Here is a 144,179-nt window from a genome sequence, read left to right as displayed (position 1 = left end):
AAACCTTCATTCTCCAATCTGACAAACAGTAAATTATCACGTTTTAAATTCCCCAAATTTTATGCTTCATTGCTATTTACAGGCTACAACATATGTAAAGTTTGACCACTCTTTTAATTGTTTATGAGATGCAAATGCCCCATAGTTACAAAAAAGCAATAAACAATTTTTTTGTTACAAAAAATGTTGAATTCATGCAGTTAGCCTATATTGATGTAACTGATTTCCAAAACTTTTTTTCAAATGAATAGGATGCACAAACGTATATTATTTCTTAGTGGACTGAAACACCAACCAAAGCCCCAAAATAGTCATATCATCCTCAATAAACAAATGTCTCAACACCCAAACACAAATTCACAACTACCCAAAGTTTACCAACCACAAACCAACATAAATTCATTGGAAAAATGTTTGAAATAATAATAATAAATAGAGAAAAACTCACCTTATATAAGACTATAACTGGCATAAGTAACGTTTGAGATTGTTGGGGAGAGAAAGAGCCAAGAGATGGGGAGAGTGTGGCAGGAGGCAGTCTTAAGATTTCTCTTTCTATCTCACTCTCTCTCTGCCTGCCTTATCGGGTTTCTCTTTGCAATTTTGGCGATATGAAGGTAGGAAATTGGTTATTGGCTGAAGGTTGGCTCTACAGTGGTGGTGGTACTACATCCATAACCATCTAAAATAATATCATGGTCCCTCTGGTAGCTAAGACTTTCATGACTTCAAAGCTGTTAGGAAATACAATTTCCTGGCTCATTGGGATTCAGCTAGATATGCCAATGAGCTTAAGGAACAAATAAACAATAATTATTAGAATAATATTGTACCTGTTCTATAGAAAAGAAGTACATGAATAGAGCATCTTTGCAGTTTTTTTAATGTAAACTATCAAAAAATTTTGATTAAGACCTTTGAATGTCTTCTACAGTGTGAAACTCAAAGAATAAGAGGTGTCCTCCAACCAAACATGGTCTACTAAATGAATTACATGCAAAACCTATCAACTTAATAGCAACCACATTCATTGTTCTGTTAATGAAAATTCACACACCAGCAACCATAAAGCTACAACAACAAAATATATTGTCTGCAATTGTCTACCATTAAAACAAAAGTTTAAAGTACTTAACTCTGGTAATTATGCAGATAGGGTGAGAGGCAATAAAAATTTGATAGGAAAAAAAAAAAAAAAACAATAACCTTTTTGTAACTCTTCAGCCATTATTCTTATATGGCAGTTACAGGCTTCTCTCTCAGCACATGTTCACAAAAACTTTTACCTTAGGTCTTAAAACTTCCATTTGAAGTTCATAACTCTAAATTTTGTTTCCAATATATTAACTTATAAGTTATAACACTATTTTCTCAAACCCAAAAAAATAAAACAAAAATTGCCATATAATAACTTACAGATCACCTATAACAAAACTTAACTACATCGACTTGCTAAACGAAATTACAAATAACCATACAACAGTAATTTTCTTTTAGTCTTAATATAATAACTTTGGAATATTGTTTGCCATACGTTAGAACAGAAAAGGCATCAGACTCTCTCTCAGTCTCTTTCAATTTAACAGTTTTTTTTTTTTTTTTTTTTGCTTTAAACTATGTGCACAGTAAATGGATAAATTTGAAAGCCCTCAAATAGTGCAACATGAGGTATTTTGGAACTTTTAAACTGGACACGTGGTAGAATTTTAAGGGGTGTTTTTTCCTATGTGTTGCAACAACCTTGCTTAATGACTTTATGCTTCATCTCTAAGTCTTGTAGGTCTGTTTCTCAAAAAAAAAAAAACTTGTAGGTCCAAAGTTGTCAACAACCATACTTTTGAACATTGCGTTTAATCTCATACTTTCTTCACCTACAATAGAATGTTAATAATTCAATAGCTGAAATAACAAAAGGCTTAGAAAGTGTACTTGGCTATTGTTGTTCTAATTTTTCCTCTTTTTAACACTGGATTTGCACTTCACTTTTGATCATCAAGGAAAAAAAAAATAGCAATGTTGTATTGCTTATAATTTTCATGTGACATTGACAAACTTTGTGAAAAATTAGGAGGCTGAGAAAGCATTGGTTTCATAAGTAATCTAGCTTCTTTTATATAAAGACATACCTCCCACATAGTGCAAAGACCAAATAACATGCAGACAAAAGACACCACTAACATTATATTAATATATAAGATTCAGTTAACCAACTCCAAAATGCAACAACCACAAAACAGGTTCCAAAAAAATAATAAACAGCTATATATAACATCATAAATACAATTGATCTACTTACAGAAGAGGATTCTTTTGCATACAGAAATAACCATTGATTAAAATGCACCGGAGAAATGAACAAACAAAATATGAAATTACTAAAGGATCAAACCTCATCCAATCAACCAAAACTAAATCAAGAACAAAAAAAAAGAGTCAAGTAGGTATCTAACTGGAAAATGGTGTTCATGAAAAATACTGATTTTACACCAAATAAAAATTTTATTCTTTGTAATAGGTGCAGATTTTTAAACCTGTCAAAAATTGATTTTACATAAAATATTAATAAGTTGTAGAATTTTACATGTTTTCTCAAGGTTATTCAGCACCATCTTGTCTTGTCATCTTGCTCTAGTATGCTCCTAAGTTAGATTGAATACCGACAACTCAAGCCTCATCACATCCATCAATGATATTCTACACATTCCCATAGGCAGCTCTTATACCTACATAGTACTCAACAAAGACTAAAACACTTCATTAAAAATTCCAAAAGAAGAAGAAGCTACTTTTTATTTCTCCCAAAATCTTATAATTTTGTGGTTCTATTAGGCAAAGTTAGAAAACCTAAGAATGAAAATGTATAACACAAAATGAGGAAATTAGCAGAGATGAAAAAAAAAATTACAGCAACTAAACTAATTTATGAAAATTACAAATGACAAATTTCTCTAATGAGTCCAAATAGAAATTCTCCATCAAATGAATAATACCCTTCATTCTTCCTCACAACTACACTGAAATTAGAGTTCAGAAGCAAATGATGACCGGGCATGAATTTATTTTGTTTTCAAAAGCCTTAAAATTTTTGTCTTTGATAAGTGAGTCACATTAAGAATATTGATGAAGATATATACATTAATCAAATTAATAAAAGAAATTATTGTTTTTATTTTCCTCAAGAAACAAAGTAGAAACAGATAATGACTCATAAGTCATAACATAGATGATTCTGATATAATTGAAGATTAAGAGGCAAGATTTTTTGCGAAAAACAGGAAGGGCAAAGTCTACTCAAGTTTTGTAATGCCGTCAATAACCGGTGGCAATTGTTTTCATTACTAAATTCTTAATCAAATTGTAAAGTAATAGCATCTTCAGCTGCAAAACATTATTTTAGGGCTTTTACAATTGAATATTAAACATATAACCACAACACAAGCCAAAAGGACTTCACTTTCCACCAAACAGAAAGAATGCCTTTGTTACCAAAGAGTTGTAAGGCTGTTATATCCTAAATATTAATTACAAAGGCAGGTATCAATTGTACAGAGGATTCAAGGGATAACACTAACAACTTAAACAATTATTTTTTTTAATCCACATACTCATCTATGAATTTCTCGTATGGAGCTATACCATCTACTTAAAGTTTAATGTAAACAATGTGTGTGTTTTCTTTATGCAACATTCATATTCCTTTAGTTATCTAATCAAAAGTTTCAAAAGTGTGAACTTTTATAAAGCATGGAGTTTAATGCTAGAATTAAATGAATTCAAAATTCAGAGGCAGACGAAAAAAAAAATCTAACAAAAAAACTGCCCAAAAAAAACCAAATCTAACTAAAATACAATAATCAACAAAACATAAATCAATTCAAATTTCAAGGGCAAACGAAAAAAAAGTACAAATATAACAAAAATAGGGAAAAAAATATAACCAATACAATAATCGACAAAACAGAACTCAAGAAATTGAAAAAAAAAATAAATTGGAGATTAGGGTAACAGGTAGCCAAACCTTTAACCTTGATTGAGTAATTCCTTTTGTAGAAAACCCAACGACTTTATTTAGCATCGAAAATCAGTATTTTGCGATTGGAGAAAAAGACTGAATAGAAAGGAAAGATTAATTAGGAAGATGGAATATAATTATATAAACAACAATGAATGGTATAGAAATAATAATAAGGCACAAACTATGTAAGATCAGAAATTAAGAATGGAACCTTTCTTGTTACAGGGAAGGAGCAGAAAAGTGGGAGAAGATAGAATTTTAGGTGACAATTTCTTCCTTTTTTTTTTCTTTTTTTTTTGATAAGTAAGAATGATATATATACGAAATGCTACTTTGTGCATGAAGAGCATAGAGCAAACCTAGAAAATACAAGAAAAGGAAAACAAAGAAAAACAAAAAAGAAAACCAAACAATAGAAAAATTACAAAAGAGAAAGGGAGCAAAGAAAAGAAGGGAGGGAATCACTAGACGTGAGTCCCCACACCCAAGACCAATCAAAAAGAGTTCCACTAAAAGAAACAAGCATCTGATCACTGGAACTATCCAAATCCTCAAAAGTCCTCTGATTCCGCTCCTTCCAAATACACCAAAGGATGCACAATGGGACTCAGTTCCAAATCTAAGACGAATGCTTCCTCAGCCAATTCCACTAGCCAAAGAGCAAGTCTGGAATTGATCTAGGAATAACCCAAGACAAGCCAAAAGATATAAAGACAAAGCTCCATAACCGATGAGCCATCTCACAATGAAGAAGTAAGTGGTCAACCGTCTCTCCACAATGACAACACATAATGCACCAATCCACAAAAACCAATCTCCTTAATCTCAAGTTATCTCCCGTTAGGATCTTATTCCAAGCTACACACCAAACAAAAAAAGAAACTTGCCTAGGGGCCTTTGTTCTCCAAATAGCTTTCCAAGGAAAGATAGTTGAGGGAGAATTCCTTAATTTGTTATAAAACGACCAGATGTCAAAAACCCCATTAGGCTTCAATTTCCATCTCATCCAGCCTCCAACATCCATAGGAGGAGTATTGGCTCCCAATATACAAAGGAAATGCAGCCCTTCATCCATCTCCCAATCATTAAGAACTCTAATAAAACGGACATCCCAAGTTCTTCTCTCCTCCGCCCCCTGCCTTAGCAAAGAAGCTTCAACAAAAACCTCCTTATCAATGGCAATATCATACAGCCTTGGAAAAGCCAATTGAAAGGGTTGATCCCCATACCACCCATCTTGCCAAAACCTCACTCTATTCCCTAACCCAACAACAAACTAACAATTTTTGCTGAAATCCTCCCATCCCATGCGAATACCTCTCCACAAACCACACCCATGAACTCCCCTCCCCAGCTTTGAGGTCCATCCCCCCCAATCTTCCCCATATTTTGAAGCTACCACCCTCCTCCATAACCGATCCTCTTCCTTCCCAAACCGCCACAACTATTTTCCCAATAAGGCCTTATTAAAGGGAGTAAGTTTCCTTATCCCCAAGTCACCATTGGCCATAGGCGCACAAACTTTATCCCATCCTACCAAATGAATCTTGCTATCACCCCATAGAAAATCCCTTTGCAACTTTTCAATTTTATTAACCACATGAGTAGGAATTGTGAATAACGAAAGAAAGTAAGTCGGAAGACTGGATAGCGTACTCTTGAGTAACATCAAATGACCCCCTTTAGACAAGTACAACTTCTTCCACCCAGCTAATTTTTGCTCAATTTTTTCCAAGATTGGATTCCAAATAGAAGGGGAATTGTGTAAAGCCCCCAACGGCATGCCAAGATATGACATAGGCAAAGTTCCAATTCTACAGCCCAAAATTTCAGCCAGGACATGCACATCAACAACCTCCCCTATTGGAACCATTTCACTCTTATGCACATTGACCTCAAACCTGTTACCGCCTGAAAACTAAGTAACAACAACCGAATATGAAAAATTTGCTCCACATTTGCATCACAAAATAGGATAGTATCATTTGCAAACAAAAGATGTGAAACACATTCCCCACCATCCCTTCTTCCCTCAAGATTAAAACCATGGATCAAGCCAGCTCCCTCCACTCTTCTTAACATCCTATTAAACACCTCCATCATGATTAGAAACAGCAAAGGAAATAGCAGATCTCCTTGTCTTAAACCCCTTGAACTACCAAAGAAATTAGCTGGAGACCCATTAATCAAAACAGAGAACTGAATTGTGGATATGCAAGTACGGATCCACTTACACCACTTCACTCTAAAACCCATCATATTCAACAAATACAGCAAAGCCTCCCAATTCACATGATCGTAGGCTTTCTCCATATCGAGCTTACAAATGACTCTAGGAACCCTACTCTTCCTTTGGCTATCCACACACTCATTCGTAATAAGAACTGAGTCAAGGATTTGTCTCCCACCCACAAAGCTATTCTGATTCTTAGAGATCAACTGATCTAAAACCACTCTTAAATGGTTTGCTAAGACCTTGGCCAAGATTTTATACACACTCTCCACCAAGCTAATAGGACGGAAATCTCTAATATTAGAGGCATCATTCTTTTTAGGAATTAATGCAATGAAGGTAGCATTAAGGGATTTTTCGAACTTACCATGTTGGAAAAACTCCTCAAAGACCGCTAAGACGTCTTTCTCCATTACCCTCCAACAATGATGATAGAATGCCATAGTAAACCCATCCGGGCCTGGAGCTTTGTCCACGTCCAAGTCACTTACAACTTGAAGTATCTCCTCTCTCTCAAACTTCCTTTCAAGCCAGACCCTCTCCATATTCCCAATACGATCAAATTCCAAACCCTCCACGAAAGGCCTCCACCCCTCAATCTCCTTGTACAACTTTTTATAAAATTGTACAACTTGATTAGTTACCTCAGAAACCTCCTCAAATACCACCCCATCCACCTCCAAGGTCCTTAACTGATTAAACATTCTATGGGAGTTAGCCATTTTGTGGAAAAACTTGGTGTTATTATCCCCTTCCTTGATACATAACATCCTAGATTTTTATCTCCAAGAAATTTCTTTCAAGGAGAGAAGAAGCTCCACCTGGGACCTCAACTCTGCCCTATGACATTTCTCCCCATCGGAGAGACCAAAATCCCCTTCCTTAACATCTAAAGTTTTCAACTCCTCCAATAATTGCTTCTTTTGACATACTACATTACCAAACTCTCGGTGATTCCATTGCACAATGTCCTCTTTTAAAGCCTTTAGTTTTTTTGCAAGCACAAAACTAGATGTACTTACAAAGGAATGCCAATTCCACCAAGTTTGAACTCTATCCACAAATCCCTCCGTCTTCAACCACATATTTTCAAATCTGAACAGACTTTTCCCCATTGCCATTCCCCTTGCCTCCAATAGAATTGGACTGTGATCTGAGATAGGATGGAGTAAAATACTTTGAATGACATCAGGGAAGTGGTCCTCCCAATCTAAAGTGACCAAAGTTCTGTCAATCCTAGACATCGCTGGTTGATCAGAACCACTTGACCATGTATAGCTACCTCCTTCCAAAGGCAAATCAACCAAGTGAAGATCCTCTACAAATTCATAGAATTTTTCCATAACCAGGGTCAAACGGGTCTCGCCCCTACACTCACTAGGAAAATGAACAATATTAAAGTCCCCAAAACAACACCACGATATCCGCCAATACTGTTGAATACCCACTAGCTCATCCCACATGTGGCCCCTCTCATCATTCACATTTAGGCCATAAACACCTAAGCAAGCCCAAATAAACCCGTCCCCCACCCCTTGCCACTTTACTGACACCGAGAAAGTACCAACCATAACCTCCACCTTATCCAAATCCTTTTATCCCATATAAGCAAAATATCACCAGCCATCCGATCAGCCTCCAAAACAGCGCAATCCACATATGGACAGCTCCACAAACTACAAACCAATTGTCTATTCATGCTAGCAATTTTTGTCTCTTGTAAGCAAACAACATCACACTTCCACTCCCGCAGCAAATTTTTCACCACAAGACGTTTCCGAGGATCATTTAAATCTCTAACATTCCACGAAATCATTTTTATCTTCATAAACACTAAAATATCCCCAACTACAAACACTAGCACAAAACCACCCTCTATCTCCTGTCATAATTCACCGAAGAGATCAAGTTTTGCAGCTCTCTACATCCTTTGTTTTTGGACTTAGCCACCTTTTTGCTACCCGTTGCTTTCCTATGTAACACATTGGCTGCCTCCATCACTGATTTAAGCCTCTGTAAGAGAGCGATGCACAACTTCTCATGTCGAGTCTTTAACAACCCAACCAATTTACTGAAACAGGAATTCTGTGTTTCACCCACCCAGAAATATTTAACTTAGGCTCAATACTTAATACCTCATTAACCTTTTCCAACTCTGCCAAATTTGTCAACACACTCAGAGCAATGACTTGCAAAGGAAAACCAACTGACAAATTTGTTTCACAAAAACCCACAGAAAAATCAGCTGCTTCCTCCACAGGCACGGCCTCCCTAGGAAGGCAAAGGAGTTCCTTACTATAGGAGGAACTAACCTCCTAACTCAAAACCCCCAAACCTAGTGAACCAACTCTCACCAACTCTAGAAAGAGATAGGGAAAAGAAGGTCCAAACGATCGTGGCACTAATTCGAGAGTCACCGTCCTCATATTTTTAGAAAACAACCCACCCAACAACGAATTGGAGCCCAAAATACTGTTCCGGTCAAAGGTAAGCCTGAAGACCATCAACGAAGGAGACTCGGAACACCCCAACACTTCTACCGGCGAAGCACAACACTGCATCACCCCAACTAGCGAAACCACCTAAAGGTCGGTACTACACTCCTCCTGTAACATCATTGGAGGCTCCGAAAGCACCGAGAAGCTCGAACCACCCATCTCGGCCTGAACCTATACCGGTAGTGTCCTTACCGGACCTCCGACCACCTGTGTCGGCATTACGAAGCACAACGTACTCACCCATGGACTCTCCCCGTCCTTCTCATGAGTATTGGCTGAGAATATATGCTCACCACAAAAGCACGGAGCATTCCCTAGGCTCTAAAGTTGTTGGGCTTGTGAGATTTAGGCCTAAGGTTGACTTACTAACTGGCAGTTGGCCTACCAACTTGTCAAAACCCAAACCGAGCTTGCCCTTGCTCAAAATCTTCCCAGCCTGTGGTACCCATTTAAACATCTGAGCTCCTCCTTTCTTTCTATCCCAGGAAACCCGCCTCCTCCCTTTCCCATCAACCTCCATGATTAGACCACTCCCTATCCAGCATGGTCTACTCACATCACACTTCTTCCCATGTTCATTTGCTTTTGAATTTGATGGGAAACGTGATCTAATTTCTATCGAATTTTTCTCACCTAATACTGACTCCACATTAATGCCTTGCTCCCTCATCTTCTCAAGCTTGCCCACCGGAGACTTCCCACCCTTGGCACCTGTAAATCTCGGATTCACCACCCTTTTCACCACCATCTTCTCCTCTCCTAACTGTGTCATCTTCCCCTTATCTGTGGTGCCTAACTGCTTTAGCTGCTGTCTATCCTCTGCTCTTCCATGATAGCCTTTCATAGCATCAACAAAAGATCTAGAGTTTTGAGCCTCCAAGTAATGCCTCTGCACCTGAGAAAAAAATTTTGGATGACTAGTTCCACCTACATATTAGGAAGGAAACAGCATCTTCCTAAGTTCAAGGCCAAAAGCCCTCCAACCATTTTTCTCTTTGCCTTCAGGGATAATAATTGACCTCCTAGACCCGCCAACTTTGAGTTCAGTCAAAAGAAAGAACTAACCAAAAGAATTGGTGCTTCGTTGGAGAGTATACGCAGTGTCACCATCTCTAAATGTGAAAAACTGTTTGGAATTTACCCCACCAACAATGTGTTCAATATTATTTATCAGCCATTGTGTTGCATTCTTGCTCATGAAGACTGATCTCGTGAAGTATTTGCCCCTCTCAAGAATCCGTAGCAAGAAATAATGTCCCCCTTCCTCTACAACTAATTGAAAAAACTTGGACTCAATGAAAAAACTGCAAAATCCCCCCATGGAATACCAAACCAGAGAGAGAGAGAGAGAGAGAGAACTTGAAAGTATCAAAACATTTTATAGATACTAATGCTTATCATTTATCTCTCTCTATTGTCAATTTACTTGATACTTAAGTCTTCCATTGCTTTACATTCTACAACCAAACAAGGGTTGGAATATCAATGAGAAACAAATACAATGAATTTTGTAAATGATCACTCAAAACCAAACCAATCTAATTCAAGCCAAAACTAACGCAAAAATAATTTAAAATGTAAAAAATAAACAACCAGCCAAATTACCTATTAGAGGCATGCTAATGGAAGCCTAACTCAAAACCAAATCTAACTATAACTAAATCTAAACCTAAACCAATCCAACCAAGAAATTCAAACCTAAATCATATTAAATCCCCAGATTTGAAAATGAAAAGGAAAAAAAAAAAAAAAAAATTTACCAGTTACGGTATACGGCTTGTCTCTGTATGCCTTACGAACTCTATCTGGTGCATGCTGTTCTGACAGGACAAGGCTAAAATAAGATTGAAGAAGGAAAATAACTGTTAGAAACAAAAATACCCAATGATTTCAATCTTAAAATCTCAATGATTTAGTGATTTCTTTAATCTTTAAAAAACAAAAAACAAAACAAAACAAAAGCAAATATCTAGAATTGAGGAAACAAACGTTTTGATAGAAAACCCAAAAGCCCAAAACAAAAGCAAATATCTAAAATTGAGGAAACAAAAATTTTGATAGAAAACCAAAAACCCAAAACAAAAACGAATCAAATCTAAACCCAATCAACCAAAAAAAAAACTTTTTAGAGTTTTTAGATGCATATGAAACAACCTTTCACAATTTAATTGGCAATGTGGATTAAGAATTCTAGAACAAAACAAAAGATCGACCAGTAATTTTATCAAACAAATTGCGTATTAAAAATTATGTTTTTCATCTAATATATTCAGATTTTAAATAATCCAAGGTGAATTTGGACTTTTAACCAAAGTAAATCAAGGGCAAAATCCCTAATGTTACCACCAAAAAAAAATATAGAGGGACAATTTTTCTGGACTAAGCATAACAAACTAACAAACAGATTTAAACAGTTCTCCAGCAGTAAGGGTAAAATTACACTTAGTCCAGAAAAAACAGATTTAAACAATCCAATGGTTAATGATTAAATAAGTTTACGAATGTGTTAACTCCTGGAGGTCCTTGCATGTCTCGGTCAGGAGAGTTCATTGTACTTTCAGCCATCATTACATCAATGTGAGGGTAAAGTTCAATTGTTACATATACATTATATCCTTCAATCGTAAAATAAAAAGTAAAAATTAAAGGTTCCATGGGAAGAGATAGTTTCCAGAACATTATGGCTTTCATCATAATAATACTAAACAAGGATTAAAGGCTCTATAGTTACAAATAAAAGAGGAAAAAAAGGATGGAATGAAGGGAAAGAAAGATCTCCAGCTCAGTGCAGCAAGTATTAATCTAATATTTTGGTTGGTATGTGTTTATAAGGCATAAATGAGACAATATGGGCTGTTTTGAGTGAGTGGGATGAGATTAACTCTGAGGTTAAGGCTTTTTGTGAGTAGTGGTATGTTTGTGACTAGTTGAGAGACATTTAAGGGCTGTGATTGTGTGAAAGGGGAAAAGAGTATCTGAGATTAGATGAGTGTGGGCTAAAGATGATGAGTGGTGAGCTTGAGGAAAGCTAAACTACGAGCAAGGTAGTAAACAAACCAAGGGTTTCAGAGGAAGTGACTATCCTAGTCAGTTATGGGACGTTTATGGAGTAGGAAGGTGTAAGCAAGGTGGTGAATGTTGGTGTTATGGTAATTATAGGCTGAGAAAGGTTGTAAGTGAACTTAAGAGAGCTTGGGGAAGCTTAAAGAAAGCAAATAGGGATAGAATTTCTGCAAAGTGTAGTCAATGACAGAAATTTTTAGAGAGGCTTCCTCCCCCCTGTGGGCTGAGGTGTGTATCTTTTTATAATGGAGTTTTAGAGAAGCATTAATTAACAAGAATCCAAAAAACGTAGGTTTGATTCAGGGGAGCCTTGATAGCTGAATTAATAACCTAGATTTGGCCTAAAAATGGGAGATTTGCTTTTGGGGTTGCCTTGCTTCTTTGGGTAATGATGGAATTTTGGAGTGTTTGGGGTAATCTTGCATTAAATGCTAAGATTGCTGATATTATGTTCAACCAATGGGATTAAGGCGTGTATTAGGAACGAATCCTAATGCTACAACTAAGATTTGGTCCCCCAAGAAGTGAGATTCAACACCCCAAACTAGGTGTCAAACTCTAAGTCCACTTCAGGGGGTTTCGCTGGAGATCCTTTATGCCCTCCAAACCACATGTTCCCAATTTTTCCCCTTTAGGATTCATGGGCTTGGTACATGAATCATGTATTGAACGTTTTTAATATTTATAGCATCAATTTATTGAAGTTTGGAAAATTTGGTTTCAGCTCCCCTTTCGCTGGAGGTGCAGTCTTGAGGAAGATGATGGAGTTCCATCACTTTTTAGACTTCAGCTGATATGACAACCCTTGGGCACTGTTCATGTCAGGCAGAGGGTGGCAGAAAGTTGATGGGACAACCCCTAGTTCATCCTCAAAGACTTGGTTCTCTTGTAGGAGTCTCTAGTTGTTTTTTGGTTAGGGATGAACAAAGGTTGGTTGCCCACTTTCAAGCCTCTTGCTGGGGACCTTTTTGGGCTGGAACTCTTCTCCATTTCAGCACTTTTAGTTGGGCCACATGGCCCTTTCTTTACTTGGGCTTGTTCCCTACTTAATGAGATTCTTGGGCCTACAAAATGGGCATTAAAGACATGCTTTGCCATGGGTTTTTTACTCCTCATGGACTTTAGTTGTTAGTAGAAATAAAATGAATCCATGAGCTTTTATAAAATATTTATGATAGATTTTGGGTATTAATTTTCATGGGCTTTAAATAACAACTTGTATAGTTTCTCATAATTTTTGCCATGGATTACTTTGTAAATGATATTTTCTTTGGGGCTTTTTAAATAATGACCTCCAATATTTTTCTTGGGAATAATATTTACCATGGGTTTTAAATAAATATTGTAACAAACACTATAATGAATAATGTGATGTTCTCATGAGTTACTCTATAGATAATGATAATGGACATGTAGGATGAATAATTACCATGAGTTTTGGTAATAAATATTATGAATGTTTTGATGTAAGATAGATAGTGAACATGAGTTTATAATATGAAATAAATGTCATAGGTCTAATAATCATAACTTTCCATGGGTTTTTATAAGATGATTGCCATGGGTTTTGAGAATAGATAATTCATAAATTCTATGAGCTTGTAATATTATAGTAATAGATTTAAGAATCTAAAGTATTGTTCATTATTGGACTTTTAAGTGAAGTAACTATGATATAATATTTTGCCAAGTATTAATAATCATGGGCTTTTGATAAAATAGTGCCAAGTAGTTAGCTTGGGTTTTTAATAGTGCCAACGTAAGTTGGGATTTTGATATTGCCAATGAGAATTGAGCTTTGATATTGCCAATGAGAATTGGGTTTTAAATATTACCAGTGAGAACTGGGTTATGATGTTGCCAATGAAAATTGGGCTTGGGATAAATAAATTGTCATGGGTTTAAATCATGGGCTTTGATCATGGATTTGAATTCCATTGATAAAATTGTTTTTCCATGGACTTGAATCATAAGCTTTTCAAATATTGTTAAGCATAAGTACTCTTGGGCTTTAAATAGAATAGGATGTGTTTATTGGGTTCATAGGGCCAGTTTTGGGCTTAGCTAAATAATGATAATAAAATTGGATAATATATGAGTTTTAGGGATTTTTTGTGATATTTTATATTGTAAAGTTGTAATTTACAAATATGTATTCTGTTGGTTTTTATTCCGTGCCAAATTTGATTGTAATTATATTCAATATTTTGCACCCTGTATTTATTGTGGGATTTGATTGTAAGGGTTGTGTGATAGAGAGAAAGTGTGAAGACTCAAACAATTGAAGCTAGAAGATTTCTCACGGGTAGCTCACGACTAAGCATCCCGCGAAGTGAAGCATGTGTCTTGCACGTGACTGGAATGCGAAGAGTCAGTACAGATGGAGACAACTATGTTTCGCGAGTAGCTTGCGGGTAAGGCCTTCCCGCGAGACACCCATGAAACATTCTGTTCTGCCAGACTGTACTATGTGATACACACTTTCTGTGCCCACACTATATATACCCACATTACCCACAAATGTTAAGGAGTGCTTCTGAGAGAAAACCCTAGCCAAACACCTTGAGAGTTAGAGATTATCATACCCATATATCTCTACACATAAGTTTGTGGATTTCCTCAACTCCTACCTCTCCATTTCCATACCATTGAGAGGTTGATAGTTCAAACACTTACCACACTCTTTCAGAGTGTCAAGTGAGGTTTTGGTGCTGCTGGGAAGTATTGGAAGAAGCCAAGGATGGCAAATGCAACATGGAGTTTGTTGCGGGATCCAAAGAGTTAGACAAGACACAGTTCCAAAAAGCCTTGTTGGAGTAGGAGCTTGGAGGGCTTAGGTACAACGAGTAGATTAGGCTTAGAGGGTCTCTTGCTAACCCATGTATCCCAACTGATTTTCTAGTGGATTGATTACCGCTTGGAGGGCGGCAGAGAGGTTTTTCATCGAGTTCTTCGGTTTCCTCTTCGATAACATATTGGTATGTTATCTGTGTTTGCTTTCTTCTTCCCTACTCTTTTACATTTCATTTTACTGCTATGATTATATGAATATGTGTTAGAGTAGCTTGTTTGTTTATCCATTCGTATTTACACTATTCCGCACTTAAAATTAAGTTAGTGTAAAATCTATCGAGCCGTAACTTTGATTGGGGGGTCTAAACAGCTCTTGTGTTTTTAACACATTTTTGAGCTTTCATATATCATAACTCAATTTAGATGATGAGATATAAAACATTTGTGATTAACATAATAATAGAACAAAAAATATTTGGGAAAACCCAATAACTTATTAGCGGTATAAATAGGTGGTACTCAAATAAAATTAGGTGTAAAAAAAAATACCCTAACAGAAGGTAATTGGTGATGGAGATCAAGGCACCGCGTCGAAGGATCTCGTTCAAGTACCAATTGGGCCGGTTACGAGAGCATAAGCAAAGAAGTTCAAGGATGTACTTAACGGACTCATCCAAGAGTTATGGGCTCAAGCAAATTCGTGGAGGCCCATTGAGCATGATCCACGTGGGCAACAAAAAATCGTCACCTTGATTCAAGTTCTAGAAGGATCCAGTCAAGGCTAAGAATTGGCATGAAATATTTTGGGTCTATGTAAAAAACGTTATTCTAGGTTTAGGTGATTTATTTCCTTGTTTTTAGTTGCATTTAATGCTTTTTAGGTCAAACTTTATTCCTAATATGGTTAGGTATCAATTAGGAGTTATTTTAGAATATATGTTCTTGTCTGTCAAGTTTTAAGGAGCTCTTAAATAGTCATCTAAGTCTGTAAACGTTTTTCAGACATTATTGATAAAACTTGTGAGGTTTATTCTCTTTGATTCTTTGAAGAACTTATCGGAAATTCCCGTGGCGTTCATCTCGACTTATCAAACGGAGTTTCCACCACCGTTTGTGGCGTCATCCTTATACCGAGGTTCTTATTTGTCATAAACAACGGGTCGAGGTCTTCCATTTGAATCTGTCCATAGAATGATCTTGGGTTCCCTTTCGTTGTTGGGTCTCGTTATTCTTAACGGGGTTCACATCATTTGGTATCAGAGCAAGGTTTCTAGTTTAGGTTTGCCTATCCTTTAACATATTTATCTCTTCTTAGCCGAATTTCCTTTACCCTATCTGTTCAAATCTTGGTTTGTCTTATTGATGTCTAAACTATTGGTCTGGTCTCACATCTCTTAGTTATTTCGAAATCTTATTTCATTATTCTTAAAAGCTAGTTGCTGATCATAAAAAAAATAAAAAATAAAATAAAAAAGACTCGAAGAAGAAGACAAAAAGGAGTCCAAAAAAAAAAATTCACTATTCTGTGCTTCCAAAATTCCAAAACTGCCATATTCCTTCTAATTCTAATCTGAAAATTTCCATATTCCTTACGTTCAAATCTGAGATTCCTTGATTAGTTCTTGGTGAATTGTTGCTGGAAATTTTGAGTTGTTTGTTTAGTTTCAAAAGAACTGAAAGAGAATTATCGAGTGGAAAAAGGCAAGAGTGGTGAGAACATCAGAGGGTAAAAGCCATATTATTTTGAGTGAAACACGAGTGGAGAGTGATCCACATTCTTGAGTGTAAACACGTAAGGGAGTGATTCATGAGGTTCCTTTTTTTTTTCTTTCTTCTAACCTTTGTTTTGCAGCAATCATGTCTCACGATAGTGGTAAGAGCATTGTTGAAGATGATACAAAATTGGCTGATCTGAAAGCGTTTTTGGAGGCCATGATAAGTGAGATGAGGCGTGTGATGAAGATGGAGATGGCGCAGGTTCACGAACGGATAGATCAGATGGAGAATAGACGTGAGGAGCAACCACAAAACGGTCGTAATTTGCGTAGAAGGGAAAGAGTTCCATCGAGGGAGGAGGATGAAGAGCGTTATGGGTCTGGTTTTGATGAAGAAGAAGATCGGAATTCCATTGTTAGCAATAGGAGACCTGGAGGAAGATTTAGAGAAGCTAGGAATCGCGAAGATAACAATTTGGGTGGTATTAAGATGAAGATTCCGTCCTTTCAAGGTAGGTCTGATCCTGAGGCATATCTTGAGTGGGAGAAGAAGATGGAGTTCGTGTTTGATTGCCACAATTACTCCAAGACAAAGAAGGTAAAATTAGCCATGATTGAATTTTCTGAATATGCTATTACTTTGTGGGATCAGCTTGTGATAAACAGGAGGCGGAATAGAGAACGCCCAATAGACACATGGGAGGAGATGAAAGTAGTGATGAGAAAGCTATTCGTTCCAAGTTACTACTACCGAGAGTTGTACAAAAAGCTACAAGGTCTTAGACAAGGGAGTCGAAGCGTAGAGGACTACTACAAGGAGATAGAGATTGCTATGATCTGCGCTAATGTAAAGGAGAATCGGGAGGCTACAATGGCTAGATTTTTGCTTGGCTTAAACCGGGAGATCCATGATAAGGTAGAGATGCAGCATTATGTGGAATTGGAAGATATGGTGCATATGGCTATCAAAGTGGAACAACAACTCAAGAGAGGGAATGGGACACATGCAAGCCATAACTCTAGTTCTACCTCTTGGAAATCGAGTCATGCTAAGCCACTGGACAAGTCACAAACGCCCAAACTCGAGCCCAAGTCCACGACTACCAGCCACGTTCCTCAAGGTAAAACCGAAACCTCTACTTCTAGGAATCGTGATATTAAACGTTTTAGATGTCAAGGCAGGGACCACATAGCAAGTCAATGTTCAAACAAGCAAGTCATGGTGTTGCAAGCCAATGGTGAAATTGTGACCGATGATGAAGATTCTGAAATTGACGACATGCCGCCATTAGAGGATGTTTCCGAGGAGGAGTATTTAGCCCCTGGCGCATTGACATTGGTGGCGAGGAGAGCATTAAGTTTTCAAGCAAAAGGAGTTGATGAAATACAGCGGGAGAACATCTTTCACACTAGGTGCTACGTTAAAGACAAGGTATGTAGTGTGATTATTGATGGTGGTAGTTGTACTAATGTTGCAAGCACAATTATGGTGGAGAAATTGGGATTGCTCATGGTAAAGCACCCTAGACTGTACAAGTTGCAATGGCTAAATGATAGTGGTGAGATCAGGGCGAACAAGCAAGTGTTAGTTGCATTTCGAATTGGTAAATATGAAGATGAAGTGTTATGTGATGTAGTACCGATGCAAGCGGGACACTTATTGCTAGGGCGTCCATGGCAGTTCGATAGGCAAGTGAAGCATGATGGCTTTACGAACAAGTACTCTTTTGTATTTAATCAACGATCAATCACTCTTGTACCATTGACACCGCAGCAAGTATATGAGGATCAAGTAAGATTACAAAAGGAGAGTGATCAAAAGAAAGAGAGTGAGCAAAAGAAAAAGAGTGAAAATCAGAGAGAGGCCGAGAAAAATGAGGGAGAAAAAGAAAATCAAAGTTTGGCCCTTAGGAGAAAATCAGAGAGAAAACAAAAGAATTTCTATGCAAAAGTGAGTGAGATCAAGCGAGCAATGTTTTCAAATAAGCCGATGACTGTACTTTTGTACAAAGAGGCACTTTTAAACACTAACGAACTTGACCTTGCTTTGCCTAGTTCTATTGTTTCTCTTTTGCAAGAGTACAAGGATGTCTTCCCCGAGGAAACACCACATGGGTTACCTCCAAGCTGAGGGATTGAACATCAAATTGATTTTGTTCCCGGTGCAACCATTCCAAACCGACCAGCTTATAGGAGCAATCTCGAGGAGACAAAGGAGCTTCAACGGCAGGTAAGTGAATTGTTGGAGAAAGGGCACGTGAGGGAGAGCATGAGCTCATGTGCAGTTCCGGTCTTACTTGTACCTAAGAAGGATGAGACGTGGAGAATGTGCGTTGATTGTCGAGCCATCAACAACATAACGGTAAAGTATCGTCATCCTATCCCACGCTTAGATGATATGTTAGATGAGCTGCATGGTTCTTGCATATTTTCTAAGATTGATTTAAAAAGTGGTTATCATCAAATTAGGATAAAAGAAGGAGATGAATGGAAAACCGCCTTTAAAACAAAATATGGTTTGTATGAATGGTTAGTTATGCCTTTTGTTTTGACTAATGCTCCGAGCACCTTTATGAGACTTATGAACCATGTTTTGCGTGCATTTATAGGCAGATTTATTGTTGTCTATTTTGATGATATACTCATTTATAGCAAAAACATAGACGATCATGTAGTACATTTGAAATCCGTTTTAGATGTGCTAAGGAAAGAAAGGTTGTTTGCTAATTTAAAGAAGTGCACTTTTTTCACCGATAAGCTTGTATTTTTGGGATTTGTTGTTAGTGCACAAGGTATACAGGTTGATGAAGAGAAGGTACGTGCAATCCAAGATTGGCCGAGTCCCACAAGTGTAGGTAATGTTCATAGTTTTCATGGACTTGCTAGTTTCTACCGGCGGTTCGTGAAGGACTTCAGTAGCTTAGCTGCACCGCTTACCGAAGTGATCAAAAAGAACGTTGGATTTCGGTGGGGAGAAGAACAAGAGAAGGCATTTCAATTAATCAAAGAGAAGCTGACTAACGCACATTTGTTGTCTTTGCCCAACTTTTCTAAAACGTTTGAAATTGAATGTGATACTTCAGGTATTGGTATAGGAGTCGTTCTTATGCAAGAAGGACAACCAATTGCTTACTTCAGTGAGAAACTCAGCGGGGCAGCCTTAAACTACCCAACTTATGACAAGGAGTTGTATGCATTGGTTCGGGCTTTAGAGACGTGGCAGCACTACCTATGGCCTAAGGAGTTCGTGATTCACACCGATCATGAGTCCTTGAAACACTTGAAGGGCCAACACAAGCTAAACAAAAGACATGCGCGATAGGTGGAGTTCATAGAGACGTTTCCATACGTCATTTGGTACAAGCAAGGTAAGGAGAATGTAGTCGCCGATGCACTTTCTCGCAGGTATGCCTTACTCTCCACACTTGATACCAAATTGCTTGGTTTTGAACACATTAAAGAATTATATGCTGAAGACCACGAATTTTGTGAGGAATATCGAGCTTGTGAGAAAATCGTCTTTGGTAAGTTCTTTAAGCTTGATGGATTCCTATTTCGAGAAAATAAGCTATGCGTGCCTAATTGTTCTATAAGGGAGTTATTAGTGCAGGAATCACATGGTGGGGGATTAATGGGACATTTTGGAGTTGCAAAGACTTTAGCTATTTTGTAGGAACACTTCTATTGGCCTCACATGAAACGAGATGTTGAACGAATTTGTGGCGGATATGTCACATGTAGGCAAGCTAAATCTAAAGTGCAGCCCAACGGTTTGTATACTCTGTTAGGTTCTAAAGTTTAGGATTTTATATATTTAGAACTCTAATTTGTATTGTTGGCAAACCATGATAAAAAAAATGTGTTTAGAAGTGTTTAAAGCTAGCTCAAAGTTGTATGTCAATGTAAAGTTGGAATCGAGTTTAAAGCAGGAAGCACTATGGCTTTCGGCCTGGCTCGATCAATCGAAGTTTAGGCTCAACCGATCAAAGCTCGGGCAAATCGCTTTTCTGCAGATTCGTCCAACTCAGCCCTATTTGTTTTAAAACGTTTTTAGGGTTTCTTATTTGTCCTAAGTATAAAAGGCAAACCCTAGCCACATTTTAGTGTTGCTCATATTGCGGTTTGTGTAAATCTCTTGTGAGATCTAGAGGAGCTTTCCTTTACACAAACTTAGGATTTTCAAGGAGGAGATATTTTCTACACCTTGATGATCAATTCAGTTGCTGCCATTAAAGTTTAAAGAATACACAAGCGGGTGTGCTTGTAGCTGGTGGGAATCCAAGAAAGAAGGAGTCTGTGGATTCGGAGCTTGCACGTGGTCGTGTCAGTAAGTTCTACTGGTTGGTAGTATTAGGAAGTCAAGTGGGGATGCTTGTAAGTCCTTTTGTATGAACTTCGATTCTTTCAAGATAGTGGATTCAGGTTTACCTTGAGGATATCTAGGTCAAATCCTCCCCAGGTTTTTACCGGTTTGGTTTCCTAGGTGATCATATCATTGTCTTATTTATTTTCCGCTGCTTTGCATGATTTGATCTTTATTATTGTGATAACCTAGACTTGTTTAATTGGACTAAGTAACAACTTGGCTAATTACCTAGGTTTAATCAATTGTTTAAGGGGTCTAAAAACTCTCATACTCCTTTACCAATTCCTAGTGAGCCTTGGATTGATATTTCAATGGATTTTGTGTTAGGATTGCCTAGGACTAAACGTGGAAGAGATTCAATTTTTGTGGTCATGGATAGATTTTCTAAAATGGCACATTTTATTCCATGTCACAAAACATGACGCTTCACATGTTGCTGATTTGTTCTTTAGAGAGATTGTGAGATTACATGGCATGCCTAGGACAATTGTTTCGGATAGAGATGTTAAGTTCTTGAACTATTTTTGGAAGACTTTGTGGTGTAAGCTAGGTACTAAGCTATTGTTTTCCACTACTTGTCATCCACAAACTGATGGTCAAACTGAAATAGTAAATAGGACTTTGTCTACTCTATTGAGGGCAATCATTAGAAAGAACATCAAAACATGAGAAGAATGTTTAACACATGTTGAGTTTGCATATAATAGAGCTATTCATTCTGCTACCAAATTTTCACCATTTGAAATTGTGTATGGGTTTAATCCTTTAACTCCATTGGATTTATCTCATTTACCTTTGACGAAGCACGTTAATTTAGATGGTAAAAAGAAAGCTGACTTTGTGAAGCAGATTCATGAGAAAGCAAGACTCAACATTGAGCGAAGAACGGGGCAATATGCCACACAAGCCAACAAGGGACGTCGCAAACTGGTTTTTAAACCCGAAGATTGGGTTTGGCTACATATGAGAAAAGAAATATTCCCAGCGCAAAGATGTTCCAAATTGCTCCCAAAAGGAGATGGTCCCTTCCAAGTCCTCGAGCGTATCAATGACAATGCTTACAAGCTAGATTTACCTGGTAAGTACGATGTAAGTGCCACTTTTAATGTTACTGATTTGAGTCCTTTTGATGTAGGTGATGATTTGAGGGCAAATCCTTTTCAAGAGGAGGGGAATGATGGAGATCAAGGCACCACGTCGAAGGATCTCATTCAAGTACCAATTAGGCCGGTTACGAGAGCACAAGCAAAGAAGTTCAAGGATGTACTTAACGGACTCATCCAAGAGTTATGGGCTCAAGCAAATTCGTGGAGGCCCATTGAGCATGATCCACGTGGGCAACAAAAAATCGTCACCTTGATTCAAGTTCTAGAAGGATCCGGTCAAAGCTAAGAATTGGCATGAAATATTTTGGGTCTATGTAAAAAATGTTATTCTAGATTTAGGTGATTTATTTCCTTGTTTTTAGGTGCATTTAATACTTTTTAGGTCAAACTTTATTCCTAATATGGTTAGGTATCAATTAGGAGTTATTTTAGAATATATTTTCTTATCTGTCAAGTTTTAAGGAGCCCTTAAATAGTCATCTAAGTCTGTAAACATTTTTCAGACATTATTGATAAAACTTGTGATGTTTATTCTCTTTGGTTCTTTGAAGAACTACTCGAACTTATCGGGAATTCTCATGGCGTTCATCTCGACTTATCAAATAGAGTTTCCACCACCGTTTGTGGCGTCATCCTTATACAGAGGTTGTTGTTTGTCATAAACAATGGGTCAAGGTCTCCCATTTGAATCTGTCCATAGAACGATCTTGGGTTCCCTTTCGTTATTGGGTCTCATTATTCTTGACGGGATTTACATCAGTTGGGCTCCCATTTTTATGGTTGCTTGAACTCACCATTGTCATTGCTTTTGTTAGGACTTGTTTCCCTCTCACAAATCCTCACACCCAAACTTTTTTTTTTTTTCACTTAGAACTAAGTTGATACCATTTGTTAGGGTACTTTTTTTTTTTTTTACACCTAATTTTATTTGAGTACCACCTATTTATTTTCAAACACCACTAATAAGTTATTGGGTTTTCCCAAATGTTTTTTGCTCTATTATTATGTTAATCACAAATGTTTCATATCTCATTATCTAAATTATGTTATAATATAAAATATCACAAAAAGCCCAAAAACTCATATTTTATCCAATTTTATTATCATTATTTAGCTAAGTCCAAAACCGACCCTATGAATCCAAAAAACACATCATATTCTATTTAAAACCCAAGAATACTTATGCTTGGCAATAGTTGAAAAGCCCATGATTCAAATCTATGGCAAAACAATTTTATCAATGGAATTCAAATTTATAATCAAGACCTATGGTTTAAACCCATGGCAATTTATTTATCCAAAACTCAATTCACATTAACAATATCAAAGCCCAATTCTCATTGGTAATATCAAAGCCCAGTTCTCACTGGCAATATTTAAAACCCAATTTTCATTAGCAACATTAAAACCCAATTCTCATTGGCAATGTCAAAGCCCAGTTCTCACTGGCAATATTTAAAACCCAATTCTCACTGGCAATATTAAAACCCAATTCTCATTGGCAATATCAAAGTCCAATTCTCGCTGGCAATATTTAAAGCCCAATTTTCATTGGCAACATCAAAACCCAATTCTCATTGGCAACATCAAAACTCAATTCTCATTGGCAATATCAAAAGCCCAACATACGTTGGCACTATTAAAAGCCCAGGCTAATTACTTGGTACTATTCTATCAAAAGTCCAAGGTTATTAATACTTGGCAAAATACTATATCATAATTATTTCACTTAAAAGTCCAATAATTAACGATACTTTAGATTCCTAAACCTATTACTATAATATTACAAACTCAAGGAATTTATGAATTATTTATTCTCAAAACCCATGACAATCATCTTATAAAAGCTCATGGAAAGTTATGATTATTAGACCCATGACATTTAATTATTTCATATTATAAACTCATGTTCACTATCTATCTTACATCACAACATTCATAATATTTATTACCAAAACTCATGGTAATTATTCATCATACATATCCATTATGATTATCTATAGAGAAACTCATGAGAACATCACATTATTCCATTATAGTGGTTGTTACCATATTTATTTAAAACTCATAGTAAATATTATTTTCAAGAACACTATTGGAGGTCATTATTTAAAAAAACCTAAAAGAAAATATCATTTACAAAGTAATCCATAGTAAAAATTATGAGAAACTAAACAAGTTGTTATTTAAAACCAATGGGAAATATTACCCAAAATCTATCATAAATATTTTATAAAAGCTCATGAATTCATTTTATTTCTACTAACAACTAAAAGACCATGAGGAGTAAAAAACTCATGGCAAAGCATGTTTTTAATACCCATTTTGTAGGCCCAAGAATCTCATGAAGTAGGGAACAAGCCCAAGCAAAGAAAGGGTCATGTGGCCCAACTAAAAGTGCTGAAATGGAGAAGAGTTCCAGCCAAAAAAGGTCCCAAGCAAGTGGCTTGAAAGTGGGCAACTAGCCCTTGTTCATCCCTAACCAAAAAACAACTGACTCCTACAAGAGAACCAAGCCTTTAAGGATGAACTAGGGGCTGTCCCATCAGTTTTCTGCCACTCTCTACTTGACGTGAACAATGCCCAAGGGTTATCATATCAGTTGAAGTCTAAAAAATGATGGAACTCCATCATCTTCCTCAAGATTGTACCTCCAGCGGAATGAGAGTTGAAACCAAGTTATCCAAACCTCAACAAATTGATGCTATAAATGTTAAAAACATTCAAGACATGATTCATGTACCAAGCCCATAAATCCTAAAGGGGAAAAATTGGGAACATGTGGTTTGGAGGGCATAAAGGGATCTCTAGCAGAACCCCCTAAAGTGGACTAGAGCTTGACACCTGGCTTAGGGTGTTAAATCTTACTTCTTAGGGGTCTGAATCTTAGTTGCAGCATTAGGATTTGCTCTTGATACACGCCTCAATCACAATAATTAAGCTCAGCCCTAAAAATTTTGGCATTTAATGCAAAACACTCTAAAATCCCATCATTACCCAAAGAAGCAAGGCAACCCCTAAAGTAGATTTTCCTACTTCTGACCGAAAATTCCAGGAAGATTAACCTTGATTCACTACCTCTGATTCGTCATACGTTTCTTGGATTCTTGTTAATTAATGCTTCTTTAAAGCTTTATTATAAAAACACGTCATTGACTACATTCTGCAGAAATTCAATCCCTATTAAGCTTTCTTTAAGCTTCCCCAAGCTCTCTTGAGCTCACTCACAACCTTTCTCAGCCTATAGTCACCATAACACCAACATTCACGACCTTGCTTACACCTTCCTACTCCATAAACGTTCCATAACTGACCAGAGGACAGCTACCCTCTCCAAAACTCTTGGTTTGTTTACTACTTTGCTCATGGTTTAGCTTTCCTCAAGCTCACCACTCATCATCTTTAGCCCACACTCATCTAATTTCAGATACTCTTTTCCCCCTTTCACACAATTATAGCCCATAAATGTCTCTCAACTAGTCATAAACAGTCCACCACTCACAAAAAGCCTTAACCTCAGTGTTAATCTCATTCCACTCACTCAAAACATCCCACATTACCTCATTCATGCCTTATGCACACACACTCACCAAAATCTTAGTTTAATACTTGCTGCATTGAGCTAGGATCTCTCTCTCCTTTCATTCCATCCTATTTTTCCTCTTTTATTTGTAATTATGAAGCCTTTAATTCTTGTTTATTATTATTATGATGAAGGCCATAATGTTTTGGATACTATGGAAGTTTTCCCTTATTTTGACTTAATAATAATAAGGAAAACATATGATTTTTACCATGTAAACACACTTATTAACTAAAAATTACCCTACTGCTAGAGATAATACCATACCGCTGGAAAATTGATTTGAACTATAATGCTGTAAAAAGACTAATAATATAACAAACTAATAATAATAACATATTTATTGTGCTTTATTGTTATCTTCTTGTCAGGGTGCAGCCTCTATCTCTTACTTGGCAAACTTACACAACACCAAAAGCCTTTGGGCTTTATTTCAAGGGCTCATCGTCGAGTTTTGACTTGGCTACCCCATATTCTATTTGGGAACATCAAAATTTACCCCTCAACACCATTGTGTTGACTTTGGAATAAAAGGGGCAAAATGATTTTGATGAGTTTCTCTTGGAAATAATGCCAAGCCCATTTGGATGTTCTGGATTCCACTTTATTTATTTTTGAATCCAGATGTCCAACATGCAGTTTCACTTTAATACTCTCTATTTCTCTCTCTCTCTCATCCGCTTTGGTTGGTTTCTTTGGCTCTGGTAAGTAGGGGTGTCCACGGATCGGGCCGAGTCGGTTTTGGGCCCAAACCGTACTCGACCCGGTTGAATCGGTTTCTTGAATTTGGGATCTGTATTCGACCGAATATCGGGTCGGATCCGACATTGCGGGTAATCGGGTTGTCCGGGTCGGAGTCATCGGTTTCACGGGACTAGGCCTTAGATTGGGCCGGACTTTTTGCCATTGTTAAAATCACAGAAAATTCACTTTTTTGGGCCTTTTTACTTAATTAATTTTGAAATAGAACTTCCAGCATAACAAAACTAGACCTATTGGGCCATCAATCAGGACAAATCAAAAAGACCCAAATAAGGCTTATTCATTTTATCACCTGTGATCAACATAACACACCAAAAAGTCTTTCTTATTTTTTAGTCACTTGTGATCTGAAACAAGAAGCACCTATCAATCCCAATACATAATCTTTCCCACATTAAGAACAAAAAATAAACACAAAAAATAATATGTAATCTGTAAAACAACACAAAAGGCACCTAGGCAGTAAACTGCTCAACACCCATAAAACCTGCAAACCACAACAAATAATATTTCCAATTTTCCAGCAATAAAATAAATCACAACAGAATACTATACTGCAATATTCCAACAGATATATATACTTAGTAACATAAAGGCAGTCACTGCAAGTTTTTTGGGCAGTAACCCATAAGGCAGAAAGCTTGCTAGTTATACAATGTTCCAAGCTATATAATTAATTACAACAATCAAATACCATAAGTATTTCCAAAAAATAGCTTTTCCAAAGCATTGAATGACTACTCTATAGTTTATAAGTCTATAACTAATAGAAAAGAAAACCTATGAACTAAGATTTCTTTTCTATAAGTATTAACAGTTGAGTATTGTTACAAGTTAGAAAAGCAATATGTCCAAAAAAGCTTCCAAAATATTCCCAAAATGCTGCCTTCTTTACAAAATAATTTACCATCCTCCTACAATAGACAAAAAAATATTCAACAAACAATACATTAGTACCAACCAACTAGTAAGGAAACCAAGTTTATAATAGTAAGGGGCTATAAAGGCAGAATCATACCAAGTCAATGATTAATCATTAATGCTAATCAATGGTCATTTGCCTGAAGTGGAACCCTTGCTTGAGCTGGTATTTGCTGTTGCACTTGCTGTTGGTTGTTGATTTAAAACTAGAAAAGAATAGGAAATAAACACAATAAACACAAATAGATTAAATTTTGCTTGAATACATGAGACATTCAATAAAATTAATACACTAAGCTTCAGAATTTAAGCATATTACCTAAGTCAAGTAACTCCTCCTCCAATACCTCATCCCTTGACTGGCGATGAGAAATTGGAACTGTGGCTTGAAGCCAATTTTGTGAACATACAAGGTTTTAAACCATGAGAGGAGATAGTGCACTTCGAAATGGATCAACAATTCGACCTCCAGTGCTAAATGCTGACTCAGATGCAACAGTGGAAACTAGTACAGCTAGCACATCCTTAACAACTTTAGACAACACTTGGTACCTATTACAATTGTCCCTCCACCATTCCAATATCTCAAAATTTGCATCCTTTCTACCATCACAGTTTTCAGCCAAATACCTCTCAAGCTCATTACTACAACCTACAAATTGCTCAACTTGCAAAAAACGTTCATATCGCGAGTGAACCATCTCACTCCCACTTTGATCTTGCACATTTGGTGAATGAATAGAAGTGTAAAAATTATACAACTTAAACAAAAGATCTTTCACCTTATCAACCATCACTTCTGCAACTGCATTCCCATAAATTTCAGAAAATGAAAACTTCAAAAACCTCAATTTTTTTCATGAATCAAAGACCACAGCCACATACAAAAGAGGATTAATTTTCTCCCCTTCCCCCTAATACTTCTCAAACTTAGTTTGCATGTTTGTGGCTGTACTTTTCAAGAGAGTGTTTTGGGATTTAACTAAATTGGAAATACTCTCCTGAATAACAAAGATCTCATCATAGAAGGCATTTGAAGTAACATACAATGAACCAAAAAATTTCTTTGTTGCATTATAAAACAGCCTTAAGAAAGTCACAAATGCCCTATAATTTTGGAAATCAGTCATACACAGAGACCCCAAATCACCACTATCTTCCTTGGTCCTAAAGTACGACAACTTAAACAAAAGATCTTTCACCTTATCAACCATCACTTCTGCAACTGCATTCCCATAAATTTCAGAAAATGAAAACTTCAAAAACCTCAATTTTTTTCATGAATCAAAGACCACAGCCACATACAAAAGAGGATTAATTTTCTCCCCTTCCCCCTAATACTTCTCAAACTTAGTTTGCATGTTTGTGGCTGTACTTTTCAAGAGAGTGTTTTGGGATTTAACTAAATTGGAAATACTCTCCTGAATAACAAAGATCTCATCATAGAAGGCATTTGAAGTAACATACAATGAACCAAAAAATTTCTTTGTTGCATTATAAAACAGCCTTAAGAAAGTCACAAATGCCCTATAATTTTGGAAATCAGTCATACACAGAGACCCCAAATCACCACTATCTTCCTTGGTCCTAAAGTACGACAAATAACCATCATCTTCAAAATCCATTCGAAGGAACACTTTCTCAAATTTTTCAGCAGTTTCTAACATAATCTAGGTCGAGTTCCACCTAGTAGGTACATCTAGACTAAGAAGACTCTTGGACTCCATACCTAACCTCTCCATAAAACTCCTAAAAGTTTGACTTCTATTGGGTGAGGACTTCACATACCTCACAACTTCACGCACCTTAGCAACAGATGCATCTATCTCTTTCAAACCCTCCCCCACAATGAGATTTAGGATATGGGCACAACACCTCAGATGCATGTACTCATTTCCTAAAACTGCCCCATTCTAATCTTTAGTCACCCTTTGCAAAAATTTAATTGTTGTCAAATTTGAGCTAGCATTATCCACCGTCAAGGTGAATATCCCATCAATACCCCACTCACGCAATGACATCTCAATCTTTCTACCATAGTCTCCCCTTTGTGGTCTTCAACTTGACAAAAATTTAAAATTCTCTTATGCAATTTTCAAGCATCATCAATAAAGTGACATGTCAAACACATATAATTTAAATTTTGAATAGAAGTCCATGTGTCCGTAGTGAGACACACCCTACAACCCTTCAAGGATTTCCTTAGCTTCTCTCTCTCACTATTATAAATGTCAATCACATCCCTAGCCACAGTTTGACGAGATGGGATATCCTTTAATCTAAGCTTAGGTTGTAAGGTACTTACAAACTTCTTAAACCCATACCCCTCGACATACCTAAAAGGCAACTCATCAATTATAACCATTTCGGCCAATACCTTTCTAGAAGCCTCAACAGAAAAGGATGTTGACACAAGGTGGAATCCGTCTTCTCCATCCTTTTTGGGTACAAAAACTAATGTTTTCTGTCCTTTAACTACATCTTCTCTATTAGGGTTCTTGGGACATATTGGCACATGAGCTAACAAATTACTAGTACCACAACTCTTACTATCAGCATTATAAGATTTTTGACAATAATTACAGATAGCCTTAGTTTTACTAGTATCACCCTCACCTATCTTTACTTTTTCAAAGTGACCCCAAACAACAGACTTTTTCCTACCACTACAACCACCACTAACAGGAGCTGTCATACTCACTTGGCATGGTGGAACTGGGGGCAACTCAGAAGCAGCAGCTGCTTCAGCTTGGGTAGCAGCAGAATCTTCAACTTGGGTGGGAATAGCACCATCATCTTCTGTAGCAGCTGGTGTTTGGACAGAGGGTTCATTAGTGTTGGTTTCCATGACCTAAAAAAACAAAGATACATATTAGCAAACTAGAGTAACAAGTATAATTAATAGCTTTAATAATAATAAATAATAACCACACACACCAAAAAGGAAAACCAGTATCCTGGAACCACACATTTTAATAAACATAATCAAAAGAGATTATTAGAAAGAAAGATCACATATCTCTTCTTAGCAAGATCACAGATAACTCAATGAAGTAAATTAATTAGGGACATGCAAGATCACAGATCTCTTCTTAGCAGTGACAAATTGCATGATCATACTAATCACATCATAACAATCTTCTCATACAAAGCAAGGTAAATATTCTAAAACTTTAAAAACAAAGCAAGGTAAACTAAAACTTCCATAAGATGCTATAACCAAAATGTTAAATAAACCTTGTCTAATTTGGGCAGTACAGAACATACAAAGCTACAAACTAATTAAAGCAAAATCAAAAGCATCTGCAAGCCACATTAATGCAACTCTCATGAATTAAATTCAAAAGTTTCCCTTTCAACATTCTACTAATCACATTATAACAATCTTCTCATACAAAGCAAGGTAAATGTTCTAAAACTTTAAAAACAACTCTCATGAATTACATTCAATAGTTTCCCTTTCAACATTCTATTTATCATTTAAATTACTCTGCCCCTTTTGTAAAAAGAAATATCAAACAACCACCACAATCAACTAATCACATCATAACAATCTTCTCATACAAAGCAAGGTAAATGTTCTAAAACTTTAAAAACAACCCTCATGAATTACATTCAATAGTTTCCCTTTCAACATTCTATTTATCATTTAAATTACTCTGCCCCTTTTGTAAAAAGAAATATCAAACAACCACCACAATTACTACATTTTTTTTTTTTTACTAAATACAAAGGAAAGCAGAAACCATACCTTGAAGAAAACCGTGGGTGTATGGGTTTCAAACTTGAGGGCAGATAATGATACTTGGATTCAGCTTTCAATCCTGAATAAAATTAAAACAGGATCAAAATTGATTAAAGAAAAGAACAAAGAACAAAAGTAAAATAGTTAGGGTCTCTAAGTTTTAGATACAAAGGAAAGCAAAAACTACCTTGAAGAAAACCGAGGGTGTATGGGTTTCAAACTTGAGAGCAGATAATGATACTTGGAGACTGGAGTCAGCTTTCAATCCTGTATAAAACTAAAACAAGATCAAAATTGATTTAAGAAAAGAACAAAGAACAAAAGTAAAATAGTTAGGGTTTCTAAGTTATTTTTAGTTAGGGTTTCATAGTATGAATATGATTTTAACATTTGATTATTTGATTTTAACATAGGGTTTCATAGGATTATTTGATTTTAACATTTGATTTCCATCACAAATGAAACCAACGAGACTAACAAAACAGAAGGATGAGAAACAAAGAAAAATTACCTTACTGACTCCATGAAGAATACACGTGGTGAGGACTCCGGCGGTAGCTATGGAGAGAGGAGTGGACAGCGGCGGTGACGCTAGGCGTTAGAGGCGGAGAGGGGACTGGGTAACAGCATTGGAGGCGGCTAGGGTTTGTTCTTTAGAATTCGGATTTGGAGAAGCAGTAGTTTGGATTTGGGGAAACGGTTTAGACTTTATAGAGTGTGAGATTGTGAGAGTTTAAGAGAGTTTGAGAGAGCAGGTAAAGAACTGAGAGTGTGAGACTGAAGAAGTGAAGACTGAAGAGGTGAGGAAGAGTGAAAAGGGAAGGAGAAGGCGTGAATGGGAAGCCATGTCCATGACCTGACCTCTGGCTCTGAAGTGAAAACTGAAGAAGAGTGAAGACTGAAGAGTGGATTGAATCCGTTTGAGATATCAGATCTTTCCCCTTTATTTCTCACCGTTAGATTGGCTCTCCATCTTGGATTCTAACTGTTGATTTAAAATGGGTTATTGTGCCATTGTAACCGGTCATTTCATGCTCAGTTTTACTCTCATCAACACCCTTAATTTTAAATTTTAATTTGAGATGAACGGCTGATATTTATGTTGGGAAGGTGTGAGGAAAATCTGGGGCTGGCATTGCTGATTTGCTGGGCAAGGGCTGTCTGGCCGCATGTCAAATCTACTTTTTTTTTTTATATAAATAATTCGGTCGGTTCGGATTTTCCGGGTGAAATATTTTGAAACCCGGATCCAATCCGAACTATTCGAATTTTTTAAATGCCAATCCGTGACCGACCGTAGAGTGGATTCGGAGCCGCCCGTGGACCTTCGGTTTGGGCAGTTTCAGGCGGGCGGGTTGGTTAATGCAGGTCCTTGGACACCCCTACTGGTAAGTTTCTACTCATCCCTACCCCAAACTCAATAGTTATCAATTTTTATTTTTTGAAATGATAGTTATCAAAATTCAAATAAACACAAATTTCTCTCTTTAATTACATACAATTTTGCCATATTGAAAATAATTTTCAAGCCCATTTGGATATTCTGGATTCCACTTTATATATTTATTTACAAGTCTAGATGTCCAAAATGCGGATTCACTTTAACTCTTTGTCTCTCTCCTTTTACATGTACTCTCCAATTGCATGAATATCTCTTAACCTAAAAAGCTTACATTGTGGTTTAATCCTAAATTTTTCACTTTAGAGAGTTATAAATTTCACACGACTATAAAAGTGACGTGTTTTTTATTTTACTTTATAAGGAAAAGAATATGTAGTAACTTGTGCAAAAAATTTCCACATAATCAAGTTAAAAGAATTGGATTATGCAAAATTTTGTGCAAGAGAAATATTCGATTATCAATCAATTATTCTATCTAAATGTGATTTTTTTTTATAGATACAACAAAATTAACTTAAAGATAAACCCTACAAGACAAAGAAGGAATCAAAACACGTGTGGTGTTGACCGCTAAAGCTCAAATGCTTAAGCTAGAAAATTGGAGTTTTCTTATATAAGAAGATAGATTATTTTATTGGTTGTTGTCACTTCTTACTTACTACCTTCCTAGAATTTTGTCCCGTTTTAAGGTTGTTTACAACGATTCGTTACTTGAAATCTCGTGGTTGTTATAAATGGAAATTAATTGTTTGTAATTGTCAGCATTTGAGTTGAAACAATAGTCTTTTTATTTTTTATGATATCATCATGTCTTTAGACTCCAAATTAACGTCTTTGTATTGTATCGAATAAACACTGCTTGTCCCACTTTTAGAATTTCACTATATATTCTACCAACTATAATTTGTCTTGAGTTAGATTTTTTTTATTTTCATTTTTAACTTTAATTATTTTATAATTAAAAAAATGATATATGACAAACTTGGTGTAACATATACAAAATGAGACAGGATATTTATTTGTATTTGGATGTTATGATACAAAAGTGAATGGCCAGTGAACATTATGCTACAAAAATTAATATATTCGTACAAGCATGTCTGTTACAAAAGTTAATGGCCAGTGAACATTTAAATCTTTCTAGAAGTGTGAAGTGTTTTTTCAAAAATTTATTTTTATAATGTTTTACCTATAATTGTTTTTAACAAGTGACACTAGTAGGATTTTTTTCTTTTTCTTTTTCTTTTTCTTTAATTTTTAATAACAACAAATTTAAAGGATAGTCGTCTTTTTTTTTTTTTTTATACAAGATAGAATTTCTACTCTAGTCTAATCTAAGTGTATATGTGTAAAACTCTCTCCTAAAGACTTGAACTCTGGTTTTTGCCTCTCATACCCCACAAGCACTTATTCTTGTGAAATGACTATCGCACCAAGAGTGTGCAGTGGTAAGGATGGTCGTCTTTACTTTCACATTCTTATTTCATGGATTGAATAAGAGACCCTGAAATTTAAAATGGACTTAATTAATTTTATTGTGTGGTTGTGATGGATCATTTATGCTATATTTTTCCAATAATTAGTGATAGTTATTGAAGATTTATTGTCAATTGGAAAGTAAATGAATGAGGAAAAAGTACAAGCCAGCTTCATTTTATAACCAAATTAAAGCTCCAAGGGAATCTGACTGGAACTTACTGTTCAAAAATAACCATGGATCATATTATCAAAGTTAGGTCTATTTGGATACCGCTTATTGTCGAAAATTGAAAACTTATTATTAAAAATACTGTAATAAAATAATTTTTAAACTATGAATAGTACCTGTGGGACCTAATTTTAAAGTTATAAACGCGTTTTTCCGTACAAGTTAATCCGTAAACAGTGCACGGGACAAAGAAGAAAACGCAAATACATGGACAAAAAACGCTATACAAACGCACACTTTAGTCAATATTTTACCAAAACATAAATTGAATTGATTGTATATATTTGACTCAGGGTTCTTCAAAAAAGAAAGAAAAAAAAAATTGTTAAATATCTGAGACTCGTGAACTAACTTGAAATTTTGCCTTTTATTCTTTAGAATATTCAAGAAAGAAGATCTGCTTTAATAAATTATTATCTTGACTTATACCAACTCATGATCATCACCACAACAATTCAAACAAACAGACTATAAAAATTCAACCATTAAAACATGTAGAATAAAACAAAAATTGAGATCATTAACAAATTAAATTTTGCCCAATATTTCTCATTAAAAAAATAACCATGAATTGGACAAAGAACAAGTATTTACAACCACAAAAGTCCAAGATTTTCCTTCATGGCAGCCCACAAAAACTATAAGAAAAAAAACCTGAAATTCTACAAAGCTCATCACCATGAGCACTGCATTCTTTGCATGCGGTCCTTGTGAATTCCATTGTACAAAGCAATCCGATTCTCTGGCATTCCATTAACTGTTGGGATTTTGTTTCCGCAACTCATTTCATCTTTGCTCAACTTTATGCACTCTTTCCTGTATTCCTTACCATTCCCACTTGGTTCCTTCACATCCTCAGCAAACTGGACTTTCTTCTTCTTTCTCTCCTTTTTCTTTTCCTCTACAATAGCAACAAAAAAAAAGACACAAACATTTAGTACCATTATAAACGAGAAAAAAAGAGCAAAGAAGAACAAAAGAGAAGGGACCCATGTACCAGAAAGTAAGCAAGAACGTAGAATTTTCTTTTCAGGCTGTTGGGAATTTTGATTCTTGGAAAGTCGGGGTAGTGAGAAAGACTTATGCCTAGAATAAGCTAGAAAGAGTAGGGTGCTAGAGACAACCATGGCTGCGGCGAAGACTAAACCTTGAGATATGGAAGGCATGGTGGGACAAAACCTCAAAGAACACCAAAAGGAAGACGACTGAGAGAGTCAATGGAGTTTATGATTATTGCATGAAGATGCGTGTAAGCGAATATTTAAGCCTACAATATATGTAGAAAGAGAGAGAGAGAGAGAAGGTGTTTGTTCTTCATTAGGAGTGCGAGCAAAAATTTCTAAGATACAAGAAAAGTAATTGGTGTGTGTGGACGGTTAAAGAAAAGGCGTGAGCATCTGGATATCTCTTTTGCTTGATGGCATAGAACTAGAAGAGAAGGAAAAGGATTGGGGAGATCGAGTTCGTGTTAGTGTTACTGTTTGGGTTGGCTTCTTTTTCACGATTTGTTTTTTAATTTTTGTGAAAAAAATAGTCAATTTGGTTTATGATATTTTCAATTTGCAAATAATTTTGTCCCTATCAAGCTTTTAATGTATTATTTGGCAATCAAACATGAAAACATAAACCAAATTTACCACACACATATCAACTTAACAACTAAAGCAAACCCAGATTTAGATAGAATTATTACAAATTGAAAATAACATGGACCAATTAAAATGCCAAAATATAATGACCAAATTGATTGCAAGTAACTCGGACCAAAATGGTATTTGTGATACATATAGATTGTAGTCATGTACCAAATTACTAATCACAAATGTGAAAAAAAAAATTTATGAGATTACTAGTGGTTTCTTTAATGCTATTTGCAAGGAAAATTTGGAGGGGGGAGTTAGCAAGTTTTAATTAATGGAAAAAGTTTAGTTCGGTTTGGCATTATTTTCTTCTAACCCGTTATGTAGCGACAGTTATAGTTTTAGTCACATGACTTTATAAAAAAAATAATGTTACAAACACAACAAATTTCATAACTTTTTTTCACAATTTGTTGAGTTGGCATAATATAATTGGTGGCAACATCATTCTCAACTGAGACAATCACTAACACCACTTGGTGGTACACCAATGACAAATTGACACGTCAACAGGTGTTAAAATTGTTCAAATTTTTTGTGTACTTAAGAGTTATTGTTTTTTTTTAATGAGTCGTGTGATTCGTTTAAATAATATGCATGAATAGTCATATAACTCGTCACGAAGTAGGTTGAAGAGGATTCCTCTAAAATTGTTTGGAGCTAAACATTGTCCTTAATTAATAGTTCTCATATGAATCCACCATTAATAACTTGCAAATTTGACAGTTCTAATTTTTTTTTATAGAAACCATTGTGACTCTAGAGTTATTCTTTGGACAAGGTAAGCAATCAACTTTGGGGGGGACTCGTAGAGGATGGGATTTCCAAGTATATAACGCCTACTTCCATAGGAATGAGCCTATGAAATGACTTTGCAAAGCAAATTTGGAGGGGAGTTGGCAAATTTTAATAAACTGTCCTCATTTGAGTTTATTACTAACATTACTTTTATAAAAATTATTGTGACGCTGTAACTATTCTCTATATGAGGTAAGAAGTCAAATTTAAAGAGATTGTTAAATGATGAGATGGTTAAGTACATAATGCACCTTCACATAGGAACGAGTTTCATACTTATAGGGTCCAACCAATATAACAGGCCCATTACAACTCAGACCTTCAAGAATGTGATGGTCAAGTACTTATGGAGTCCACCCAATGTAACGGGGCCCTTTACATCTCAAATTTCATTATATTTGCAAGTTTGGGGTTTGCGTAAGTTCTGTAGGAACCACAATGCAAAGCTAAGGAATTTATTTTGGGAGGCCACGTTGCAATTAAACTTTATTTTATTTATTTTTTAGTAGATACGATAGTAAATCTCAAATACAATGCAATATCATTTAATTTGTTAATTTTTAAAACCTTAGGGTTTTTTTTTTTTTTTTTTATAGAAACAATTTTAGGATTTAATTTGTTATGATTTCAAGAGTACTTTTCAAAATTATACTAATTACTAAGGCAATAAGGTTCATTTTATTCCTCTCCTAATTTTTGGGGTTTAAGATGTAGTAATTAGAGAATCGAAAAAGTGCATTTTAATAAGCCAAATAAAACCATATATCAAGGTGAGGATAAGACCCTAATTTCCTACCATATATCAAGGTGAGGGTAAGACCCTTTCCTATTGGATAATAATCATGATGCGAATCCATCCCATTGAAAGATTTGCCTAATAGGCAAAATAAGTCTATATTAGCTAAACACATACATACGAAGGTGAACAAAATGGTCCCATATTTACAATATGTTTTGATCACCATAGTAGACCTAACAAATTGATCAACCAAATACACTTCAACCAATTCAGTTATTTGGAAAAATTAAAAAAAAATCAAATCAAATACAAAAATGAACATGCTAGCCAACCAATGTGAGAATTGCTAACATACAAATGGTAAAGACAAACAATCTCAGGAGGCCAAGAAATTTGCCAAAATTTTCCTATATCTCTAACATGTTAGATTTGTTTTGAGTCTTTTTTTTTTTTTTTTCCTGTAGCACATTAGAAAATGTGATTGTCATTGTCTCAAAAGGCTGCCTATCATCAATATAAAGATTTTCTGTCAGGACAAGAGGTTGTGGTATTCCTTGTAAGAAGAAGGGTATACAAACTGACATTATAAGCACTTCAAAATTACAGGACACAGAATTAACACAAACATGAAAAAAAAAGAAAAGAAAAAATAATAATAATAATGAGACAAAACATCAGAACTAATGAACAGTAGGAATGTTCTCTTTGCTCTCTGTATTAAATGCCCATATTGAGTGAAATCACCATGGCACCATCACTTGGGCATCCCTTCATTTCTCCTCAAACTCAACATCAATAATATCAGGGTCTGACTTTGATTTTGAAGAAGAGGTGCCTTTACCATCTCTTGAAAAGAAATCCCCTTTCGGCTGCCACACGATGTTTCCGCAGCTTGTACAACGAATTATTTGGTTCTTGTAACCAACAAACTGCCTCTTACAAGCGGGACAAGCACCCTGTCCAAGTTTAGGGGAAATTGACACGTTATTTTGATTCATTAGTTCATCATAAATTCCAGTCTATAGATAAACCAAATCGGTTTTGATAATAAATACATCGTACTTGAATTGTTTGACCCCATGTACACTCCTTGTGTACTAGGGTGTTCCATTTTTTATATCAATAAAACTTATTACTTATCAAAATAATAATAATAATAAATAAATTCGTCCGCTAAATAGAATATGTGGAACATCAAGAAAGGCTACCAACCAAACAGTTATGGGGCAGGACAAACCATTTGGTGCAACACAATTGGCCATGCTAGCACTTCCAACAGATCAAGAAGAACATCTAGATTGCCTACTTCTGTCTCATTTAAATTACATTCATTTTTGTAGTGATAACCACTGAGTTTGATGCCAAGGAAGTAGGATTATGTTTGACTATATTTGATACATACATGAACAAGCTATACATTGCAAAATTGATCAAATACAATCATTGAACCAAGTTAGTTTACATAATTAAGTGGGATGAAAATATATAAATTCCTAGACAAAATAAATGATGAAGATATCCTCCAAAACGACATGACACAAAATTAGTTGAAATCATTTCCACCTTTTAGCTTCATTTAAAAACATATTGATTTATTCAAAAAAAAAAACTAAAAATAGATTCTTTCATTGAAAAAAAAGGTCGACTAGAAGTAGCTCTATTGAAAGAAGGGGAATCAGAGTTGGATAATAATAAAAGAAGAATTTAAATCTTTGAATCAAAACAATAAGAGTCTTATAACATAACACACATCAATTAAAATTGATCATGACATAAGAGGTGCAAATGGCACAGGAAGAAAAATTATATTAAGGGCCTCCCTTTTGATTGGACCATATCAAGAATGAAAGTCATACATGTGAATTATCACAATTTCTGTAGAAAGCTACCAATAGCTTGAAAGTTCATACACAAAGATAATCACTTGGTTATCTGATCATGGTGACTTTTGCCCTAAAATTTATTCAAAGATATATTCTGATCATGTATGAGGCTTAAAGAGAGACTGCCAAACAGTTCATAACTAATTGCATCATATTGACAATAATATATGGTGCAACTAGTCCAATTGCGCCCTAAAAGAATTGCAACTAAATTAACTATAAAATTGTACAAGCACACCTGCATAGACAAAAGCAAAGTAAGATGAACCATACCTTTATAACAAGGTTATTGGCAATAGTCCCAATAAGAAGTGGACCGGCAAATGGCAGTATCCATGTTGCAAATATCAAGACCCGAAAAAGCCATCCAGACAACGCAAACCAGAGGAAGAAAATTGTCTACAAAAAGAAGACAAGAAAGTTCAAAACCAAGATTAAGTTACCAAATAAAGTGTTTGCATAACCAACATTCAGAATACATACAGAGAAATTTTATTAGTACATATTCAAGTGCTATTTTTCCTGAATATAGTTCTTAATGCGATGTCTCTGCCAGTTGGCAGGTGGTGAAGAGAAAGAAAGATAAGTCTAAAAATTCTTACAACAAAATACCAAGTATTTAAAGTTTAAAGCATAATTCTATCCATTTCATCTTGAGATTTTCTACATCGTTAAAACATAGAACCCCCCAAGTTTAGCAAGCAATAAATGGAAAATGGTAACCATGACTTGTTTTAGTCTGTGGCTTGACTTATAGTTTACTCTGAATTACATTCAATATGCAAAAGAAAACAACTTAATTTTGAGTTGATCATACTAAATAATGAATAACAAAACTGATGCAAGACAAGTCTCAAGGGGAACTTGTCCTGAGACTTGTGCTTGGGAAATAAAAAGAGAACAAAACAAAATGGATAGGACCTAGAATTAGTCAGTTAGCACACAGAGTTTGCATAGAGTCAGCACCAAGAAATCAAAAGAAAAAATAAAATAAAACCTAGGAATCAACAACCAGGGTTGCTTGGAATTAGCACCAAGCATGGGATAAGGATAGGAACCCAAGATTCAGACCCTGGACTTGCTTGGAATCAACACCAGGCATTGGAAGAAAACTTCCAACCCAAATTTTAAAAGCCCATGATCAACTAATCTACAACCGTGAATTTTGGCCTCTTTAAATAGGGTCCCCATAAATTATAAATAAAAAGGTCCCCAGATCATGACAGACATGGAAAGAAAATAAACTCATAATGAGATTACCTCATATATGAAAATAAAAATCAAATCTCTCTAATAGCATCAATCAGTAGTAATCAATATCAATTGCAGCCAATAAACATTAATAGGTCAAATTTGGTGTCCAAACCTACTAACCTGAAACAAGCCAATGAACTATCAAATGGGAACATGTGTTTGGGGGGGAAAAAAAGATAGGACCTAGGAATCAACACCTAGGATTTGCTTGGAGTTGGCAACAAACAATTAAAACAGGAAAATAGAACCTAGCAATCAACACCTTGCATTGCTTGGATTTTGGAATCAGCATCAAACATGAGATAAGGACAATAACCCAGGAATTAGCATATGGACTTGCTTGGAATCACAACAAGCACTGGAAGAATATTTATGTGGCAATATGTGTCTGGATTAGTTTTTTGTTAAAATGCTTATTCGCTTAAAGTTGGTAAAAGTACAATTGTACATAGAAAAAACGAGACTTTGAAAGCTGTTACATTAGAAAAGGTGAGACTTTAAAAACCTGTACATAAGCAAATAAGGTAATGGAAATAAGTTAATCCAAATGCACATAGCTCACAGGTGGTCAAAGTTATGAAGTATCTGTCATACCAAAGCCATTACCTTTAAATTTCACCCATTCATTCGAAATGATAATCAGTTATGCAGCAGCCCTAGCATGTTTAGAGAAGAACTACCCTATGCCCAAGACTAAGGCTTTGGGCCTTATGTCAATTGAGAGGCCCATGCCAATTAAAAACTCCCTTTGGCTGGCATTAAGCGCTAAAGGTAGCTTTTTGGGCCTTATTAGTTTTCAGTTTTCTTTTATTATTATAGTTAAAATTTTATATGGATGATTAGTATTCATCTGATCTAAGGGTTAGGATTAGTTTGCGTTTGCGTTTCCTTATTATAAAGAGGTAATTTTCTATTATGGAGCCAGTGCTTACTGAAAAGAAATTTAGAACTTGCATTTTTAATTTCTAACAGTACGCTTCTTCTCTTTATTATTTCTTCTTTCTTCTTCTATCACCTTAATCATCCTTTTAAATCTATAACCAGCCCCAATACCATTTACATAACATTTCACACAGCTTAGACATCCACCAACTTCTTCTCTGTTATCCTCCTATTTACAGCCCCAAATCACACCCTTCTCTCATCTTTTGAAACCCTCAAACCCTAGATTTCACTAAACCTTCTGACAGCAACTAATCCTTCCAAACCTACCTTATGAACCCTAATTTTCTAATGAGAGTAAAATTTGCATCAGTTTTATCTAAAAGTATAGCCCAGTACCTATTATAACAAACTAAATATTAAAAAGGCCCTCCTATATTAATTAAGATCATCTGTAATATCATATAATTGCACTTATAAAATAGTCCTCATAGAAAAATCTGTTCACACTTTACATAAATAACATGCAGCATTATTTTAAGGGATACATACCGCAAAACTTCTTCCTAATGGAGTGTCCAAAAACTCATTGAGCTGTTTCCTGTACTGCATGGATGGCAAAGAACAGAATTATTAGCGATCACCCTCACATCAAAAGCATAAGAGACAATAAGGCAATAACAATATTCAAAGACCAAATGAAAGTATAAATTTCAATAGTGAAGAAAACTTGCCTTTATGTGACCTTTTATGATCAATTTTAGTTATTTCCATTGTTCTTTTAGGTGTACTAAGTTAAATGCTACTAGATTAGTTTTTTGTCTTTATCTATTTACTGACGATCTATGACAATGTAAATTTCTATACTTCAGATTTGCTTGAATTTTTCTTTTTGATTGTAAGTTACACATGCACCCAATGAGTCTTGAACCCACGACCTCACCCTCCACCTCGTACTTACAAAGGGAGGAGGTGTCAGCTAAGCTAGAGCTCATTGGCTCCAGATTTGCTAGAATTGGCCATGCTAGCGGCTCATGGATAATATAGGATTCAATGGTGGGTTTATTTAGTTCTTGTAAGTTCCCGGCTTAGTATACCAGCCAAACTTTCTAAAGACCTAGACTTTAAATTAAAATGCGTAGTCCTAGTAGGAAACAGTCGTGCCAGCAGCTCTATAAAGCCTATGAGCATATGTAATCTGTAACTGAGCTAGACTCGAAGTATCGAACAGAGAGATCTTCAAGCAACTATAACAGCTCATGTAGGGTGTGTTTCCTTTCCTATGCAAGTTGTCTTCTTTGCCTAAGCTGCTCTGTATTTATCATTTCTCTGACTTTAATGATTTAGATTTCGACAAACCAGAATTGAATTTCATGAATTAAACCTATAAAATCTGAAACACCATTCCTAAATTCCAATTATATACCTACCTATGATTGCTTGTTCTGAACAAGTTCTCAACATAAATCAAAACTTGAATCATTGAATTAAACCAATAAAACCTATAATTAACATCATTCTTAAGCTCCTACACTACCTTGTGACACAAATTTAGAGAGTGCACTGTACTAACTCAGGTGTGAAGTAAGAGCAAAGAGTTTGTTTCTACTATTTCCAAACAAACCCTAACAAAAGCCAGAGAGCTGAGAGAAAGAGAGAGAGAGAGAGAGAGAGAGAGAACAAACCCTCGGCAATTTTCTGGTGAAGTCGAGCGAGAAAGTGCGCCAGCGCATTCCGATCTCGAACTCCCTATCGATTTCGCGGGCGCGGTCGGCGGCGGAGCGAGCGACGGAGCTGAGGCGGCGAGAGACGGAGTAGCGGCGGTCGAGTCGCTCGGCGGCCTTCTTGGCTTCGTACAGAAACTGCTCGAAGCCGTCGTTGGCGCTGCGCCACGCGTCCTTCAAAGCCTCGCCGGAGACCATGCGCTTGGCGAAGCCGTCGATGTCGCTGCGCTGGAAGGCTCTGATGGGCGCCACGTGGCGGGAGGGGAAGACTGTCGTCGTCGTCGTCGGAAGCCTTGGGTGACAGTAGCGTGGCTTTAGCTTTAGCTTTAACGGCAGTGAAGGTTGCCATGGCAGCGTTGTTGTGGCCATGTGGCCCATTTCTACGGAAGCTTTGTATTTGTGATTTTTATTTTATATATATTTTTTCTCTTTCGCGGTGGAGGGGGTTTGTGGTTCGGTCTTGGTTCGGTTCTACACTCTACAGTTGCCTAATGGCTAATACTTTGCCACTGGGCAACTGATCCCACGGTAGACTTTCAGCCACGTCTTCCATTTCAACTTCAATATTTTTTTTTTGATAAGTTCCATTTCAACTTCAATATTGGAATGTTTAAAGTTAGGCTCACAATAAAAACAAAATGTTCAACTTCAAGTACAACCAATATTTGAGTTCAAGATCACAACACCCCAAAAGCTTGAGCTTGGTTTCACTTAGTTTGATTTATTAATCAAGTTGAGATTGAGCTCAATATCAAACTCTAAGAGAATGTTTGGTACATGCACTTAAAAACTGAAAACATGTATGGAAATAGGTGTGAGTGAAAAAATGTCTGGAAATATGTGTAATATTGTTTAAAAACTGAAAACATGTGTTTGAGTGAGTGTTCCAGACGGGGCCTTAATCTTAAGATTAAGATTAAGATAAGATCCAACAAGAGTTCATTATCAAGCCTATATATTTTAGTACATTACCAAACTTTTTTTATATATATAATAAACAAACACACACGCACAATGGGAGAGTAAAAAAGGTTCTAATACAAAAACACGTTACAACTCCGCTCAAAAGTCATGATAACTTTTAAGAGAATGTGAGATAAGTTACACTACACACAACACACTTTCTTAAGCAATGTGAGACAATTGCCCGTTCTTTTTTTGAGAAACAAACACACACACACATAAGGGAGAAGGAAAATGATTCTAACACAAATGCATTATCAAACTCATTTGGTTTGAAAGTGTGGCCTAAACTCCAAATTAATTAAAGATTTAGTAAGTTATTAGTTTATTTTTAAAACCTATGTCAAGTTTATTATCAAGCCCATAATTGAGCCTAGGCTAAACTTGTTTTTTATAAAGCCTGTCATCGAGCTTAAGTTAGACTTGTTTTTTTTATCGAGCCATTTTGTTATGAGTTTATTCATGAATTTTTATTTTTTATTTTTTACTTTCTCAGCTCGTTTATCAAATAAGTCTAAAGTTAAGATTTAAACTTGGCTTATTTATAAACAAACAAACATGTATAGATTTTTTACTAAGTCAAGAGCTATTTTATGAATGATGTGGTTTATTTACAACTCTAATTAAAAGTACAAGATTGTTCATTTAATTTTATTTCAAATAACTTTAGTTCGTATTTTTTATTATAAAGAAATACTATATTTATAACATTTTTACAATACTTTCGCAACAAATCATAAGTGATAGATTGTTATTGGTGGGCAAAATAGTAATTTTAGTAATAAATTTAAATTAGAATTACTAAGAGCATCCAGTAGCGGAAGCAAATTTTTAGTTTTTTAACACCACAAAAAGTCACTTTATCTATTTTACTTTCTCACATTACAAAACATTCAACATAAGTGCTTTTATTTTAGCTTTTAACACAATAAAAATAATATAAATACTACGATAAAATAATATTTCATTCAATCACCAAAACACAACCACAAACACCATCAAAGCCATAAAAATCACTATACAGCCACAACCCTGTCACTGTAACCAATGCCCATAAAAAACCAGCGAAGAATAACAAAAAAAGAAAGTAGAAAAAATGAGCAAATCGATAACAACCTAGATTAGAAACACAAAACTGAGAGGTCACAAATCGACAACAACCAGCAAAAACCACGCTCGAAACACAAACCCAAATCGAAACTCATACCCAAAACAAAAACCCAGCCTAAAACACAAACACAACCCGAAACTTAGCCCTAAATCCACACTGAAACACAAGCACAAACACAGAAAACAGAGAAAAGAGACTGAGATGGGCCAGCGTGGGTCGGTGGCCGAGTGTGGGTTGACAACGATGGGTCTGTGGCAGCTGGGCTCGTGCAAATCAGCGTGGAGGAAGAAAGAAGCAGATGGAGAGGTGGTGAGGAGAGAGACACGGAGAACAAATGCACGGTGGAAAATGAAACGCAGAAGAAAGAAGGAAAATATAAAAAGCATGTGAATGCAAAATATATACATATATATATATATTTTTTAACTTTTTAACTACAGTGCACAGCCAAAAGTAGTTATAAATAGTAACTGTGAAGTAAAAAAATATAGTTTTGGCTCCACCATTGCAGGACACATTTTAGTATTTAGTAGTGTTAAAAATAGTAATATAGCTATTTAGTACTATTACTGTGAATACTCTAACTTATCACCTCTAATTTATTTTGAAAATATTATATTATATAAATCAGGTCGTCGTGATCGTGAAACACAAAAATCCTAACTTAAAACGGGACAGCGTGTAGTTTACATTACAACGTTTTGTGCTTTTTCCAAACCAAGCCCAAATGCCAAATCTCTTCATAAATGGGCCTTAGGAGTGAGTGGGCTCTCGAAGCCCATTTTAAAAACGCGACCACTTTCCTCCTCCTTCTTCGTTTCGATCCGACCCCATCCAAAAAAAACCGCAGACCAGTGTGTGTGTGTGTTTAACAGAGAAGAGAAAAGAAGCCCTAGACGAGAACTGAACATAGCAAAGTTCATACATTTTTGAAATTGGATAGTTCGCTCTAGTAGATTGATTCTCTGCGTCACACTGTCTTGGCCTGTGATGGAGACCTCTAAAGAACAAGAAGAAGAAGCACATGCATTCCTCGATCGCACCTCTCGACCAACGAGAGGGAAGAGAATGAATAAGCTGCTCGACGAGGAAATTGAAGAAGACGAGCTTTTCTGGAATCAAGAGGCTCTTAAAGATGTACTTTTCTCTCTCTCTCTCTCTCTCTCTCTCTCTCTCTCAATTTTGTTTCTAATATTGTTAACTTGGAAATTAACTATGTTACATATGTGATTTTCAGGAAGAGAATGATGTTAATTATGAAGAAGAGCAAGAGGTTGCTGATGAGTTTGATAGTGACTTTGATGAAGATGTAAGAGCTTCCTTATACTTTCTTAACAAATTTACTTTTTTCTGTAATGCTAAATTAAGCTGTACATAACCCCAATTTAAAGCTAATTAAACCAAAAAATGAGCTTAGTTTAGTTTAACAGACTAGAATATAGCTTCTGGGCATGAGCATACATTACTTAACCCGCGAAGGGTGAATGCCCCTAGATTACCCGATATCTTGTTATGGCGGGTGGGGTCGGTTTCTTGTAGGTTTTACTAGCTAGAGGCGAGTCTAAAGGGCTCTTGTTTAGAAATTGAACAGTCTAAAATGTAGTCATCCTGCTAAAGATTTTTTTGTTTCGTTATCATGTTATTTAGGAGCCCGAGCCAGATGAAGAAGTAGAAAACGATGTTGAGGACAGGTTTAGTTTCTATTGGCTAAAGCAAATGATGTTTTAAGATACTATCAATTTGGGAGTGTTTCTAAATGTTGGGTTTTCTTATAGGTCGCGTCCAAAGAAGAGACTAATATTCCCCGGAAAGACTCTAGCGAAGAGGAAAACGAAAAAGAAAGACCTCTCGAAGTTAGAAGCCGATCCCAATGATGAAAAACCAGCTCAAAAGTCTGGCTCCCGTGAACACCATGATGGCCCTGATGACAATGAAGGAGAGAGGACGATCAGGAAATCTACTAGAACTTCGGTCATTGTTAGGCAAGCTGAGAGAGATGCAATACGCGCAGCTCTGCAAGCAACAATGAAGGTCAGTTGTCTGTCTTATTATAGCATTTCTTGCTGGACATACTTCCAGTTATGATTAAAGAGTTGCTTGTTGTTTAAATGGAATGATGGTCATGATGAATAAGAAATTCACTTTACTTTTGAAGAAATAAAAGGCTGTTTGCAGAGACTTAAACTTATACTATCACCAGTGGCATCTCATATTGATAAAATGAATTAAAAATTTATGATATAATGTATCTTGGGGATATCCTTTTTGAAGTTGGGCAAATTCAACTATTTAACTATTGCAAATGCATGTCTGAGAAAGAATTATTTATTTATTTACTTTTCCATTCTCACTTTGCAAAAACCCTAATTGATTTTTAGTACTAGAATAGGTTTATTTTAAGATTCTCATGGATGAGCTGGGTCATATTCTTGCATATGTTATTCTAATCCTTAGTGGCATTGCTCACTGCTTCCTTAGTTCATTTGATTTGTTAAAACTTTGCTACTTGTAAAATTTGCATGAGTAGCATTTTCAAATCTAAAGACATGCAATCATTCAAGTTGGAATGAATTTTCAGCCAATAAAAAGGAAAAAGGAAGGAGAGGAGAAGAAGATGACCCAAGAAGAGATGCTCTTGGAAGCAGCTCAAACAGGTTTTTACTCTTAATACTCAGTTTTAGGAAATGATTTGAGGATTGCTGGAAACTTTTTATTTATATGTTATGAATTTGTGAAGCTTTTACTTTCTGTATGATCTATACTTGAATGGCATTGGTTATAATTTTGCAGAAATCATGAACTTGAGGAACTTGGAGCGTGTTTTAGCAAGGGAGGAAGAAGTTAAGAAAAGAGCAATTGTGCATAAAGCTGTCTACAGTGGCCCGCAGATACGATTTTTTTCAAAGGACGGTAAGCTTTCCTTCATAATTTAATTTACATATAGGTTTTAGACAACAAAGTGAGTGCACAAATATTTATTTTGCTGCAAAATTAATTCAAGTTGGATTAAATTAATGTTGATCTATAAATTCTGTACAGGTTCTTCATATTTAGAATTCAGTAAAGGATTGTCATTTCTGTCAGAGATTTCTACAACACCTGTTCCTTGTAAGTTAACTTTATGTGCTTGTCTTCATTTTAATATCATGGTGAAAATGCTTTCTTTTTATAAATATATTTATGCTAATGATTTTATACGCTCTCTTCCTTTTAGAGCCTAATTTTTTGTCATTGTATTCTTTAGTTAAGTTTGTGTATGCATCTTGTGTTCATGACCCTTCCTTTTTTCAATAATACCGGTACCTCATTATTATTATTATTATTTTAAAAAGAGTATCTTTATGCAAAATTTGATTGTATACAAATCATTCCCATACAAGATTGCCAATGGTTGACGGTGCTGTTTTCTTATGGATGATTTTTTTTTTTTTTCTCAAATATTAAGCTATACAGTCACTGATATTTTTATGCATGTTAAGCTTTGTCCCTGCTACTAGCAATAAATTACCTCCTTGTGTCAGTCGCCTCCCTAAGCCAGGAATTGAAGATAAACCTTTAGACCCCTGTGCCATGATCTTAAAAGTGGATCTATTGTCCTGCTAAATTGCATAGTTTATCTTTAGACACCCTGCTCCTCATAATGATCCACAAGAGTGCACTTGCCTGTTTCAGCTGTAGATCAGTCTTGTTTTTATGGAGATGATGCTACCTGAAGTTTCTATCATCATTTGAGATACTGCTGCTATATTTCTGCCCAACTTTGTATTAGTACTACAAACGAAGTTTAGAACTTCTAAAGCTCTCTGATATGATTCACATATACCTTTGACTTTGCACCTGCTTTTTATAAAAGAAACAAAGCTGCATAGCTTACTGTAGTCGAAGTGAGTTGTCTATTAGGATGAAGATCACAAAAATTCAGTTCACAATGGCTCTTTAAGAGCTTTAATATTAATATATTATCTATAAACCTGGAGTTTTAGAAAGGCCTTTGTTGAATGTTGTGAATATGGAGATAAAGGAATGTGCATTGTTTTGAGGGGAAGGAGTTACCTTTATCAAAGTTGAAGTTCTCTTTTTTGAAGGCTTTATACAGATGGACTTTTGCTACTATTTCATTCTCCTCGAACTTGTTACAGTTCCTGGATGACAACAATTTTAGATAATTTTTTCGGATTTTTCTTCTTCATCATCTTTTTTGTATGTCACTTCCTTTGTATACTTCCTGTGTTCAGGGGTATGCCCTTTCTTGCTCTTTTTGGGGCAAAACTCTGGCTTCTTATGATGCAGATACTTTGAAGGTAAACATTTACCCTGAGTTATCCAAAAAAAAAAAAAAAGATAAACATTTACCCGGTTTTATGGTAACCTTACTTTATTAAAGGTTCCAACTTTTCATCCTCCTTTTTCTTGTCCTTAGTTTCTCTCTCTTTCCTACGCCTTCCCCCCCCCCCCCCTTCTTCTTTTTTGCCCCATTTTCTTCTTCCTAAAAAAGTATCAATCCTCAAGCTTAAGTTTAATAAGGTAAAACAAAAAATAACTTCTGTCTTTGCGCTTAAAAGCACACTTAGATGCATTTCACATTCTTTGGTGGCAGTTAGGGACTTCTTGATCATATTCTGTGGCTATGCTTTTGATTTATGTATTCTAATTAAATTTCTTTCCAGATCCGGAGAAGGCTGTATGTGCAGTTACTGGTTTGCCTGCCAGGTAAGAGCTGAATTTCTGATTTGGTGGTCAGTGATTTCCCTAAAGATATTTCTGCAGGAAAAAACATTCAAATGCAAAGTCTAAAAATGTTGTTGATTTCTTTACAAGTACAACTGGAGAACATATGGTTTATAATGATGTTCTATCGTGCATGGTTAACCCTTGATTTAGTAATATAGTTTTTACAAGAAAAAAAAATCATTAATAAAATGACTTGATAAGGGAGATTGTTAATTTTTGTCATTGGCAATTGACTTTCTGTTTTTCTCTCAATTTTTTTTTGCTAAATGACATGAACCTGCAGCTTTGATTGTCCATGTATTAAATGGTAAAAAATTAATGAGGTTAGGACTAGATCAAAAGGAAATACTTTTGGGTTGTAGGGTTCATTTGAGTATAGTGGAGAGGGATAGATTACAAAGCTGGGTGATAGCATTGAAGTTGTGGATGATAAAGGTTGCTCAACGACATCAATTGTGAGGCATAGACATGGCTTAGGTTTGTGGAAGACTATTTGAAGTGGGTGGCACGCTCTCATTATTTAATTAATAGAAAGTCATTTGAGGTTGGGGATGTTAGTAAGGTTTTTCTTTGGAATGATGTATGGTGTCTCATTCTTTGGGACTGATAAGTATGGAGTCACACTAGAACTAGAGGTTCTTTCTGATTGGTTCAGAAGTGGGAAGTAGAATTAGTAGATGCTCTTATTCAACCTGTAAATGAGCAAGTGAACAGAGTTAATATATATGTTAACTTGATGATGCCCTATTAAATTGATTATTTTCATTGATTTTGACCTTTGATATGGAAGTTGTTTGACAATGGTTCCTTGGTATACTCTACCACCATACTTCTTAATGAATTTTCATTTCATGTTGTAGGTATCGTGATCCAAAGACAGGGCTGCCTTATGCTACAAAAGAAGCATTCAAAATCATTCGTGAACGGTATGGCTTCCATTGCCTCCTTTAGTAGCCTTTGTTTACATTTTATTTAAGAAATTTGTCATACAGTTTCAGCCAAAAAGCTTGCACCTATTTGTTATTTATAATTTTTATTTCCCTCCATGTCTATCATCATTTTGTGTACTAATATATCTTAAATAGTAACAGCAGGGCCACCTTAGTATTCAATATTTTTTCACTAATATTTTGATAAGTAATGAATAGTACTTTCAAAGCACCCAATTAGTTGAGCTGGGTTGAGTTAAGCTTAGCCAAGAATGAATAGCACTTCCAAAATGTAAATGGGAGAATGGAGACAGCTGATCAACCCTTGTGTCCTTTCCTATCAAGATGTGGTTAAAACTACACTGTTATTTCATGAATGTATATTTATGTACTGCACATTTTCCCGGACAATTTGAAATATGACTAATGCATGCTATGGTGTTTGCAGAGTATTTTTCAATAGGAAAAAGTTAATGGATGCACTAAGGGCATTAGTTTAGAAAATATTTTTAGAAACTTTTTATAGGAAAAGAAAAAAGTAACCAACTCTTTTGACAGTTTTTTATATTTCTCATAAAAGTGATATTAAAACTTTTCTAAATTGGTCCATTAACAGATACCCTAAGGGCATCCGTTAACTGGACCCTTTTTAATATTGACTTTGAACATCCCTCCCCCCCTCCCTCCCAAAAATTTTTAAAAGAAATACCCAAAAAAGTGTTGCTTTTATTATATGCATTTTTCTTTTCTTTTTCTTGTCTTAAAAAAAAATATTATATAAAAAAATTATTTCATTGAATTCTTACCTGATTGATCCTTATTTTTTCTTGACTTCAATGGGTGATTCTGTAGCTATGCTGATGAGAATAGTGGGGTCCCAAAGGAAATGGACATGGGAGATTTATTTGATTCACTTTCCGGGACAGGGTTTTCTGCTAAGCGTAAGAGATCAGTGACACCAAATAAAAGTGAAGTATCATATCTGCGATACTTGGCTCGTTTCCGCAGAATTCCTGCCATTGAAAGTGAAGAAGATTCAGAATAGTTACTGTGGTAATTTAAAATGTTTCTTTTCTTATTTAATATCTTTATGTTCATTATAGAAGTATTACTCCACATGGTATGTAATTTTGTGAAAATAACTCCTGCAAGCTATAAGCTATTATAGAAGTACAACCCTTGAAGTTAAATTAATCTTTCACTTAGCTAGATGCAAATTGTTTTGGTATGCAAAATGGCCATGGAAAAATGTTATGTTGCTTACAAGATAAAAAAGGAGGTTTCCTAACCTTGTGTTTAGTAGGAGGTAAAGGTGAAGACATTTTTTTACCCTTGTTTGTTTGTTGAAATTGATTGCTGTGGGGGCACCCCTCTTAACAGGTTCCTTCCCCCAATCCACCCACTTTTAGGCTGGCACACAATGGTGGGCCTTGATACATTATCCTCTTGCTAATCCTACTTACATAACCGTAGCATAAAAATAGGCACATGTTATCTATAGCTGCTAGCATTTATAGAAGTTTCTTAGATATGTCATGTGAATCTTGAGAGGCTTGGAGTGAGTGCAGAGTTACCCTAAAAGTGTTATGGTTATTGAGTTTACCTATATTGGAAGGAGATCCCATAGAGCTCTCTTGCTTATAGTTGATAATTAATAGGTTCTAAGCTCTCCCAGTTTGATCTTGTTTATATAGTTCTTTAATTTTCGTTTTATGCACATTGTCCCCAAATACAGAAGAGAGGAAAACTGAATCGATTGCTTGTGATGCTATCATTTCTGTAGACTGAGGCATAATTGATATGGTACCTTGATAATACGTGCCATCTGCAAGATCATGGTAGAGCTCTACAACAGAGTATGTGCCAAACTTCCCAATGAGTATCAGTTGTAAGTATTCTATTTTTTATTCAAAGTAAGTGTGATTTATATCATACAGGAAGCTCATAGTATGTAGTAATATACTGATATGCCCTTTCCCTGAACAGCTTTCTCTGCAGGAAGTTTGGCATTTATGGTGCTGTGCCACAAGTTTTTGATCAGATGAAATGAAGTCGTCACAGCAGGGAGAATTCTGCAGCAGAATTGCAGTCACCTACAACAGGATTCACTTAATGTATAAGCTTTGGATATGACATCTTCCAAAGGACTCCATTTCTTGAAACGCAGTGTTCAGTCACACCTGGATGAGTCTCGGCTTCACTTCCTTTTACCATGGTTTTTGAATCTTAGATATATTGGTTTTGTCAACAAATGGATATTGCTAAATGGTTCCGCGAGGGCCTGATTATGATAACTTGTACTAGGTGTGAAGCCAAGACTAAAACTCAGTACATTCCAAAATATACTAAAATTCTGTACATTATGATCTCTTCTTCTCCTTTCCTCTCTCCTCTCCCCCATTTCCTTTCATCCAAACTTAGGGTAAGGGAATGGTTTAAAATGTCTTTCCGCTAATGTAATATCTAGTTGCAGGCTTTGCCCAGTTAGCAAGAAAACCGAACTATAATTCATGGTCCATAATAATGGCCGAGTAATATAAAAATGACAATGGGCCTTGTGCATAACATTTCCTATAGTCAAATCCTCTATATAGAGCAAAATGGCTTCACGCGTCCTAGTGCTTAAGGCTAACATGAATGCTTTAATATAAAGTATCTCATAACCATACTTTCCCATATTGTAAGACTAGGCACGCAATTCCTATGAGAAAGCTGGCTGGTTTGTGTCTCCAGATCCAAATGGTCAGTTCTCTACATAATCAACTACAGAGCTGATCAAGTGGTTCTCTTCAATAATCCCTTTTATCAACAGCTATTTGGACTTTGGAGGATATGGAAATCCAGAATTGAAGAAAGATTTAAAAATATCTCCGATGAAAAATAGCCTGGAATTCTCTCCCTCCCAGGTCAGTGATCAATCAAAGATTCACCATAGAAGACATAAGCTTCCCTTCATGTCAAAAAGATATAGAAACAACACTGCATCTTTACAACTCATGCCCAATTGCACAAATACTATGGTCCCAATTGAATGGCTCATAATATTGCTACATCTAGAAGGTCAATCTTCAAGTTTTTAGGTCAGTTTCATCCTCAGCTTCACAAAAAAAGCTTTCAATATTTCCATGGAGGAAGCTTAATTCTTTATCATCTTTGCCTATATTAGTGATATGAAATTAAAGAAAAAAGAAAAAGAAGAGTATAGGCTAAGGAAGCCAAAAAGGAAAAATGAAAAAAAAAATGTGGCATTTATTACACAAACCCTCAAAATGCACACAAATAAGAGTGTATTGTGATTTCAACTTACGATTTGCATTTTGAGTGTTTTATGTGATAGTGATTTTTGCAACTTTAAGTCATGATTTGAATTTTGAGTGTGTGTGTGAGTGTATATAATAACGTGAGTGAAATCCAGAAAATGCTAAAGCTTAAATGTATTGCAATTTTTATTATTTAAAACTTATAAACTGATGTGATAATGGTTTTTTGTGATTGGTGACACATTAATTTATACTTATAGAGATTAAATTCTATAAAATGTGGTGTAAAATCCAAGTTTTATACCCTCCAATCCCAACAATATGCTACATTATCATATCACGTATTAAAAAATAGTCCCAACCAAATCCAATCAATTTAAATCTCATCTGAAAATCCAACTAAATTGAGAGTTTATTGAGATATTACTAGGTGCGGTAGAATATATTAAGTTTTAAGTAAAAAATGAATATGATAATTTGTTATTGGATAGTGTAAACATGAGTTTTTCACCTAATTTTACCGAATTTAGACTTTAAATTATAATCTTAATCTTAATACATTAAAAGTTGTAGAATTTAGAATATTGGGGTAATTCTTAAATATTCTCGAAGCATAGTAATGATGCTCCTTCTTCTCATATTAATGATGATGGAGTCTATCATGAATGTGAGATGATGAAGCACAATTTCAATATACTCCAAAAGTATTGCATTTTTTATTTTATTTTATTTTCCAAATAACCTTACTTTGCTAATAATTTCGTTAGTTGCCTAGTTTTGAAAGAATGTGAGAAACTAGCATCTCGAGTTTCTAAAACAGATCAGTCTAAAACTCGAGTTTCTAATACTTGATTTTGGGGTTTTTCATAAAATGACGTGGACAAAGTTTTCCACGTGGATATCGAGTTTATAAAACTCACTTTACAAACTCAAGTTTCTAATACTCAATTTCTAATCCACGTTTTTATAAAACTCCCTTTTAAAATCGAGTTTCAGAAACACGTTTTCTAACCACTTAAAACCTAAAATCTGGCCTCACTCGTCACTCTTGCTTTCATACACTCACTCTGGAACACTCTCACTCTCAAGCTTTCATCAAACACTCTTATTTTCAGACACTCCTCACTCTCAAGCTTTCAAACCCAAACTCCCTCTCAAACACCCAAATCAGTTACTCTCACTCTCACACACCCAAATCTCCTCCTTCAGACACCGAAACCCACCTAAATCACTCACTCTCACCCTTAAACACTCCTTCAAACACTCTCGTCCTTCAGACTCCAGCGGCCACACATTCAGACATTGTTTCACTGGAGACGCTCAGTCACTCTAACAGAGACGCTCCTCTCATCGGCGGCCCGAAGACCCTTAGTCAAAATCCTCCTTTAAGGTATGTGTAGTTCAATGATCTTCGTTCAAGTTCGTCTTCAAGTCCACTCATCTTATATAAAACACAAACAAAAGATTTTGAATGAAATGCTCATAATGAAAAATTATATTCTAGAACGATCTTGATTGTTCCAATTAAAGAAGGAAAAAAAATTATATGAGGGACACTAAAGAAAAATAGGGAACATAATATTTATCTATGTACTACAAATTTTTTTTGGGTGAAATTGTAAATGTGGATTAAATTAAAGAAGAAAACGAATTGCTTACTGCAAGTAGTGTGGGCCCAATGAATTTCTTTTTATTCACAATCTGAACTAGGGAAATCCTTTCATTTGATTTATTGAAAGAATTCCACAAAACGCAGGATGAATTGCTAGGTCATTATGACCACAAAACTTCTCACCACATTAGGATTTCCCAAGTTATGATGACAATGATAATCAAATACCATAGCGTTATAGGCTACGTACACCAATGGCAAAACTTTGTTAGAAAATAGCTAGGTCCATTGTGTAAGGTTGGCACTAGGACTAGAAGCTGTAGGCAAACAAAGATAATAAGAATTCTCAGAACAATTTAGGCATAATGATGTTTTTCACTTTGTGTATGTAGGCGGTAAAAACGTATTTTTAGTTGCTATATTTTTAAACATGTTAACATTTTGGTTTATGTCATCATCTCAATTATAGAAAATGCAATTTTAAACAAGTTGTGTTTGTGCAATTCATTAATCACATAGACATTCTCTATAAGTGAAATGACAATAGGGATAAAAATGATAATAAATTTAAAAATATAAGAACTAAAATAAAGTTATAAAAATTTAAACATGAAGATAAAGTTCTAAAAACTTAAACACGAAGATAAAGTTATAAAAACTTAAACATGAAAATTTACTATCCTCTTTTTTTTTTCCTTGTATGTAATGAATTTGGCTTGTCCTGATCCCTATATTTCCTCTATTTTGGCATTTATTGTTGTTGTTATTATTATTTTTCCTCTTGCTAGAACTTAGAAGTCTGCATTTGGTAGGTACTCTTGTATATGTAAAGTATTATGTGTACATATAAAACCAAGTTTTTTCCAGAAAACATAAAGCCAAGTTTTTTATTTATTTATTTTTCAGTCTATGACTAGTGTTACATAATGACAACAAGTTATTTGCCCCCATACTATTAATAATCTCACAGTAGCACTCTTTGCAGTATGGAGCCTTGGATCAATGAAGAGCCTGAGATCGTGCGCCTTGGTCCAAAAAATACTTCATTGCTGACACAACAAACAAATCATCAATCAGAAATTATTTGGAATGGCAAGGTGAAATATCTAGTTCTAACAACCACTTTAATTTTTACAAAGCAAGTTTCACTTTTAGCAAGTTCTTTCAAAGTTGTATATCTAGTTCTAACAATTGCTATAATTTTTATCAATTTTGCAGGATCCGAGCCCACTTCAGTGCCGGGGTCGCTCTAAGGAGATGGAAAACATATTGATGCAAGATAATCGGGTGATAAACATTATCAAGTTGGTGGAGCTAGAAGGATTGTTTAGGGCCCCTTCTAGAGAGATAGATCATGGCCTAATATCAACCCTAGTTGAGCGATGGAGGCCGGAGACTTATACGTTCCATCTTCCACATGGTGAGGTGTCAATCACCCTACAAGATGTAGAGGTCATTTTTGGACTTCCTATAGACGATGAGGTCTTGGTTGGGCCAATTGTTGTAGGGAATTGGAGCCAACTGTGCGTGGAGTTGCTTGGTTTTGGAGTTCTGGCGAATGACAAAAAAAACTTTGGCGAGGTAAAGAATTCTCATCAGCCGCCTTGTTGAGCGCATTGTAAAGCCACTACCTCATGATGCAACGAAGATTCAAATACATCAATATACTCAGTGCTATATTTTAGCGCTACTAAGGGATAAGATTTTCATGGATAAGTCGGGAGATAGGGTGCATTTGATGCACTTAGAGTTCCTGCGAAACCTTAGTGATCTGCTATAGTATAGTTGGGGTAGTGGTTGCCTAGCATGGTTGTACAAAGAGTTGTGTCAAGCAAGCCACAAAGAGACATCGCAGATTGGTGGGGTGTTTCAATTGGTCCAATATTAGGCATGGGTGAGGTTGCCATTCTTGTGCCTGAAGACAAAGCCCTTACTTGGAAGTGATTATGGCCCATGGCCAAAAGCTCCACTTGCATTTAAGTAAGTATTTTCCTGATATTCAGTGTGTTATGCAATGTACTTTTCTTAGTATATAAGTGGTATTATCTTATCTTATGTTATTCACTCGTAACTGTAGGTAGGTGCGGGTGCTAGCCCAAAGAGTAGGCCATCTGGCATGGTGTTGATCCACTATTGCGAGCAATTAGTTAGAATGCAGCCGGGCTAGGTAATAATATACAAAAATTCTACTTGGTTACGTTGAATAAAGATTATTATCACATGTTCAGTAGTTGAAAGCCTAGGGTGTCCACTTAAGTTTTAGGCGATTATCAAGCTTTGCAGTTACTGGAAAGTACTTGCTGTCTCATTAATGTGCTTGTCATCCTTTGGCAATGTTAGAAGGGACCCTCCCCCTTCATGTCAATTTTAAATAATAAAGTTCTTATGTAATTGCCTTTGCAAAAGAACCTCTATGTATAGGATTCCGTGCCAATGGCTCAGCCACTGAAACTAGACCACATTTACATTATTAGCACCCACAAAAGCTGAATGAGAAACAGGGTTTCAGAAGCATGTTCCAATCTTTTGCCTTAGGGAGCTTTGTTTCCAGCTATTGTTAATGAAACGTTGCTATCAATATGTGCCCCATCAAACAGCTGCCCCCACTATTTTGTTGTCTACCATTTTGCTCTATCAAAGTCTCAATTACAGCTCACAAATGAATAGTCTTGTTCTTGTTTCATTGGCATTGCTAAGGCATTTGCTAAAATGGTTGAATTTTGTGTGTGTGACTTCTATTCAAGGGAAAAGAAAAAAATGAAGACCTTAGTCAAGTTGGTACAGCACTCAATCTTTTCCTTTTTCTTTTTTGGTGGCCTTGATATTAGGAGATTACAATTGTTCTTTGATTGCATATCTTCCTTACAACTAAACCTATTTTCCAACCACGTGGAGAAGGCATATGTACTCCATTTCTGACCCTCCAACAAATCATGAGTAATTTCTTTGTGCCAATCGTGAAAATATTCAACAAGTTTGGATCAAGTGAACTCAATCATTGTGGCAATAGGAAGGCCTCGTGCACCTTTCGGTACACCATTGAAGCAATCTGATATATTGGTTGTCATTGCCTCAAAATGTCTCCCACCATCATGTGACTGGGTCCACATATCCACAGACTCGCTCATTAGGTATGTGTATGGAAGAAAATCCTTTTCCTTGCCATCCTTCCCTGTCACCTTCTTTTTATTCCTAATGGCCTCAATTTCCACTTGCTTAATGGATTCCATTATGGTATCAAATTTAACTGTCTGAGTAGCATATCTCGCTTTCAACGCTGTTGACTTTAGAGTCGAGTTCTGAAAATGTGTGTTGAAGTTGCTAGCAACATGTCAAAGGTAATATCTATGAAATACCCATGTTCTTCCATCATCCCCTCTAGGCCAATGTGCAATGGCATTTTTGATACCTCCATGTCGGTCAGAAATTATGCAAATGCCTTCGTTAGGTATCACATCGTCAATCGTATCTCTGAGGCATTGTAAAAACCACCTCCAACTGGACCTTGACTTACAATCCACAACAGTAAAGGCAAGAGGGAATACCTTGTTGTTAGCGTCAGTTTCCATTGCGACCAACAACTTTCCTTGATATTTACCATACAGATGGGTCCCACCAATACTGATAACTGGCTTGCAATATTTGAATCCACCAATGCATGGACTGAAAGACCAAAACATATAATGCAAAAATATGGTGTAATCTTCACTAATGGGTGTGGTACGATATCACACCCGGATATTCGAATTCTAATCAATATATGTCATTAGCAACTTTTGCAATCTTTGGTAAAACTCTTCCCAATTCCCAAATATCTTCCCAATTGTCTTTTGTTTCACATCTCATACCTTGTAGTAAGAAACCTTATGGCCATTATATTTTCTATCATAGATCTGAGATGCTTAATTGGGGTAGTGTGATCCTCACATAACTTCTTAAGGATGTCTTATACAATAAAATTACAATTCATCATTCTACCATCATTTCGTATCCTAATCAGTATACACGTGTGAGGACCCACATACATGGTGACCATCCATAGTTGTGGAGATTGGGCTTCATGATTGCGCAGACGTACTACTTGCATGACTTATCCACGCATTTCGTACAAAGGTTGACCTTCGTCGACCTACTGATCATAAAATGTTTGTTTTCCTTGAGGGCACAAATTGTTAGGATCCGTTTGGATACAACTGATTTTGCTGAAAACTAAAAACACTGTAGGAAATAATTGAAAAATGCCAGTTGATTTTTTTGGGTCCGATTTACTGTAACTCAGCTGAAGGTATTTAAGGCACGCTTTTTTTTCTTTTCCCACTCCTCTCCCACCCTAACGCCAGTGTCTTCGAGAAGAGAAGTCCACGCCCACCAGAGAGATCTACGAGGAAGACAATTTGGTTTGACGCTGGCAAAGAGCTTAAAAAAAAAGGATGCAATTAGAACTATGGGGTAGACATTGATGCAATTAGAACTATGGTTTAATTAGTAACCCTTGTCTTACTTATAGATGACAATTATAAACACTAGCAGAAGAAAAAAGAATAGGTAAGCATACACTAGATGACAATAATTAGTAATTATTATCTTACATACACACCCATGGTAAGCATAGTTTCTGCCAATAAAAAAAGAAAAATAAAAAAAAAGAGTGCAACAGGTACATAAAGAAAATCCGATTATTATAACACCAAGCCTAAGCAACCCTATCGAGACAATCCCCTTTCCTTCAGGAAAAATGATATTGAGGGTTCTTTTGTCACTGCATCTCTAGCCACTTCAGTTGGACGTCCTTTTGATTCACAAGTGTTGCAAACATAAACCTACCCTCTTAGTTTCCCATAAAGAAGCAGGTGCTAAACAAATGAAAGCAATCACCCGATTGCACCCCAGGAAGACTTAACACTATGTCTAGAGTTGCTTGAATCTCAGTAACTGCTATGGAAGTAAATGGTGTATTAGTACTTACACTTATACTTTCAACAATAACATTTAAGATGTTCTTCAAAGAGTCAGACATCTCTTGCACAACTGAACGCTTTTTTCTTGGTTTCTTGCAAATTCCCCTGAAAATGTGGACACCGCTTGCTAAGCCTTTCCCTTTATTCATTGCCGGTCCTACCCTCGACGATGATGGGCCTTCAACCTCCATTGAGTCAACATTCGCAAAGGGTTGACATTGGGCGTCAACAAATTATTTGTTATCAACAGAGTCCCTAAACCCTTCGGTGTTTTCCTTTGGTATTTCACCACTCGCGTAGAATGCATTTTTCTCCGTTGCAACTATGACTTCAAACATGATTTCCATGGAGTTAACATTTGGCATACTTTTTTTTTTAAAGGTTGATACCTTAGGACATGCCTACATGTGGACAACCAGTAGTTAGAACACAATATAGTTGTAGACAGTGGAGTTTTTCACAATTATGTAAAGTGAACTAATCGCAATTTTTTGGGTCCACCACTCATCACTGGCCTCAAATGTTCCAGTTACAGAATCAATACCCAACCCAGTCTCACGCTCAAAACACTCCTTATACACCTTCCACTGTTTTCTCAGATGATCCTATTTGTTTTTGAACTGCGTGTGAGTCACCACTTTTCCCATTTCACCTAACTGCTTAATCATTGCATCAACCCTTTCCTTTTTAAAAAAATCCTCCACTCCTCTTGCCATTTAGGACTTGAGCAGCACACAAATCCAGTGTAGTCAAAGGCGTTCTGGGCGCTCGCCTAGGCGCGCGGGCGAGGCAAAGCGCCAGAAAAGCGCCTTAGAGGCACTGAGGCGAGGCGCTCGCCTTTGGAGCCTAGGCGCTCACCCAGATGTATTTTGTTTGGCGAAAGGCGAGTGCTTGAGGCAGAGTTGTGTTTTTAAGGACTCTATTGGCATGTTTTGTAAATTTAAAGAGGTGTATGGTTGGTTTTAAAACTGTTACCTCAGTGGGGAAAAGCTGTCACCCACTATATCAAATAAATTAATATAAAAAAAGAAAAACATAAAACAAAAGATAAAACAAAGAAGTTTCGGGAACCACTCAACTTTCAGAGCAAAGTAATAGTCAACCAACATCAGAGCAAAGGTATTTCATCTTCTTCTAGGGTTTGGAAGAGAGTTGGCCAGTGGCTGCTAGCAGTCAACCAACATCAAGTAATATTTTCCTATTCTTTTAGTTTTTTTTTTTTTTAACACTTTTTCTTTTCCTGAGTTCTCTCTCACTGCGACACTGCTTTGGTAAGTTTGTCGTTGTCCATACTTTCAAAGCATATAAAACTCTTTCCTCTCTATTTATTCTCTACTTTTTTCACCATTTTCTCTTCTCTATTGGACTCTCTGTTTTTTCCCCCTTTTTAGAGCATATAAAACTCTCTCCTCTTTGTTTTTTCCCCCTTTTCTCTTCTCTGTTGGACTCTCTGTTTTTTTCCCCCTTTTCATAGCACATAAAACTCTCTCCTCTTTGTTTTTCTCTATTTTCCCCCCCTTTTCTCTTCTCTGTTGGACTCTCCGTCTCCAGCAACTTTCTCCTCTCTGTCTCTAGCAACTTTCCCTTTTCTCGAACTCCCCGCGTTATCTTTTAACAGATGTGCCGCCCCAGCCAAACTCCCCACCTGACAATGTCTTCCGCCCCCCCCGAAAGAACCCTTAGGAAAAAATCTACTCTGGCACGAGGAAACATTGATTTGTTGAGGAGGAATAATGGGTCATTTTTGGAGCAATTCTTGGAGTCTTGCCCTGATTTTTTGCACACATGCTAAGAAAAATCCAACCTTCAACCTATTAAAATTTGGATGCCAGATTCAACTTTGTACAAATTTTCACTGAGTTTTTTTTTTTTTTTTTTTTCCAATGAATTTTACATTTGTTTTTTTGACATTTATATATGCTATAAACAAATTTTCGTGCAAAAACACCGATATTGTATTTCGGTCAAAATTCTTAACAACTCGGACCAAATGGCATTTACATAAAAAATTTTGCGAGTCTTATAATGTCTTTCTATGAGCTTAGATTGGGCTCGAGCTCCTGACTTTGTCATCACTCTTAATTAGCGCTCTTCAATGGCCCTACTTCAATGTTCTGGCCATGCCATCATCATGGAATAACATATACAAATGCTGGTACAACAAGGAGTGATCGCAAAATATTCTGCCTCAATCAGCTTGGGTTTTTCTACCTTAGCGAGGATACGACGCAAGCATCACTCAATTTTTAGAGCTTAAACCATATTAAATGATACATAGCTAGCTTAATATAGAATTCTATTAAATGTATTGTATTGGGTTTTATTTTTTTATATGTAGAATGGTTTCAGATAATGGGAGGAGAAAAGATCCAAGATGGAAATATAATTATTTAGCTAATGTTGAAGACAAAAATGTAGTGACTTGCCTTTTTTGTAATAAAGTCACAAAAGGAGGGATACATAGAGCAAAACAGCATCAAGTAGGGAATTTTAAAAATAGTACAAAGTGTTTAAAATGTCCTAATCATGTAAGAGGAGCTTGCGCAGTAAATGGCAGAGAAGAAGAGTGACAAGGAGAACTATGACAAGATGCCTGATTTTGATGATATAGATAATATGATTAAAATTGAGGATGTAGATGATGATGAGGTAGAGGAAGTAGAAGTTATCCAAAAAGGGAAAAAATCATGTTCTAGTAAGAGAGGGGTTGACAGTAGCACCCAAAATTAATACTAAAGTTTAAGAAGTTGAAAGGTCCTATGGATTCTTTTGTAACATTAAAGCCAAAAAAAGTGGTTGTACTTAGGAAATAGGGTAAGATGAAGCAAACTAACATCAATGATAAACTTGACAAAGAGAAAAAGCACAAGTTTGTCAGTATATTGGCCGGCTATTTTATCTAGCTGGTATACCATTCAATGTTGCTCACTTAGATGAATTTAAATGGGCAGTTGAAGCTATTGGACAGTATGGTCCAAATATGAAGCCTTCTAGTTACCATGAGTTAAGAGTTCCAATTCTCAAAAAGGAGGTGGCTTACACAAATGAGTTATTGAGTGATCACAAGCAAGATTGGGAGAAATATGGATGTTCTATTACGTCTGATGGGTGGACTAGTAGAACCAATAGGACCTTGATTAACTTTTTCATGAATTGCCCATCTGGAACCATGTTTGTGAAGTCAATTAATGCATCATCTTTTATGAAAATTGGGGAAAAAACATTTGAATTACTTGATGCATTTGTAGAACAGATTGGGGAGGCTAATGTAGTTCAAGTAGTATTGGATAATGGATCTAATTATGTGTTGGCTGGGAAGTTGTTGGAAGCAAAAAGGCCAAATTTGTATTGGACTCCATGTGCTACACACTGCATTGACCTTATATTGGAGGACATTGGGAAAATTCCTAGAATTACAAAAACTTTGGAAATGGCCATTCAATTGACTAGATATATCTACAACCATGGGGGTGTCTTAAATATGATGAGAGAATACACAAAACAAAGAGAGTTGGTTAGGGTTGGGAAAACTAGGTTTTGCACTTCATATTTTGCAATAAAATCTATTTGTAAGCAAAAGCATAACCTAAGGGCCATGTTTACTTTTGAGGAGTGGGTTCGTAGTAGATGGGCAAAGGAAGCAAATGCTAAACAAGTAGTAGAAACAATTTTGATGTCTTTTTTTTGGAATACTATAGTTTACATTCTTAAAGTTATGGGCCCTCTTGTTCGGGTTCTTTGCCTTGTTGATAGTGAGAGAAAACCAGCTATGGGTTACATATATGAGGCAATGGATAGGGCCAAAGAAGCTATTATAAAAACTTTTAATGAGAATGAAGAAAGGTATTCAAATATTTTTAAAATCATTGATGAGAGATGGGAATGTCAATTACATCGGCCTTTGCATGTAGCGGGTCATTTCTTGAATCCTGAGTACTTCTATTTTGATAATAACATAGCAACAGATCATGAAATTACAGTAGGATTGTATGCTTGTATACAAAGACTAGTTCCTAGTGTTGAAATTCAGGACAAGATCATGGCTGAGCTACCCATCTATAAGAAAGCTGAAGGACTCTTTGGCATTGAATTGACTAAAATATCAAGAAAGACAACGGCTTCAGGTAAGAAAGCATTTATATCTAACTTATAATGACTAGAACAGTGGCACTTTTTACCCAAAAAAAAAAAAAATCTGACTTCTATGATATATGATATATCATTACTCATACTTATTTTTTTAACATAGCTGAATGGTGGAGTTTGTATGGGAGCTCAACTCTGAATTTGCAACAGTTAGCTATAAGAATCTTGAGCTTGACTTGTAATGCATGTGGTTGTGAGCGCAACTGGAGTGTGTTTGAGCAGGTGAGTTTTGAAGTATAATAAGTAGATTTTATCCTTTAATGAGCTACTTTATTTCATAGAAAATTTCAATGGTTTAATTATTCACTATAGTCTAATACTTAGTTTTCATAAATGATTGTAGATTCACACAAAAAGAAGGAATAGACTTGCACAAAAACGACTAAATGATCTGGTCTTTGTGAAGTATAATCAAAAGATGAAGGCACGATATGATAAGCGTTATGTTATTGATCCCATCTCCTTAGATGATATAGATGAAAGTAATGAATGGTTGTTGGGGGAAATGGGTGCTAAACCATCTATGAATGTTGAAGATGAGTTGGTTTTTGATGATGATGATGATGACGGTTTAACATGGGGTGTAGTGGCAAGAGCTTCTGGTGTTGGAGAACCAAGGAAGAATACTAGATTTGAAACAAAATCAAGGGCATGCACAAAGGCCTCAACATCACAACCAAATATTGAAGAGAAGATGCTGATTTTGATGAGATCGAGGAAGAGAATGTTGATGGTTATAAATCTGGTTCAAGTGGCTTTGAAAGTGATGGAAACTTGAGTGAAGACTTTGATGATGACCTTTAGATTAAAAATAACAACCACATTCAGGCTATTAAATAGGCTAATAGGCAGAATGTTCAATCTTCAATGTTTTGTTAGGAGTTTTCTTCTTTCTAATATGAAGTTATGAACAATATTTTGGTTTAATATTAAGATTTTGTTGATATTTGGATGGAGACTAATTTTTAAATGGTGATTTATGTTTATATTCAGACTTAGTTGATATTTGATAATTATCTAGACTTAGTTGACTGTTGATATTTGGATGGAGACTAATTTTTTAGAATTTGGCACCACGCTTCACTCGGGCTAGTGCCTTTTTGGCGCCTCGTCGCCTGGGGCGATACAAGGCCTTGGTGCCTTAAGGGCGCCTTTTGCCTTTGACTACCTTGCACAAATTACAAAAAGTTTTTAGTTCCGTTAGTTCTTTCCACCCAGTTCTCGCATCATTGCCACCGTCCTTCGATTTCCCCATACCATTTGTGCTACAACTTCCTCCTATACTCATTGAGGCATTTCAACAAACAATTCGTGTGCATATCATAATCGGTTATGCATGCCTATATGAAAAATGCAAAGTAAACTCACATAGTCCAAACACAACATAGGTAGGAAGAGAAACACACAAAATTACACGAAGGAGAAAGAAACCCACATGCTAGTGTCATGGAAAACACAAAAACCACACACAAACGTTGAACACAAAAAACCACAGATTGAAGCCTTATGGAAAACAATATAACCACAAACCAACAGATCAGAGAGTATGAGAAGTTAGACACAATTTACCCATGAATGCAAAGACCCACAAGGGCAGCAACGACGTCCTAAGCGGAGAGAAGGAGAGCTCGAGTGAAGGAAGAAAAAAGGGGATCAGGTTTGTTTGTTCTGCGTAATGGGTTTACAATTACCGTGTTTCCTCTGTTTTGATGGTTTATTGGTTAGTGGGTAGGTGCAATTCATTGAAGAGGAAGAGGATGGAGCATTAAAAAAATTGAAGACATCTCTGCCATGGTAGTTGAGAGAAAAGAAGAAACCTGGAGAATGCGAAAATAGCTGTTGGCCTGAACACACCATTTTGTGTTTTATTACTTTGCTTCTTCATGGGTTATTGTGAGTGAACAGTACATGTACACAGTAGCAACACGTTTCCTTTCAAGGTTGTGTCCATGAACAATACATGCACAACGTTAATGAAACGGTGCATTCAAGCTTTCATCCATGTGTTTCAGCTGGGAAGAGTTGCGTGTTTATTTCGTGGCAGTGTAGCGTGGGTCCTAGTGGTGAGTAAAACGTAAACGTTGAAACGTTGAGAAGAAACGTAATCCAAACGCTCACTTAATGCTCGCTTCACCTTCACTTTATTGGCAAAAGTCAGTCCTTTGCACAAATTCATCCCCTCTCTCCAAGTAGACATAAATGGTATTTCAATATTTGAAGGATTAACCATATTTTCCCAAGTATTTGCAAAAAATGACAAGGCAGGAGGTGTGTAGGCAAGGATTGTGTTCGTAATATTTTGAACACTAATAACATTATCTGCATTAGGTTCACTATCATCCAATGTCTTATCGTCATCAATTTCTCTCTCAAAGTCCCCAAAGTCCCCTCGTTCAATCCACTCTTCATACTCATCTCTATAGACAAAATCTTCATTATTAATGGCAGTCTCATCAACATAGTCATCATCATCATCATCGTCGTCATCATCATCATCGTCATCATTATTATCATCATCATCATCATCAGCATGAACATCATCATCCTCTACATGTGTAGAATACTCATATTGCTCATCTGAAACTGCAACTTGTAAACTTGTGGTTGTTTGTTGGATTTCCTCGATACCAACTTTTGCACGCGGCTCCAACTATATGTACAACTCAATACCATTTACTTCAGGTATTCTCTCCAACTTGTCAAACATGATCTTTACATGTTTGTCTGCTTCTATTGCCATATACTTGTAATTAATCCGGTGCTTTAGGACTTCATGTGGCATACGATAAGTAATTTGTATGTTGTGCACAGCAGGATTCGCACACAATTCTTCCATAACTATCATCTTCAATTCATCAAGGGTCTTCAACCTACGATCAATTTGGGTATAATAATACTGTATACCCGGCCTTTTAAATGGCAATCCCTTGCTCGCATTGGCATTCTTGAGTGGACCACCGTGGTATAGGATTATATCAATTACAGTCATTGTGAACCTGTTAGAGTCAAGTTACTATGTTAGTTAAAAAACATTTTATCTAGTCAAACTACACAAAGTACAAATTCCAATTCATTTAAAGGGTATGAATTTGATTACACATTCATTACACATTTCATACCCAAATCCTTTTTCCGTCACGCTAAGACTACCCATTTCATACCTAATACAAAAAAAAAAAAAAGCCAAAATCCTTGTAAAAGTATACATCATTTTATCTAATTACATACCTATAATATTTACATACCCATTTCATACCCAATAAAAAAAAAAAGCCATTTCATTACACATTCAAAGAACATGAATTACATACCCATTTCATTCCAAGGGAGTAAGTCACTCATTTCATTACATACTTATTTCATATCCATTCATTACAATTCATTCACTATCCATTTCGTATCCAAAACAATGAATAAAGTCAAAAACCTTGTAAGATCATGATAAAAATAAGAGCTTAGAAATGATGAATAAAATTTTGATAACAAAAACCATGCTAATAAATACTCAAAAAATTAATACTAACAAAACAAAGTTCTATAATTCACAAAATTAGTATCTTAACTAAGTTATGTTAACTATTTACAAAATAAATAGTCAAACTCTTTAACCCACACCTAACAACAAATAATACCCAACTACGATGACAATCAAATCAAAAAACCCTTACTAGAGATATGAATTTGTTGAGAGGGAGGAGCAGTGAGAGAGGCAATGTGGTGAGTGAAAGTGAGAGGTAATGTGGTGTGAGAAGTGTGAGAGTTATGGGTGAGTGAGGCAGTGAGGAGTGTGAGGCTGGGTGTTATGGGTGAGAGAGTGAGGGCTAAGTTAGTGACTGATGTGTGTTTATAAAATTTTTGCCTAGCAAAACTCTAGTATATAAGACTCGAGATCTATATGTTATAAAAAGGTTTTTCCCGAAGCAAATCGAGTCTTAAAGACTCGGTTTTTGCTTTGTAGAAGTTGAGTCTTTAAGACTCGAGATCTATGTGGTGCAATGTGTCTAACTCAACAAGTGCAAAACAAGTCTTTAAGGCTTGAGTTTCAAAGAGATCTCAAATTTTTAAAACTCGAGATGCTAGTTTGTTTAATCTTTGAGTTAACTTACTAGGTAGGACCCTTATACTAGTCCCCAAATTCCATCTTGCGTTTTTCAAAATATTGTAAAGAACGGTATGTCCATAATAACAGAGGATATGACACGTGAGCATTGAAGTGGCAAACCAGTAACCGGAAAACTCTAAAACCCTAACAATAACCCCTGCCGCATTAAACAACAACAACACAGTTCTCTCTCTCTCTCTCTCGCAAAAAAATGGGAATACCTTCATTTTACAGATGGCTTTTGGACAGGTACCCGCGGACGGTGGTGGACGCCATCGAAGAAGAACCGCCGGACGCCACCAAGCCGAACCCAAACGGCAAGGAATTCGACAACCTCTACCTCGACATGAACGGCATCGTCCATCCCTGCTTCCACCCCGAAGGCCTGCCGCCTCCCAAAAGCTACGACGACATTTTCGCCGCCGTCTTCAGCTACGTCGACCGCGTCTTCTCCATCGTCAGGCCCCGCAAACTCCTCTTCCTAGCAATCGGTCACCACTCACAACTCAACCCCCTATTATAACTGATTTAATAACTGAATTTGGGTAGTTAGTTAGTAAGTATTGCAGCATGAAAACACAATTTTGTAGCAGTTTCAATAAAGCTCAATGTGCTGCCATTTCACCAAAAAAAAAAAAAAAGGCAAAGTCGAATGTTTAAAATCGTTCTTTTTCTCCATGAAATCGGGTTGCCAAAGGGATTTTTTTTAATAATATTATTGATAATTCGATAGTTGGGGGTGGGGTGATTTATATAACTTGTGTGATTATTATATGCAGATGGTGTAGCGCCGCGAGCTAAGATGAATCAGCAACGTTCTAGGCGTTTTCGGGCAGCTAAGGATGCAGCTGCTGAAGTGAGTTTCTTCATAATTGATAATTAATTTTTACATTTGTTGCCATTTTTTTTGTTAGTTATTTTCTTATTTAATGGGCAAAATTTAGTTACGGTTTCCCAATTAAATTCAAATACATTGTTGCATTGATCAACGAAGCACAAACAATGTTTTTTTTTCTCAAGCAGAATTAAATTCAATAAAGCTATTGATTTTAACCTTTTTATACTATTTTATACCTATGAAATTTCATTAAAAAAAAAAAAAAACTATTAGGCTGCTTCAAGAGAGAAGACATTTGAATCTGAAGAAGAAAAGGCAGCGTATTTGGAGCAGTGTAAGAAGATGGACTCAAATGTGATCACACCCGGAACTGAATTCATGGCATTGTTGTCATCGGCTCTTCGTTATTATATACATTTGCGGATGAATAAAGATCCTGGGTGGCGGGGAGTTAAGGTAAACGGGGGAGTGTATCGGAATGGTCTTTTACTCTTTTTGTTTCTCTATCTGTTTCTGTACTAACTTGCGCGTACATGAGTATTTATAGGTCATTCTTTCTGATGCCAATGTTCCCGGTGAAGGGGAGCATAAGATAATGTCTTACATTCGATTACAAAGAAATCTTCCGGGATATGATGTAAACACCAGGCATTGTCTGTATGGATTGGTAAAGCTGTTGCTTATTAATGTCCATATGTATTTGAGTTTTAATGTAGATGGCATGTGGGTCTTGTAATATGCGACTGATGTTATGTTTTGTTTTTAGGATGCGGATCTTATCATGCTTGCACTAGCTACCCACGAATTGCATTTCTTTATTCTGAGAGAGGTTTGTGTTTTCAGGGATATGTTCCGGGCTTATTTGCTGAGAATCTATTTGCTCTTTTCAGTCAGCTTATAAGAAAACCATGGTCTGCATCTTATTTTTTAGTTTTGTGACATAGGATGTCCGTGGAGCAAGATCAAATGATAAACATCAGCAAGAAAATATGAAAAAGTCAAAGGAAATGGAAGTGGAGGGCGAAAATCTTGAAGGTTTTATCTCAAGGCAGAAATTTCAGGTTTTTTTTTTCTCGGTCTCTTCATGTTGTGTCATTCCTTTTTGTTTTTTTGTGGTTTCCCTTGTTCACATGCTTGTTTGTTGTTTGAACAATAAACCTGATGCATTACTGTTCCAGTGTGTGTGTATAACGCCCTTGCTTGCCCCTCAATATTTATTTATTTATTTTATATTGTTTGTGGAAATTCATGGCCATGAGAATGTGTGGATTCTAGTTGATTCGTACACCATGAATTTTTGATATCTACTTTTGTTTGGGTAAAAACTTAATTGGATCTGCACGTGTCATATACAAATATACAGGTTGATATTTAAAATGTGACAGTTTAGGTTGTTCCATCCACATCAAGATCATCATTTTGAGGTTGAATTGCCAATTATTGCCACTGCATGATGTTGATGATCGATGTTGTGCTTTGATTTTAAAATGTTTATATTTAACATTTTCTTCTCTGGTATTTTGTTACAGTTTCTCAACATATTGATTCTCAGGGAGTATTTACAACTTGACATGACCATCCGGGCAAAAAAGAAGTCCTCAAAAAAGTCCATATTTACCAAAAAAGGGAAGAAGAAGTTGAAATTAGAACGCTTGATTGATGATTTTGTCTTCATGTGCTTGTTTGTTGGAAATGACTTTCTTCCCCACATTCCTTCATTGGAAATATCTGAGGTTGGGCACTTGAGATTCTTATACTTTTATATTAATAAATTGTTGGACGTACTAGTTGAGTTCTTAATATTCGTTTCTCCAGTTGAATCCTGATATGCAGATATTTTTATTCTCCTGTAAGTGACTGGTTTCTTAAGATGCTTATCTACAAGATATTATCTACCTATATATAACATATAGTTTATCTGTTTCTGTTTACTTTTGAGGATATGGTCTTTTCAGAGGTGGACCATGGCTGTGATCAGAAGTAATAGCAAGCTAGATTATTTTTCCTGTTGGCTATCTAGAGTTCTTTCACCTACTAATAAGTAATAATAACAAGAAAAAAAGAGTTCTTTCACCTACTCCAACTCAGATAAAGATTAAATCTATGGATTTAGTAGAGATATCCGCTTGTACAGATGATTTGTGATGATTATTTTGTTGGAAACCTTACTCTTTCCCCTCTTATTTTGGTAATTTTGTTTGACACTTTTTACTTTTATGTCATGTCAGAAAGTGAAACTTGTGCTTAAGTCTACTTTGTGGGGTAGTTTATTGGACACCTTGGTGTATCAAGATTCCAAAAAAGGAGACAGTCTGTGTGTGGACAGCCACATGGGAAAATTATTGACGTGATAATTTTATTAGGAGGCATGTTATTGGTGGACTGGTGTTGCATTTGCAAATACATCTGCAAAACTGTGGGTCACTTGCTCTTACATTATGCCAATTGGGAAAATATGGGTTTTATATATTTATATTTTGGTGGTGTATTGAGTGATGCCAGAAGAAGTGGTGGAGGTGCTATTTGGTTGGAATAATTGGTTTGGCAAACATTGTAGTTCTTTGGTATGGGCTATGGTTCCCCTATACCTAATGTGGGTAACATGAAGGGAGAGGAACCATTGCACATTCAATAGCGTGGAGGTCTCATTTAATGAGTTAAAATCCTTTTTCTTTAGAAATTCATTCAGTGGTCTTGCACTCTTGGGTGAAGTAAATGAATTCATTTGTTGAGTTCTTAGATGTAGTCTTTCTGAATGTAAATATTGTTGAGTATACATCCTTTGCGTACAAACCTTCTTCCTTTTCAAACTATTAAGAGTATTCATAATGCGACTAGTCATATATTTGTACATGACCTAGACCTACTTTGCATAATTCTGCTTGTTGGTTGTAACTGATTCTTACATGTTTTATATTGTTTTTGCAGGGGGCTATCGATCTGCTCATGATGGTTTACAAAAAGGAATTTCGCAAAATGGGAGGTTACCTCACAGATTCTTTTAAGGTGAATAACTATATTTTTTTTCTTACTTTATGTCATATGTCCAGTATCTGATAACCCCAGAACTTGACATGTTCATGCTTTAGCATTCACCCTTTGAAATCCTGCCCCTTTTATTTATTTATTTATTTATATATTCCACTTGAAATTTCAGTTTTCTGTTAAACCTTTTTGGTATATTTTATGTCCTCATTGTGTTAGAAATCTCCAAGATTGAAGTGTTAGTATTATGATCCTTCTCTCCAGTAAGTTTATAATGCTTTCATTATCTCAATCAATCATCATACTAGGTGTCGCAGGTAGATTTGCACCCAAAATTTCTGCCTTGTCATGGCACTAAGTCCATCCTAATTAATCTCTGCCAAAATTTCAATTCACAAGAAAACTTTGAAACAATTTGTGTGAATCAAACCTGCACACCATAGACAGAAATTACAGGAGACTTCTCCCAAGATTTATTACTTTATTATAAATAAAGTACAGAGGACATTAAGGTTTCCTTTGCACAAGACACTCACTTGGGGTATGCCTTAGTCAAATTCAACCATTGAGGCTTACAAAAATATACAAATACACAGAATACACTGTTGTACCCATTTTCCTCACACATGCTTTTGACAACCCCAACAATTTTAAGAACTATGTAGGAAATAAGTGTCAATGGCAGATGAAAAGTAGACACTAGTTGTAAACCTCAGAAACTTCTTGACCCTTGGAATTGAGGAGATTTCCACAATGGGTAAGTTATGACAAGCATGGGGTGTCTTACATGGATCAACTTGTAGGGAGGAAGTCAACAATAGCTATTTGGATGGCGTAAATCCTATGCGTCCAGTAGTAAAAAATTTGCTAAGAGAGTGGAAATGGGATGTAATTTGCTTACAGGAGATGAAGATAACTAATGTATCAAAAGAGATTGTAAGGAGTTCATTTATTTATTAAATTTTTTTTTTTTGACAAGTAACATGAGGAGTGTATAGGTGGAACTTTTTATAAGTATTGCCCCCCAACTATCGAATTATCAAAAACAATTTGTAGCTATGGATAGCTTTTGGACCTATTTAATGACCTTGAATTACTAGATTTTCCATTAAAAGGGGGCTTGTGTACATGGGATAATAATCTAGATAAACGTAGATTTCTCTCTCGATGTTGTGAGAGAAATGTTACCCAGATTTTATATAGAGTTTGTTGCTATGATCGATATCAGGTCATGTTGCTGGATTGTGGTGACTTGCAAAGAGGTAAATTTTATCCAAATTTGAAAATATGTGGCTCCAAGTACTAGGCTTTGTTGATAGGTGCAAGATGGTGAAAAAAGCTATAGATTGATGAGCTCAACTAGTTTTGTCTTGGCTAGGAAACTTCACCAGCTGGTATGTGATCTAGAAATTTGGGAGGAGTTTTTTGGGATATTTAGGTAAAAAAAAAAAAGCTTCAGGTTGAAAGGAAGCAATGAAGATGCTAAGGACCTGTTTGGTAGGAGATTTCAAGCATTGTTGTTCAAAATGATGTGAAAATTGTGGTTTAAAAAGTGTTGTGAAAACACGTGTTAAAGTATTCATAATGTAAAAAATGTGTTTGGTATTATGTTTCAAATAATATATTTTAAAATATGAAAAAACATAATTGTGTGTTTGGTATATGTATGTGTTTTTTTTTTTTTTTTTTTTTTTTTTTTTTTTTTTTTAAAGCTAACAAGTATAGTAAAAGTATTATTATTTTATTTGAAGAGAGAAAGTTCTCTCATGTGGTCTAATCAGGTGGGACCTACAATTTTTAACATATTTACAAAAGTGCCATTGATCAATGTTATTTGAAAACTGAAAACTGGTAGGGGGAGTTCTCTAAATTCTGTGTTCAAAAACCCTAAAATGAGAAACGTAACTCATACACTCCTAAAAGAAATCCCCTACCAAACATGTTTTTTTTTTTTTTTTTTTTGGGCCCACAGTTTTCAGTGTTTAAATATTGAAAACTATTGTTTGAACTACCTTACCAAACAGGCCCTAAATCTTAAATTCTAAACTCAAAGTGAGACTGCTTAGGTATCCTTGGGTGCTGTACCTTAAGAGTTCCTAATTAAATTCAACCATATGACCTTGGAAGTGGTAACTATAAACAATGAATTATATTGGCTTATGAGGCAATAACCCAAATGGTTGTGCTGCATTGACTTATAATAATTTACCTATATATAAAACAAAAGCATTGACTAATAAGATACATGGTTGAATTTAAGATCCTGATAAAATTGGACCACTTGAGCTCGCATAGCAGGTTCATCCTCATATAATACCCCATCCACCTCAACACTTCTAATATGATTAGCTCTTCTATGAGAATTTGCTAATCTATGAAAGAAGTGTGTATTGTTATCTCCTTCCTTCACATACAGAGCACGGGACTTTTGTCTCCAAAAAGTCTCTTCCATGTAAGTTAAAACTTCAATCTCACCTTTAACTTGAGTACGACGAGCTTGATCCTCATGCGAAAGGCCCAGAATATCTTCCTTGGCATCCAAACCCAATAATTCAGACAGCAAACTCTTCTTCTTAAAAGCCAAATCACCAAAAACCTCCTTATTCCACTTTTTTAGGTCTTCTAAGCCAAAACAAAGCTAGGTGATCCCGTAAAGCAATAATTGATCCACCACTGTTGAACCTTCTAAACAAAACCCTCAACCTTTAACCACATGTTCTTAAACTTAAAAGCATTGCGCCCCCTCCCCACAACACTGGATTCCACCAAAATCGGACAATGATCAGAAATAACACGAGGAAGCACCCTCTGGGACACATTTCCAAACTGATCCTCCCAATCAGCAGAGACCAACGTCCTGTCAATGCGGGACATAGACTTCAGTTCAGAATCCCTAAACCAAGTGAAAGAAGCTCCCTCTAATGGTAAGTCACTAGGAAATTATTCTCTATGAAATCTGAAAAAGCAAACATGGCTGGGCTGAAAGAGTCACAGCCAAGTCTCTCGCAAGGATATCTAATAACGTTGAAATTACCAAATAGAAACCAGGGGTTGTTCCAACGAGTACGCACCGTTGATAACTCCTCCCACAAATCAGCCCTATGAAGGTCTGCGATTGGACCATAAATGCCAGTAAAAGCCCGTTCAAAACCATCCAAAACACCCCTAAAAAGAACACTAACCGAAAACTGACCAACCAACACATCAATTTTCTCGACCACCCGCTTATCCCAAATCAGCAAAACCCCCCCAGATGATTGAATCGCATCCAAAACAGCCCAATCATTGAAAGGACTACCCGATAAACTTCGCAAGACAGCAAAGTTAATCGAAGAAAGCTTAGTTTCCTAGAGACAAACAATATCACACCTCCATTCCTTAAGGAGATTCTTACAAACCTCTCTCTTTCGGGGATTATTCAACCCCCTGACATTCCAAGAAAGAAGTCTTAAAGTCATTTATAACTGCCAATAGCCCCTAAACTGTTCGATGATACTCTATAACGAGAAGAGGACCCATCGTAATTTACTGTGGAAACTAGACCCCGAAGTTCTCTAAGGCCTTTCTGACCAGGTTTAATAGGTCTTCAACCACTCCCCTCATTAACAACCTCAAGATAATCTTGTTCAAGAAGACGAAATAAAGCCACACATTGAGCTTCATGTCGTACAATAGGAAAACCCACCATTTTGCAAAAACTTCTCATCATATTGGACACCCATATAGACTGTGCACCCTCCTCCTCATCATATTGGACACCCATATAGAAGTAACAATTAAGGAATGACATCATTCTAACTAATGTTGATATCATATTCTTTATTGGCTAGTAGGCTAGTTGAGCCTTGGTAGGCTTGTTGATGTTCTTGCACCACTTTATAAGGTGATAGCTTATAATCTCCTTACAGCTGTTCAAACGTGCAGCAGAAAGTGCAATAAATATTTAGTTATACAATCTGTCTTTGCTTCTGGCAGCATGTTCCTTTTATCTCTCTCTCTCTGAAAATTTGCATATAATTAGTGTTCCATCTCCACTTTCCAGCTTATTGATTTTTTTTCATCCCATTTTTCATTAATAGGTAAACTTGAAACGTGTGGAGCACTTTGTCCAGGTTTTGGCATCTCATGAATGTGCAATTTTTAGAAGACGACGCCAGGTATCTGTTTGAGATGCTTCATATGATGAACATGTATTTATATATAATATTTTATGCTACCTTCCCTCATTGCAGTGACGTTTGATGAGCAATAAAATTTTTCTTGCAATCAAAACAACAGACCCAAGTACACAGCAAATGTACTATGGGTGCAATACATTTGAGATCCCAAAAAACAATGATCAAACAAAACAGGAAGAGAAGAAAAAGAAAAAAATTGTAAAGCTAAAGCTCCATTCGAGCAGAGAAAGAAAGAGGAAAGACTTAATCTCTAGAATAGAATGTTTGCATCCCCCAAAACATCTAGCATTCCATTCTTGCCAGTTACACCACATAATGCAATGTGGCACAAAAACCCACAAAGCTATATTGTGATGCTGACTGGAATTTCCTTGCCAAGAAGCAAACAACTCAAAGACCTTTTGCGGCATAACCCAGTGAATACCAAACAAGCTAAACACCATTGTCCACATGCTATAGGACAATGAAGAAGAAGGCGATCCATGGATTCCCCACACCGTTTGCACATACAACATTAGTCTTTCACAATAATTTTCTGCTTCCGGAGATTATCTATAGTTAAGATCTTCTCCCTCAATTGTCTTTCCTTGGAAAGGTATATGGAGAGTTAAGGTCTCTAGACGTGTTTTTTTCTTTGTTTGGTGTGTAGCTTGGAATAAGATCCTAACAGGTGATAATCTAAGATTGAGGGGCTTGGATTTTGTGGATTGGTGCATTATGTGTCGCCAATGTGGGGAGACGGTGGACCACTTACTTCTTCATTGCGAGATGGCGGTTCGGTTATAAAGCTTTGCTTTTATAACTATTGGAGTGTTGTGGGTCATACCTAGATTGATTCTAGATATGCTTTTTGGCTGGTGGAATTAGTTAGGGAAGCATTCATCTTAGATCTGGAATTTAGTTCCGTTGTGCATACAATGGTGTCTTTGGAAGGAACGAAATCGACGGACTTTTGCGGATTTGGATAGTTCCGGTGATCAGATACTTGCATCTTTTAGTGGAACTCTTTTTGATTGGTCTCGGGCTTGGGGACTCACGACTAGTGATTCTCTACCCTCTTTTCTTAGCTCTCTTTCTCTTTTGTAATTCTTTTGGTTTTTTTTTTTTTTTTTTTTTTTTTTTTTTTTTTTTTTTTCCCTGTTTCTTTTTTCCTTCTTGTATTTCTCTGGTTTGCTTTGTGTTGTTCGTGCATAGAGTAGCCTTTCGTATATATATCATTCTTACTTAGAAAAAAAAAAAGATCTTACCCAAGGCAGCAGACCATGGAAAGAATGCCACTTGAGAAGGGACCTTCTCTTGCCACACCATTTTCCAAGGAAATGATATGGCATTAGCAAGGGATAGGGAATGATAATATCCATGAACCTCAAAACCTCTAGTCTTAGTGGGCTTCCAACAAATTTGGTCTAAACCATTGCCCCGCACAAACGTTGAATAAATTATGTCCATAAAAAAGGCTAAAGATTCTGATTCCCAATCTTGCATTGGACGAAAAAATTGAAGATCCCAGTGAAGCCTACCATCAGAGAAAACCATAACATTCGCTACTGCGGACTCTTTAGACCGACTAATGCTGTAAAATTACAGAAAGGCCTCCTTGAGGGGACAGTCCCCACACCACTCATCTTGCCAGAGGTTCACTCTAGTACCATCTCCCACATCAAACCAAATGAATTTGGAAAAAGCTAACCTACCTCTCCTAATTAATTTCCAAAGAGAAACACCATAAGGGTTTGATACATCTTTAGTACACCAACCCCCCATTCACTCTCGTATTTTGCCTCAATAACCCTCCTCCAAAGAGCATCTCTTTCAGTCCCATTTCCCTACAACCATTCACCAAGCAAGGCTTGGTGAAATCTTCTCACACACCAAAATCCTAACCCACCACTCTGCATTGGTTCGCAAATTTGAGACCACTCCACTAAATATGACTTAGATTCATAACCAATGCCTCTCTAAAGAAAATCTCTTTGTTGCTTCTCAATACAATTGGCCACCTTCACTGGAATAGGAAGGAGAGAGAGAAAATAAGTAGGCAAACTAGAAAGAGTACTCTTAATAAGAGTTACCTTGACCCCCTTAGATGGTACATTCTCTTCCAACTTGCTAATCTCCACTCCATCTTCTCTAGAATTGGGTTCCAACTTCCAACTCATCTTATCCTTCACTGCAGTGACTTATTCTAGAAGCTTGGAGAACTCAACTCATATACATTTCTTTCCTCACATTTGTTTGTCCTGACAACTGCATATTATCCCATGCTTAGCCACTGTTCATGTGATTTTTGTATGAAAATCATTAATTGATTGTATTGAGAAAATGCGGTGGCTATGTGCTATGAAATTATTTGCTCAACTAATTAACAAAGGATTGTACCGTAAATTAGAAGTCATTGTTGTGGCCTTTTTTTTTTTTTTAGGAGAAGTAAGAAAAAAACTTTTTAAAAAGAAAGTACTACTTCATTCGAAAAAGATGAAGTAGCCTAAAAAACATATGTACAAGAAAACAACAAAAATGAAATTATGTTCAAGATAGAGAGTCTATGAACAAAGGAACGGAGTCACTAGATGTGAATCCTTGAGCACAAGACCAATCATACAAAGTCCTTGCAAACAGTACTATGAGCTGATCCCCTGATCGTTCCAAATCCTCAAAAATTCGATTCTTACCTCCCTTGTTTTCGGTCTTTCTTATGTTCTAGCCCAGTGGGAAGGTGGTTAGCTGGTTGGCTTTAGGCTGTTGTATTAGGGCAACTATGTTGGTCCAGTTTGGTTTTAGTTTTAGGGTATGTTTGGATGTACCGAGAAGAAATAGCTGCTCTCTCCCCATACAAACGTGGTAGGGGATTGGGAGTGTGTAAGCTAGGAAATTTTGATTAAGTCATGCCGGGCTATGGAGATATCTGGTAGAAATAAGTCATCTGTGGAGATCTGTTGTATCCTTCACATACAGGGGGGACTGGAAGGATGGTCAACAAGGGAGGTAAGAAGTACTCATTATTGTAGTTTATGGGGATAAATTTTGCAGGGCATGTCTAGTATAAGGTAGGCAAGATGTATGGTGTGGAGATCAACCCCTGAAAGAATTGTATCTTGAATTATATGTCATTACAGCTAACAAAGATGCTTCTGTTAGATCTTTTGCTTGAAGGCTTCCCCTTGATTGGAGGGCATGGCCATGGAATGGAAGATTTTCTCTTGATGTTAGTGATTGGGAACTAGAGTCAGTTGACTCTCTGTTTAAGGATTATGTTCTAAATTTCCAAAGCAATGAGGGTCCCAATCGAATGAAGCAGAGGTTAACTAGTTATAGTCAGTTTGATGTTTGCTCGTACTACCAGGCTTTAAGAGGTGGAATAACATTTCCTTGCTAAAGTATTTGGTGTATTAAGGCTCCAAAAAGGGTTTTTTTTTTTTTTTTTGTTTGTTTGTTCTGTGGACAGCAACACCAGGTAAAGATTCCATCCGGTGATAATCTTATCAAGAGAGGGATTACGCTGGTAAATCATTGTTGCATGGTAGTAGTGATTAAATTGTAGATTATTTGGTCCTGCGTTATGACATTGTCTATGACTTGTAAAATTTTTATCTATTATGCTTTTGGGTTCAGTGGGTAATGTAATGTCAAATAGTGTTGTTAAGCTACTTTCGAGATGTAAGAATTGATATGGGAAATATTCTTCATTTGTTTGGAATTGAGCTTCGTTATGCCTTTTGTGAACTTTGTGGGGGGAGAGAAATCATTGTACTTTTGAAGGTGTAGATGCCTTTTTGATGATAGCTAGAATTGTCTTTGTTAGAACCTTGTTTGAAAGTTCTCATGTTTTGGGCCATAGTGACATATGTTCTATTATAGACTGCATTGGTTCTCTTTCTTTTAAATCGTAACTTTCATTTATTCTTTCTTGCTAGGACTATGTGTATATTAATATGTACATGATTTAGTTCCTTTTAGTTCCTTTCCAAGATAGAAATGAAGGCAAGCTGTGAAGCTGATAACAACAACTCTGGGACAAGCGTCACATAGATTAAGTTTAATTTGAAAATAATTATTTTTAGGTGATGAAATAAATGTCAGCTGACCCTTTAATAGATCCTTGAAGGCTTGAGTACAGGAAAGCATTTGGTTCTTTCTTGGTTTTGTGGATGTTCTTGGAGTCATCTTTTGGTCTGGATTTTTTAAGTGTTTTATTCTGTGGATGTTGATAAATTTTTGCTTTTCCGCTCCTCCTAACTACTTGTTTGGCCTCAAGAATGGGATAGAAAAAATTCAGTATGAAGATAGATGGGTCGGACACCTTGCAGGATCTTAGATCGTCCTGTTTTTGGACAAAAGAAGACCTGATAATGTCCTGGTAATGGAAATTCTCAGTTTGCACCCTTCTATACTATGTTTTCTGAGATTTTCTGGAAATGTATTTGGAATAAGTGAGGAATGCGTAAGTTGTAATCTATTATATTGTCTATATGTGAGAAGTGTGGAAGATTTTTGCTCATTGTCTGGTTAGATTCTTTAGTGATTCAAATCTACTGGTTAGGCGTAGATATTTTTGCTCTTGTATTCTTATGGGCTTTTCCAAGCCTTTTGAATTCAATTCTGGCTGGTTGGTGGTGTGAAGACAGATGATCCAGAAAACACAAGTTTTTTTTTTTTTGGATAGGTAATCAGAAGAAATATTATTAATGAAATAAGTAGGAAAAATACAAGTTGTTCATTATGATGAACAACAGGAAACGAAAAAAAAAAAAACCCAACTACAGCAAGAAAGAAATCATGAAAAAACACAAAAAAAAACTTTTATTTTAATTTAGTACTATTTATGTTTGCAAGTCAATTGTATATATATGTTTTAAGTCATAGTAGTTTATTAGGCTATTAGTATTTTAATATTTGGAAGTAAGGTTAGTAATAAGGCAATTAGGTTTCCTATGCCAATTAGAATTAGGGTTTAGCAATCCTTTATAAGCAAACTATTGTACTCTTTTCAAGGGGGATAATGGGATTACGATTTTGATGAATGAAAAAAATGGCCTTTTGGTTTCTTTGGTATGGTGCAGACTCTAGTTCCACCCTAAGTGCTGATTTCTAGTGGTTTTCCTCGCTTTATGTTGACTCCTAGGTCATATCCCTTTATTTTGCTGTCTTTTAATTTTACTATTCAATTGTTCTGGTTGTCTTGCGTCACTGATCTACCTGAAATGACCTCTGCAAGGTTTGGAATCTTTATATGGGCCTACGCATGCCTTAAGTAGTCTCAGGCTGCATACAACCCTCATTATTGTGCTTGGTACAGCATCCTGATTGAGCACCTTCATTTTTGTACTCAATTTGAGTGATAAATCCACTTTTTATTGTTTTTAGTATGGTAGAAAGATTTTCAATTAATATTTGACAAGATTTTCTAGAACCTGAGTATATTGTAAAAGGTAAAAAACAGTTATTTTCAATGCAGAAATTTCAGAATATTTCATATTTTTACAATCTGTGGACTGATAATGTCTATAAACAATGTCCATTATTCAGATGCAGAAGGAAAGAGGACTCCGCTATCGACGATTTTCAAATAAGAAGAATACCCGTTCTTCAAGTAACCTTATAAGTCAAAATCATCGTAATGTGAGTGTACTATATAATCAAACTTTGAAATTATAAATTGAGTTTTTTACTTGTGAAAACTGAGAATTTATAAAGATTTTAATGTCTTTGAACCAGTCAAGTTCTGTTGAAACTCAAACACCAATCAACTTGTCATCCGTTGGCACAAATGCAGTTGTGGATGAGGTTTACTGTTCATTTATACTTTTTAGATGCCTATAAATTTCAATGTGAGTGGTCTCTTGTATTCATTTAAGCTCTTGTTGCTTTGACAGATTAAGCTGGGGGAAACAAAGGGTTGGAAGGAAAGATTTTATGCTGAAAAGTTTGAGGTTGAAACTAAAGATGTCGAGAAAATTCGGAGACATGCGGTTAGAAAATCTACTATGAAATTTATCTTACTTGAATTCTATGTTTGAAGAATCTGTCCTGCCCTTGTTTTTCACTCTTTATAAGTATTTCAAAATTTTGAGCTCAATGCCTAGAAAAAAGTTATATCTGGAAATAAATTTTTGCTTTATCCCTGCTGGCCTGGTGTCATAAATGATGCATGTGCATTATTAATTATCCATTTAGTGCAAGAGGAAATTATATTTACTGCACATAATTTTACTGTATTTAAGCTAGAAAGCATGGGTGCAGCTCTAGGGCCACTGCACCGACACCGGACTCGTGGCGACGCTCCTCCGACGCGCCGATTTGGCCTTTTTTTTTTTTGATTTGCGCCGATTCCAGCTGATTCGTGCCGAAAGCAGCCGAAATTGGCCGAAACTGGCAGAAATCATGGCCGAAATACATGTTAAAAAAATAATAAAAATAATTGTGGGTTGTATTCTAATTTATGAATATTATGTTTTAGTATGCTTAGCAATATATAGAAAATAAAAATAAAAATATTTTAAATAATTTTTTAATTGCCGCACCTGCACCCTACTTTTTCAAAAATTACCGAGTCTTGCACTTGAACTTGAATCCGAATACGCACCCGTGCTTCATAGTATTTAAGTTATTTCTACTTTAATTTAAAACTGTGAATTTAGGAGTGGTTTGAAAGAGTTAGAAGGAGATAAAGCTCTAGGTCCTAATGGTTTTTCTATGGCTTTCTATCACCATTGTTGGGGAGTTGTGGAAAGAGATGTTTTAGCTGTGTTTGAGGAGTTTTATCAACACAGTAAGTTTGAAAAATCTCTAAATTCAACTTTCATAGCCCTAATCCCTAAGAAGAATGGTGCCTCCAACATCTAAGATTTTAGACCTATTAGCTTGGTGGAGAGTGTATACAAGATCTTGGATAGAGTTTTGGCAAACCACTTGAAAGAGGTTTTGGATCAGCTGATATCTGAGTCTCAGAACAGTTTTGTGGGTGGCAGACAGATACTTGATTCAGTTCTTATTGCTAATGAGTGCGTGGATAGTAGGGTGAAGAGTAAGATTCCGGGGGTTATTTGTAAGCTGGACATTGAGAAAGCCTATGATCATGTGAACTAGGAGGCTCTTCTAGATTTGTTGAAGAGAATGGGATTTGGGGTGAGGTGGTGTAGGATCTTGGGTTGCTGGATTGGGTCTTTGCCCATGACCTATCTTGGTATGCCATTGGGGGCGTCCTACAAGTCCCCCACTATTTGGAATCCTATATTGGAGAAAATCGAGCGTAAGTTGGCTGGTTGGAAGAAGATGTATTTGTCAAAAGGTGGAAGACTGACGTTGCTTAAGAGTACATTATCTAGTCTTCCGACTTACTTTTTATCTCTTTTTACAATCCCTACACATGTCGCCAATAAAATTGAGAGGTTGCAAAGAGATTTTTTGTGGGGGGATTCTAAGACACATTTGGTTGGATGGGATAAGGTATGTCCATTTCTGGAAAATGGTGGGTTAGGAGTAAGGAAATTAACTACCTTTAATAAAGCCTTACTAGGAAAGTGGTTATGGTGGTTTGGGGTTGAGGAGACAAGGCTTTGGAGATGGGTTGTAGCTCTAAAGTTTGGGGAAGAATAGGGGGGTTGGACTTCCAAGCTAGATAGAGGGGTACATGGGTGTGGTTTGTGGAGAAGCATCCGAATGGGTTGGGAAGTTTTTAGAAAAAATATTCGGTTTGAGATTGGGGTGGGGGATAGAGTGAAGCTTTGGACAGATCAATGGTGTGGGGATTCTCCACTTCAATTGACATTTCCGGTTGTGTATGGGATTACCTCCAATAAAGGGGCATCAGTGGCCTCTTTTCTTGAACGGTTGGGGATAGAGGAACAGAGAAGTTGGGATGTTCGTTTCATTCGGAGACCAAATGATTGGGAAATGGGTGGTGTGGATGCATTTCTTCGTACTTTGGGCTCTAATTTACCTCCAACTGAGAATGGAGATCGTATGCGATGGAAGTTGTCAAAAAATGGGGATTTTGATATCCGATTGTTTTATAATAAGTTAAGAGGACCCTTGCCCATTATATTTCCTTGGAAAGGTGTTTGGAAGATTAAGGCCCCTCGGCGTGTTTCTTTCTTTATGTGGACTGTTGTTTGGGATAAAATCCTTACAGGTGACAATTTGAGGGGTAGAGGGATGGACTTTGTTGACTGGTATATTATGTGTTGTTGTAATAGGGAGACGGTGGATCATTTGCTACTGCATTGTGGTAAGGCTTACCAGTTGTGGAGTTTGGTGTTTAGTTCTTTTGGGATTTCTTGGGTCTTGCCAAGACTAGTTGCGGATACTCTCTTTCATTGGTGGAATTGGCTTGGAAAGCATTCATCTAGCATTTGGAATTTAGCTCTGCTGTGCTTAATGTGGTGTCTGTGGAGGGAGCGAAATTGGAGGACGTTTGAGGACATGGAAAGTTCCGATGATTAGTTATTGGCTACTTTCAGTGGCTCCCTTTTGATTGGTTTAGGGCTTGGGGACTCACCACTAGTGATTCTCTCCCTATGTTCCTTAGCTCCCTTCTTTGTAATTAGTATTTTTTTTTCTTTTTTTTATCATCTTTTTCTGTTCTTTTTATCTCTGCCTTATGATTTTAGCATGAGGTAGTTTCTTTGAATATACATCTTTTTTCTTATAAAAAAAAAAAGGGGAATGGTTTGATAAACATCCTCTGTATGTTAACCATATCCTCTATTGAATAAATTTATTTTCATTTAAAAAAAAAATAAACTGTGAATTTAGAAAAATTATAGCATTTTTTTTGCTTGATTTGTTTCTTTTTATTGATTGAATTATTGGTTTTTATTTTTAGTTGAAGTGATTGTGTTGAATTGTGCTTTTTATATAGTTTTTCAACTTATATATATATATATATATGCGAGTACATTTATGCTGCACATTCATGGTGATGTGTTTTACTTTTGTTTACCTTCACCTCTGCTTTAATCTGCTGGGCTTCTCTAGGAGCCTTGACCATTGTTATTATCTTTTATTAAAAAAAATATTGTTTTTATTATATACAATTTTCTGAAGTATTGCAATTGATGTAGGTTTCTAAATATATTGAAGGGATATGTTGGGTCATGCATTACTACTACGAAGGAGTATGCTCCTGGCAATGGTAAGTGGTGCTTTCTTATCTTCCATTTTAGAATTTTCTTTTAACTTCCTACTATAGTTGTCATATCACCATTCTTGGTTCTTTCTTCAACTTTTCTATGGCATTGCATTAGCTGCTTGCAGAATCTCTCTCTCCTCCCTCCATTGAAAAACCTGACTTCGTCAATACCTTATCATTGTGCAGTGCTCAATGTATATTATGCAATGCTTATTTTGAATGTAGCAGACAATTTCAGTTCTTGATGACTTGTTCTCATTTTCGTAGAACATCCTAATTTCCTTGCCTAATTATTCTTAGTTCTTGATTTGCAGGTTTTACCCATATCATTATGCCCCGTTTGCTTCAGACTTTAGTGGTGTTGATCAATTAAAAATTGAATTCACATTAGGGAAACCTTTCAAGCCATTTGATCAGTTGTTGAGTGTATTGCCTGCTGCAAGGTTTTCAGTTTAATTGTTTATTTATTAGTATATTCATTTGTTTTTCCTAATTTATTTCTGTAATAAGATGTGACCAAATGGGTGCACATGCAGTGCACATGCTCTTCCTTTGTTTTACAGGAAGCTGATGACAGATATGTCATCACCTTTATCAGATTTTTACCCTACTGGTAGGATTTCTGCTGAGTAGTTTATCGTTTGCAGAGAAATTCTTATAAATTTTACTGCTTTTTAATATCTGATAGTAATTTTTTTGGCAGATTTTGAGCTTGATATGAATGGGAAACACTTTTCTTGGCAGGTGATGGTTGATTCTGTGTGTTAATATTCTGTCTAATAGTGTTGATCTAAACTAATTGTGTCTGAGTTGCAAAAAATTTTGATTATTTTTTTCATAGGTATACCAAGTCATGCATGTGGAGTTATTGATTATATTTCCTGGCTATCAAAACTTATGTCATAGATCAGTGTAGTCAAAGGCAAAAGCTGCTCAGCCTAGTAAAGCAAGGCGCCAAATTCTAAATATAGTTATTAAATATATAATGAACTCAAATCGTATCTTACATATCTAATGCATCAGAATTTTATAATCAAGTGTCTCTTAATTGACATTTGGATTTTTTTCGTTATTTATCCAAAAAAAAAAAAAAAAACTGGACATTTGGATTCTTAAGCCGTTTCAACAATTGCAACAACAAAGCATCGATCTCAAATTTTTTGGGTCAGCTATGGATTTTCAACATATTAGTTTACAGATTAGTTTGGGTCAATTACTTGTATTCTTATTCTCGATTCTATTCTAATTTGAAGTAATAATCTAAGTTACTTTCCTAATTGACATATCCTTTTATTTATTTTTATTTTTTTATTTTTATATAATTTCTACTAATGTTATTTTTTATCTTCCTTTACCTTTTCTCATTCCCTCAACTTAGATCAACTCACTCTTTCTTACTAGTGCATTCGCTCTGCTTTGAACATGATCAAACCATCTTAAGCGACTTTTTCTCATCTTTTCATCAATGGCTATATTGGACTCCTAATGTTTGGACTAAAAATGAAAATTTTAGGGTTCTTTCCAAGGACCGCTTAATAATTTGATTTTAATCTACACTATGGGTGGTCAAAATGTAACAGCTGGAAATTTTTGTGACTAAATAGCGATAGGGCCAAACTACAACTGGGTTAATTCTAATTGAAAGTTTGTCCCTGAAACGCAAAATCTGTCAATTTGGATGGAATCCTAATGATTTTATTTTTTTCAAACTTTAGGGAGTGACTGGAGTCACGTGTGGAAACTGAATATTTGGATGTAACGTAAACCTAAAGATTTTTTTTTAATCCAAACTTTAGGGTGTCAACTGTGACAATTGGTGGTTTGTGGACTAAGTTGTGATAGGACCAAATGACTATACTACCTCTGCCACCTCTTTCCCCAACTCCACCGCCTACATTACCACCTCAATTCCCAATACTAACACCTTTTAGCTATCCCACCGTTTTTCTTCCCACCACCTCCTTTTCTTCAGGGGCCTCAACCTAACCAGCATTATACCCGTACCCCACATGTCCAACAGTCAATTTCCTTTTTCCCAGTGCCACCCAAACCATCTCAACAACACACCAATTCTTTCAATTTAGATGACTAAGCTAAATGACTAACCTTCATTTCTTGCTTTTGTGAGTATGAATTTAGATGCCCTTTTTCTTAGCTTCTTTTAATTTTATTTTTGACAATCCAGAAAGTTTCATACATTTCTCTTCGGCCAATAATTTAATGTGCCTTGTTTTTCTTTAGCTTTGCCAATGTTTGTAACTTTAATGACATTTTTGTGAGTGTTCAATATTTCCTTAATATTACTTTTGATGGGCAGGCTGTTTGTAAGTTACCATTTATTGATGAGTCACGCCTTCTTTCGGAGATTTCAAAAGTGGAGCATACATTGACGGTAATAAGTGAAATCTATGTTACTTGGAATTCGGTTTGAAAGTTTAGTATGGGGTGTAGGGTTTTGGTATCATATCGTATAATTCTTGAATTTCATGACATGAGAATATTGTTGAATAATTTGAACAACTGCACTATGCAAATTTAATTTAAGAGAAAATGCTATATACCTCCTGTAACGATGACGTTGTGCCTGACTTTTCAAATGTTACACTAAACCTTCCTGATTGGACCAGTATGACACCATCAAATTTTCTGACGGAGTTTCACACTTTGGATACACTACCTTTTTCTCCTTGGCTTCTTCATTTGGCTGACCCTCTATCTCTCTCTACTTGTTCCAACTAACTGGAACGTGGCTCTTGAAGGTTTCTGATGGGTGGCCAGCGGCAGCTTCAAGAGAGGTTTTGGGTGGTCTCAGTTGGGTTTGGAGAAGGGGTGTGGCAATTTTTATAATGCTGTGGGTCTATGGAGTTTAGCAGAATGGTTTGATGGTGGGCGGTTTGGTGGTGGTCAGATGCCTTTTTTTTGGGGGGGGGGGGGGGAGCAGTCTGAGTCGGCAGGGCTTGATGGAATTTCTAGGTGGTGTCAGGAAATTGTGTGGTGATGGTCAGGCAATGGAAGATCATATTGTGATTTGTGGCCATGAGGGGTGGTTTTCAATTTTTATCAGATCAAGTTTCATTGATGTGTATTGGATGGCTGGATTTTGGGAGCATAGTTCTCTGGAGGTTTGGCAATGGTTTTGTGGCTTGTGGCTGGCAGTTAACGGGCTATGGTTGACAGTGTATGGGAAATCTGACCAGAATTAGGCAACATGTGTGAAACTTTGTGAATAGAAATGGAAAAAATAATGGTGACAGCTTAGTCCAACGTATGGAGGGTTTAGTATAACATTTGAAAGGTCTAGGGGGTAAAGCGATTTTGACTCTAATCAAGTGAGGTTATATGGTATTTTTCCCTTTAATTATTGATTTTTTTTAAGTCAGGAATTTGAGTAAGATCAGCTTGTTCCTATTTAGTTTTCCACGATTTTCACTGATCGTTTATAATTTAAATGTTGGTGCTATAAGAATGCTCAAAATTTCTGTTAATTTATAGTGACTAAAACATTGCTTCTACTTTCATTTCTGAACTTATACAACAAAATAGTTATGTCAGAAATAATCATACCCTTATTTTGACATGTCAAACAGAGGTACTTCACATACATACTTATGATTTGACATTTGAGAAACTTATTGTCTTATACTCTTAATTCTACTGTCATTTTCTCCTCATTTATGGTTTCTTATATAATATCTTTGTATAGGATGAAGAAAGATGCAGAAATAGTTTCAGTCTGGATGTACTGTTTGTTCATGCTTCACATCCTTTAACAGTGAAGATACTTGCTTTCTGTCAGAGAAAAGCTGTTCATCCAAAGTTTGCTGGCACTAAAGTTAAGCGAAAAATTAATCCAAAATTCAGGTGTGTAATTCACAATGTCACAGAATCTATATTGATTTCTTTTGCTACTGTGATTACTGGAGTGGCTGAAACTGCTGTTATTGTCTCACTTCCTTGAAAATGTGCTCAATGTTCTCATCTTTCAAGTATTAGAGAATCAAGTTATTTATAAGGGAAAATCTGACTCTATCAGGGTTTGTGTGGTAATGTGTTGGACAAGTATTATTCATTTCTAAATAAGTGGTTGAAATATCTGCCATTCTTTTGATGAATGAAATTTATGCTATTCTACTTACTAGAGAATGGAACCTTTTAGGTTTTCAAAACATGCATGGCACTTGCTGGAATTTAAGATGTTCAGCTCTATAATTGGTCTCTGTACAAATAATGGAACTTGCATGGGGTTCAAGTTGTATTCTTTCTTGGGTAGGAGGGTTCTAATTGTAAACCAAAGACTGCCTGAATCTATATTTCACCTTTTTCTTTTAATATTATAATTGAAATATTGAGCTTGTATGTTTCTTTCATTTCTTCATGGCTTGTTGCTTCATGAACTTTATAGTTTAGCTTTTCCTATCAATTTTATGGTTTATTGGATGTTAACCTTTGCATGCAATGATGGGGCTATAATGGGATGGAGGGTGAGGTGTAGGGAAGGCTTGGCTACCTTGAATTAGCCATAAACGAGGCCCGGCTACCTTAAATTAGCCATAAATTTCTTAGGTAAATTACAACTTACCCGCCTGTGGTTTGATTGAAATTTAAGTTGCCTACCTATGGTTTAAAATTTGACACTTTATCCACCTTAGGTTTGACCGAAATTTAAGTTGCCAACCTGTGGTTTGAAATCCCATGATGCAAGTGTTCCATTGGATTCTTTTGATCTTAATTGATCTTGTATTTTTAAGTTTTTTGTGTTTTGGTGGAGAGAGACATAAAAGTTGAGCAAAATTACATATTTAGCTATCTCTTTAACAGAAGTGGGTTATGGAACTCTAACTGAGCTAACCTCAGGCGGATAAAGTGTCAAATTTCAAACCACAGTTAGACAACTTAAATTTCGGCCAAATCATAAGTGGGTAAATTGTAATTTGCCCAAATTTCTTTTTAGATTTTCTTCTTGCTTTCTGTGTTCATCATTTGTTATTTTTGTCATATTCATTATGGGAGCTTCCATTTTTTTCTTTGTTGAATAAAAAACTTTCGAGTTCTTGGTTGAAGAGGCGACACATATTATCTACTATGTATTATGAGAGAGGCCAAGATTCCTTAAGATCATTATTAATGGGGAAAGAAAGTGCAAAGAGATTATTGATCAATGTGGAAGAACTGATCTCTAACAATCCCCTGATCGGTTTGTAAAATAGTTTTGAGAGGGAGACAGTTTTCATTCTTCAGTGACCTACTTCAACTAAGCAACTTGTCTTTTTGATAAGATATTTTTATAAAAGGAGACAAAACTCAAGCACATGGGATACACAAGAGAGTCCCCTTAAGAATTACAAGTGAAAATTTGTAAGATTTACAAAGTTGATAAAAGAACCCAAAAAGAAAAAAAAAAAAAACCCTGCTAATTGAAGTAGACTACTTGTAAGATTTACATTTATAAGAATTTAAAAAAATGTAAACTCAATTTTAGTGCTCATAATTTTTTACTTATATATTTACACATTAATGGAAATGTTTTTATAATTTATTAATTAACAATATAAAATTTTCAAATTTTTTCCTTATGTAAAATAAAAGCCATTCATTGTCCCTAATGGACCTCAAATATTAATAGTCTAATAAGATTTATTTTGACCTATTTTTTCTGATCAGTAAAGAGTAAATGTATTAGAATATAAAATATGTAAAAGAAGCATTTATTTACTTGCTTTTTTGCAATATATGTCTTTCAACTGAGGAGATAATAGGTGATTCTTTTTGGGCTTTTATGTGAATTTCTTGCTAATCAGAAGGTAATTTCTCTAATTTTGCAGTGATGGAATGAATGGGTACATGTATATTTCCGATAAGCCTGTGCAGCCTGTAGAAATCCTTTCACCAATTGAGGACATGGAGATTATTTCTAATAATGAAGTATTGTATGTTCATGAATTTGCTTCACTTGTAGACTAATTCAACTGATATGGTACCATTTCTTTATAACTAATTGCAAATACTGTTCTGTCTTCTGCAGATCAGTCTTCTTCAAATGCCCACCATTCCATTCTCACATCACTAGTATATCAAAAGGAGTAAAAGTGCCTCGCATGGTATGTTTTGGCTCTTTTACTTTGGTTCCATTAAATTAATGTATTCATTCTTTGAAAACTTGGGGACCTCAAATAGGGCCTAGTTATGCTGCTTAGTTGTGTAATATACAGCTCAAATATAACTTCCTCCTCTTATAAAAAACAAGGTGGAGGGTGAGGTCATAGCTTCAAGCTGCATTGGCTGCGAGTTTGACTTACCAAAAAATATTGCTGTGAGTAGTTAGCTGATTAGTATAATTTAAAATCCAATGGGTCAGGTGACTCAGGTAATTTGCTGCATTGGAATCTGAGTAACTCGTTAATATATTTTCAAAATCCCTTTTTGTCAAGTCATATGTTGGATGTCCAGCACACAAAAATTGAACCTATGTATTGTCTTGGACTAATAAAAGAGAATCTTAGGTGCAAGAAGATATTGTTTATGATGCCTTAAGAATGGACATTTTTTTTTACCTCTAAGTTGGTGAGATATCTTGTAAAGTATATCTAAGCGTAAAGTTAAAAGAAAAATAATTTGAGAAAAACATCTCAAAAATATATTCAGAAGGTAATAAATATTTATGCTATTTTAGGAAATTCTATATTGCATATTTTAGGAATGTGTATATTTTACAAAAATTTTGTTAATTTATTTTCTGCATCAAATTTTTTTTTTTTTTCATTGAATATAAGTCCTCATCAATGTTTTTGTCATGCTTTTTGCATTTTCCAGTCTGTCAGGAAGAAGGACATTTTACCTCCACCTGTTTTGTGGCATAAGAAGTCAGCTGTCCTTGGACGCATACATTCTGAAAGGTGAGTATTTCAACTGTTTCCAATTTTCCGGTGAAGACAATTATATGTCCAATTAAATATCTTTCACTTAGTTTCTTTTGAACCATGCCTGAGCATAATGTAATTCACAAGATAAGCAGTAGTAAATATCTACCTATTTAATAAGCATGGCTGTATCAGATCAGGCTTTGCTTATTTAATGCTTCAGTATTATCTGGCATGAAATAAAACTTGCAATTAAACTTCTAAAAAAAATTGTCAGATTGGAAAACTATCAATTAATCAATTGCTTCAAGGATACTATGGTAGTCATTAAAAAATCATTTGTGGCTGAGTTCGCCCAATTCATAGTCCTACATACTTGCCCAATTTTCATGTGGATTAGGTACAAATTCTGTATGACCCTATGTTAAAATGGGCAAAGGTTTTGGTGTCATGGTTATTTTCTTGATAGTACTTGCTGTGTTTTTGTTCTATATAAATAACTGACTTGGATCAGTGCTTTGGTTTGAATACATATCGCTAATATGAGTTCAATCTTTTTCCAGGTCCATCCCTAAGTCAATCTCAGGTCATCTTCTAGCAAAATTAGCTCGTAAACTTCTATCTAAATGTTACCCTCCGAGAAAGAAGTGGGGGTCTATGGAACTGGGTGACAACATAGGTGTGGATGGATTCATATCCCGTTTGAATTTGATTGATACTGTTCCACAGGGTGGGGCTGGATTTTATAAAAACTGCATTTATTGTGATAATGGAGCTCCAGATGAACAAGTTGGTGAGACTGGAGCAAATGGTTTGGAGTGTGGCAGAGTACCAATTACAAATCATGTTAATTGCGAAACACTGATTCGAAGTTTGAAACCGAAACGGAGCAAAGCCATACGTGCAATGGATTTGGAGCCATCAATTTTTGAGTTAGCTGCTGAAGCTGAAAAAAATAGGGTTAATCATGAAGTCCCATATACACATGTTGGTGAGACAGGCACAAATAGAGTGGTATGTGCACAAAATTTGGAGCCAACAATTTTTGAGTTAGTGGCTGCAACTGATAAAAATTGTGTTGATGGAGTCCCAGATAATCAAGTTGGTGCGAATGAGGCAAGTGGATTGGTATATGCTAGTGGAGTTCCAGATAATTGTGTTGATGTCAAATCTAAAAAAAAGAAACGGAAACAGAGCAAAGCCGGAGGTGCACAGAATTTGGGGCCAACAAGTTGTGAGGTAGGGACAGGAGCTGAAAAAAATTGTGTTAATCATGAAGTCCCAGATACACATGTCGGTGAGACAGGCACAAATAGAGTGGTATGTGCACAGAATTTGGAGCCAACAATTTTTGAGTTAGCGGCTGCAGCTGATAAAAATTGTGTTGATGGAGTCCCAGATAATCATGTTGGTGCGAATGAGGCAAATGGATTGGTATGTGCTAGTGGAGTTCTAGATAATTGTGTTGATGTCAAATCTAAGAAAAAGAAACGGAAACGGAGCAAAGCCGGAGGTGCACAGAATTTGGGGCCAACAAGTTGTGAGGTAGATATGGAAGCTGAAAAAAATTGTGTTAATCATGAAGTCCCAGATACACATGTCGGTGAGACGGGCACAAATAGAGTGGTATGTGCACAGAATTTGGAGCCAACAATTTTTGAGTTAGCAGCTGCAGCTGATAAAAATTGTGTTGATGGAGTCCCAGATAATCAAGAGAGGGAAGCTGAAGAAAATTGTGTTAATCATGAAGTCCCAGATACACATGTCGGTGAGACAGGCACAAATAGAGTGGTATGTACACAGAATTTGGAGCCAACAATTTTTGACTTAGCGGCTGCAGCTGATAAAAATTGTGTTGATGGAGTCCCAGATAATCAAGTTGGTGTGAATGGGGAAAATGGATTGATATGTGCTAGTGGAGTTCCAGATAATTGTGTTGATGTCGAACCTAAGAAAAAGAAACGGAAACGGAGCAAAGCTGGAGGTGCACAGAATTTGGGGCCAACAAGTTGTGAGGTAGGGATGGGAGCTGAAAAAAATTGTGTTAATGGAGTCCCAGATAGTCAAGTAGGTGCGAATGAGGCAAATGGATTGGTATGTGCTAGTGGAGTTCTAGATAATTGTGTTGATGTCAAACAGAGCAAAGCCGGAGGTGCACAGAATTTGGGGCCAACAAGTTGCGAGGTAGGGATGGGAGCTGAAAAAAATTGTGTTAATCATGAAGTCCCAGATACACATGTCAGTGAGACAGGCACAAATAGTGTGGTATGTGCACAGAATTTGGAGCCAACAAATTTTGAAGTAGGGACTGCAGCTGATAAAAATTGTGTTGATAACAGAGACCCAGATAAGCATGTGGGTGAGACTGGGGCAAATGGATTGGTACATGCTAGTGGAGTTCCAGATAAAAATTGTGTTAATGTTAAATCTAAGAAAAGGAAACCGAAAGGGAGCAAAGTGAGAGGTGCACAGAATTTGGAGCTAACAATTTGTGAGGCAGGTACTGGAGCCAATTTAAATTGTGTTGATAACCGAGTCCAAGATAAGCATGTTGGTGATAGCGTATCAAATGGATTGATATGTCCTAGTGGTGTTTTGGATAAAAATTGTGTTGATGGAAAATCTAAGAAAAAGAGACAGAAACGGTGCACAGTGGGGGGTGCAGAGAATTTGGAGCCAGCAATTTGCGAGTTAGAAACTGGAGCCAATGAAATTTTTGTTGATAATGGTCTCCAAGATCACCATGTTGGTGAGACTGGAGCAAAAGCATTGGAATATTCTGACGGAGTCCAAAATAACAATGTTGGTGAGAATGGAGCAAATGTATTGGCCTTTGGTTAAAAATTGGAAGAAGTTTGATGAGAGGTGTAGGAGAACTGAATTGGATAAGGAGCTGAGATAATAGGGTCCCAGATAACCATTTAGGTGCAGTTAGATTGGCCTGCCATTCGAATATGGAATGGGACTTTGTGAATGGGATTGGTGGTGAAAAGAAAAGAAACAGCCGAGTTTGCTGATTGGAGAACAAAAGTGGGGGTGGAAAATTAGTCAGAAACTGCCATGATAATGGAGTCCCGGATTGCCAAGGCAAGAGATAGTAGATAGGACTGAAGTTCGGAGAGAGAGGGAGAGAGAGAGAGAGAGAGAGAGAGAAGATTAAGATCCAGATAATGTGTTTTGTGGCACAGCTATTCGGGAGCCAAACTTGTATTACGACATTTTTGGTGTCCTGTACAATTTTGCTGCAGGGAGTAATAAATCATACTGTTTTAAACATTATAATGTTGTGGACTTATGGGTGTCATGTACAATTTTGCACCTAATTTAATTATAATTATTTGATAAACAAATACCCACAGCTTCATGTTACCATTTCATGTACAGGTTTTTATTTTTATATATTGGCCAAAAATAGTATGCATATAAACTTCATATTTGTTGGCCGAATAGTATCATGCAAATAAATTCAATATTTGTTTTCTACCTATAAAAACCGAAAGAGCATATTAAAACTGAGAGCCTTGATCTGAATGCAAGGGGCCCGATTTGGGCCGGGCTTAGGTAGAATAAATGATTGCTAAAGTCATAATCGGCTTGGACACAGATTTGATCTCGATAGTACTATCATTTGGGAGTTGTTGTTGTCGGTTTTTTATTTTTTATAATTTTTTTTATTAGAGAGTTTTAACTTATAACGTTGGTTCCTAATAAATGCTCTTTATTATTAGACCAAGATACCAATAAGTTTTTTTGTGTAGTCACTGAGACTTGTTTCTTATGTTGAACTAATATATGTTTAAAAAAAAAAACCATTGATAGTTGGGGGAGGAAGGATTTGAATCTAGCTATTAGCAATTAATAGAAAATTTATGTTTGTCTAAAAATTATATTGTTATAAATAATAGAACAATTGATTCTCAAAAAAAGTAAAAGCTAAAAAAAGATAAGGGTAAATTTCATTTACGTTTGGGTTAATATTAACCAAATTCAAAACTTTTCAAAACTAACCAATTTGGTCCCTAAAGCCAATTTAGTACTTAAAATAATTGAGAAAAAATAAATAATTGTTTAGGGACTAAGTTGGCTTTAGGGACCAAATTGGCTAGTTTTGAAAAGTCTTAGACTTAGTTAGCATTAGCTTAAACCTTAGGGTATGTTAGTGGAATTTACTCAAAAGATTAACTATACAATAAGGTTGGGCTTGGGTACAAAATTGGCCAATTGGTTGCCTATACTCTGTGTTGCTCGAGCATCCTATATGCACAGTAAATTTCCCATCTGTTGCTCGAGCATGTGGTCTTCTAGGACTCAAAGGAATCCTCCTAATAATGGCAGTTTCCTATGGAAGAAACAATCTATTCACAAGCTCCTCTTTCCATGTCATAGTATTCTCATCTATTAGGTCTCAAACTATACCTGTGGGCAACTGATTTGAAGGATATATCAACTTGGAAATTGTAGGTGTAGGAAGCAAATGGGTCATTCCAAAAATGAACTAGACGTCCATTCCCAATTCTCCATCTCAACCCCATCTTCATTACTTCCCTAGCTTGCATAATACTTTTCATGGTATAAGAAACATTCGAGGTGAGTTCTGCTCGGATGAAAGGAAGTTTTTTGATTTCAATATCCGATATAGCAAGGAGTCTTGACAAGTCAGAAGTTTCCATCATAGCCAATAGTGCTAAATTGAATTAGTGGTCTCTGAAATCAAGACCACCCCGAGACTTGTTTCGCTTTGCAAAGCTTTTGTCCAACTCATCCAATGAATTTTTTTTCCCACTCCCCTGATTTCCCCACCAAACTTTACTCATCATGGCATTGAGTTCTTCACAAATCCATTTTTGGAATAAGGAAACAACTCATAGCATATGTTAGGATGGCTAGAGCTCTACTGCCTTTAATAGATCTTCTCTTCATGCTAGTGATAGTAATTGCTTCTTCCAGCCCCTGCATTTTCTTTCCTATTCTCTCCTTCAATGTTGAAAAGGCCTAAGAACGGTTTTTTTTTTTTTTTTTTTTTTTTTTTTTTTTTTTTTTTTTTTTTTTTTTTTTTTTTTTGCGTATGATCGGTGGTAATCACCACATGAAATTCTGTTACAATATAACTCATCCTTGAGCTCCCATCCTTCCCTTCCCAATGGAGATAATGAAGGTGAATATGATAGGTCGCTCTACTTCCATTACATTACAGGCACAACACTTTCATTTTACAAAAGAAAAATTACGTCACTTTTATTTTTTCAATAATAATTTGATTTCTAATTAAAAAAAGATAATATGTGATAAGCAAAAAGTAAACTTTAAGTTTTGTGTACAATAAGGGTCACGAGCTTATTCTAGGGGCAAATTAACACTGGTTGTATGTTGATGTGAAAAATATAGCATTTTTCATTGTAGTTCAATATGTCTAATAGCAAACTTTCCCCTGGTGTGTTATTGACTTATTTGGTGGAGGCAGAGTTATTTTGACGTAAGTTGGGTTATGAACTAAAAATAAAGGATCATTAGGTGCCTTTGGAAGGAGAATGAAACTTTTTTTATTGGCCATATTGTCTTTGAGAAGGAATCTTTTTGTGCTGACCTATTGTCTTTGAGAAGGTGTCTATGAGAATGGTATCTTTATGTAGAGTGCATTTGCAATTCTTGATGCAGTTCATTTGGAAGGAGAGATGCTAGGACAACAGGGACAACAGCAGCATTGACACACAGTATAAAGTATGTGCACAAGTACAAAAACTAAAACAATTGCATGAACCAAAGTTTTCATCACAAAAACTAACCAAAGTATTCATGAACACTAGTGCACATATTTGCAAATATGCTCCTTCAGTTTTGTCTAACTGCACTTTTTCTGAAGAAATACTTAATTCTGACAGTTTTAATTTAATTTGCAAATTGTGATCTAATATAATTTTATGTGATTTAACGTTTTAAACTTGCAAATTGTGATTTAACGTTTTAAACTTACCTCATGTGATCTAATATGATTCCACCATAACATTTTTGCTTTTACAATTGATAGATGCAACAAGTTCTCATGCGATTCTTTATTTATAGTTCCACTGTAACATTTTTTTCTTTCTTTTAGAATTAATAGATGCGACAAAGCTTTAGCATTATCAAGCGTGAGGTACTACTTCTAAATGTAGATTTCAAATTTTTTTTTTTTTTTTTTTTTTTTTTTTTTTTTTTTTTTTGTTTTAAATCCCAATTGATAAACAAACAATTTCATTAATTTAATTTATAAATATAAAAAAAAAAGGTTTTTATCAACTATAGTACTTCATACTATTAAATTCCTTATACAACATTCATAATAGCGATCAACAAATTTTTTCCCTTGAATAATAATAATTTAAAATTTACTAAATTCAAATTTCAGCAAAAAAAAGTTTACAAAATTCAAATGAATACTCATAAAATTCTTCAACATTTTCGAGCATAGTACTAATGGAAAGCAATGTCACATTTCCTTGAAGGATTCACAGCCACCCTTTATTCACGCCTGAGACATTAAAACATCTAATACATGTCATAATTACAAAGAATTTATATATAAGGGATAAGATTTGTGCACTATAATTTTTAAGCATCGACTTTATTATGAGTAAATAAACAACTACGTGCAACGAATCTTATAGTTTTATGTCCTTACTTGGGCTCTTTTATAAAGAGAACCAATATTCAAATTCTCTCATTTCCAATTTATTATGACAATTGAATTATCAAAAAATGAAAAAACAAATACATAGCTAAATAAAATGTCAGTTCCTTAGGATTGAAATCATGAAAAGGAACTTATGTAGTTGTAAATTTTTATTACTTCCCAATATATGCAAATTTCTCTGTTGTTTCGTAGTGCTGCTGTAGTTGCACTGGTGTTGTCATGTTTTGTGTCGAGGTTTTGAACTGATTTTATAGCTGTTCTTTTGAAATGAAATTGCTTATTCATCGAGTAAAACAATTATCTATTGTACAACAGGGATTGATCACTGGGCTTCTCAAAAACCAAAAAAAATAAAAAGAAAAAGAAAAAGAAAAAAGAAAAGAGAAGAAAAGAGATTGATATACAAGAATATACATCTATATTTATACTATATATTAAAATGGAAGCTTTATCATTTGATTATGCTCTTTTTCCGTTGTGCCATGTAGGATCCTACCACTAGCTCATTTTCCCCCATTTTTTCCATTCTTCTTCAATCGTTCACGTGTGACAGTTTCTTGAGTCAGATCTTAGTCACCAACCTAGTCATCATTTAAAAAAATAAAAAATCTTTCACTTTCACTTTCATCCTCACCCTCACTACCAATGGCTCCACCACCACTATGCTCAACTCATTAGGACTTGATTTGCCACCAAGGTGTCGTTCGTACAGGAGCCATCAGCCTCCACTTGTACCACCACCAATTTTCCCATGATCATCACCACTACCTCCTCTCTTCACTCACCCCACTCCACCAAATATTCAAACTCGTATACCTAAACCATGGCCAAACCAATCACCCTCCTTACACTACCCCATCACCGTGCACCTCACCAGCATTGCAACGATCTCCACAACTTACAACACGAACTCCTTATCCCCATCTTCTTGTTCCACATCCAACACAAATTCCCCTCTTAATTTTCCAATTTCTTTACTTTTAAGTCAAAATCCATCCCTTTGAATCTCTCCAAAACTATAGCCCCCCTCAAGGGCAAATCAATCATTTAATGAGTGTGGATTAAAGGAGAAGCGTTTGGGGAGGAGGGATAGGGTGTGGTTGGGGGGGAATGGGAGTAATTTATTGGGATTGTTCGGGGTTTGTGGGATCTAAGAAGCTATTATATTGATAAATGGTTATTAGTTAGTAAAAAGTAATATTATTATTAGTCCCAAGATTCTCTCCACCTCCGTAGTGGTCTTTCTCTCCACCCCCATGTGGTGCTCTCTATAACACTCACCTCACTTAAATTTAATTTTATTGCTTCTAAAGTGAAATTGATGAATTATTTAATTTATTTTGAAGGTGATATTATTTTATATTATGATATCTACAAAGAAAATAAATAAAAGATGTAACGTGAGAGTTATCTTTGTAGATTATTCATATTTAACTTTTAGTCTTCTTGTCAATTAAGGAAAAGGATAAGAGACTAAAACCTATTTGGATTAGGAGTTTAAGTGTTATTGGAATTCTTTAGAGTTTTAGCCCATCTAAACAACCTTGATTTGAGTTTAATTGGGAATTAAAGTCTTGGAAGCTTATTTAAGTTTTAGTGGGTCTTAAACTCTAGCCCAAGTAGGAGTGTTATTTAAGAGTACTAATTGGAGTCAGATTGATCTTCCTAGATTGAATTGGAGTGTTATTTTAGAGGTTTATATACTGGGTCTTTTAAGTCAGTCACATGAAAGGTAGAGTGTTTAGCGTATAAAAGATTAAGAGAAGAGAATTAGGCGCAACCAGCGAATTCGTTATATTGAGGTTAAGCACTAGTAGATGTTTTATTGCTGGGATTTACGCAAATTGATAGTGGTGCTGACTTTATGAACCTGGTTTAGTTGACATTGATTCAGGCTGTTGAGTTGAAGCTTGGTTTAGTAACTAGAGGTAAGTGGACTTCAGAACATGACATCTCTCAAGGCGTGTATATTTATATATATTTTTGGTAAAAATATATTTATATATATACATAATTGCAAAAGTGAAGTTTTCAAAAACTCATACCATTATCAATACTTTGTACACATACTTGAATTTTATTATTTCTTAAGTATTACCTTGACTCAAAACTATATTTTTGAGAAAGTATTTGTTATATGATATATGATTGGTATTGACCATATTGTAATAACGTAAGAATGTTTTCAAATAGTCAGCTTGACAGTCTGCAACCTTTGCCAACATAGGGTTAAGTGTTGGTCTTCGGCCAATGTAGTGTTATTGTGGTGTGGTGTAATGTTATCGTTTGCTCTTCGGAGCCAGTGTTATCGTTTGCTCTTTGGAGCCAGTGTTGCCTCTTTGAGGTTAGTGTTATTGTTCCCTATGGGAATCACCCACCGAGTGTTTAGTAGCTTATGTCTTTGTCTAGCTAATGTTTAATGTTTTCCATATCAAACTATTGTTTTATTGTTATCGGCTGTTACAAGTGGAAAAATTGTTTATTACTATATTAAATTTTTTCTACCTATCTAGTGTATTTTGGCCAATTAAAGTGGTTACTATTTTATTTACTGATTACAATGTTATAGTAAATGTTTTCTTTCTAACAGTTTTATAGAATATTTTATATTACCGTTAAAGCTATATAGGAAATGTTTTGTAAAGATTATATTTTGTCAATGATACTAATGTTTTGTTTTGAAAGACATCCTCATGTTATGTAGTCTCTTATTGGGCTTCTAGCTCACCCCCCTTTCTCCACCCTTTCAAATTAGAGCAGTGGAATATATTTTGGTGGTAGATCATTGGAGACATAGATTGAAGACTTCTTTTGGAGCTATGTTAGTTGATGGATTGTTTTAGTATATTTTCTTTGGATAGTGAGTTTAGTATTCATGAAACTATTTGAGTTTGTATTTGAAGACTTTATTGTTAAAGTTTTAGTTTTATGGATTTTATAAGAAAGACTTGATGGTTTGAAGTATATTTGTGGATATTTAATTATGCATTGTTCCATTATATTAATGTTGATTTTTTTATAAGACACGTTGCGCATCTAAATCCTTGGTATGGTTTTGGGGTGTTACACTCTCTACCATCTCCGTATGGTCCTTCCTTCCACCTCCGTGTGGTTGCTCCACCTCAGTGTTTTCTTTCTCCACCACCTCTATGTGGTTTCCTCTCGCTACTATTGTGTGGGTCTTTTTCATACCCAAAACTCAGATCTCATACCCAAATCTCAAAATTCATACCTATCAATCTTTCTCATTAATCCTTCCCAACTTTCTTGCCCTAAATCTCAGAATTCATACTCACTTATTATTCCCAAATCCCCTGAGTTTGATCAGGGAGGAGACCTTCTTTGCACCTCAGTGGGTCTAGTTGGAAGTCTTTGTATAGCGGTCCTTTGTCGTTCGTGGGGCCTGGTTGTTGGAATCACCCAATTTCATCGGCTAGTGAGTGGATCGACGCCCTTATTGGTAAGATTCATTTTTCCCCTTCTTATTGCTGTGATTGTGCTGGGTCGTGGTCCTTTGGTTGTTCTTGGCTGGTTGAGTTGTCAAGCTATGGTTTCCTTCAATCTCAGCATGCGTTTGTTAGCCTGGAATGAAATTCTCAACTTGATGTCACTTATTCCTGGTTGTCATGTCGCCTGGATCCATAGGGGGGCAAATAAAGCAGCTCATTCTCTAGCTAAGTGGTCATTTGTGAATAATGTTTTTGGTTCTTTCGATGTAGGTTTTGGCCCTTCCTGTTTTGAGCTTATCATTAAGGAAGAGGCTCTTGTTTCCTCTTTTGTAGTTTTGTTTGTCTTGTGAATAAAATTTCTTGTTCATCAAAAAAAAAAAAAAAGGTGATATTATTAGTAGGCTCACATGAGTTCAAATCAGTAAAAATTTGCTACTTTAACAATTTGTAAAATTTTTGTAAAATAATTTGTGTACGTAAACTCTTTGAATTATGGATATTCACAGAACATGAAGGCAGATCTTCTTACCAAGTTTAAAGTCGGTTCTGACTTTTTTTTTTTTTTTTTTTTTTTTTTTCAATTGGGAGTACGGAGAGAAAACTTTTTTTCATCCATCTCATCCTCCAACCACCACTTCTCTACATCATCCACTCCACATTCTAAGCTGTCAATAACATCCCAAATTTGCCATGGAGGTCTTCGACCTCATATCACGCACAAAAAAAGTATCCTGTGAAGAAACCAGAATAGAGCTCCCTCCAAGCCAAGCTTCCATAACAACATCCAACCTTACCTTCCTCGCCAAACTTATCACCAACAAAGACATAGGACCCACCTATGTCAAGGACGTGGTCCTTAAAGCATGGTCTCCGGTCTATCCCCTGGACGTGAAACGTATAGACAAGAACATGTTCATGTTCTCATTCCACCATGAAGTTGACGCGCATAGAGCCTTTCACAGACGACCATGGTCTTGCAAGGGTGGACACCTCATCATTAAAAAATGGAGCCTAGATATCACTTGGCAAGAAGTCTACTTTTCATCATCAACCTTCTGGGTGCAAGTCCATGGCCTCCCCGCCTTGTGGAGTACGGAGGATAACCTGAAAAGGATAGGCTCGCGACTGGGGAAAGTCATTGAAATGGATCTAGTCGGAGAACCAGGCGGTGTTTGGAAAAAATTCCTAAGGATTCGCGTTGATATCCCAATAGAGAAGCACTTGCTCCCAGGCTTCTTCCTCCCACGGCCGAACAACAGTGATTCATGGATCGGATTGAAGTATGAGAAACTAGTTGATATTTGCTATAAGTGCGGAGTTATCGGACATGAGGAAAAATCATGCACAAATACCCTCTTCCAAATCTGAAACCCCTACGGTGCAACATTCAAAGCAGCTAGACCATGGCTCCGTCCCGGTCATGATAACCCACCTCTTGGAGTTTCCGAGTACCCAACCAGCGACTCTAACGCGGCCTCAACTGCACCTGAAATGTCATTGGAGCGTGATAAAAACTCCGTGCAAGACAGTGGTCCTAGGGTAGCATCGTTAGCAACGTTAGCACCTGAAATGTCGCCGGAGCGAGATAACAGTTCCGTGCAAGGTAGTGGTCCTGGGGTAGCAATGTTTGCAACGTACAATACACGTCCTGCACAGAGTACCAAGCCACAACCTGTACAGAGTACATGGCAACCTTACGACATTCTCACCTCCACTACCTCTGAAAGTACGGACAGTACTATCCTAACGTCTCACACCCAAGCTGAGCTGGAAGCAATACGGGTGACACATGTACCCCACACCAAGTCCACATCTCAAGCGATCCCTTTAGCCAAAGCTTCAGCCCAATGCCTTCGAAATCTGATCTGTCTAACTCTTGTCCAAGTGAGTCTAAGGCCGATAGAAGAGCACACACCATCCAGCCCAATCAATAACCTGATCCCATTCCTTCCACTGTCCCCAATAGATATTTCAGAATCCCTAAATACCCAATCTCCCATTCACCCCACACCTCTGTGTTCTAACGCCATTGAGAAACACCAGGATCCCCAAACCCAGCACCTCACTCCGCTACACACAGTATCATCTCCACCAAATCCTCTAAAAAGGAAGGTCATAGAAAAGGAACTAAACATCTTCGCCAAACATCTGAGAAAGGCAACTAGTGGACATGAACCGTTATTTTTCGATCTGGAGACTGCTGCTCTCATTCCGCAGTTAAGCCTAGAGCATTTCATTCTTAAGGAGAACCAAAAAACAGAGGATGAAGCCCAGAACTGTAAATCTTTCTATCATTTGTCTTCTGAAACATGTTCACACATCTATGCTAATCCCAATTCATCTTCTACTACTGCTGAGGAGGCGGGCCTTATCATGCCCCCACCATCCCCATGAAACTCCTCGGTTGGAACTGTCGGGGCATCTGCAACGCCTCGACAGTTCGAGCCTTAAAGGCTCAAATAAAAGGGTCTAAACCCGATTTAATTTTCCTATCTGAAACTAAAGCTACTGTAAATAGAATGGATTATTTTAGGATTTCTATCAAGTTCGATCATATGTTTGTTGTTGAGGCTAAGGGCAAAGCAGGCAGCCTGTGTGTTTTATGGAAAGCTGGGCTTTCGGTTAAGGAAGTAGAATTTAGTAAAAACCTCATCGCTGTCAAAATCAGCGACTCTATCTACGAGTGGCTCATGGTGGGCTTTTACGGCCCTCTGTATTATTCAAAAAAGAAAAAAGCGTGGGAATGTCTCCTGGCCCTGCTTGAATCCCACCAAGAACCTTGGATGTGTTTTGGCGACTTCAACTTTGTGCTAAATGAAGATGAAGCTCTGAGAGGTAAAAAAGGCAGCAGCTCTACCAACTATCTTAAAGAATTAATGTTCGAAGTTGGTGCCATTGACCTTGGATACTCTGGTGGTAAATATACTTGGGCAAAAGGCAAATGGGGGAATGCCTCAGTCAAAAGAATGTTGGACAGAGTTATAGCCAATATATCATGGAGGTTAGCAAACCCGAAAGTAACAATGACCCATCTGGGTGCCATCAGCTCGGACCACGCACCAATTGTACTCGACACCAACCCTCTATCCACCTTTACTCACCGTCCTTTTAGATTTGAGGTTGCATGGCTAAGGGATGAACGCTGCTCATCGGTAATCGATAGTGCCTGGAATGAGGAATGTCACGGCTCTGACTTCATCAAGTTATGCAAAAAACAAGCTACCACCAGAGATGCGCTCAAGAAGTGGAACAAGGAAGTGTTCGGACGATGCCAAGACAGGATAAATTCCCTGATCAAACAAATCAATGCCATCCAGAGAGAGCCTCCTTCAATCCATTCAGGGGATTTAGAAGCTTCCCTTCAAGCTGAACTCTCAGAATGGCTTCTCCGGAGCGAAGCTCTATGGCGCTAGAAATCAAGAGAGCTTTGGCTGAAGCTTGGTGACAAAAACACCAAATTCTTCCACCTCTCCACAATCATTAGAAGAAAAAGAAACAGCATTGATGCGATACGGGATGATAACGGAGTATGGATTACAGAGGGAAATTCCATTAGAAATGCATTCCTTGTACATTTCAAGAACCTCTTTCAGCAAAACGTGGCTGACTTTTCCCCTCATCTTGGGCACCTTGTTCTCCTATGTATCACAGAGGACGAGAACTCCGAACTCAGCAGAATTCCCACCCCGGATGAGATTAAATCTGTGCTTTTTGGCATGCAAGATCTCAAAGCCCCTGGTCCGGACGGCTTCCCTGCCATATTCTATAAGAAATGCTGGCCTACCGTCAGCGACGCCGTCATCAACGCTGTCACTTCCTTCTTCACCAGAGGGACCATGCCTAGAGAGGTAAACTGTTCACTCATTGTCCTCATTCCTAAAATTTCTAACCCCTCTACTGTAAATCATTTCAGACCTATAAGTCTTTGTAACGTGATTTACAAGATTACCTCAAAGCTGTTAACGGCGAAGCTCAGACTTCATCTTGATAAAATTATCTCCCCGGCACAATCTGCTTTCATCCCTAACAGATGGATAGCTGAAAATCAAGTCATTGTTCAAGAGATCCTTCACAGCTTCAAGTCTCGAAAAACCAAGCCAGGTCTCATGGCGATTAAAATCGATCTCCAAAAGGCTTATGACAGAGTTAGTTGGAGTTTTATTCATGCTGTCGTTCTTCACCTTGGCTTCAATTAGTTTTTTCAAACTGGATTCTTAGCTGTTTAACCTCGGTGTCTTTTGAAGTATTAGTCAATGAGGGCAAGTCTGAAAGCTTCAAACCAAGCAGGGGGCTTAGACAAGGCGATCCACTCTCCTCCTATCTTTTCCTTTTGGGGCAAGAAATTCTTTCTAGAATGCTAGACCATGAACTAAGGCAAAAAAGCATTAGTGGAATAAGAACCAACAGAAGTGGCCCTATTATCACACACGTGATGTATGCGGATGATATCATACTATTCTCCAAAGCTTCAAAAAAAGATGCCACAACAATTGCCCGAACCCTTGATAAGTACTGCCTTTGGACTGGCCAACAAGTTAACAAAGAGAAGTTTGGCATCCTTTTCTCGAAACATACCCAGAGCAACATACGGAGATCCTTAAAAAGCACTCTCCAAATGAAGTCACTCAAAAAAGATTCTATCTATTTGGGTGCACCACTCTTGCTGTCCAGAGCTCCTGTAAAAGACTTCGAATACATTCAGTCTAAGCTCGAAGCCAAGCTCTCAGGGTAGAGAAGTAAATGCCTCTCGTGGGCTGGTAGAAGAACTCTCATATGTTCGGTTTCCCAAACCATCCCTAACTATGTTATGTCCACTTTCAGCATCCCTAAAAAAGTGTGTGACAACATTGACTCCCTTGGTAGAAGATTCTGGTGGAATCCTAAGAAACCAGGAGGTAATTTTCTTGCTTGGAGAGCATGGGACAAACTTTTCTATCCAAAGAACCATGGTGGTCTAGGATTCAAAAAAGCTAAGGATATCAACAATGCACTCATTGCCAAGCTTGCATGGATGATTGCATCCAAGAGGGATAGCCTATGCATGAGTATCCTAAGAGCAAAATACAAAGTATTTGAGGAGTGGTTGTACTTTGATCCCCTCAACCGTGCCTCCCCCATTTGGAAAGCTATTGAGCAAGCAAAGAAAGTCATTATTAAAGGAGCTTGTTACACCATTGGTAATGGTACCTCCATTAATGTCTGGAAGGACCCTTGGGTCCCCTAGATAGAGGGTTTCATTCCTACCCCTAAAGCAGAGGAGTTTGCTCAGCTCCCAGTCTCTGCTTCTCAGTTAATTGACACCGACCTTCACTGTTGGAAGCATCATTTAGTCATGGAGTTGTTCGACCCCCCATCTGCTCGAGCCATCCTCTCCATCCCCATCCCCTCCAATCCTTTTCCTGATAAGCTCATATGGTTATCGGACACTAAAGGGCTCTTCTCAGTCAAATCAGCATATCACACTTCCCGCACTCACCTCCCCACCTTAACCCCCACGGGCCTCAACTAGAGTAAACTTTGGAATTTGAATGTTCCTGAGAGACTGAAAATGTTCCTTGAGAGGATCGGCCTCAATTCGCTTCCCACAAGGCAAAATCTCCAGACCCGCCTCCATGTAAGTGATCTTTCTTGCATCTTCTGTAAGGATAGCACTGAATCTTCTACCCATCTCTTCTTTAACTGCATTGCATCAAGATCCCTTTGGTTCTCTGTTTGTTGGGGTCTCAGAACTGATCTTCTAGCTATTTCTTAACCTAAGGATATTGTTAAATTAGTGCTGAACCCTTCAGCACTTCCTAGCAATGATTCAGGTAATGGTCATGTCCCTTTGCTCTTGGTTTTAACACTTGAAGAAATTTGGAGAGCAAGGAATTTCTCCCTCCATCATAATTGCCATTGGGATATCTCCGCATCCATCAGACTGGTCCATTCCAGATACTTTGAATACACTGCAATCTTAGCCTCCCCCCCCCCCCCCCCCCAAAATTGTTCCCCAGCATCCCCCATGCGTGCAAGCTTGGTGCCCACCGCCCTTAGGGTCCATCAAGATCAACGTGGATGCTGCCATTTCAACCTCTCAAGCAGCTATTCCAGTAGTAGCTCGCGACCACCGTGGTGTACCTATCAAAATCTGGGCTAGATTGACAAAGAAAACTTCCCCCCTCCAAGCGGAAACAGAGGCGTTACTTTGGGCAGGTCAGCTTGCAAAAGTGGAAAAATGGAGCCATGTGATCTTTGAAGGAGATGCCAAGATTTGTTTCGACGCTATCAACTCCCCCAGCAATCCTCCTCCTTGGTGCATCCACACCCCGCTGCTTAACATCCTTGCTCTTGTTGAGTGTTTTGTTTCCTACACTTTTGTTTGGGTTAGTAGAACTTGTAATGGTGTAGCTCACCACGTAGCTAGTTTTTCTTTATTGTCTCGTTCAGCTTTCTTTTTCTTTTTGGATAATCTGCCCCCCTCTTTGCTGCATTTATGTAAGGCAGATTATCCCCCCTGTTCTTTGTTTCTTCAGTAATGCATTGCAGGTTATCAAAACAAAAAAAAGTCGGTTCTGACGTTGCAGTCTTTCTTGTTCTCGGAAGCGTGACTCCAAGCATTTTTCAAAGCAATACACATGCGCTTGGGACGTGGGATGAAAATGTTTGCCACATTTAGCTTTACACTTAAACCATGTTTCTACAATTTCCATGGTTTCTTTGAGGCTGAATGGATCAAGCGAATCAAGTTCATCAGATTGAGCTTGTATTATTACTACAAGCATAAGAGAAGTCAAGCCCATCCTTGCCACTAATCTCCACATATCATATTTTTTTCATAGCTTCTTGCCTTTCTCTTAGTCTCAGCTTAATTGTTAGTTTACCGTCTGTGATCTTAAACCTGTTAGTACACTAGAATTTCAATGCTAACTTAACTAACTAATTCCTCTCAAAAGAAACATAAAATTGAAAGGTTGTAATTAAATATGCATAATAATTCAGATAAATTTCAAAATAATGATATTTTTAGTTTTAACAAAGAAAACCCTTCGTCTTTTTTATTTTATTTTTATTTTTTATAAAGCAAGTTAGAATGCTTTTCACATATTTTGCTACAACTTAATGACACATGTGATTGTAATTGATAAATAATCACTTTTCATGGATGATTTTTTTTTGTTATTATCATTATTATAATTTATGACCGGATTAATGACCAATATTTGACTTAATAAATTGTCACACATGGCACATTATTATTGAGTGGTAGGACCACTAGACATTGCTAATGTGGTCCTCCTGATGGAGCGAATAATTTCTCATTGCTTTCTTTTTCTTTCCACAAATCTCTCATCTCACTTTTATTTTCCTCTTACTAGCCTTCCAGTTTTCCTAATTAATAGTGATTAATTGATATATAATTTTTTAAAAACCCTTTGATGCCTTCAACTATTCAGATAATTATTAGATACTCCTGAAATACCATAAATTCGTACTTCCTTCTCTCGCATAACTATGGGTCTCACGCCAAAGGTCTTGTAGCTGAATTGGCACCTGTCCATGTACAAAGTGCTTGGGGGTTTAGGGGGAAAGGATTCAAGCTACGGGGTTAGCAACATATTGTAATTATTTCTCAAAAAAAAAAATGTGGGTCCCACTAATTAAATTTATGGTGGGACTCACAATTCATGTGAGAGAAGGGGAGTACGCATTTATGGTACTCCCGGAGTATTTAGTAATTTTCCCAACTATCCTCCCTCCTTCCCACATTCAGCTTCCTCCCTCCATGCAAATACAATCAATTCTTACAGTTCAAGACATTATTTTATTCTTACTTTCTTTCATTTACTCTTTTGGTTCAAACGGCTTCTCATGTTCCCTATCTCTTCTCATCACATTCTCCTTACTCGGCCCAAAAATACAGATGATATAAATTTAATAGAGTAATGGGTTTCAAAACAATTCTAATGGCTGAAGATTTTTTTTTTCCATACTTTATTTTCAGATTTGCATAAATTATCTCCCTACTTCTTTATTACCTTAATTAGTAGGGAACATGAGAAGCCGTTTGAACCAAAAGAGCAAATCAAAGAAAGTACGAAAAAAAAATACAGTAATGTCTTGAAATGTAAGAATTGAAAATAATACAAACGATATAAATTTAATAGAGCAATGGGTTCCAAAACAATTCTAATGGCTGAATTTCTTTTTTCGTACTCTTTTTTTAGATTTGCATAAATTCTCTTCCTATTTCTTTATTGCTTAGTTTTAAAATTTTTTTTTTCATGCTTCTTGGCTCAAATATTTCTTTCTTATTTTTTTTATTGAGTATAGATACATAGCAACAGATGCGCCCTGACCAATTCTACTACAAGAAAACGTTTTTTTTTTTTTTTTTTTTTTTCACAATAATTTTCATGTTCAACATGAATCGAATTAGAATAAAGTTTATTAGGAAAAAAGGTCATGTTCACAATGACTTTGGATTTTGATGTGATTTTTTTTCTCTTATTTTTGAATTGTGGTTTTATTGGTTTTTTTTTTTTTTCCGATTTTTTTCTTTAATTATAATTTTTTTAAAGAGAGCAAGTTTGGGTTTAAAAAAAAATTATTTCGGAGATTAATTGCCAATTTTTAGCATACTTTGATGATGTACAAAATTTTGTAAGTAAATATTATTTAGGAATAGATATTTTCATTACCTTACTTTTAGAGTAATTGAAAACGTATGATCTTTTTTTTTTTTTTTTTTTGATAATAGAGAATTTTTTTTAATTATAATTTTTTTTTTCATACAAGATAGAAATTATACTCTAGCTTAACCTAAGTGTATATGTATGTGATGCTACCTCTTGGAGACTTGAACTATAGCTCTTGTCCTCTACACTCTATAAGCACTTATACTTGTGGAATGACTACCGCACCAATGATGCACAGTATAGTGTTTGTAATTATGCATATCTACAGAATAGGAAAGTGGGTCTTCTTAATTACCAAGTTTAATGTTGGTGTTTAATTCTCAAAAAAAAAAAAAGAAAGAAAAAAAGAAGAAGAACAAAAAAGTTGGTGCTTAATTCATGGACATTGCAGTAATAGTTGTTCTCTGAAGCTTGAGTTCAAGCATGGTTTAAATCAAAGCTCGTGCGCTTGGGACGAAAATATTGGAGAAAGCGAATGCGGGTCATTAGCTTGAGCTAATCTCCACATATCATTTTTTTTTCATTGCTTCTTATCTTTCGCTCTGCTTAATATATCTTTTATGTCACTTGGAGTCCGTTTGGAAATACTATGAGGTTTTACTAGTTGAGCTATACACCTTGGTATTTAAATTTGTCTAAAAATTATATTGTTATAAATAATAGAATAATTTATTCTCGAAAAAAGAAAAAGAAAAGAAGAAGAAGACCTTAATTATAAGAATAATATATAGGAAAGTTTGAGGAGACTATGAGCTGGGGAATTTTCTACTAAAGGATTTCTTTTTATTATATTCGAAAGATTATTGAAGTGGCTGTTCAAAATTTAGCATGCCCCTATTCAAAGTTCTCAACATCCTGAGGACTCGGTAGTCCACTCCTCTCTGAGACCCGTTGAGCAATTCGTGTATGCCCGACGGGCGCTTTATGCTTCCTTCCTTATTCACATACCGACAGATGGAAGAGGAGGTAGACCGACAGATGATAAGGCATACTGATGATTGAGCTACTGGGTCCCCACAAGCCTTTACATATTTTCCATTGATGTGTCCCTACATGAAAATAACTTGCACACCATTTTCAAATACCCTACTACACATTTATATCTTCCATATGGGAAGATATGCCCTAAGATCTCTAAGTCTTAACTCTAGATCTTCTCTACAAGGAAAGCCCCTACACTTAAGGGATTGTGGTTAGCCCTATGCCGCTATATAAGCACCAAACCTCCTCCTCTTTAAGGTACGTGAAATTTTCTAACTCTCATATTACTAATTACTTAGAGAGTCTTCTATCACTGATTTCACTTTCGAAGAGCCTTTGACCGGCACTACACTGGTGCTCTCTGTTGGTTCTTTGATTTTTTGTCCTTCAGGTACCTATATTGGCACGCGTGTGGATGATCAACTCATTGACATTTTTTGTGCATTATCAACTAATATAGTAATATTATTACCAAAGAATAAAAATAATTAATTTTAAAATAAATGAATGTCGAGTGTTTTGTAATTCAACTGATTGGCATCTCTTTATATTTTCAATGCAGAGATTGAGTGAAAATGATAGTTATTTTACTTTGAACGAAATTAGCTCCTCTCATTTCATATCTATATGGATGCGAGATCGCCTTACTTCCATTATTTTTACATTACAGGCACACCACTTTTATTTTAGAAGACAAACAATAAAAAAAATTACATCACTTTTATTTTTTCAAAATTTGTAGCAAATAGCCAAATACTAATGAGAAACAATAAGTAATGGTTCTTGTCATGCAAATTTTGTTTTCTAATGGGAGTCACACTTTCTTGAAGGATTTACAGCAACCCTTTATTCACGCCTGAGACATTAAAACATCTAATAAATGTAATAATTGAAAAGAATTTATATATAAAAGATAAGATTTCTGCCCTGTATTTTATAAGCATTGTAGGGACTAAGGCCCAAAATAGTGTATTGGGTCTTGGGCTTTGTCCGAGGACATAGACAAGTCCGAGGAGGAATGAATAGCTACTAAGGAGTTCCCAGTTGAAATCTCACAAGTGGGGTATGAATAGAAGGATATCCGAGGAGGAATACCTCCTCGGATACGACAAATGTAGTCCAAGTATGTACTAAATGTGCCTTGTGAACGTATGAGAAGGAAGGAAACTCAAAATATTTAAGAAAAAACTGCTACCACTGCATTAAATGCATTGCAGCTACTTTACTGGCCACATTTATGTGGAGAAGATCTCTGAACAGTGCTGCCTTGTCTACCACAACTCACAGAAAGCTGAAAAGGGTGTCTGATGGGACGAGTATTCAAGTAGGGACTTAGATGATCAACAAGTGTAGGATCAAGATGATCCAAGAGCAGCTATATAATGTGAAAGACCCTCCATGAGAAGGGGATCAGAAAGAGAGTAAAAAAAGAGGAAGCAATCTAAATTATTCTAAGTGAACATTATATCCAAATTTAACCTCCTCGGACTAGAAGTTTATTAGTATCAACATTCTTGGTTCGTGGTTGAACGCCATGCAATTCAATACTAGCCGTTGTCCAATTCATTAGAACCTAATTCTTTGACCCATTATCTACAAATTCATTGTATTGAGCTCATTGGACCAAAATTTCATACATTTTGGGCTTGGACCTCAAACTGTGGCCCTACAAGCATCATCTTTAACAACTACGTGCAAAGAGTCATATATATAGTTATATGTCATTGTTTGGTTTACTTTACAAAGATATCCAAGATTCAAAATTTTCCTCTCCATTTATTGTGATAATTAAAATAAAAATAATAAAAATAATTACTAGCTAAATAGAAGGTCAGACGTTCCTTAGGATTGAAATCACGGTGCTTTTATCTAAAACATGCATGCTTATTCATGGGTAAAAAAAAAAAAATTATCCATTGTACATAAGAGATTGACAAGGAATATACATGCATGCATATCTAATTTATATCATTTATAATAATGAAAGTGTTGCATGTAATTTTGCAAAACTCTTATTGTGTCACAACTGTAGAGAGGGAAAATTCCCGACCTTTCACAAGCTGACACATCATACTATCAAGTTCACAAAATACAGACAATTACAAAGTGCCACGTACTGCTGCTAGGTTTTGCTATCACTACTCAAAAACCAACAGAATTTTGCCAAGTGTTGTTGAAATAGGGGTAACAAATGCATGCAAAAACCAATCACACATTAGTGGGTGTAAGCGATGACATAAGCAGCACGGCGCGTGTAAACGATGACACAGACAGTTCAATCGGGTGCTGACATGTGTTACATTGAAAATCAAAACATTTTGGCCAATCAAAAGATGCCACGTGTCTTGGAGAAAAAGTCTTAAAGCCCCTCCAATCAGACTATGACGCATGTCACTAATCAAACTTCGCCACGTGTCGCTCACCCCACCCCCAAACTCCTATAAATAGAAGCCTTCCTAAGGCATTTCTACAAACCAAGACATCCAGAGCACAAGCAGCATCAGAGAAGATTCATAAAGTATAGAAGCTCTGCAGGAATCACGCCTCAAAGCCTTCAAGAACTTCAACCTCAAAATCGAAGAACATTTGAAGCAGAACCATCCAAACTATCTGCCTAGATCTTAAAGTTTGCTGGAATCAAGCTTAAAAGCCTCCAGAAACCTCAACAAGCCATAAATCAACGAAGCTCTACGGACTCAAGCCTCCAAAGCATCGAAGAAATCTGCCACAAACCTTTGAAGACGAAGAACACGCGAAGAACACGAAGAACATGAAGAATAAAGAATTTCTAACAAGCTCATAGCCATAGGTTCATTGTAATTCTGTTTCAAAGGTCTTCGATCCATCCTTCAGCCAAATTGAAGGATATTTGGTGTTTGAGTCAAAATCACATTATTACAATTTCAATTAACAAGTCTATCAAGGAGATCAAATCAGATGATCACTCTTTAGTAATTTCAGAGAATTATACCACATATTCATCAATAGAAATTCGCATTTGTGAAACTATTTTACTTGTTTGATTTATTTCAAACTAGAAATTTAGTTGTCTACAAATTCTGGCACGCCTGGTGGGACATCTCTGCCTCTCATCTCTTTCTCCTTTAGAAGAAAAGAAATTCGACATCATTTTGCTATTAGCTTCAATGGCCTCTAGCAAGAATGTCCAAAAACCAGTAATTGATGCTTCCATTGTTGATGATTATGCTGGCCCAGTCACTTGTAGTTGATCCAAAGCTCTTGATCGACTTCAATCCCAACCAACAAAGAAAGCAAGACTATCATCTCTCTGGAGTTTCTTGCAAATAAGAAAGCTACTTCTAAGGATTCATCTGTTTCGAAAGATTTGGAGATAAATAATGAATCATCTACAACAAAGACCTTTTCTATCAACTCTTCACCCATGATGAGAAACTTAAGAAATGAAGTACCTTTGATTCATCCTGTTTCATCATTTTCTCCATCATATCTAGAGGTCATGCCAGTAATGATGACTAACACCTCTACCATGGAAGAAAAGATGATAGAAATGGAAAAAAAAAGTCGCCTTTCTCACAAAGACACTTGAAGATAGGGATGTCAATATTGCAACCTTGATGAACAAACTGCAGGTGCAAGATTCGGGTGAATCAAGCCTTGACCCTGAGCACCCAATCTCTAAAATGGCAACCCCACAATCTCCAAAATGAACAAACGAAAGAAAAAAAAAAAATCTTACATATATACTACAACAAAAGTGGGCTATGGTGACAAAATCTAGTGAGGGTAAACAATTTCATCACCAAATGATAACATTTAGTGAGGAAAAGAAGAATTCGTCACCAAATATTATAAAAATTTTAAAATTGGTGACGAAATCAATATTTCGTCACCAAAAATGTACCAATTGGTGACAAAATCAATATTTCATCACCAAAGATGCACAAATTGGTGAAGAATTATTTATTTCGTCACTATAGGTCATGAAAAAAAGGCAAACCTAGGGTGACGAAATATTCATGTCACCAAAGACTTACTAGAGGTGACGAAATTCTAAATTCGTCTCCTAATATTAGGATGTAGGTGTTTTTGGTGACGAAATAAATTTTGGTCACCTATTGTTTAACCAAAGACTAACTAGAGGGTGACAAAATTCCAAATTCATCATCCAATATTAAGATGGAGGTGTTTTTAGTGAAGAAATAAGTGTTCATCACCTATTGTTTACAAATAATTAAGGATGGTCATGGGCAAGATATACCCATATATACCCAATCCAATTAATTTATCCATGGATATCCGATTACCTTACCCAATTAGTATCTATACCCAATTGTTACCCGGTCTATTTATCCATAGATATCCATACCCTACCCAAAGCCAATTTTTATAAAATCACCAAATATTCTCAAAAACCACTAAAATGACCAATATATCTTCAAAATCTCTAAAATAAGCAAAATACTCATGAAACCTTTAAAATGACCAAAATACTCCTACAATCTCTAAAATCACCAATTATGCTAAAAAAAACCACTAAAATGACCAAAATATCCCAAAATCTCTAAAATGAGCAAAATACCCATGAAATAACCTCAAAAATGACCAAAATACCCCAAAAATCACCAAATATGCTCAAAAACCACAAGAAATTACCAAAATATCCTCTAAACTTAATAAATGAACGAAACCCCCAAATCTTAAAAAATGACCAAAGTACACACGAAACTTAAAAAATGACCAAAATACCCATAAAACCTAAAATTTGGTCAAAATACCCCCGAAACAAAAAAAAAAAAAAAAAAAAATTACCAAAATACCTCCAAAACCAAAAAACTGACCGAAATAGCCTTGACGCTTGAAAATTACCAAAATACCCCTAATCCTAAAAAAATTAACAAAATACCCCCTCGAAACCTAAAAAATGACTAAAATACACCTGAAACATATAAAATGACAAAAAATGGCCCTAAAACCTATATGATGAAAAAAATATACCCTAAACCTAAAAGATGATCGAAATACCCTTAAACCTAAAGATGACCAAAATACACATTTTTATAATTTTGGGCTATTTTGGTCATTTTTTAGGTTTAGGGGGTATTTTGGTCATTTTTTAAGGTTTTGATGGTATTTTCGGTTATTTTTTATGTTTAGAGGGGTATTTTGGTAATTTTAATATTTCGAGGGTATTTTGGTCATTGTTAGGTTTCATGGGCATTTTGGTACTTTTTAGGTTTTGGGGAGTATTTCAGTAATTTCTTAGGTTTAGGATGTATTTTTCGTCATTTTTAAGTTTCGGGGGGTATTTTGGTCATTTTAAAGGTTTCGGGGGTATTTCGGTTATTTTTTAGGTTTATGGGGTATTTTGGTATTTTTATAGTTTCCGGGGATATTTTGGTAATATTTTAAGTTTAAGGGGTATTTTGGTAGTTTTATAATTTTAGAGGTATTTCGGTCATTTTTTAGGTTTAGGGTGCATTTCGGCAATTTTAGAGGATTTTAGGAGTACTTTGGTTATTTGCAAGTTTTGGTGGCAATTTGGTAATTTTGATTATTGGGTAATTGGGTTGGTTGGGGTTTACTCATAATAATTTGGTTGAGTTAGGTTTGGATAAGATTTAATTAGTTAAATGGATAATAATGGGTAAATTACACCGGATTGGTATGAAAATTGACATATGTGGGGCCCGAAATTTGCGGTCCCAGCCCACTTTGTATTAAGGGCCCAAAGCCCAAGCCGAGGAGCCGAGGAGCCCTATTGTCAAGGACGCGGAAAGGGAAACTCCTTGAAGGCCCAAGAATGTGGCCGGGGACGACTTTACGTCCAACATCCCACAGAAACGTTAGAAGAAAAGGACAAATTCAGCACAGGAACAGCACATGGGAGAAGGCTGCCATCACCTTAATGTGGAGCCCAGCGCCTGACAAACCCATACTTATATCCTTCTATCTAGCTTTCCCCAACCACTCTGACGTGAGGATTGATAAGACAAGTAACCACCCTGAACAAGGAGAAACGGACACGTGGGTGAAGAATGGGAAGGAAATACTAGTATAAAAGGGAAGCTCGGGGCATTGACAAAGGGACGGCCCAAGAACCAGGAAAAGGAGAAGAAGGAACTCATAAAGAAGAGGGATGACAAGGACGAGACGCTCCTCGAACTAATTCCGAGGAGACAAATCCTCACACCATATCCGCGTAAGGCTTAGCCATACGGGCCAAACCCACCTTCATATGGGCTTCCATGAAAATCCCGACCAAACCGTCGCCCAACGACCAAAATCCAGCATTTTCAAACCCACGCTCTACAAATGATATTATTTGGGCCTTTCTATGTGCGAACCCAACACTGTTACGGTTCGTTACGAATCGTGTCCCTACAATTGGCGCCGTCTGTGGGAAAGGCTTGCGTGTTGGCACAGGTGGCGGTGGAGTCAACTCTCTAACAAGTAGAGGTTCGCGGAGTTTCCTCCATCTCCAGCGACATGCAGTTGTTGCCTTGACATAAATTTCTGCCAGGGGCTACGCCTTGCAGTGCCAACGGCGCGAACAGCTCTAGGGGCCTCTGACCTCAAGCCGGCTCTCCCCGCCCTGGTCTAGGGGCTCATGTTCGAAAAATAAACAAGCAAAAAAGAAAAACCACAAGTTTTGGACAGAACCAAGGCCTTGCATGGTCCTTGGACTCAAGCCTATGGGGAAACCAAGTACATAAAAGAAATCTTGCAAGTTTTGGACAGAACCAAGGCCTTGCATAGTCCTCGGACTCAAGCCTATGGGGAAACCAAGTACATAAAAGAAAAATCACAAGTTTTGGACAGAACCAAGGCCTTGCATGGTCCTCGGACTCAAGCCTATGGGGAAACCAAGTACACAAAAAGAAATCTTACAAGTTTTGGACAGAACCAAGGCCCTGCATGGTCCTCGGACTCAAGCCTATGGGTAAACCAAGTACACAAAAAGAAATCTTACAAGTTTTGGACAGAACCAAGGCCTTGCATGGTCCTCGGACTCAAGCCTATGGGGAAACCAAGTACACAAAAAGAAAACTTACAAGTTTTGGACAGAACCAAGGCCTTGCATGGTCCTCGGACTCAAGCCTATGGGGAAACCAAGTACACAAAAAGAAATCTTACAAGTTTTGGACAGAACCAAGGCCTTGCATGGTCCTCGGACTCAAGCCTATGGGGAAACCAAGTACACAAAAAGAAATCTTACAAGTTTTGGACAGAACCAAGGCCTTGCATGGTCCTCGGATTTAAGCCTATGAGGAAACCAAGTACATAAAAAGAAATCTTACAAGTTTTGGACAGAACCAAGGCCTTGTATGGTCCTCGGACTCAAGCCTATGGGGAAACCAAGTACAAAAAAGAGAAATCTTACAAGTTTTGGACAGAACCAAGGCCTTGCCTGGTCCTCGGACTCAAGCCTATGGGGAAACCAAGTACAAAAAAGAAAAATTACGTTACATGAACCTTAGGATCTATTCGAGGAGAACTACCCCTTTAATAGTTGGGTTAATCCCTATACTGAATGGATTCCCCAGTCTACCCCCGGATCCTCAGTACCAAAGGGATTGATGCAACATAGAGCAGTATGCTACCAAACAACACGATGGGGGTCCCACACTGCTCGGCTACCCTCTCGGATGAATTATTTAGAAGTTTATCGTTCTCGGACATTCGTCTAGCATGCATCGCACAGCGCTTGGCCATTATCCCGGTTAGTTCCAAGAGTTTAATTTATTGAAGGTTACCATTGTTATACTTGATAGTGTCAGTACGTTTAAACTAGTAGGAATTCATTTTAAGGCATTTTTTTGCTCCAAGTATCATTAAAGGCAAACGTATATTTAATATTCATTCAAAAGTAATTGATGCCGAGAGGAACAATATTTAGAAAGAAATGAACTCATCTTTTATTAAGGCAAAGAAATAGTACAATGTACAATGAAAAGCTGAAATAAGCTTGTACTAAAGCTAACTACGTGAGTAAAAGGAAAAAATACAAGAGAATGAAGGTAAAGCCGAAGAAGAAGCACAGATGAGAGGTTGGCTGCTGTTCTGAGGAGTTGTGTAAGAAAACCATTCTTCAATACTTTTACATGCCCATAACTCAGGCAGCCAAAGAACCCAACGTGGGGCCTGCACCGTCAAAGAAAAGGTGCAGAGAGCACCTGGCTTCGGGCTAGCGCCGCTGAAGAAAAGGTGCAGGGAACCCAACTTGAGGCCTGCACCGTTGAAGAAAAGGTGCCGACAGCCGGAAGTTGAGGAGCCCCCGCAAAAATTTGCCTGCAACAAGGCAGACGGCGCTGATGGCAGAAATTCTTTCTTCTGACATACAAAAAATTTGGCATGACCAGAACCTGCTTCGGATTTTGACTGAAAGAGGGAAAAATACCATCTCCCCCCTGTCAAAACGGTGGACTGGCTTGAATCTGTACCATCCTTGTCCGTGCCATATCACCTTGTGGATTCGGTGCCTTTGAAGCATGCGGAGACCTTTCATCCCTATCCACGTCTCAAACACCTTGCTTTGAGGCAGAGTGGCACTAGAAATGGAGATCGTGAATATGAAAGAAGAAGTATGATTCTGAAGGGAACAGGAGAGTTCAGGTGCAGGTGGAGTGACCCCCTACCCTATTTATACACAGAAGTAAACCAGTGGCATTTAATTCATGCAAATTTCCAAGGAATGCTACGGACAAAGCAGACTCGGTTCAATTTCCAACCTCATCCTCAGCCGTAGGATCTAAAGATCCTCGTAAAGGCGCGCCTCAAGTATCGAAATGTCAGAAGACCTCGCGTGAGCGAAAAATAAAGGAGTGGCCCTTATCTTGACACGCCTCCCATGTAAATGAAAAAAGACAAATAATAGTGGAGTACTGGATTTGAGCGGGCCATAATGTGGGCCTAACGTCACCAAAACCCTCCTTCCCAACTAAAAAGTCGGGCAGCAGGATTTTGAGGGGCTATTGTGGGGCCCGAAATTTGCGGTCCCAGCCCACTTTGTATTAAGGGCCCAAAGCCCAAGCCGAGGAGCCGAGGAGCCCTACTGTCAAGGACGCGGAAAGGGAAACTCCTTAAAGGCCCAAGAATGTGGCCGGGGACGACTTTACGTCCAACATCCCACAGAAACGTTGGAAGAAAAGGACAAATTCAGCACAGGAACAGCACATGGGAGAAGGCTGCCATCACCTTAATGTGGAGCCCAGCGCCTGACAAACCCATACTTATATCCTGCTATCCAGCTTTCCCCAACCACTCTGACGTGAGGATTGATAAGACAAGTAACCACCCTGAACAAGGAGAAACGGACATGTGGGTGAAGAATGGGAAGGAAATACTAGTATAAAAGGGAAGCTTGGGGCATTGACAAAGGGACGGCCCAAGAACCAGGAAAAGGAGAAGAAGGAACTCATAAAGAAGAGGGATGACAAGGACGAGACGCTCCTCGGACTAATTCTGAGGAGACAGATCCTCACACCATATCCGCGTAAGGCTTAGCCATACAGGCCAAACCCACCTTCATATGGGCTTCCATGAAAATCTCGACCAAACCGTCGCCCAACGACCAAAGTCCAGCATTTTCAAACCCACGCTCTACAAATGATATTGTTTGGGCCTTTCTACGTGCGAATCCAACACTGTTACGGTTCGTTACGAATCGTGTCCCTACAACATGCATGTTAAGAACATATTAAATATGTAATCCAACGGTTGGATTTTCAAAATATAAATTCAATAATAAGTTATTGGATAGTGTAACATTTTTTAGAGTTATACTAAGTGTAACTTGAACCAAGTCCTATATTTCTTAATTCGATGTGAATTTTGACAAATCTACCGTTAGATTATATTATCTTCATATATTTTTTATGCTTACAAAATTTCAAGGTGATCAAAGATTAATAGTCATGTCATCAATCAATTGTTTAAATTCAAGTTTCTGTAATTTAAAATAATGTATAAAAGATGAGTTTAAAGATAAAATGGTAAACTACATCCGATTGATATGAAAATTGGCATGCATGTTAAGAACATATAGAAAATGTAATTCAATGGTCAGATTTTCAAAGTATGAATTGAATAATAAGTTATTGGATGGTGTAACATTTTTTAGAGTTACATCAGGTGTAACTTGAATCAAACCCTATATTTTTTAATTCGATGTGAATTTTAACAAATTTAACGTTAGATTACATTTTCTTCATATATTTTTTATGCTTACAAAATTTCAAGGTGATCAAAGATTAATAGTCATGTCATCAATTGATTGTTTAAATTCAAGTTTTTGTAGTTTAAAATAACGCATAAAAGATAAGTTTAAAGATCAAATGGTAAACTACATCCGATTGGCATGCATGTTAAGAACATACAAAAAATATAATCCAACGGTTAGATTTTCAAAATATGAATTGAATAATAAGTAATTGGGTGGTGTAACATTTTTTAGAGTCATATTAGGTGTAACTTAAACCCAGCTCTATATTTTCTAATTCGATGTGAATTTTGACAAATCTACCGTTGGATTACATTATCTTTATATATTTTTCATACATACAAAATTTCAAGATGATAAAAGATTAATAGTCATGTCATCAATTAATTGTCTAAATTCAAATTTTTTATAGTTTAAAATAACGCATAAAAGATGAGTTTAAAGATTAAATGGTAAATTATATCCGATTAGCATGAAAATTAGCATGCAAGTTAAGAACGTATAGAAAATGTAATCCAACGATTAGATTTTCAAGATATGAATTGTATAATAAGTTATTGGATGGTGTAACATTTTTTAGAGTTACATAAGGTGTAACTTAAACCAAGCCCTATATTTCTTAATTCAATGTGAATTTTGACAAATCTACCGTTAGATTACATTATTTTCATATATTTTTTATGTTTACAAAATTTCAAGGTGATCAAAGATTAATAGTCATGTCATCGATCAATTGTTTAAATTTAAGTTTTTGTAGTTTAAAATAAAGTATAAAAGATGAGTTTAAAGATCAAATGGTAAACTACATCCGATTGACATAAAAATTGGCATGCATGTTAAGAACATATAAAAAATGTAATCCAACGGTTAGATTTTCAAAATATGAATTGAATAATAAGTTATTGGGTGGTATAACATTTTTTAGAGTTATATCAAGTGTAACTTAAATCCAGCCCTATATTTCTTAATTCGATGTGAATTTTGACAAATCTACCGTTAGATTACATTATCTTCATATATTTTTCATGCTTACAAAATTTCAAGGTGATTAAAGATTAATAGTCATGTCATCAATCAATTATCTAAATTCAAGTTTTTATAGTTTAAAATAACACATAAAAGATGAGTTTAAAGATCAAATGGTAAACTACATCTGATTGGCATGAAAATTGACATTCATGTTAAGAACATATAGAAAATGTAATCCAATTATTAGATTTTCAAGATATGAATTGAATAATAAGTTATTGGATGGTGTAGCATTTTTTAGAGTTACATCAGGTGTAACTTAAACCAAGCCCTATATTTCTTAATTCGATGTGAATTTTGACAAATCTACTGTTAGATTACATTATCTTCATATATTTTTTATGCTTACAAAACTTCAAGGTGATTAAAGATTAATAGTCATGTCATCAATCAATTGTTTAAATTCAAGTTTTTGTAGTTTAAAATAACGCATAAAAGATGAGTTTAAAGATCAAATGGTAAACTACATCCGATTGGCATGAAAATTGGCATGCATGTTAAGAACATATAGAAAATATAATCCAATGATTATATTTTTAAAATATGAATTGAATAATAAGTTATTGGGTGGTGTAATATTTTTTAGAGTTACATCAGGTGTAACTTAAACTCTACTCTATATTTTTTAATTCGATGTGAATTTTGACAAATCTACTGTTAAATTACATTATCTTCATATATTTTTCATGCTTACAAAATTTCAAGGTGATCAAAGATTAATAGTCATGCCATCAATCAATTCTTTAAATTCAAGTTTTGTAGTTTAAAATAACGCATAAAAGATGAGTTTAAAGATCAAATGGTAAACTACATCCGATTGGTATGAAAATTGGCATGCATGTTAAAAACATATAGAAAATATAATCCAACGGTTAGATTTTCAAAATATGAATTGAATAATAAGTTATTGGATGGTGTAATATTTTTTAGAGTTATATCAGATGTAACTTGAACCTAATCCTATATTTCTTAATTCGATGTGAATTTTGACAAATCTACCGTTAGATTACATTACCTTCATATATTTTTCATGCTTACAAAATTTCAAGGTGATCAAAGATTAATAGGCATGTCATCAATCAATTGTCTAAATTCAAGTTTTTGTAGTTTAAAATAACGCATAAAAGATGAGTTTAAGGATCAAATGGTAAACTATATCCGATTGGCATGAAAATTGGCATGCATGTTAAGAAAGTATAGAAAATATAATCCAACGGTTAGATTTTCAAAATATGAATCGAATAATAAGTTATTGGGTGGTGTAACAGTTTTTAGAGTTACATCAGGTGTAACTTAAACCCAACCCTATATTTCTTAATTCGATGTGAATTTTGACAAATCTACCGTTAGATTACATTAGCTTCATATATTTTTCATGCTTACAAAATTTCAAGGTGATCAAAGATTAATAGGCATGTCATCAATCAATTGTCTAAATTCAAGTTTTTGTAGTTTAAAATAACGCATAAAAGATGAGTTTAAGGATCAAATGGTAAACTATATCCGATTGGCATGAAAATTGGCATGCATGTTAAGAAAGTATAGAAAATATAATCCAACGGTTAGATTTTCAAAATATGAATCGAATAATAAGTTATTGGGTGGTGTAACAGTTTTTAGAGTTACATCAGGTGTAACTTAAACCCAACCCTATATTTCTTAATTCGATGTGAATTTTGACAAATCTACCGTTAGATTACATTAGCTTCATATATTTTTCATGCTTACAAAATTTCAAGGTGATCAAAGATTAATAGGCATGTCATCAATCAATTGTCTAAATTCAAGTTTTTGTAGTTTAAAATAACGCATAAAAGATGAGTTTAAGGATCAAATGGTAAACTATATCCGATTGGCATGAAAATTGGCATGCATGTTAAGAAAGTATAGAAAATATAATCCAACGGTTAGATTTTCAAAATATGAATCGAATAATAAGTTATTGGGTGGTGTAACAGTTTTTAGAGTTACATCAGGTGTAACTTAAACCCAACCCTATATTTCTTAATTCGATGTGAATTTTGACAAATCTACCGTTAGATTACATTAGCTTCATATATTTTTCATGCTTACAAAATTTCAAGGTGATCAAAAATTAATAGTCATGTCATCAATCAATTGTTTAAATTCAAGTTTTTGTAGTTTAAAATAACGCAGAAAAGATGAGTTTAACGATCAAATGGTAAAATACATCCGGTTCGCATGAAAATTGGCATGCATGTTAAGAACATATAGAAAATATAATCCAACGGTTATATTTTCAAAATATGAATTGAATAATAAGTTATTTTGTGGTGTAACATTTTTTAGAGTTATATCAGATGTAACTTGAACCTAACCCTATATTTCTTAATTCGATATGAATTTTGACAAATCTACCGTTAGATTAGATTATCTTCATATATTTTTCATGCTTACAAAATTTCAAGGTGATTAGACATTAATAGGCATGTCATCAATCAATTGTCTAAATTCAAGTTTCTGTAGTTTAAAGTAACGCATAAAAGATGAATTTAAATATCAAATGGTAAACTACATCTGATTGGCATGAAAATTGGCATGCATGTTACGAACATATAGAAAATATAATCCAACGGTTAGTTTTTCAAAATATGAATTGAATAATAAGTTATTTTTAGAGTTACATCAGGTGTAACTTAAACCCAGCCTTATATTTCTTAATTCGATGTGAATTTTGACAAATCTACCGTTAGATTACATTATCTTCATATATTTTTCATGCTTACAAAATTTCAAGGTGATCAAATATTAATAGTCATATCATCAACCAATTGTTTAAATTCAAGTTTTTTGTAGTTTAAAATAACGCAGAAAAGATGAGTTTAAAGATCAAATGGTAAACTACATCCGATTGGCATTAAAATTGGCATGCATTTTAAGAACATATAGAAAATATAATTTAACAGTTAGATTTTCAAAATATGAATTGAATAATAAGTTATTGGGTGGTGTAACATTTTTTAGAGTTACATCATGTGTAACTTGAACCCAGCCGTATATTTCTTAATTCAATGTGAATTTTGACAACTCTACCGTTAGATTACATTATCTTCATATATTTTTCATACTTACAAAATTTCAAGGTGATCAAAGATTAATAGGCATGTTATCAATCAATTATCTAAATTTAAGTTTTTGTAGTTTAAAATAACGTTTAAAAGATGAGTTTAAAGATAAATGGTAAATTACACCCAATTGACATAAAAATTGGCATGCATGTTAAGAACAGATAGATCATGTAATCTAACGGTTGGATTTTCAAAATATGCATTTAATAATAAGTTATTGGGTGGTGTAACATTTTTTAGAGTTATATTAGGTGTAACTTGAACCCAGCCCTATATTTCTTAATTTGATGTGAATTTTGATTGCTATAACAACTGTTACTTCGGGATCATTTTGGCATTTTAACAGAAACATTCAAAAACCGATTGAGCTGTCCTGGTTTTCGATTTTCACAGTTGATCAACTAATTCGTAGTTAATCTTGTGTTTTTACTATTTTTCGATTTTTATTTATAACCAGACCGGATCAGTGATTGATTCCTGGTTGAATTGGCAAGTCTAGTCTAGTTTTAAAAATTGATATGAATAAGGAGCTAAAAAAGTGACTGGTTACCAATTTTTTGGTCCGACCGGTGACGTCATAAATATTTATTTTATAATTATAAAAGGAAAAATATAATAAGTTTATTACTAATAATATGTAGGTAAAAATTTGCAAAATATTTTTGTGGGTTTTCACATCTTATATTTAGAAAATAAAAATAGCAAAATGTAAAAACGGACCATCACATATTTTAGTGATACTTTCATTTAGATTTAATTATTTTTTTTCAAAATGGACCATCACATATGTTGAATTGTAATCTTAAAAATAAAATGTTCATTATTTGTTTATTTGTGTATATATATATATATATATTAATGAATTAATGTTAGAGAAAAATTAAGTACTTTTTAAATTTATTCACTTAATTAATCAAAACTACTATTTTTTTTCTAATCATAATTATCATAAGAAGAAAAAAAAACTAAATTATGTGAATATCAAAGCTAAATCATAATTATCAAGTAGTAGTGGTAATATAATAATAATAATAATAATGTTTTGAGAAGTAGTAGGTAGTACAATGTACACTTAACCAAAAAAAGAAGAAGAAAGTAGTATAATGTACCTCGTTGCAAGTAAAACAAAATCTCAAGGCTTAAAAGAATATCAAAATTATGTGGCTCTCATTCATTCTATATTAAAAACTAAAAAACAAAGGTGTGGCTCTCATTGAATAGTTGTGTATACAAATAGAATTAGCAAACTAGCAAAGTAGTGAAGCACAAAGTTTGTAAGCTAAAAGTGGAGGTTCAGTTTTTTCTTTTGAGTAGTGCACAGCACGTAGTGAATTTTTTTTTATTTCTTTTTGCGCGGTGACCAATTTTCAGGCGAGTTCTAAATTTTTTAGGTTTCTTTTTTTTTTTTTTCATTATTTTTTATTGGATAAAATTTATGTATAGTATTTTAGGTGCTGTTACTTAAGTTCCTCTCTTAAGATTATTTCATGTGGCTACTTAATTTTAAAAATATACTTCTATAATGAGAAAAAATTCACGTGATAAAATCTTAAGAGAGTGATCTAAAAAATAATATCTAAGGAATAGTATCTAAGTATTGTAGTTAAGTCTTACCTTTTTTTTTTTTTTTTTGGGTAAACAAAACACTGTTACGCCCTCTTTCTCCTCCCATAGACAGACCCACGCCTCTCAACGTCTCCCAAAAAGACTGGTAAGCTCTCTCTCTCTCTCATCACTCTTCTCTCTATCTCTCTCTCATGTTAAACTTGGTGACTTTGTGGATTATTTTTTCTTCTTTCAGGATTAGCAGGATATTGATTTTGGGATTAGAGAGGGTGTTGATTTTAGGACATAGCTTTTGGGATTGGAGAAGGTAATGAGTCTTTCCCTATTGATTTTTTGAGATATGGAACAACAAGCCCTATTGATTTTATAATATTTAAACTTAGCAGCAAATCTATGTATATCATTATGGATTCTGGACATTGCTTTTATAATTTTTTTCCCCTTCATGCGTGTGCATAAATGTGTCTATTAAATAAATGCAATTTTGTGACTTGATATGTTAGATTTTTTAGTTTAATTTTTGTGGGTTTTGTTAGTTTTTGTTTGGTACTGAATTTGGGTTTTTCTAGGACCTTAAAGATCTTTTTTTTTTTTTTTAGGCTGATTTCTGTGTACCCAAAATGCTTGTTTTATGGGTTTCTATGTTTTTGTGTGCTTACTTTACTTGTCAGTAACATTGATTTACTTGTTAATATCATTTTCAAACTAAGCAATATTTAGTCAAAGTGGTGCACGTTGTTTAACAATTTCAATTCTAGTCAACTCTTTAAGTGTGTTTTTGGTGCTTACTTCGTCTGCTAATCTGGAACAGATCTTTCAAAAAATTTTAGTCAATATTTTCAAATTTGGCAAAACAGGATATAAGAAACATGTGAGATGTGACTATTTGGCTTTTAGGAATGGTACTAGTAATTATTTCTTGAATGGGAGGTAAGTCCTCCATTCTCTCTATACTAAAATACCCATTTCAATCTTCTATACTAAAATACCCATTTCAATCCACAACAACTTCTAGTTCCTGGGGAGACATGAATGAAATTGAAAGTTCAAAAACGTATAAACACTTTGAACGTTTAACCCCCAAATACAACTTAACCAATTCAAGCAATATGTCAAACAACTAGTACGAAACTTAACATATACTATATATGAAATTGGTTAAAAACTATCTAAGCCAAAAACAAACATAATCCACAGCAGATAATAAAAAGGCAAAGATAGAAAGGAAGGAAGATGCAAACACAAGACAACACGCGATGTGTTATCGAAGAGGAACCGAAGCCCTCGGTGTAAAACCTCTCCGCCGCCCTCCAAGCGGTAAACAACCACTAGAAATACAGTTGGATACATGGACAGCAATAGATCCTCCAAGCCTAATCTACCCAGTGCACCTAAGCCCTCCACGCTTCTTGCTCCATCGAGGTTGCGCCGAACCTTTTTCTTTTCTAACTTCCCGGATTCCGCTACTAGACCGTAGCATCAACCAATGAAGATTGGTTCCTTCCTAACTGCTTCCCAGAAATCCAAACAGCTCTCTCACAGTAGTGATAATGGTGAGAATCAGGTTTGGTATAATGCCTCTCAAGGATTTGACAATGGAGAGGAAGAGAGTTGAGGAATTTGAAGAGACTCTAAGGTATAGATTGTGGGTGAATCAATCTTGTTTATCTTTAGGGTTTCTCTATCAAAATTCTCTCTGGAAGCTCTCTCACAATCGTGGGTAAAAGGGGTATTTATACTGGAGTGGGAGAGGAATGTGAAACGTCAGGTTTTATAAAACAGGGGTGGCTCGCGGCTTGACCTCGCGGCTTGACTAAGTCGCGAGATCCAGTCGCGAGATAACCGTATGGCCAGTTGTCCTGTTTTGTCCTGTAGTGCTCCAGCTTGCATGACTGTTCATCTTCCAGCATGCTTGGCACGTGTGCTGCGTCTGGCAGCTTGCAGCCGCGAGTCACCCGCGAGTCCCAGCCGCGAGTCCCAGCCGTGAGTCTCTGTTTTCTTGCACACTCTTGAGCAATCTTCACTCTATCTCACTCACTACCCTTACATCAAACCCACCTAAATACAGGGTTACTAAATGCTGAATTACAAGCAAATTTGGCACGGAATAAAGCCAATTAGATGGTTGAATAAATTCAACCTTACAGGAATATTAAAGGAGTCCACTTTCTCTTCACTAACTATTCCCTAAAAGATACAAAAGTAAATTAATCAACTCTCAGGACAAGACATGTATCATGCAACAACAACAATTTCAAAGGAAAAAGTGGATTTAATCTTTTTTTTTTCTTTTACAATTAAGATGATAATTAAGCTTGTCACAACGGTTTAAAGACATAAATACTTTTCCAGCTTTAACTTTTGAAAAATAATTAAATGAAGATAAAAAGGCAGACCAAAATCAATATATTCACAAAGCATATTTAAAACTTGGGGTAACCGATTTTTTCTTTTTTCTTTTTTTGGCAAATGTGGGTCCTAAGCTCTTCCACCACCTAGCTATTTCTCAAGGTGTGTCTATTGTACACATTAGGTAATTATAGGAAGGAATTTGATAGGAGTAACCTCAAAATATCAGCTAAGAGTTTTAAACCGAGGACTTCTTAAATTGCATGAAGCCTTAGGAGCCATAGATCAACCCCTTGGAATTATTTGGACAACTGATAGTGTCTTACCTTTTTAGCCATGTCCATTAGGCAAGATCCTAGGAGGTCAAATGTTATATTTTCTGTAGTTTGAGAATGGTGGATTCCGTTGGAATTCTAATTTTCAACCATAGATCAACCCCTTGGAATTCTAATTTTCATCCCAAGGCTTACTTGTACACAGTAAAAAAATTGAATAGTTTGAAACTTTGTCTCTCCCACATGGCCACATAGTTGTAGCAGTCTTGTAGAACAAAAAAAAAAAAAATCTTTCTTACAGACTTAGACAGGTGACTCTCTCTCTTTCTCTCTCTCTCTCTCTCACTCTCTCTGTCTCCGTTAAGGACTTGGGCTTTGGATTCTTCTTCTTTTTCTTCTTTCAGTTCTTTATCTTTGCCTTCAGCCTCCTTTAGTCCTTCTCACCACTGCACTGCCTTTGCCCTCTTCTTTTTTTTTTTTATTTTTTATTTTTATTTATTTATTATTATTATTTTTTTTTATCTCTTCAGATTTTAGTTCTTTGCTTTTCATCCCTTTGTTTAAAAGTAAAAGTTTTGTCTCTTTGTTTAAAAGTAAAGGTTTTGCACTTTCCAGAATTGCAATAGTGTAATGTATGTACTATGTGTTCAATTTTTCTTTGGTAAACGTACTATGTGTTGAATTTAGACAACAAAGAGTGACTAATTTTGTCCCTTTCTCATTATCATTGTCAGTAACCTATTGCTGTGGGCTCCTGAATTTGTGACTCTATTTTGTGAAGCTTCTGTGCTTGTGCTGTGTGCTCCAGGTATTTGTATTTTCTTTGTTTAGTTTTTTTTTTTTTTTAATTTTTCTTTCCATTGCTTTCTTTTTTAAAATTCTTATAATATATTATTTATTATTATAATAATCAATATATTATAAACAATATATATATATAAAATTGTTAAAACAATATATATATATATTATAAACAATATTATAATTTGTATCATCATATCATTTTTTTTTTTTTTTCATTTATGCATATTGATGCTTTTCATATATATTTTTAAAATGGTTATTAATCAAGGTAGATAAATAGTACTAGCTAGGAAACAAGAAAATATTAGTAGTTTAAAAAAGTTAAAGAGATAAGACCCTATTAATTGCTAATTTGCTAGATGTTTTTGATTTATTTTATTTTATTTTATTTAAAATATCATTATCATTCTGTATGTCTTTGCAAATGAAGTAGCTAGAAGAAGCTATTCAATGCTAGCTAGTTGTCAATGCTTTACTGATATTGAGCCCAAAGTATGTCAAAGTTAGCTGCAAGTTGATTTTTGTAATCATTGCAACAGTGGTGCATACATGATACATGGTTTTTGATGATTCATGTTAAAATATCCATCTTTTCCTTTTTGTTTGTTGATTCTTATCGAATTTTAAGCAAGAATCTTTTTGCGTGATTTGAAACTGGGGGCTTATAATTATAATATATTATAAACAGAAAAAAATCCAAATTTATTGTGAAAATTGGAATAGCCGATTATATATGCATGAAGGGTAAATAACCAAAAAGTGGTCAAAGCATGGTTATTTACTTATTTTGCCAAAACCTTTGCAGAGTCTCACGTAAATTTGCACACTTTTGAATGCTTTTATAGATGTTTGCTGAAAAGGGCGAGGCTTATTGGCTTAGTCTTGTAGTTGTGGGGTACCCTAATGCAAAACCAAGGTGCAAGATGCAAACTACTAGCTGGAGGATCGAGTAGAAGAGCTCCAGGATGCAAACTGTAGGCTGGAGGAGAAGATGGATTGCATCATACAATATTTGAGGAGCAAGGATGACAGTGACATTTGTGGCAGTGGGGGGAGCTCATCTACTAACTAGAACACACCTTGGTTAGTGTTTTATTTTCCTGCCTAAAAGCATTAGTATTGGGGCTTGTATATGGTATATGTTGCTATATTGTTTAATGGTGGTGGTTGGATTTTTTGCTTAATGGTGGTGGTGGATTGTGTTAATGATGGTGGCTGGATTTTTTGTTTATTGTGTGGTTGGGTTTTTGTGTTTATGGTGGTGGTTGGGTTATTTGTTTATTGTGATGGATGAGTTTTTTGTCTATGGCAGTGACTGTGTTTTTGTGTTAATGGTGGTAATTGTGTTTTTTGTTTAATGGTGGTGGTGGGTTTTTTGTTTATAGTGGTGACTGAGTTTTTTGTTTAATGTTAGTGGTGGGTTTTTTTTTTTTTTTTTTTTTTTGTTTTTTGTTTATTGTGATGGTTGGGTTTTTCGTTTATGACAGTGGCTGAGTTTTCATGTTAATGGTGGTGGTTGTGTTTTTTGTTTAATGGTGGTGGTAGGTTTTTTGTTTATGGTAATGGCTGGGTTTTTGTGTTAATGGTGGTGGCTATGCTTTTTTTTTTTTTATTGTGATAGTTGGGTTTTTTGTTTATAACAGTAGCTGAGTTTTTGTGTTGGTGGCTATGTTTTTTGTTTAATGGTGGTGGTGAGATTTTTGTTTATGGCAGTGGTTGGGTTTGTGTTAATGGTGGTGGCTATGCTTTTTGTTTAATGGTGGTGGTTGGGTTTTTGTGTTAATGGTGGTGGCTGTGTTTTTTGGTTTAATAGTGGTGGTTGGTTTTTTTTGTTTATGGTAGTGGCTGGGTTTTTGTGTTAATGGTGGTTGCTATGTTTTTTGTTTAATAGTGGTGGTGAGTTTTTTGTTTATGGTGGTGGCTATGGTTTTTGTTTAATGGTGGTGGCTAGTTTTTTATTTATTTATTTTTTTAATAGTGTTGGCTAGATTTTTTATTTGTTGTGGTGGTTGGGTTTGTGTTTATGATGGTGGCTGGGTTTTTGTTTTGGATTTTACTTTATTTGTTTTGTTTTAAATTGGGATTTTTTTTGCATTCTTTATGATTTCTCCATGATTTGTAATGTGGGTTTGGTTTTTATTTGATGAGAATGTTGTGAGTCTTCTTTCTTTGATAGTTTGGCTTCATATGATGTTGCACTATGATTATTTTGTCTAGTTTGTTATTGGGTATTCTGTGGACTTTTTCTGCATTGTCTTACTAATAATAATATTTTTTGTTGTAGTACATCTTATCAGGGATATAGGTTTGCAGTTTAGGCTGTGTTTGGTTCGCGTAAAATCATTTCCGGAAAATATTCTATTTTCCGGAAATGCTATTTTCTGGAAAGGAAAACGTTTTCATGTGTTTGGCTGTCACAAAATTCATTTTACGGAAAATTAATTTTGGTGTTTGGTTCATTTAATCATTTTTACCAGAAAATACATCAAATCCGGCGAAACGCTCGTCCGACGAGCGGCCGACGAGCGGCGCTCGTCGATCGACGTGCGCGCTCGTCGATCGTCGATCGCGATCGTCAATCGACGAGAGACGAGCGCGCTCGTTTGTGCTCGTCTGTGCTCGTCGATCGCGCCGCTCGATCGACGATTGCGATCGTGCACCGCGCCGCTCGTCGGCGCGGTGCGATCATCGGACGAGCGGCGCGATCGTCGATCGCGCCGCTCGTCGGCGCGATCGTCCCTCTCTCTCTCTGATCTGGGCTCTCTCTTCTCTCTCTCTTCTCTCTCTTTTTCCGGAAGTCAATTGAAGTGAAAATGAAGGCAGAAATCATTTTCCGTGGTCAAGGCTGAAAATTTCGGTCAACAGGAAATCAATTTCCGGAAAATAATATTTTCCGTGACAGCCAAACGCAGAATTTTCCGGAAATTGATTTCCGAAATTGGTTTGAAGTCGATTCAAACGCACCCTTAGTTTGTTATTGATGTATTTTCCTTTATACTTGTGCAGATATGGGATTGGTGGCAAAAAGATAGCTTTTGTGAGGCTACTTGAACTCAAATAATTTTCTATAAAGTTTGGAAGCTAAGACATTATTTGTATATAAATGGTTGTAATTACTTTGTAAACATCTTTATTGCATTTTTAGATTTTATGGATGTTTTTTTTTATGGATTTGGTTAGAAATGAATGGATGTTTGTTTTTATGGATTTGGTTAGAAATGAACAGTTTAATGTAATGGCAAGTAAATGTAAAGAATATTAATAAAAAAAATAAAATTGGTGACGATAATTTTTATTGTTATATTTGACTATAAGCAGAAATTGGTGACAAAATAATTCGTCACCTGATCTATTGAAAAAAAAAAAAAAAAAAAAACCAGTGATGCAAAACTTCGTCACCTAATCTATTGAAATTGGAAAAATAAAAAACATTTGGTGACGAAATATTCCGTCACTGAAAATAAGGTTTAGTGACGAAAATATTAGGTGATGAAAAACTTTTGTCACCTATCATTTTTTATTGGTGATGAAAAAATTTTGTCACCTATCATTTTTGTATTAGTGATGAAACATTTTTGTCACCAATACATTCTGTGACGGAGCTTAGGTGATGAACGTTGTTTCGTCACCATACGTATTCGGTGATGAAATAAGGACATATTGTGTCGATTGGTTTTGTCACTATAGTCCACTTTTGTTGTAGTACCACAACCAGACCTTGGATGTGTATTAGAGCATTCTCATCAAGAATGCTATAAAATATAGCATTTAGCATCTCAAAAAATTACTTTATTCATTTTAACGACTCACTTTACAATATACCCAATATAAAAAATTTTAGTATTTTACCACTTCATTTAAATATTCTTTTTTTATTCTTTCTTTATGTTTTCAATTAACTACCATGTACCTGTTAGTTATAAAGTTTTTTTTCCTTCAACTACCAAGTGCCCCCCAAATACTTGCACCGGCCTCAAAACCTTCAAGCACCTTCTTGATTAAATCAATTGCACTATCAAGTTGTCCTGCTCGACCCAACATGTCAACCATGCACGAGTAATGCTCCAATCCAGGCTCAACCCTGTGATCTTTAATCATTGAATTGAAAAAACCAAGCCCCTCTTCAATTAACCCACCATGACTACAAGCAGATAACACTGAAATAGCTGTCACAGCATTTGGCTCCACTCCATGTTTCATTAAACAAATATATATATATATATATATATATATTTATATATTTTACATCTTTCTATAGTGGGCTGCTAGAGATAGCAGCCCACTGTAGCAAGATGTCAAAATTAATAACATCTAGCACCTTTGATGTAGTGTGTATTTTAAAATTAGATGTTAAAAAATAGCATTTATAGCATTTGACACATTTGATGAGAATGCTCTTAGTGTGGATTTTGTGCTTGGTAATCGACCTACCCAAAGGAAGAAAGACTTAATCATGGTGTTGGTTGATCAATTCCCAAGATGGCTCTATTTAATTTCTCATCTTGAGAAGACCGTGGATACCTCAAGTATTGTAATTTTTTTCAAAGAGGGCTACAAGTTACATGGACTATCTACTTCTATTTTTCCTAATAAATATGCCAAGTTCCTTGCTCATTTTTAGAGAACTTTACGGAGGAAAGTGGGGATTAAATTGAGTTTAGTACTTTTATCCTCAAACTGATAGTCAAACCAAAATGGTAATAGAAGCTTGAGAAATTGTTGATATGTATAGTTGGCGAGAGTCTACAACTCTTCTCTCAATTAAAATTATCAATACTTCTCCTTTTAAGGTGGTATGTGGTTCTAAGCCTTCAAAAGTCATAATTTTTTTTTATCCTTTATCACCTTTCTACGAAGGCAAACAACAAAGTTGTGGATATTGTAGATTTTTTTGAAGAATTTTCATGCTCAAGTGAAGTTCAAAAATGTAGAATCCAATGAAAATATAATTCAGCAGTTGATGTTCATCGAACCAAGCTTCTTATCAAGGAAGAAGTCCTTGTGTGGGTGATTTTGAGTAAAGAAAGGCAACTTGATGGGTCTTTTATGAAGCTGAAATGCTGAACCCTTGGCGCAATGGTCACTTCACAAGTATTAAGTGTTTGTAGGGTGTAAGGGGCAAATGCCAAGTTTAAGTCTCCAAAAGGGAGCTCCCACATGTATAATTAGATTAGGCTAAAGTAGAATTTCTATCTTTTATATATATAAATAAATTAAAAAAAAATGTCTAAATTCTTTAATGTGAAGCACTTATTGCCTTATCATGTGTTTAAAAATGTTTTTGCTACTAGTATTTGGGGATGAGGATAACGACATGGTGTCGTGGGTGATGGGAGGCTCATCAGCAACGCAGATCTCCTCATCCTCATTCAGTGGCGGAAATGGGTACATTGGGTGGGGTTGATGTTACCATGAAGTTTTTATTTAGAGTACTTGACAACGTTAGAGATGGGGAAGTGGTGGTGACAAAGGTCTTTGTTTTTATTATATATCTTTTATTTGAATGGTATTGTTAGTATTGTGACAAGGTCTCACTCAATAAAGTTGGATACATGGCATTATATTAGTGAGTCAAATGAACATTGGACATTTTTGACATATAATATGTACTAATGCTTTGTTTGTTTTAGCGATGAAATTTTTTAGAAAATAAGTTATTTTCCAAAAAGCAATTTCTATAAAACTATCTCATTTTCCTATTTTTGGTAGTAATTTTAAATGAGTTGAAAAAAATATTATAACTTCCCTTATTTAGCTTGTTGTGAGATAGAATTGTTTTTCAAAAAAAAAAAAAAAAAAACAGTGGAAAAAAATCTGTAAAAATAAGTTATATTTTTTATGTTGACTAAAGATAGTTTTCCTTTAACTAATTTTTTTTTATGCTACCAAACACTAAAAAATATGGAAAACAACCTTTACACAATATTTTCCATCAAAACAAATAGAGTGTAAATAATTTCCCATGAATGTCAATACCCACTTTTAAAAATGGAATCTGAAAATTTTGGATTTTCATAAAGGTATTTACAATCTTCTTCTAAATTCTTTTAAGATTATTAGGGAAGTTAAAAATGTCTTAAAAGATTATTTAAAGATGTCTCCAATAATCCAAGATCTTTTTTACATTTTTCACATACTATATAATTATGGTCAACTTCTTGTTGAAGAACCATTATATCTTTTATTCCATAGAGTAATTAGGAGACTTTGTTATCACCACCGTGGTTTTGATTCAAATTTTTCTGCTCTTTGGCATGAGCATAAATTGCTTAACCTGTAATGATTGAATGCTTCTAGATTATCTAGCAACTGGTTTTGACAAGTAGGGTTAGCAGCCCATAGGTTTTACTAACTAGAGATGAGTTTAAAGGGCTCTTCTATAGAACTATTTTTCATGTTAAAAAAAAAAAACATAAATAAAAAAAATTTGAAAGAACTAAAAATTAAAAAGTCTCAAGGTTTTAAGATTGGGTCGAGGTTTATTGGGAGGTTGAATTGTGATAACATTATAATTAATTTAATAATTAACTAAAATGTAGATAAATGAAACAAATTTTAAATATGAGGAATCTTGATTAAAAAAATATTTAGGGAAGAGGCTCAAGGTTGTAAGGCTGGGCTACGGTTTAACTAGAGGTTGAATTGTGATGATATCATAATTATTTTAATAATTAATTTAAATAAAGATAAATGAAAAAAATTTTAAAGTGAGGAATCTTGAATAAAAAAATCTAGGGATATTAAAATAACGTTTAAGCATATTTTACAACTTATATAAGAAATTTAGAAAATGGTAAAGCATAACAAAAAAAAATATTAAAGTTAAAATTAATTCTTTAAGAATAAAACTATGAATATATATATATATATATTTGAGGTGGCTAATTAAAATAAAATGGCGTAAGAAATAATTATGAAGGGTAAACTATATATTTGGTCCCTATCCTATACACTATATTTTAATTTGGTTTCTAACATTTCAATGTCATGTTAATTTAGTCTCTATCGTTATATCTTATATGAAAATTGATGACATGTCAAACGGCCAAAATAAAATTTTAGTATATTGTCACATAAACGAATTCTAATTTTTTATTTTGGCCATTAGACACGTCATTGATTTTCATTCAAAAAATAACGGTAAAGACTAAATTGACAAGGTTTTGAAAGGTTAGGAAACAAATTGATATAATTGAAAGGTTAGGAACCAAATTAAAATATGGTGTATAGGATAGGGACCAAATATATAGTTTACGCAATTATGAATATATAAGTGAAAGTCTATTTATTTGTTTTATTGATATGGCATGCTTTTCGATATCTAATATTTTCATTTCAATGTTTATTTTAAAAAAATTTAAAACTAGCTTGGACCATGGTTTTGCTTTTTATTTTTTTATTTTATTTATTTTTTAAAATTTTATTTTTTCAAATTAATAACTAACATGGAACGTGGTTGAACCTCGACCGGTTCTAGTGAATCATCCGGTTCAATCGTGGCTCATAAAATCAATTTGAAAAACCAATTTTTGAAATAAAAATAATTGGCTCTCAGTTTGATTCCTGATTAACATGATTAAACCGAGCAATCTGGTTTGGTTTTCCAAACGTAGATCACCGCGACTATTCATTCCATCAAATTTGGTGTTTACTATTTTATCAAATAACTTATTCAAAGCTTTCTTAGTATCTTGTTTGAGATTTAAGTCAACTACCTATTTGTTGTAGGTTATTACTCCCAAGTCCCACCGTCCCAATTTGTTTAGAATAATGCTAGAAATACAAACTATTTTACAAAAAAATTTACAAACTGTTGATGTGGTGAGTGATTATTGATAAATGAAAATGTGATATTAATGGTGGACCTAGATGAAAACTAATAAGAGGTTGTTCATATGAACATTTTGTAAAAAATATTGTAAAATAGTTTATGGCTGTAGCATTATTCGTTTGTTTGTCCTGTTTCAAAAATCAAACATTTTAAGGAAACACTATTTATTGTATTGTCTACCTTATAAAAAAGTATAAGTTTCCAAAACTACTATCATTAATTAAACTAAAAAAAAAATATAATAGCATTGACTTTTTAAACAAAGTAATGGGTAAGATAAAAATTCTATTTATTAATTTTAGAAAGAGGATTCCATCTTGGGATATCTCAAAATGAAATAGAAGGCCAATAAATTGAGACCGATGGAGTATTATCTATCCCTCAAATTTAACCTCTACAAAGAGAGATAATATGAACAAAGATTGTTACTCAAAATGGAACCTATTTTAATTTGTTTTCTCTTATTTTTTATGAACACAAAAAAGGGATTGCAGTGTGATCATTGCTCTCACACCACTTTATCCATCATATTGCGTTATGACATGAGATTATCTGAGCACTAATAGAGTTTGTCATTACTTGAACCCATAACTTCTATTAGATATCTTGATACAACAAATATATAGATAAAAGTAATTCTTAGGTCTGTCAAAAAAAATTAATTTTTTTTTTAGAGAGTTTTAACCTATGGCGTCCGCTCCTAAAAATAACTCTTTATCATTAGATTAAGACACTAATCAGTTTTTTGTGTAAGCAGGGATTGAATCTCAGATCTCTTATATAACCATCAGAGATTTTACTAGTTGAGTTAATTGGAACTCACAAAAAAAGTAATTCTTAGGTACTCTTAGAACACAAAAAATGATGTTTTCTTCTCTTACATTTATGATATGGTCCACTCATTAAATTCATGATGCTTACGCAAATAAAAACAACAGATAATTGAACACAATCCCTCTCACACGGGCACACGGCAGCAGCACTCCATTTAGATTTGGGCATTTGCGTCCAATCAAAAGATATGCAAAACCCGACTCCCGTTACAATATAGTATTATTTATACCTGCTCTCGTTATTCATCTCCAGTCCACTTCTTCCAAACCCAAACCCTAAAATACAATACACACCTGGAGAGACCAAGATAGAAAACCCTAAAGAGCCTCAATGCCTCGCAAAAAGCACGCTGATACAACAGCTCAATCATACTTCAGCATAGGTGACGAGGTTGAGGTCACAAGTATCGACCACAACCTACGAGGCACGCTTTTCCCAGCAAAAATCATAGGCAGGGATTGGAACGCAGACAAGTTTGTGGTTGAATACAAACACTTAGAAGCCAACGATGAACCCTTGAGGGAAGAGGTTGATTTGGTGCTCTTAAGGCCCCTTCCGCCACCGCCTTCAGAACCCGGTTATCGTTTCGAGTTTGGAGACGAAGTGGATGCTTTTTTCAGTGGAGGGTGGTGGGAAGGAGTGATCACTGAAGTTGATGATGAAGGGTCATTGTTCTGGGTTTACTTTAGGTTTGCAAAGCAACAGTTTCAGTTTCTACCTTCAGAGCTTAGGGTTCACCAGGAGTGGGATAAGGGAGCTTGGCTTCCACCTAGGGTAACAGTTTCTTCTTATTTGTTTTATGTTAATGGGTTTTCTTTCTCTTTTGTTATTTTTTGGTTTTTCTTCACCTTGTTCCTGAATTGGCTTCTTTCAATATTCAGAAGGTATGCATTGTAAATGTTTGATGAAAAAACTGACAGAAACTCGTACGGAACTTAGGGAAATACACGTAGTATTTGTTGGAATGGAATTATGATAGACATTTTCTTTTTAAAAATAATTCAATTATTACAGTAAGAGAGACCAAACAGTGTCATTAGGTTACAAGAATCTTAGTCTCGTCTTGGATTTCATGACGTACATTTAGTTATTAGAAAGAACACGATAATTAAAGCACTCATTGTTTGGCATTGATGAATTAAAATTTTATGGATATATATATATATATATCTCTTTAAAACCTAAACAGTCATACACCTGATCTACAAGAATTTATGCATGCATAATCAAATCTCTTAGACAGATGAAATATAATATAGACACTGAGACATATAGAGTTGGGAAACACATTGCATTTTTGACTTTGGTATCCACTGTGACCCAGGGCCATCAATCATGTATTACAATTAAATTTTAGGCTAAATCCTGCTCCTTTTTCGCGGTATTCATGCATGGCATTCTTTTGATGTTTTAACCAGTCTTATAGCAGAAACTGGCATCTGTTTTTGAAAATGACTAGTACAGGAAAAAAAAAAAAGTTTTTCTTTATAGTTCTATGGGCATTAATTTTTCATATTCATAAAATATTATTTAACAAATTTTTGTCTTCCTTTAGTAGAAGAATAACGTTTTCACAATCATAGTTGGACAAATGAAAGTCAAATATGCCTACTTAGGATGCTACTAAATGGAAAATTTGTCTAGATTGAGCCCGATAATCATCATTAAGATTGTACATCGCTACCTATCAAAGTCATTGGTACCTGAAAATATTTATTTATAATCCATTCTGGGAAGAGTACTACTACTATGCTCCTTTCAGAAATATCTTAGTCAAGTCTAGGGACAAAGGTGATTTTTGTCAATTAACATAAATTTGGAAATTTTTACTTTGTCATGTAAAGTAGTGAGAAGATAAGGAGAGCAAGCAAAATAAATAATAATGGAATGTGTAAAAAATGCAAAAATAACTTTGAAACTTGTCTTCAAGATGGAATGTCTCTTTAGAAACTTTTTCACTTTGCAAGAATGCAATAATTTTGTTCGATATTTAATTCTCTTTCAGGAAATACTGCATCTTGGAGTCCTTGTTTCTTCTTTCTCTTGTACTAGATAGTTTAAACTTGTGAATTGCTTTATCTTTGAAACCCCTTATGATGCTTTCACTTGGTTGAGAAAGATAGTCTTTAAATAACTTCTTGAAGATCTTATATTCAGCTTGATTAAGGGCTTACAATGGAGAGTTGTCCTTATGAGATACAGAAAATTACTTAAAGAACAATTTTCCAGTCACTGTAAATTGGGTTTTAATCCCCATTATTATATTATATCATTTTCTTCTTAACTCAACCCTTGTTCTTTTTCCTTTTTTTCGTTCTCTTTTCTTCTAGGTGCTATATATCATTCAGAAATTAAATTCTCGTGTAAAATTTCTTGATTATGTTAAACCTAGGAGTTGAGTTGAAATAATTAAACAAATCGCAAGAAGAACCAGCTGGTGGTTTACTCAATTATTAAACCAGGCACAATAAAAATGATAATACACTTGCTTGCTTTTGTGCAAGTATTCCTTCTCTCTTTTACTTCTATTCTTGTAGCTTTCCTTATGTTAAAGCATTGACACAAGTTTACTTATAAATAAAAATTAATTATTTAATATTTTTTTAAAAAAATTAAAATTTTTTTTTTTCCTTAAACTTGTTGTAGGCATGGACTTTTGATTCTAATGTACAAATGTGCCAAGTAATTAAAATAAGGCCACAAACATTAACGAAATAAGTACCACTTTATAAGCTGTATCATGGAAAGAATATAGAGGTAGATAACTGTAAAAATTTGTATATTGGATGTAGAGTCTGTACAATCTATTCAAACTAAATGTTTTGTAATAGTCATAGCAGATTCATGCTTTTGTACCGCTTTATGTTCTTGCTTTGTTTGTTCATCTTTCTTGTTTGGTTTACAAGATTAATCTTCCTAAAACTTTGGATGCAGGAAGTGTCAATGAGGATGGAACCAAGTTCCAGCAACTCAAGTATGAAGAATCTTAGCAAAGGAAAGCAAATTGAGGTATGCAGTGATGAAGCTGGGTTTGAAGGTGCTTGGTTTTCTGCAAAAGTTATCAATGCTATCGGACAGGACAAATACCTTGTTGAGTACAAGAGCCTGAGAACTGAGGATAACAAACAGTTTTTGAGAGAAGAGGTTGATATAAAGCACATGAGGCCTTGTCCTCCTGATGCTGTTGTGGTTGATAGTTTCAACCTGAATGAAGAAGTTGATGCTTATTACAATGATGGGTGGTGGGAGGGTGTGATTTCAAAGATCCTTAAGGGCTCAAAATACAAAATTTACTTCAAGAGAACAAAAGACTATGGGGAGTTTCGTCACTCTGACTTAAGACCACATCAAGATTGGATAGATGGAACTTGGGTCATGGCTTCTCAGGTATGAATACCTTGTTTAAATATTTACTGACAAATTTTAATTCTTTTCCTTTTGTTGTACTGTTATAGGAGTTGTTTGAGGGGGCGTAGAGAACTTGATCTGTCAGTAGTAGGCGTCTTACATTCCCTTTGAGTTACAAGAGGCTGGTCAAAACTTAGTTTAGATAATGTGTTTGAATTGAATTGAGAAGAGTGTAAAATTCTTCTGAAAATTTTGGTTTCTGAAAAAATTTTAACCAGTTTTTGATTTACTGATATATAGAGGACATAGTAGTAGAAAATTAATTTAATGGTTATGCATATCTTGTTCAATTCAGACAAGTTTTTTGTTGATTGATAAAAGAAGAATCTGCCTGGAAGTCATGAAGTTCAAGTGCATGGTCACAACTGTTTAAACTTTAAACATC

General features: G+C 35.6%; 5 protein-coding genes and 1 long non-coding RNA gene across 9 annotated transcripts in view; 4 read left to right on the top strand and 2 right to left on the bottom strand.

Annotated features, from left to right (window-relative positions):
- Positions 1 to 34,453: 34,453 nt before the first annotated feature.
- LOC115959076 lies at positions 34,454 to 35,342 on the bottom strand. The gene is made up of 2 exons (XM_031077374.1): positions 34,908 to 35,342; positions 34,454 to 34,811 (listed from the first exon to the last, which is right to left on the bottom strand). The coding sequence occupies exons 1-2, from the start codon at positions 35,074 to 35,076 to the stop codon at positions 34,585 to 34,587; spliced, it is 396 nt and encodes a 131-aa protein (XP_030933234.1). The 5' UTR covers positions 35,077 to 35,342; the 3' UTR covers positions 34,454 to 34,584.
- Positions 35,343 to 37,528: 2,186 nt separating this feature from the next.
- On the bottom strand, positions 37,529 to 43,300 carry LOC115962215. The gene is made up of 4 exons (XM_031081112.1): positions 42,792 to 43,300; positions 41,659 to 41,712; positions 39,244 to 39,369; positions 37,529 to 38,043 (listed from the first exon to the last, which is right to left on the bottom strand). Exons 1-4 carry the CDS (start codon positions 43,206 to 43,208, stop codon positions 37,858 to 37,860), a joined length of 783 nt encoding a protein of 260 aa, XP_030936972.1. The 5' UTR covers positions 43,209 to 43,300; the 3' UTR covers positions 37,529 to 37,857.
- A 2,439-nt stretch (positions 43,301 to 45,739) lies between these two features.
- Positions 45,740 to 52,932, top strand: LOC115960657 (SWR1 complex subunit 2). Of its 3 annotated transcripts, none has more exons than XM_031079609.1 (12): positions 45,740 to 46,041; positions 46,142 to 46,213; positions 46,552 to 46,595; positions 46,680 to 46,935; positions 47,483 to 47,558; positions 47,695 to 47,814; positions 47,944 to 48,012; positions 49,572 to 49,614; positions 50,496 to 50,561; positions 51,417 to 51,617; positions 52,348 to 52,452; positions 52,551 to 52,932. In XM_031079609.1, exons 1-10 carry the CDS (start codon positions 45,895 to 45,897, stop codon positions 51,607 to 51,609), a joined length of 1,086 nt encoding a protein of 361 aa, XP_030935469.1. In that variant the 5' UTR covers positions 45,740 to 45,894; the 3' UTR covers positions 51,610 to 51,617; positions 52,348 to 52,452; positions 52,551 to 52,932. The 3 variants fall into 3 exon arrangements, with proteins under 3 accessions (XP_030935469.1, XP_030935468.1, XP_030935470.1); XM_031079608.1 differs by having other exon boundaries at positions 52,300 to 52,452; XM_031079610.1 differs by lacking the exon at positions 46,552 to 46,595 and having other exon boundaries at positions 45,949 to 46,041; positions 52,300 to 52,452.
- A 15,799-nt stretch (positions 52,933 to 68,731) lies between these two features.
- LOC115959132 (5'-3' exoribonuclease 4-like) lies at positions 68,732 to 95,999 on the top strand. 2 transcript variants are annotated; one of them, XM_031077436.1, is made up of 23 exons: positions 68,732 to 69,133; positions 69,422 to 69,498; positions 69,754 to 69,936; positions 70,028 to 70,147; positions 70,247 to 70,309; positions 70,425 to 70,541; positions 71,010 to 71,213; positions 72,409 to 72,486; positions 76,545 to 76,622; positions 82,170 to 82,262; positions 82,359 to 82,427; positions 82,517 to 82,612; positions 85,706 to 85,776; positions 86,088 to 86,216; positions 86,310 to 86,386; positions 86,477 to 86,517; positions 88,091 to 88,165; positions 89,477 to 89,634; positions 91,596 to 91,700; positions 91,796 to 91,871; positions 92,584 to 92,666; positions 93,194 to 94,335; positions 94,501 to 95,999. In XM_031077436.1, exons 1-23 carry the CDS (start codon positions 68,854 to 68,856, stop codon positions 95,469 to 95,471), a joined length of 4,386 nt encoding a protein of 1,461 aa, XP_030933296.1. In that variant the 5' UTR covers positions 68,732 to 68,853; the 3' UTR covers positions 95,472 to 95,999. The 2 variants fall into 2 exon arrangements, with proteins under 2 accessions (XP_030933296.1, XP_030933295.1); XM_031077435.1 differs by having other exon boundaries at positions 93,194 to 95,999.
- Positions 96,000 to 128,402: 32,403 nt separating this feature from the next.
- LOC115958862 lies at positions 128,403 to 131,721 on the top strand. Its single transcript, XR_004084699.1, has 3 exons — positions 128,403 to 128,438; positions 128,529 to 128,600; positions 131,699 to 131,721. It is a non-coding gene; the product is annotated as an uncharacterized LOC115958862 (long non-coding RNA).
- Positions 131,722 to 140,531: 8,810 nt separating this feature from the next.
- LOC115959206 (protein AGENET DOMAIN (AGD)-CONTAINING P1-like) overlaps positions 140,532 to 144,179 on the top strand; it is a 4,243-nt gene continuing 595 nt past the window's right edge. Inside the window, exons 1-2 of the mRNA XM_031077520.1 lie at positions 140,532 to 141,160; positions 143,321 to 143,773. Coding sequence (XP_030933380.1) covers positions 140,717 to 141,160; positions 143,321 to 143,773 — 897 coding nt within the window. The 5' untranslated portion in view covers positions 140,532 to 140,716. The remainder of the gene's footprint in view (positions 141,161 to 143,320; positions 143,774 to 144,179) is intronic.

The sequence above is a fragment of the Quercus lobata genome, chromosome 9, assembly GCF_001633185.2.
Source record: "Quercus lobata isolate SW786 chromosome 9, ValleyOak3.0 Primary Assembly, whole genome shotgun sequence".
Classification (NCBI taxonomy): Eukaryota; Viridiplantae; Streptophyta; class Magnoliopsida; order Fagales; family Fagaceae; genus Quercus; species Quercus lobata.
This window is presented reverse-complemented; position numbering and strand designations above follow the sequence as displayed.

What these genes read in the sequence shown, in the direction of transcription:
- LOC115959076 (XM_031077374.1), bottom strand. Translation starts at nt 35,076, where the DNA reads ATGCCTTCCATATCTCAAGGTTTAGTCTTCGCCGCAGCCATGGTTGTC. An exon ending in ACGTTCTTGCTTACTTTCTG is followed by an intron (nt 34,812 to 34,907) that starts GTACATGGGTCC and finishes TTGCTATTGTAG; the next exon opens with AGGAAAAGAAAAAGGAGAGA.
- LOC115962215 (XM_031081112.1), bottom strand. Translation starts at nt 43,208, where the DNA reads ATGGGCCACATGGCCACAACAACGCTGCCATGGCAACCTTCACTGCCG. An exon ending in CATTAGGAAGAAGTTTTGCG is followed by an intron (nt 39,370 to 41,658) that starts GTATGTATCCCT and finishes TTCTTTTTGTAG; the next exon opens with ACAATTTTCTTCCTCTGGTT. An exon ending in CCAATAACCTTGTTATAAAG is followed by an intron (nt 38,044 to 39,243) that starts GTATGGTTCATC and finishes AAACTTGGACAG; the next exon opens with GGTGCTTGTCCCGCTTGTAA.
- LOC115960657 (XM_031079609.1), top strand. Translation starts at nt 45,895, where the DNA reads ATGGAGACCTCTAAAGAACAAGAAGAAGAAGCACATGCATTCCTCGAT. An exon ending in ATAGTGACTTTGATGAAGAT is followed by an intron (nt 46,214 to 46,551) that starts GTAAGAGCTTCC and finishes CATGTTATTTAG; the next exon opens with GAGCCCGAGCCAGATGAAGA. An exon ending in CTCTGCAAGCAACAATGAAG is followed by an intron (nt 46,936 to 47,482) that starts GTCAGTTGTCTG and finishes ATGAATTTTCAG; the next exon opens with CCAATAAAAAGGAAAAAGGA.
- LOC115959132 (XM_031077435.1), top strand. Translation starts at nt 68,854, where the DNA reads ATGGGAATACCTTCATTTTACAGATGGCTTTTGGACAGGTACCCGCGG. An exon ending in ACTCCTCTTCCTAGCAATCG is followed by an intron (nt 69,134 to 69,421) that starts GTCACCACTCAC and finishes TATTATATGCAG; the next exon opens with ATGGTGTAGCGCCGCGAGCT. An exon ending in ACCTCACAGATTCTTTTAAG is followed by an intron (nt 72,487 to 76,544) that starts GTGAATAACTAT and finishes TTTCATTAATAG; the next exon opens with GTAAACTTGAAACGTGTGGA.